The 144,179-nt window shown below is 40.3% G+C and overlaps 1 protein-coding gene across 2 annotated transcripts; it reads right to left on the reverse strand.

Moving 5' to 3' along the window:
• Positions 1-25,378: 25,378 nt before the first annotated feature.
• Positions 25,379-99,484, reverse strand: PRRX1 (paired related homeobox 1). 2 transcript variants are annotated; one of them, XM_027613334.2, is made up of 5 exons: positions 98,202-99,484; positions 43,045-43,220; positions 38,461-38,642; positions 34,640-34,711; positions 25,379-28,744 (listed from the first exon to the last, which is right to left on the reverse strand). In XM_027613334.2, the coding sequence occupies exons 1-4, from the start codon at positions 98,440-98,442 to the stop codon at positions 34,657-34,659; spliced, it is 654 nt and encodes a 217-aa protein (XP_027469135.1). In that variant the 5' UTR covers positions 98,443-99,484; the 3' UTR covers positions 25,379-28,744; positions 34,640-34,656. The 2 variants fall into 2 exon arrangements, with proteins under 2 accessions (XP_027469135.1, XP_027469134.1); XM_027613333.2 differs by lacking the exon at positions 34,640-34,711.
• Positions 99,485-144,179: the final 44,695 nt, after the last annotated feature.

Genomic DNA, 144,179 nt, shown 5'->3' on the forward strand with positions numbered 1-144,179 from the left:
TAAAACTCTTCACAGTGTAGGGATAGAGGGTACATACCATACCAATATCATAAAAGCCATCTATGAAAAACCCACAGCGAATATCATACTCAATGGGGAAAAACAGCTTTCCCCTAAGGTCAAGAATATGGCAGGGATGTCCACTATCACCACTACTATTCAACATAGTACTAGAAGTCTTAGCCTCAGCAATCAGACAACAAAAAGAAATAAAAGGCATCCAAATCAGCAAAGAAGAAGTGAAACTGTCACTTTTTGCAGATGATATGATACTTGATGTGGAAAACCCAAAAGACTCCACCCCAAAACTGCTAGAACTCATACAGGAATTCAGTAAAGTGGCAGGATGTAAAATCAGTGCACAGAAATCTGTTGTATTTCTATACACCAACAACAAGGCAGAAGAAAGAGACATTAAGGAGTTGATCCCATTTACAATTGCACCCAAAACCATAAGATACCTAGGAATAAATCTAACCAAAGAGACAAAGGATTTGTCCTCAGAAAACTATAGAATACTCATGAAAGAAATTGAGGAAGACACAAAGAAATGGAAAAATTTTCCATGCTCATGGATTGGAAGAACAAATATTGTGAAAATGTCTATGCTACCTAGAGCAATCTATACATTTAATGCAATCCCTATCAAAATACCATCAACTTTTTTCAAAGAAATGGAGCAAATAATCCTAAAATTTGTATGGAACCAGAAAAGACCCCGAATAGCCAGAGGAATGTTAAAAAAGAAAAGCAAAGCTGGTGGCATCACAATTCCAGACTTTCAGCTCTATTACAAAGCTGTCATCATCCAGACAGCATGGTACTGGCACACAAACAGACACAGAGATCAATGGAACAGAAGAGAGAGCCCAGAAATGGACCCTCAACTCTGTGGTCAACTAATCTTCGACAAAGCAGGAAAGAATGTCCAATGGAAAAAAGACAGTCTCTTCAAAAAATGGTGTTGGGAAAATTGGACAGCCACATGCAGAAGAATGAAACTGGACCATTTCCTTATACCACACACAAAAAGAGACTCCAAATGGTTGAAAGACCTCAATGTGAGACAGGAATCCATCAAAATCCTAAGGGAGGACACAGGCAGCAACCTCTGTGACCTCAGCCGCAGCAACTTCTTACTAAACACATCTCCAAAGGCAAGGGAAACACAGGCAAAAATGAACTATTGGGACTTCATCAAGATAAAAAGCTTTTGCACAGCAAAAGAAACAGTCCACAAAACCAAAAGACAACCAACAGAATGGGAGAAGATATTTGCAAATGACATATCAGATAAAGGGCTAGTATCCAAAATCTATAAAGAACTTATTGAACTCAACACCCAAAGAACAAATAATCCAATCAAGTAAATGGCAGAAGACATGAACAGACATTTCTGCAAAGAAGACATCCAAATGGCCAACAGACACATCAAAAAGTGCTCAGCATCACTCAGTATCAGGGAAATCCAAATCAAAACCTCAATGAGATACCACTTCACACCAGTCAGATTGGCTAAAATTAACAAGTCAGGAAATGACAGATGTTGGTGGGGATGCGGAGAAAGGGGAATCCTCCTACACTGTTGGTGGGAATGCAAGCTGGTGCAGCCACTCTGGAAAAGAGTATGGACATTCCTCAAAAAGTTGAAAATAGAGCTATCATACCATCCAGCAATTGTGCTACTGGGTATTTACCCCAAAGATACAAATGTAGTGATCTGAAGGGGCACGTGCACCCCAATGTTTATAGCAGCAATGTCCACAATAGCCAAACTATGGAAAGAGATGTCCATCAACAGATGAATGGATAAAGAAGAAGTGGTATATATATACAATGGAATATTATGCAGCCTTCAAAAACACAAAATCTTGCCATTTGCAAGGACGTGGATAGAACTAGAGGGTATTATGCTAAGCAAAATAAGTCAATCAGAGAAAGATAAGTATTATATGATCTCACTGATATGAAGAATTTGAGAAACAAGACAGAGGATCATAGGGGAAGGGAGGGAAAAATGCAACAAGACAAAACCAGAGAGGGAGACAAACCATGAGAGACTTAATCTTGAAACAAACTGAGGGTTGCTGGAATGGAGGACGGTGGGAGGGATGGGGTGGCTGGGTAATAGATATTGGGGAGGGTATGTGCTATGGTGAGTGCTGTGAATTGTGTAAGACTGTTGAATCACAGACATGTACCCCTGAAACAAATAACACATTATATGTTAATAAAAAAAATTAAAAAAAAGAAAAATACATGCAGATGTTCTGCAGACATATCTTATCTTCTATTCATTCAACAAATGTTGATTAAGTATCTGCTCTATACTAGGCAATGTTTACCCTTGAACTTAACTTCCTGGCAATGACTCTCTGAAGTGGTTATTTTGATCCCCACTTTTCTGATTGGGAAACTGAGTCTAATAAGTATATGATTTTCCTAAGGTCATCCCTCTAAACCTGGGACAAGGCAGGTGGCTCACAGGAGCTCTTTCCAGCACATTTGCTTGCGCTCCACCGCTACTGGGCCAGCAAGACAGGTAAAGTGGGCAATTACCAGACACACTGGGGCTGTGAGTTTCCTATCCACCTGGGGACTATCGGAGAAGGCTTCCTAAAATATAACAGTTTAAAATATTTCTTTGAAATATTTAAGAAGCTGTTTTGAATATTCAGCACATTTTGTATCTTTAACTGTACTTGTTTTTGTGAAATTCTCACTAAGCCTCGGAGAAAGGCGCTGCAGGAAGGAAACTGTTTTTAGACACTTTGTCCTCTTAAGCAGTTCTTTCTGGAGCCACCATGTGGTATTGTTGTGCAATTAAAATAGCTGTGCCTTTCAGCAACCTGGCCCTCCACTGACCGGTTCTAATCTAAAAAGTATCTTTCCTGAATCTTACCTGTCAATTCTGTTATAGGTGATTATATCCTTCCCCTGATGTAGGGCTTTATAAATGTCTGTCTTCTCAAATTTCTCTGGAAGCTGAGGAAAATGACTGGCCAAATATGCTTGTTCAGAAAAAGTCACTAGGGTGCATGTACCCATGTCACTGCTTCAAGGAAGAACAATTCTATATTTGCTGGCAGGCCACCTTTTATCACAGCACCATATGGGATACAGTGCTTGACCTACACTTCATTGGAGAGACCCCATGGCCAGTGCGTGGGATAGCACCACTCAGATGCACTGCCTTGAGCTGGTTCTTTGAAGCTCTGCAGCTCTTCCATCATGAAAGCCACATAAAAGCACATGAAAAATTAGGTCTCATGTTATAAACCCCCTAAGGGAAAGCTATTGCTGGGGGAGGGCAGTGCACACTGCTGGAATTTGTGGAAGGAGCACACTACACTGAGCTTTGGAATTTGCATCAGAAGTCCTGGAATCTCCTTGGAAACCTATGGAAAAGTTTGGGTCTCAAACTTCCCATCTGTGCTTGAAAGATTATTCTGTTTTTTACCCTCACAATCACCATCATTGCTGTTTATTAAGCTCTTATTGACTTTACATTTTGTTGTCACATCTGGACACCCTAAAGCACAATTGCTCAGACACCATGTAAGATTGTTTTGGAAGAGAAACACCACCTCAAATCAAATGGAAAGATGCACTTAAGGCAAATAACAGTACAACCCTACTACTTATGTATTCCAGAAGAGTTTTCAAAGTGTTTTTCTCATGCATTATCTCATTCATTCTCACAGCAACTTTGTAAGTCAGGTATTGAAATTTAATGATTTTCTTCAAATTACCAAATGATAGAGGCAAGGTGGAACTCGGGCTGCTGATTCTCAGTACCTTGTGTTTCCACTCTATCTCAGCTATCCATGCTAAGTGGCAGAATATAACAAACAAAAGCATGATCAGTAAATGGAGTTTGGGATAAAAGACAAGGAAAAGACATAACAAGGGGCAGGAAATTGGTGAAACAAAGGACTTCCATGCAGTGAGTGAGATTTCAATAACCAAAATGTAGTATATGCTTTGAACTCCTTTTTGGCAGAATTCTCATAAAATAGCTTAGTAGGCGGCAGGAAAGTTGATTCCATGGCTTAAAAAAAATCTCATCAGCTAATATTTGTCATGATGTCTTTCATTTGAAAATGTGCTTTGCACATGTGAGTGCCTAATAAATGCTACTTACTAATGACAATGAGGACTGATGGACTGGAATCACCTTTGGCACTGAACTTGTCAGCTTTCACAAGAGCAGCATGTGATGAGGAATGCTGCATCCCATTACCAGCCTGCTGAGCATTTGAGTCTATAATAGTAACTTAGAACATACTGTGGTGGGGGTACAAGAACTGATAACACAAGGCCATATATACACAATGCCAATCATTCCAATGAAAACTGAAAAATTCAGTCAATCATCTGAGGATTTATCCACATGGCACCAAACATTTGGATGACTGAGTGTTTCCAGTTTTCACCAGGTTGGTGCCATGTAGAGCTGACACTGATTCGTAGAGACTGGTAATGCTCCAAGATAAATAAACTCTTAGGTAACATGGCACATTTGGGGCCACAAGAGTATCTTTCATTCATTCATTCCCTCAGTAAATACAGAGGGAGAACTACATGTCATCAATCACTGTTTTGGTACAAGATACCAAACATATACAAAGCACTTACAGTCTAACAGGGGAAGACAGTAATTAAAATACAAGGTAATAAAATCTATCATAGAGACATAAACAAAATGCCAAAGGAATGCAAAGCAGAAAGGACCTATCTCTGCCTAAAAGAGCTTGCAAAGCTTCAAAAATGAGATGGCATTTGAACAAGGTCTTATACTTCAGCAGAATAGGCATAGGTGCTCCAGGTGAAAAAGAAAGGCAGAGAGTGGCATATATAAAGACAAAGAGATACTTAAAAACGCTTTTTAGGGAAAATGACAAATTAGGAGGAGGTTAGAACATAAGGTATATTGCCTGTACCTTTTTGAGGTCCTGTGCTTTAGAGGACCAAGCTTCAGTTTGCCTCCAACTACACACCTTCCATGAACCAAGAAATCCATGGGCAAGAGGACATGCTCACCCAGAGCCCATGCCCACCCACTCCCTATCATCCTACCATTATCCTTTGCAGATTACAGTCTGCTTTCCCAGAGTCCAAAATCCTCTGTCCAAATGGCCCCCAAACCTACTGGAGAGCTTGCAAATTCCTTTCCCCCAAATCTATCCTTCCAAAGGCAAAACACGCTATTAATGTGAGCTCCCCTACACTGAGATGAGGGGAAAGAGAGGCTATTGGTGAGCATGTGGACAAGCTTGGATGCATGCACTAGAGTCCACATGGTGCGTATGAAGTTCTTCACACTGTGGCTGGAGCTAGTAACAGATGTAGTAACAGAAGGGGAGCAGGCTGCAACCTGGGGCTGGGAGCCAGCTCTCCCCACCTCACCGCGCTTAAGAGTGGGACTCACAAGAGTCCAGGAAATGTAATTTAGAAGCTAGCCTGCCAGATTGTTATAAAGGTAGGATACTCAATGTAGGATAGTACAACATGTATTATTTAAAACAGTTACCTTGCTTTATAACTTTAAAATATCTAAATGCATGCTATGTGAGCCTCCACTGATACTCTTGACCTGGGTTTTATAAATTTTAGAGACTCGGCATAGACATTTCTAAAAATAGATTTGTGAGATGTCGAAGGTTCAAACCTTTCCCTTTCACATCTTCTCCAACTGCTCCTGCCCTCAGAGATGTCTTTCTTTTCCAAAATACTATTGTTACTATTATCCACAACATAGAGTTTAGTTCTTAATCTTAGATTGTAAAATTGATTAATGAATATCATCTTAACTCCCCTACCTGACTATAAGCCCTAATGCAAGATAATAAACATCTAACATTTCTTTTTTTATCTTCCATGGATGTCTTGCATAGTTTTAGGGCGGTGGTTTTTCTAGTAACTACTTAATGATTCATTGCAGAAAATGGTTGATGAAAAGCAAATTTTAAGGTCACAACTGAGCCATGTTCTGATGCCAACCCTTTCATATTCCTCTATTCCTTTGGGACTGGCTATATGATTTGCAACACCTGGCGCAAAACAAAAATGTGGGGCTTCTTGTTTAAAAACCAAGAATTCCAAGAAGGTGATAGGAGAGCATTAAGCCAAGGGTGGGGCCCTTCTGAGCATGGGGTCCTGCGTGCCAGCACAGATTGTTTCCCTTTACTCATTTAAGATAAGATGCTTTCCTCCAGGCTTTGTTAGTAAACTTGGTGAAAATAGTCTTATAACTCTTTCCCAAAGTGTGGTTCAGTGGTAGACAAGCTGATTTTAGATGGTGCACAGATGGACATTTGTTTAGTGTAATGGTTATGTACCAATGTGTTATGATATATGTAATAGTTATGCAAATATGCTTTAGGGAAATACAATTTGCACATCAATCAATAACTTCATGTTTATTATTGTTTGGGACAAGGCTAAGTTAAAAAATGGATCGAATTAAAGAAAAATATTAAGGAAATAAGAGTACGGATGGTATGCAGATGTTGTAGAAAGCATAAAATGGTGTTTACGTGACGGAATTTTGGAAGCAGTGGAAAAACTGGATGGTTAAGGTGTCCTAATGCCCTTAACTATTTGGGTAGAATTCTTGGGTCACATCTGACCTTTGATTTTCTGTTCTGGCTGATCCCTTTTTTGTGCTTTCTCATTCATCTGGTACAAGATTTTCCAGTACTGAAAAAGAAAGTCAGCTTAATCTGGAGCCTGGTTAGAGGCAGTCCCCAGAAATCACCAGGATCTCAGAGTCCATCAGCCATTCACCACATCCTTTCCTGACCCTACTTTATACTTGGAGAAGACTCTTTACTACGGGCAGAAAACCTGGAACTAGCCACAAAGCTTTTTCTACCAATTTCCAATCATCTTTCTACCCATTTTTGCTCTTCCCAGCTTTATACATGTGCATGTAAAATTTTAGCAAAGATCATTGGAGACAATTGCCTCAATTTACACCCTTTATTTATCTAAAGTTCTTTTAAAAGTACAAAGTGAAAGTCCTAATTTTACTTGATCTTATCTACATTCCAGTAAAGTATTAGTATATCTGTTTTTCCGAGGGGCTTGCCCTGGACGGCCTGGAGGGCGAGTCTCTGCAGGAAGGCTTATAGCCAGCTTTTCCAGTTCCCAAATTCATAACATTTTCACCATTCTTTGCTAGGGCATTGAACACCAGAACCCCAGGATTCCATTCTAGAATGAGATTTCTTCCTAAATTTATCCAAGGCTAGTGGTCTAAATTCCCAACAGGTATTAATCTTAGTGATCTGGGAACAAGAAATCAGAATTTCTGGGAATTCTGATAGTCATCAATTATTCTTAAAATACTTCCAACATTCTTTACACTCTTTACTCATCGTGGATATCTAAAAAGTGTTTAACAAATATATTTATTATTGATATTAATTTATCAATTTTTATTGTTAACAAATAAGAGATATTAAGTTTGGTAGTACCAGAAAGAACTATAGTCTATAACAAACAGTCAAAGAGTAGGAAACACCAGAAAACATTATTGGGTACTATTTAAATAGTATAACATTTAGCTCTTCTAACAATGACAATAGCAGTACATAGAATCATATGTCAGTATTATCAATTGAAGGACTTATTTCACCCCCAAGCTTGTTATTTCTAGAAACACTATTCATAGAATTTGTATAAAATATTCCACGTGATTAAACTTACTGATATTTGTTTTACTTACAGGAATGAGTCTCTACTAGCAGCACATGGGGCCATAAGCACACTGATAAGGTGGTAGCAGCCACAAGGAAGTCTGATCAGACTGTGATCTCTCCTGTGTGCTCCCATCCTGGTACTGAGGATGCTGCCCTTACACTTCCGCTCCACAGGACCCCATTTCCTGGGATTCCTTTGACTCAGCAACTTCTCTGCGTTGCTTATTAAGTTTAATTCTCTTGGGAGATAATACTTTTCTTTTCATTTTCCCGACTTCTCAGCCGATTTTCCTTGGGACGCATTTAGAAAAGATTATAAAGGTAAACAATACACTGGAAGAAATTTCCATGTGGAACACTACCTGTGACAGGCAGGGATCTAGGATCACAAGCATCTGGGTGGAGCACTTAGTCAAATTATTTGTGTTCCAAGAAAGAGAAGGGCAATAATTAAGTAAGGTTTTTAAAAGCACTTCCTGTTTTTAAATAATGAACCCTTTAAGCCTCATATTAGATAATGAGAGTTCTACATGGACTTAAAATCCACTGTCTTCCCAGGAAGAGCTATTATTTAGAAGTTAATTGCTAGTTGCTTGTTCAGTCTTTCTGTGGCCGTCAGATTATTGCTGAGTGGGGGCCTCATAAACAAGAAGCTTCCTAGCCTGTCCTCTCCAGACCAAATGGACATGTGTTTCCCATTTCAACATTTCATTGCCCCAACTGAAAACAAATCAGCTGTGTCTTTGGGATCTGAAGGGGAGAAGGTTGGGATTTATTCCTGGACAAGCCTGAGGAAAACATTACCCTAATGGATGAAATATGTTTGTACTAAAGACTTCTTAGAAGTGTTGAACTGATCTTTCCCAACTTGATCTCCTTTTCCTTGAAAAGAGAGAAAATGCAAGAAAGTCTATCAGTATTATCCTAGAGCTTTGTCCTTAAAGGAGGAGTAATGGATAAAACTTGCCTTGGTTTAGGTAAGAATGAGAAATAGTCACTGTCTTTAGAGATTATTCACACACCTTTGACAATGAGGTCTAGAAGTCCTATTCTCTCTTGGCTATGCACAGCAATAGAAACCCACTTCCTGTTTTCTAAAGCCAAATTCCTCCTTCGGTTCAGTCTTTCCCAAGAAGGCTCTCCCTGATTTCTCAATACTCAATGTGGTCAGCAAGAAAAGTGGTTCTGGAAAAAATATTTGACTTTCTGTGTAGAAAATAATGGTCTTCTTAAGACTGCAAGCCCACTGTGGAGGAATTTTGGCTTATTTTATGTTTTGTACCCTGATGGAGCACAGGAAATCGGAAAATAGATTATTTTCCTTGGAAAACCTGGAGCATGTTTGGTTTAGCAATGATAATTTTTAGAGTTCAAACTGACCAGCACAATGTGGAGCCACTCTCAAAATGGTGTGTCAGGGTCTGAAGCATAATTAGGGAAATTCATCAACACTAATGGCTTTATCCTGAAATCTGTGTGATAGGACTGCCCAGCCAGCAAAATATGTTGGTTTCTTTTTCTTTTCTGAGTTTCATTTTGCCATAAAAGACTTGGAAACTCAAAGAAACTTGAGAGCTGGCATGTCCTCCTGGTGTACCCAAAGAACAGCTAGCTACCAGAAGCCGGCACCTTGCTTATTTTGGGGCCATGCCACTCAAGCAGTGAAAATACAACAAAGTAGTGTAAAAACTATATTTAAAAATTATCCTCATGTAGCTATCTGACTCAAACTTAGAATGAAATGTAGAAATCACTTACAACAATAAACATCACTCAGATTGATGAGCCTCCATCTGGAGATAGTATAAGAGAACACTTCTCGTTTGGGGCTTGCTCCTAGAACCAACCTGTCTCTCTCTCTTTTTTTTTTTAAGATTTTATTTATTTGACAGAGAGAGACACAGCGAGAGAGGGAACACAAGTAGGGGGAGTAGGAGAGGGAGAAGCAGGCTTCCCTCTGAGCAGGGAGCCCTATGTGGGATTCGATCCCAGGAGCCCAGGACCATGACCTGAGCCGAAGGCAGATGCTTAATGACTGAGCCACGCAGGTGCCCAACCTGACTGTCTCTTAGTAGAGAAAATTTTAGCAGAATCAGTAGGGATCAGTCGGTGATTTTACCTAAAGTGTCTCCTGGCTTTCATATTCCATTGTATGACGTCTTTCATCTTTTTGAATTCTAATTTTTTTGAGTAAGATAGTAGATTTTCCTTATAATTATCATTTTGTGATACAAAATGAGACCTTATTTGAAAGGATGATTCATATTCATGTGAAATATAAGCTTCTTATCTCATACTGAAAATCATATTCAGCTTATATTTGGTACCAACATTACTGCCTTCCAATAACAGATTGTGCTTAAGTTTCAGGAAATTTCAATATGAACAAAAGATATATTATTCATCAAGAGAAGTGTAAATATAATAATAAATAATAAAGATTGTTATAATTGTTATCATTGCTTATTTGCAGTTACTAATTCTTTAGGTCTTGAGGGCAATTCTCAACATAAAATGTTCTCTGATATAATAGTGGGAAGTTTGTTTTGGGTATGGATGTTCAATCAATTAATCAACACACACCAAAAGTTTGTTCATTACTTTGTAGCTCAGGCCATTGTTCAACAACTGTTCCTAGGTCCCACTTCCTACAACTCAAACTCTTCATCATGGTTATTCAAGGAACTTCTGTTTCTGCTACTACATACTTTACTGGTGTCTCCAACTTTTTCTTAGAGTTTTACAATCATACTGTTTTTAAATCAACTTTTTTGAAGCATAGTTTACATACAAGAAAATATACAATATACAATATTCAACAAATGTGTGCAGTCATGTAGCTATCATCCCAGTTAAGATAGAGAGAACAGTTCCATCACCTATTGAATCAACAGTCTGTCCTTCTCCCTGCCGAGTAGTATTTGATTGTATGAATATACCACACATATATTTATTCATTCACCTGTTGTGGGCATTTAAGTTGTTTCCATTTGGGGCTATTATGAATCAAATGGCCATACACACTCGTATATAGGTTTTTACATACACAAATGTTTCCTTTTCTCTTGGATAAATATCTAAGAGTGGAATTTCTTGGTCACACAATCCTGTATTTTCGGCTTGATAAGAAACTAACACACTGTTCTACAAAATAATTATATCATTTTTCATGTCCACCAGCAAAGTATAAGATTTCCAGTTGCTCCACATCCTCACCAACAGTTGGTATTGACAATCTCTTTAATTTTAGCCATTCTGGGGGGTGTGTAGTGAAAACTAGACTGGTGAAAGATGTTCCTTTACATAGATTTTGTGCTATTGGAATTAGGAGCCCACTGACCTATTATCTAAAATATATATAAAATGGACCACATAGAAATTAATTCTGTGATTCAAGTACATTAGCTATTCCCTCAAGGTTTGGGTCATTTGAGTTTTTGAAAAGCATAAAATTTTTTACCTTTGTACAAGTAACTGACTAAAACATTAAGCTGGGGCACCTGGGAGGCTCAGTCTGTTAAGCATCTGCCTTCGGCTCAGGTCATGATCCCAGGGTCCTGGGATTGAGCCACATATCAGGCTCTCTGCTCAGTGAGGAGCCTACTTCTCCCTCTCTCTTTGCCTGCTGCTCCACCTGCTTGTGCTCTCTCTCTCTCTCTCTTTCTTTGTCAAATAAATAAATAAAATCTTAAAAAATATATTAAGCAAAGGTGGACCTACTACCAAGTTCTGAGATAAGCTAATAAAGAAAGATAATCTTTATATATGGTTATGCAGCCAGTCAAAAATCATATCCAACTGTACTATATCATTATCTATCTCAGATTTCTCTGTTTTGTTGTTGTTGTTGTTGAGAAATGAAAAACTTACTTAAAAATCCTTTTGGACATCTTCAACTTTGTAACTATCAGTCTGAGGATAAAGCAATCAATTAGAAGAGTACAGAAGCCCTGCCATAATAAGTTTCTCAATTTTTAAAAGGTCTTCAAAAAGGAAAGTGAGCAAGTACTTAGAATATCCGAATCTACCAGTTTACTAATACTACAAATTTAAAGGAGCATAATCAACACATCCTATCCTCTTGTGGCCATATTCACTTTATTCTTTTTCTCAAAAAGCATTGCTGGAGTGGTGGGGGGTGGGAGGGATGGGGAGGCTGGGTGATAGACACTGGGGAGGGTATGTGCTATGGTGAGCGCTGTGAATTGTGCAAGACTGTTGAATCACAGATCTGTACCTCTGAAACAAATAATACAATATATGTTAAAAGAAGAAGAAGAAGAAGGAGGAGGAGGAGGAGGAGGAGGAGGAGAAGGAGAAGAAGGAGAAGGAGAAGGAGAAGAAGGAGAAAGAGAAGAAGATAGCAGGAGGGGAAGAATGAAGGGGAGTAAATCGGAGGGGGAGACGAACCATGAGAGACGATGGACTCTGAAAAACAAACTGAGGGTTTAGAGGGGAGGGGCGTGGGGGGATGGGTTAGCCTGGTGATGGGTATTAAAGAGGGCACGTTCTGCATGGAGCACTGGGTGTTATGCACACACAATGAATCATGGAACACTACATCAAGAACTAATGATGGAATGTATGGTGATTAACATAACATAAAAAAAAAGCATCCATTCAGTAGTTTTCTGGGAAGCAAAGTAGAGCAAAACAATAAATTTTACCAGGGGTTTGGATTGGCTGAAAGACCAAACACAGACATTGCTTTAGTAAATCAAACTGGATTCACTTTTTGAAAAGGATCCTTCCGGAAGTTAGTGTTGTCAGGATATGTAGCACAGGACAGATGGAAAGGCAATTTTCCACATCTTAAGATCCTGTACAATTATGGATGAGAACATCTTAGTAAATGAGGGTCACATCAGCCTTCATGAAGCCCAGATGCTCTGCTCCCTTAATCTCTATAGGCCAGAGAAGGCTTGAGCATAGGTTAGTCTGAATATATGCCTGAGATCATCAAACTTATTATTATATTATATAATATGCTATATTACTACTAGTTACAGTTCCACATAGTACAGGCAGACATCTCCCTCAGCCTCCAGAGGTCAACATGAATTCAGCCCATGAAACTCATACAGTGAAGCAAAGACAAGGGTCATTTGCTCTGATGTCTCCAAGAGCCAGACCAACAAGATCTTAGAGTGCCTGTAGGGTGTTATCCCCTATACACATATAGGTATAATATCTGTTATCTCCCTTCCTTAAAACTCTGAAATATTTTCCTGAACCTACACTTCTGGAATACCTTCTGCTGTCTATGACTTTCATACATGGTCCATGATGTTTCCCCATCATATTTCTTTGGTTAATGATACTGTTTAATCAATTTGACCAATTTCTTATAAAAAGGTAGTCTATATAATGAGTTCTTTGATATTTAAAAATTACTTTATATTATCAATATTCATAAAGATCAAGCTTGTTAGCTGTCTTGTTCAACTCTACTATGAGCTTTCTGGTTTTTAATCTTTATCATTTACTGAGAGAAGTATGTTAAAATTTCCAATTGTGATTGTGGATTTTTAAATTTCTTTTTGTAGTTCTGTCATTTTATAGTCTATAAGTTTTAAAGCTATGTCATTAAATGTTTTTAAATGTTATTTAAAATTGCTATGGCTTCATGTTGAGTTGTTCTTTTTATCATTATGTAATGATCCTCCTTATCCCTAATGGTGCTTTTTGCCCTAACATCTATGTTATTTCTTCTTAATATGGAAAAACCAAGTTTCTTTGGTTTAATATTCATCGGATTTATATTCTTTTTAAAATTTCCTTGTGTTTTATGCATCTCCTGTCAACAGCATATATTTGTAGGATATTCAATCCAATCTGACCACCAGCAATTTATTTGGTGTTGTGGTGAGATGGGGAAAGAGGCACATTCTCTCCCTGTGACGGCAGGTCCTGAGTTAGGTACCCAGTGACAGAGACAGCAGGTCATATGGGAACCAGCCCAGACTTCAGTTTTTTGATGCTTGGAGAGGTACATTCCACAATCATTCTTAGGCCTCCATGGTGACTGCTTTTTCCCTCACTGACCCAAAGCAGTAAATTCCAAAAAGACTCTTTGAAACTCACTTGGAGCCAGGAAGGGAGAGGTTGGGAATCAGGAGAAATAGAGAGTGCCATTCAGGCCGAGGGAAGTTCTCTAGCAGACTGGCATCAAACACCTCATCCCTGATGAGAAGGGGCATTCCACAGTCAAAAAGCAGTAGGAAGAAGGAACTGAAGTAAAACACAAGGCTTTGTCTTTGCTCAAAAATTAGCTCTGTGCCCTACTGCTTTGTGTCTGGGTTCTTTTGTGTAACCAAAGAAAAAAGAGGAATTCATTGAAATCCCTCATCGTTCTCTGTCACCCATTGGAATGGGGGAAAGGGCTTCTAAACTTCTGAGTGCGATTTTTGTATTCAAGGCAAAAACAAAAACAAAAACAAAAACCACACACAAAAAGGCCCCTCAATTTTTAAAAAGTTTTTATTTAAATTTCAGTTAGTTAACATACAATGTAATATTAATTTCATGTGTACGATAAATGATTCAACACTTCCTTATATCCCCCTGTGCTCATCACAACAAATGCACCCCTTAATCCCTACCATCTATCTAAGCCATCCCCCACTCACCTCCCTGCTGGTAACCATCAGTGTGTTCGCTATAATTAAGAGTCTGTCTCTTGGTTTGCCTCTCTCTCTCCTTTTTTCCCCTTTGTGCATTTGTTTTGTTTCTTAAATTGCAATATTAGTGAAATCATATAGTATTTGTCTTTCTCTGACAGACTTATTTACTTAGCATAATACTCTCTAGCTCTATTCATGTCACTGTAAATGGCAAGATTTCACTCTTTTTATGGCTGAGTAATATTCCTATATATATATATATATATATATATATATATATATAGGTGTATGTATATTCCATTATATATAGAATGGAATATTATATATATGATTATAATATATAAAAATCTTATATATATTATATATTTAAAGGAACATAATCAACACATCCTATCCTCTATATACACCACATCTTCTATATCCATTCAATTGATGGGCACCGGGAGCTGTTTCCATAATTTGGTTGTTGTAGATAATGTTGCTGTAAACCTCAGGTACATGTATCCCTTTGAATTAGTATTTTTGTATTCCTTGAGTAAATACCTAGTGGTACAATTGCTGGATTGTAGGGTGGTTCTATTTTTTTTAAATTTTCTTATTGTTATGTTAATCACCATACATTACATCATCAGTTTTTGATGTAGTGTTCCATGATTCATTGTTTGTGCATAACACCAGTGCTCCATGCAGAACATGCCCTCTTTAATACCCATCACCAGGCTAACCCATCCCCCCACCCCCCTCCCCTCTAGAAACCTCAGTTTGTTTTTCAGAGTCCATCGTCTCTCATGGTTCGTCTCCCCCTCCGATTTACTCCCCTTCATTCTTCCCCTCCTGCTATCTTCTTCTTTATTTTTTTCTTAACGTATCTTGCATTATTTGTTTCAGAGGTACAGATCTGTGATTCAACAGTCTTGCACAATTCACAGCATTCACCATAGCACATACCCTCCCCAATGTCTATCACCCAGCCACTCCATCCCTCCCATCCCACCCCCACTCCAGCAACCCTCAGTTTGTTTCCTGAGATTAAGAATTCCTCATATCAGTGAGGTCATATGATACATGTCTTTCTCTGATTGACTTATTTCACTCAGCATAACACCCTCCAGTTCCATCCACGTCGTTGCAAATGCCAAGATCTAATTCCTTTTGATGGCTGCATAATATTCCATTGTGTGTATATATATATATATATATATATATATATACACACATATATATATGTATATATATATATACAATGTATACATATATATATACACATATATATATACATATATACATATATATACACATATGTATATATATATATATACATGTATACATATGTATACATATGTATACATATATATATATATATATATATACACCACATCTTCTTTATCCATTCATCTGTCAATGGACATCTTGGGTCTTTCCACAGTTTGGCTATTGTGGATATTGCTGCTATAAACATCGGGGTTCACATACCCCTTCGGATCCCTACATTTGTATCTTTGGGGTAAATACCCAGTAGTGCAATTGCTGGGTTGTAGAGTAGCTCTATTTTCAACTTTTTGAGGAACATCCATACTCTTTTCCAGAGGGGTTGCACCAGCTTGCATTCCCACCAACAGTGTAGGAGGGTTCCCCTTTCTCCGCATCCCCGCCAACATCTGTCATTTCCTGACGTGTTAATTTTAGCCATTCTGACTGGTATGAGGTGGTATCTCATTGAGGTTTTGATTTGTATTTCCCTGATGCCGAGCGATGTTGAGCACTTTTTCATGTGTCTCTTGGCCATTTGGATGTCCTCTTTGGAAAATGTCTGTTCATGTCTTCTGCCCATTTCTTGATTGGATCATTTGTTCTTTGGGTGTTGAGTTTGATAAGTTCTTTATAGATTTTGGATACTAGCCCTTTATCTGATATGTCATTTGCAAATATTTTCTCCCATTCTCTCGGTTGTCTTTTGGTTTTGTGGACTGTTTCTTTTGCTGTGCAAAAGCTTTTTATCTTGATGAAGTCCCAAGAGTTCATTTTTGCCCTTGCTTCCCTTGCCTTTGGCGATGTTTCTAGGAAGAAGTTGCTGCGGCTGAGGTCACAGAGGTTGCTGCCTGTGTTCTCCTTTAGGATTTTGATGGACTCCTGTCTCACATTGAGGTCTTTCAATCATTTTGAGTCTCTTTTTGTGTGTGGTGTAAGGAAATGGTCCAGTTTCATTCTTCTGCATGTGGCTGTCCAATTTTCCCAACACCATTTGTTGAAGAGACTGTCTTTTTTCCATTGGACATTCTTTCCTACTTTGTCAAAGATGAGTTGACCATAGAGTTGAGGGTCCATTTCTGGGCTCTCTATTCTGTTCCATTGACCTATGTGTCTGTTTTTGTGTCGGTACCATACTGTCTTGATGATGACAGCTTTGTAATAGAGCTGAAAGTCTGGAATTGTGATGCCGCCAGCTTTGCTTTTCTTTTTCAACATTCCTCTGGCTATTCGGGGTCTCTTCTGGTTCCAGTTTAGGATTCTTTGTTCCATTTCTTTGAAAAAAGTGGATGGTATTTTGATGGGGATTGCATTGAATGTGTAGATTGCTCCAGGTAGCATTGACATCTTCACAATGTTTGTTCTTCCAGTCCATGTGCATGGGACGTTTTTCCATTTCTTTGTGTCTTCCTCAATTTCTTTCATGAGTATTTTATAGTTTTCTGAGTACAGATCCTTTGCCTCTTTGGTTAGATTTATCCCTGGGTATCTTCTGGTTTTGGGTGCAGTTGTAAATGGGATCGACTCCTTAATTTTTCTCTTTTCTGTCTTGTTGTTGGTGTATAGGAATGCCACTGATTTCTGTGCATTGATTTTATATCCTGCCACTTGATTGAATTCCTGTATGAGTTCTAGCAGTTTTGGGGTGGAGTCTTTTGGGTTTCCACATAAAGTATCATATCATCTGCAAAGAGTGAGGGTTTGACTTCCTCTTTGCCAATTTGGATGCCTTTGATTTCTTTTTGTTGTCTGGTTGCTGTAGCTAGAACTTCTAATACTATGTTGAATAGCAGTGGTGATAGTGGACTTCCCTGCCACGTTCCTGACCTTAGGGGGAAAGCTCTCAGCTTTTCCCCATTGAGAATGATATTCGCTGTAGGTTTTTCATAGATGGCTTTTATGATATTGAGGTATGTACCCTCTATCCCTATACTCTGAAGAGTTTTGATCAAGAAAGGATGCTGTACTTTGTCAAATGCTTTTTCTGCATCTATTGAGAGGATCATATGATTCTTGTTCTTTCTTTTGTTAATGTATTGTATCACATTGACTGATTTGCGGATGTTGAACCAACCTTGCAGCCCAGGGAGAAATTCCACTTGGTTGTGGTGAATAATCCTTTTAATGTACTGTTGGATCCTATTGGCTAGTATTTTGGTGAGAATTTTTTTTTTAATATTTTATTTATTTGAGAGAGAGAGAATGAGAGATAGAGAGCACAAGAGGGAAGAGGGTCAGAGGGAGAAGCAGACTCCCTGCCGAGCAGGGAGCCCGATGTGGGACTCGATCCTGGGACTCCAGGATCATGACCTGAGCTGAAGGCAGTCGCTTAACCAACTGAGCCACCTAGGCGCCCTTGGTGAGAATTTTTGCATCCATGTTCATCAAGGATATTGGTCTGTAATTCTCCTTTTGGATGGGGTCTTTGTCTGGTTTGGGGATCAAGGTAATTGTGGCCTCATAAAATGAGTTTGGAAGTTTTTCTTCCATTTCTATTTTTTGGAACAGGTTCAGGAGAATAGGTATTAATTCTTCTTTAAATGTTTGGTAGAATTCCCCTGGGAAGCCATCTGGCCCTGGGCTTATTTTGTTGGGAGATTTTTGATGACTGCTTCAATTTCCTTAGTGGTTATAGGTCTGTTCAGGTTTTCTATTTCTTCCTGGTTCAATTTCGGTAGTTGATACATCTCTAGTAATGCATCCATTTCTTCCAGGTTATCTAATTTGATGGCATATAGTTGCTCATAATATGTTCTTATAATTGTTTGTATTTCTTTGGTGTTGGTTGTGATAGGGTGGTTCTATTTTTAACTTACATAATCTCCATAGTGTTTTCCAGAGTGGCTGTACCACTTTGCATTCCCATCAACAATGCAAGAGGGTTCCCCTTTCTCCATATCCCCACCAACACCTGTTGTTCTTTGTGTTGCTGATTTTAGCCCTTCTGACAGGTGTGAGATGATTAGTGATGTTGAATATCTTTTCACATGTCTGTTGGACATCTGTATGTCTTTGGAGAAATGTCTACTCATGTCATCCCTCCATTTTTTTAATTGGGTTATTTGTTTCTTGGGTGTTGAGTTGTGTAAGTTCTTTTTATATTGTGGATACTAACCCTTTATCAGATATGTCATTTGCAAACATCTTCTCCCATTTCCTAGGGTGACTTTTAGGTTTTTTTATTGATAGTTTCTTTTGTTGTGCAGAAGATTTTTATTTTGATATAGTCCCAATAGTTTATTTTTTATTTTCTTTCTCTTGCCTCAGGAGACATATCTAGAAAGAAGTTGCTACAGCCAATGTCTAAGAAGTTACTGCCTGTAAAGAACATCAATTTTTTTTAAAGATTTTATTTATTTGACAGAGAGAGAGCACACAAACGGGGGGAGCAGCAGGCAGAGCGAGAGGGAGAAGCAGTCTCCCTACTGAGGAGGGACCCCAATGTGGGGCCCAATCCCAGGATCCTGGGATCATGACCTGAGCCGAAGGTAGACACTTAACTGACTGAGCCACCCAGGCACCCCAAGACATCTCAATTTTAAGAATATCTAGGCAAAGGGGAAAACATCTTGTGTATACTTCTGGGAAGAGCAGGGCAGTCACAAACATTCTATACTACATGTTCCCTCTTTTCCTTTCTGCATTTTTCGTCCTCCGTCTCCTGCTGCCACACTTCCCTCATCTTTGAATTCCTTCTGCTTTGATGCCACACAGAGAACCTGGGCCTCCTGACATACATCCCAGGACTCTTCACTGTATCTGAATTGTCCCTTGATAGTATAGAATGACAAGGAAATCCACACCATGACTCAAGTAGGATGTTAATGCTTTATGTTTCTTGTCTTATTTAATCCCCCCACCAATCTATGAGATAGGTTATCATTTTACAAAAGAAGAAAAAATACACATAGGGCATAAGCAACTTCCCAAGATTACATTGTAAATAAGTAACTAAGCAGGGACTGGAAACAAGGTCCATGCTCATCTCATTACATCATGTTATCCCCTTAAATTCCCCTCTGTAAAGTTCTTGTCAGTTTGCTATACTGCAACAGAACTCTCATACCTCACACACATACTTCTCTTTTCCCCCCATTCCATGTCTCAAAACTATGTCCTATTCTTTCAAGATCATGCAGAAATGATTAAAAAAATAGCTAATAATAACTTCAAGGTATGGGTCACCTCATACAGCCCAGATCATAGGCGACTCCTGGAAACCAATACTCTAGAGATACAAAATTAGGTACAATAGTAAACTGAGGGAGATATTTTTGGTAGAAATCTTTCAGAGACATTGATGATTCTATGGCTAGAAGCTTGATTGGGTGGGTTAAGTTAGATGCAGGATTTTTTTTTAGTCTTCTAAAAAATGTATTATAACAGCTTTCCTCTCCACTTGGCTACAGCAAATTCTAGGATTACACATGCACACCCACCTCAATCTCCCATCTCCCCCTGTGGAGGTGATAAGATACACATACACATTCTTTTCTTCCCACATTTAACAAATTTTGAAACATAATATGTACAGAAAAGTAGAGAGATCAATATCATGAACATGCTGTACTTACCACACAGCTTTTGTCAAACTTTAATACTTGTCATACTTGTTTCTCATATTTTTTTTAAGAAATAGATATTTCAGATATGTTTGAAGCACCCAGGGTGCCCTTTCCAATTCTATTCCCTACTTCCTTACTCAGAAGTTGCTATTTCTGAAATTATTATTCTGAAATTGTTTTTCATTCCTATGCATTTTTTATATTTTTACCACATACATTCATGTTTACAAACAATATATATTTTAGAGTGCATTTTTAAGCTTCATATAAATAATGTCATGCAGGCTTCTGTAACTTATTTTTTCCCCTCAAAGTTATGTTTCTGAGAGATATCCAAATAAATATGTGTAGCCATGGTTTTTTCATTCATTTTTTATTTCTGAATAGTATTCCTTTATATGAATATATCACAGTTTATTTATTCTCCCATTGATGGACATTTTGTTTGTTTCCAATATTTTATTACAAATCATTCTGTAATGAAAATTTTTTTCATGTCTTCCTGTGCACATGTGTGAGTTTCTCTAGATGTCCAGTTTTGCTAGCCTTAATTTACCTCTTCTTAACTGAGTGACATTAAGCAAATAAATACATGACTCTAAGAAATGGTTTTCAGATGCCTTCAATTTGTAGATGACCTGGCTATCTCCCTTTCAGGAATGCTGCTTTTTTTTATAACTAGAATCATATTTTGAGAGACATTTTCCAGGAAGTCCAGAGTGTTAGGCATTAATTGACTGAAGTGTTATTTAGTGTTTTAATTTACTATTACATTTAATTACTTTAGTAGGGGTAATCCAAAAGGCACAAGATCCATTATATGGATAACCATATAATGTCCAATGTGGGAGAATTAGAATATGTGATCATTGAGAGTTATAAGTCTATGAGAAACAATAAGCATCTTGAAATGCAGGTAGTATAGAAGAAAGGAAGAAAAGGAAGAAGGAAGGAAGGAAGCAAGAAAGGCTGGAGGGAGCTGGGAGAGAGGGAGGGAACAAAGAGGGAAAGAGAGAAGAAAGAGGAAGGAGGGTATTAGGTTGGGCTAGGTTGCGGTAACAAATAGACCTAGTTGTATAATGGCTAAACATAATAGAACTTTATTTCTCTGTCATATAACACTCCAAGATGGTTCCTGGTCAGCAAGAGTTGTAGCTTTGATTTCTGTAGTCACTTTTCAAGGTCCAAGTTTGACTGCTGCTTTACCATTTTTAAAATATGGCCCCCAAAATTGAAATATGCTGGAGACTGAGTGCTGAAGTAGTGCCTAGAACTAGAGATGGGGACAAGAGGAATTTTGTTGGTGCCCAAGTGGTGCCTGATATAAGCCAGCATCCTGCTCTGGATGCTCAGTACCCCTCTACCCGCAGGACACAGTGTCTAGGTCATGGGTGTCCACAAAACAAATCAGGACAATAGAGTCTTCCCCCAGGATTTTTGTAACAAGAACTTGTTTCTCTGATCTTTTTTCCAAAGTGAAATGGATGGAGGACTGCCTCTGTCAGTAGGCATTTTCCCTGCTACATGGAGAAAACTTACCTGCAGAGATGAGAGGCAGACAGAGAGTTCCAGTGATGTCAAGTCTCAGTTCTGTGCCTGAGGTTTTCAGAGCTACCCTAATTCCTATAGCTCCTCCTTTCATTCTTTGACCTACCCCCCATCCACCTAAGAAATCCCCTAATTAAACCATCTCAGCCTAATTTGCATTGGGTTTCTGCCACTTGCAACTGAAATTAATCTGACAATATAGAAATTGATAGGTAAAAGTGGAGCATTGTTTATTATAGGCTTTGAAATCTAGAACCAGATGACTAAGGTGCTTGGTAGAACAGGGAGGATCTCTACCCAATGCCAGACCTCCAAGACTCCCAAGGGTCAGACAATAGCAAACTCTGCAAAATGTAAGATTTCCCTATTTTCAAGCAGAGTCAGAAGGTGTGAGACACAGTGGAAAGTATAGGGCCTTAAAAGGAGCTAGAGAAATGACTGGAAGTCTTTCTCAGCCCCTTCCCAAGCCTCTCTGTTGTCCCTTCTCCCCACAAGCCTGATGCAAAGTGTCAAGCTCCCATCCACTGTAAAGCACCATATACTGAGATACTGCTGAGGAGAGGGGGCAGGTTAACTCTTCAAAACTCTTCTGTCAGCCTGTCCCAAGCGAGAAGACTAAATGAAGCCTTTAAACTGAGGCTTAGGGGTGAGCAGAGCTCTGAGTCCTGTTTCTGAGAGAAAAAAAATTGGGGCCAGGATGGATTCACATTCAAGAATTACATCTCAAGAAGATTTCTGGTATTGGTTTCTGTTTAATGGAATCTCCAGAAAGTGAACCAAAAGGTAACCAAGCCAGATCTTAAAAGAGGCGTATGGCACTCATCCACTGGGCATTGTCTGGGGAAGAGTACAAATGAAAGTCCACATGTTTACATCCATACATTTTTGTTATCAAACTAACAAACTATTCAACAAATTATGTCCTGCACTCTTATTGTAATGAATATACTTTCATAATGGCCTGGAAATTCAGGTTGACCTGTAGAATTCTCAAACTCGTTGAAGTTCCTTTCCAGAATATGGCAGTGTAGGGATGGTCAGACCCTAGAACCCCAACCTGTGACCTGCCCACTTCCATTTTCACATCAGCCCATCCTACGCCAAAAGTAGACCTCCCCATACGAAGGTGGCAACTGCATTGGGTACATCCGAGATCCATCTATACACCGTGACCCCCACAAACAGTGGTCCCAGGAAGAGAGGCCCATGTGGGCCCTGAAAGTGGGCTCCAGATTATTGGGACAGGGAATTCTAAATCCCAAGTGCTTGACGGATGGTCTACAATGAGGAGTGCAGGTTCCAGGTGAGCACATCCAGTTGGCCCTGTAAACTTGTTGCCCAGAGGAGGGACACAGTCGGAAGAGTGCTGGTGGGCTCCAAGGCAGGGTGTATGGACCTTGTCTGGTCTAAGGGTACAGGCCTTATTCCAGCATCTGGGATCCTGGGAGTTGCTCTGGCTCCAGCAGTACTTCTTTGGGTTCAGTGGGCAACCTTAGTGGGTTTTAAATAACATCCCTCTGGTTTGAACCAGTTGGTAGGTCTCTGCCACTTGTAGCTAAAATAATCCTTATTAATAAACTTTCAATGCTGAAGTGTCTCAAGCAAGTGCTCTATAAGCCAATGCTTCCATTTCTTTTTTTTTTTTTAACACTCATTCTTACCATGACTTGTCAAAATGTGCCTTCTTCCTCGAGCACTGTAGTAAACTGTACTCGAGGAAATCATGCATCCAATGGCCTTTCCTACATCCCCAATTAAGTTGGTCTGCTCTACAGTATTTGAGTATACTAAACATTCCCTTCTTTTTGAAGACTCCTCTTTTCTTAACTCTGGGATAACAAACAAACTGATCCTCCTATTTCTCAAACAGTTCCTTGTAAATTGCCTTCTGTAGCTCTCACCTCTAAGTGTAGATGTTCTACAAAGTCCAATCTTCCTCCCTGGGCTGAAAACTACAGTTGACCCTCTGAACAACATGGGGTGTTGACTGCCCCCAGTGCAGTCAAAAATCCATGTAAAACTTTCAACTCTCCTGAAACTTAACTACTAATACCTACTCTTGACCAGAAGCCATAAGTCAACCTGCATGGTTAAAAAATTTGTTGTTCAAGGGTCCACTACACTTCCAATGGAAGCACAATGATGCTCTCTCCTCTCAAAGAACTCATTCATTCTTGTACCTCAAGGTACCACCTCCTTAAAGATGAACCCCTTAAAAATAAAGAAAAAGGTTCTTGTTTTTTTAAGATTTTGTTTATTTATTTGACAGAGAGAGAGAGACAGCAAGAGAGGGAACACAAGCATGGGGAGTGGGAGAGGGAGAAGCAGGCTTCCCGCTGAGCAGGGAGCCTGATGCAGGGCTCCATCCCAGGACCCTGGGATCATGACCTGAGTCGAAGGCAGATGCTTAACGACTGAGCCACCCAGGCGCCCCGAATCCCAAAGTTCTATCTCCATTTTTGACCTTGGTTTCAAGCCAAGCTTTCAGATCTTATATTTGTTTTCAAATTCAGTTAACACACCTAAAACTGCCTTTACTGCCTTTTGTCACTGGGTCTCCTCTGTTTCTGTTGATTTTTGTCAGTTTTGTCTGTGATTCATTTTCCTAGTTCTCAGGTTTCAAACCAGTATTATCTTAGACTCTATTCTCTTTTTCCTGCCACAAAGTCTTGTTAATTCTTTCCTTGCAAGATGTTTCTTATTCAACCTTTGCTTTTTGTCCCCTTTCGAACTGCTCTTCTGCTTCTAGTTCCAGTTCTCCTCTGGCTTATCTTCATTCTTTTACCATAATAATCCTGCTAAAGTAGTACTTTTTGCATGACCTCTTTTTTTTTTTCCTGCTTAATAACTTTCAATGGATTTCTATGGCCTGAGCAAAATTCCAAACTCTTTTGTCCTGACACACCATACTCTGCAAGATGAAGGCTCAATCTCCAGTGTTTTCTCCCACGAGGCTTCAAAATAAACCCTCCATTCCATCTGGGCCCATATTTCCATGGTCCCTGAACACAAATTCCTCCTTCCTGTGTCCCCATCTTCATCCCTTTTCCATTCTCTGATTTGAAGGCAGCACCCCCTCTCCTCCCAGTCCCAGTTCTTCTGTGAAACCCTCTCCCACTTCAGCTCAGTGTTTCTTTCTTCCTCTTCTGGACGCCTGTCCACTCAATTTGTTTGACACATTCATTTATTGTCTTGAATTGTTGCATACATTGGTTCATCAGAGAGTTCCCTTTTAAATCAGATCTTAATCTGTATGAAAACAGAACCCATGTCTCCCAGTTTGGTTTTCTATCCACTCCCCCACCCCGCCACTGTTACCACACACCCAGTGCTAAACACAATAGGTATTTAAGTTTTACTCTACTTCTTTATTCTAAAATAGAAGCCTGTGCTTTATATTTTGTATAGCTGATGTTGTGGATTCTAAAGAAGTGGGTAAAAAATAACTAAGTTCTTATAAAAGTTTCACTTTACCCATTTTACCAATAAATGCTCCCTCTCTGTCACACCATTGTCTTTGCTTTTGAGGAATAGATTATTTTCATTTTTAGGCAATACTATCACATTCCAATAAAAGTTCTATTCACAAATCCCTCTTACCTTCACTCTTTCCTGCATGTACCCTTAGGTCCTAGCAGATCTATTTTTGAAGTTCAAAGAGAAAAGAATCAGCAGACTCAAATGTATATAACAAAAGACTGCATAGTAATATCCTTCTTCTTTTTATTGAAAAGGAATCATTTCTATTCTAGCGCAAACAATGTATATTTTACATCATAAAGCAAGATATAATTTACATATTACATTTCTTATGAGATCTTTATACCCTAAGTGTCATTCCCTTTTTTATTCAATCACCTCTTCTGGTTTGACTTAACCTGCCAAGTATCCTACAAATCAGCATCTTGTTTGGGGAGGGATTGGGGACACAGACAGATAGTTTGCATGTATTCATCTGCATCTGGGTATAATGATGGTGAGGAACAGGGGGTATGCCTTGGAACTTTGTTGGCCTGAGGTCCTCTGTTGAGACCTGGCTTGGAAGCCAAAAGGCTACTCCTCTAAATCATATATCAAACTTCTACTTTAAAAAAAAAATCAACAATAAATGAACAATACTGAGTGCTTGTCTCATGTGTATACTTTTTGATCAGGTGCTCAGATAATAAATGTTTGTGGTGTTGATTCACTAACAATGAAAATTCCTATGGCTGACCAGCGCTGGCTACTCTCTTGCTTCCCAGGCATTGGTGGTAAAACTGCCCGGTTTCACATAGTGTTTGGGTTTTGGGTTCAGGCTTTTCTGTTCACCCCTGAAAACGGATGTCAGGATGAAAGCTTCAAATGACTGTTTCACATGACCTTCTATTCCTTTCTTCCCTCTTCAAAAATTCCCCTTTCCTAGCAGCATCTCGTCATGTATGATTTCTGTTCCTTGCACTATAACCCAAACTCACTTTTAACTATTCTCCCCAAAGTCTAAACTCCAAAAGTTCGCCAATTTCTTGGATCACACTCATTTCACAAAGAATGTTTTCCTCTGTTAGACTACACTGTTCCTTTGAATCTTGAGAGTCCACAGCAGCTAGTGGGACAAAAGAATTAGTCGAGGGACTCCTTAGGAAGCAAGTAATATGTGGTGTTCAGCCAGCCTACATGAAACATCAGTAAGAAATATTTTAATAGTATGCTAAAAGAAGAGGGAAAGAGTGGATGAAAGCAAAATGCATAAGATGGGCTTTCTTCTTGTTATTCAAAGAAATACAGATTCAACATTTAAAATACATTTTCAGATTGGTGGCTGTTTGGCTGAAAAAATACCACCGTTAGTTCAACTTGATAGGCCAACGGGGGAACAAACGTGTGCTGAAAGTGCATCTTAAACTCAATAGTCCATGCCTGTCACTCAGAGTTGGCATATTTGGCCAAAACCAATCTAAAGCTTTTTAATTACTGATAACTAAACTTATTAGAACCAACCTGGTCAGGCTAAAAATATGTCAAAAATATGTCTGTTCTGTGTATCTTAAATTATTCTTTGGTCAAGTGATGTGATTTTTGAGAGGTCTGTAAATATAAACTTATTTCTCATTTCCAAATACAAGGCTATAAGTATTTACAGCAAGGTAGCATTTCCTTGCTAGAAAACAAGGCTTCCAGGTACCATATCCTTCCATTAACATTGTCTACTTTTATAGTCCCTTTCCTCCCATGGCTACAAAGTGCTGCACAAACAGAGAATACAGGAAAGAATGAAGAAGCAAATGAATAGAGCCTCACAACACCCCTGTGAGGTAGGTAAGTATTGTTAAACCCATTTTACAAAAAGGTAAACTGAGGCACAGCATGGTGGTGTGGTTTGGTCTAGTCCACCTGACAAGTTATAAAAGCATAGCTGAAGATGAAAAGGAAGAAACAAAGACAGGTCAGTCCCGGCTCACAGCCCTAGGCACTAAGTTTTATTTCAAAATATTAGTAAAAGACTAGCCCACAGTTGCCTTTTAAATTTTTGGAATTTAGACAAGACTTTAAGGATTCCATTTAAACACGTCTTTCAGATTCCTGTTGAGTGGAGAAGGGCCAGATGATGACATAGCTTTCACTCCTCTAAATGTAATTCCCATGATATTAGGATATATTCCCATTCCACCAGAGCTCAGTCTCCAAACTCAAGAACATTTTTATAGCCTCAAATAGGTTCTAATTTATTTAAAGCCCAAATGTGAAAATGAGACCTGTTCTTAAACAGATGCTCTATCAATCGCTCTGTGGCCTTAATGAGAATTTTATGTCGAGAAAGAAAAGAAAAAGATCCTTAAAAACATCTCATCACTGTAGAGATTAAGGACAGTGGTGATGGTGTGAAATTGTTTTTTTGTAGTGTTTGAGAAACTGCAAACTCAAGCTTGCAAGAATATTTTATATATATATATATATAAAATATATAAATATATACAGTATATATATAAGTGTGCATCTGACTATTCTTAAGGCACTAAAGAGATATTGGCCATGCCTTTCACAACTCAGTCTTTGTTTTCCTAAAGAAATGTCTCTCCCTCTCTCAAGTGTCAAGCCCGTGACAGCAAATCATTCAAAAACAACAAATATCTTTAACTTAAGATGGCTGATTGCTTGGATGAGGGTGAGGGATGGTGGTGATGGTGATATTATCATCTACAGCTTAGAGCTTAAATCTATAGCTTATATGGAGAGCTTAGATCTACAGCTTAGAGCTTAGAATTAGCCAGACACGGCCAATCACATTGGATCAGACAAGCCAGTGACCAGATGTTGTACGTAATTGCTTTCTTAACAGTAGCTGATGGAAAAACCTTACCATGACTGACAGACATGGAGACAATGAGACAGGAAATCATATCTGGCACAGATTCTTCAGAAAGACTTCGGCTTTTCAGAAGTTCCTAGAGTTTTTATACAGAGAACTGGGAAGAAGGATAGGGCAAGGCACTGAGGTTCAAACAGGTCACTGAAGAGACGCTAGACAATGATTCTGACTATATATATGGTTTCTTTGGCTGCTGTAGGGTTATTTTTTTTTTTTTTTGTAAACCCATATGATCATGGGAGTGGGTGGGCTGAACCTAACTGAAGAAGCTTGGAGTATATTAAAGCAAAGCGCATGAGTAGAAGGAAAAACAAAATTAACACACGCAGAAACAAGTGGTGGTGGTATCTCAGAGGGAGGAGAAACATTGGTTAACTAATTTTCATTTTGCTCCTCTCCTGCTTTTCTCTGCCATGGTCCCAATATTTTAGTTCAGGTTTTTTGTTTGTTTGTTTGTTTGTTTGTTTTTATTTATTTTTTCCAGCAGATGAAGAAATGACAGAGCAGGATAGGTGTCTTATGGTTTTTGATTTCTTCTTAGGCCTGTTTAATTATTTTTTTTTTCCTCAGTTGACTGTTGGCACCTGGTTCCTCTGTAAACTATATTCCTTGGCCTTCAGTCTCAGGTTGGCAATGCTGTTGGCCATGTTGATGCCCTGTGCAGGGCTATTGTTGGCACATGTGGCAGAGTAAGTAGCCATGGCGCTGTAGGGACAAAGGAGAGAGTGGGGAGAATAACAGACATTAGTTTCACAAAGCTGCAAGTCTGTGCCCCAGATGGATGCACCTCTCAGCACGGGAAAGGCGGGGCCAGGTGGGTTGGATGGATGACCTCTGAGGTCCCTTTCAGCCCCAGGTTTCCACTGGTCTATGTCACTTGGAAAAGGATGGCAGTGTTCAGAAGGGCAGGGGAAAAGCAGGGGAGAGTGGAATAAGGCAGGGAGAGGTATTTGCCGTGTTGGACACGATGAGTGACAATTTATCTCTGGGGTGAGAGGAGAAAGCTGCTTATGTTGAATAGAAGGATATTTCATCGGCCGACCTACTGAAACAGTATTTAATCCCTCTTCCTGCCTCCATCACCAGCCTGTGGGAGCAGCGAGCAAGAGAAGCAGTCATTTGAAAAGGAAAGGGCATTTTGCCCTCTTCACTTTAAGTAGCTGAATTTAAGTCTAACACATTTTAGGTCATCAGTGGATACCATGCTAAATAGTGTACTTGAGAACTGGGTGAGCAACCCATTCTTGATTCAATGGTTGGTAGCACTAAGTATTGCCAAATCTGGAGCTTCCTATCCCGACTGGCCTTGATTTTATAGCTTCTTCTCAAAAGGACTTGAGTAGCTCAGGATGCCTTTTGGGTCAGTTATTTGGGAAATGTTTAAATCCCCTAGATAAGCAAAGACTCCAGCCAGTTTCAGGATTCCTGACCTCAGAGGTAACTGTTTCTCTTTGTCCTTATTCCTGAGAAAAACCTGAAGTTGATTCTTATTGTCAGAGAGCGTAATTAAGACCTAGAAATGCAGCTGGACAGAAATGTGCATTTGGTGGTTTTCTGTTAATCAAATCCATGAATATCTTTTAAGGGAAAAAGTAGTGGTCTCTTAGACTTGGAGGCAAGTTATTCATTACTGTCTACTAAACAGTTAAAAGGGAACTCATTTTAATTAAATGAAAATGTTTCTAGTTGTTTCTAAGATTAGCAAAATCCCTTTCAACTGAGGCCTGAAATGAGATAGACTTATAAATGGAATGACATATGCTCCGCTCTTGCCCTGCATTCCAGTGCAATTTTACCAGCCACACAGGAGTTTGTGGTTCTGGGGATCAAGTGACAGACTAGAAAGACAAAAAACTAAAGCTACTCTACAGATAGAGAGACTGGGTCATGAATCCTTATTTGGGAGACCATATAGTCGAGACTTACAGTCAAGACTCACAATGGCCTATTTCAGCTCACTTACTAGCAATTAACCCAGGAAAATTAGGTTAATGAAATATAATTAGTCCCAGATCACTAGGTCTCTCCAGAAATACACATCCTTAATTTAAAATCCTTATAGCACTGGTGTGTGTGTGTGTGTGTGTGTGTGTGTGTGTGTGTGTGTGTGTCTTAAGGCAGAGGGAGGAAGACTCAGTAGGGTTCCAAAAGAATCCTACATTCTTCCATTTCATTTTTGCCTGCTTCACTCTTACCCATTTCCGAGTAGATGCTCTTAACCATCTACGCAAAGTTAGGTTCTTCTGGAGCACCCTGTAATTTCCCTTTTTGCACTTATTTCAATTCTTCAACTATAAGCTCATAGATCAGATACCACATCTGACCTCATTCACCACTATATCCCCAGGTAGAGCTAACATCATATCTGGCACATATCTGACACTCAAGAAAGCTTTTAATGAATAGATAACTGAGAAATATCTAGTATGATTAAATGAATTCCTGCTCAGTGTCAATGATCTCTGTCATCCTGTTGTGAGTAATGATTTTTAAAAATATTTTACCAGGGGCACCTGGGTGGCTCATCAGTTAAGTGTCTGCCTTCGGCTCAGGTCATGACCTCAGAGTCCTGACTCAGGTCATGATCCCAGGATCTTGGGATCGAGCCCCATGTCGGGTTCCCTGCTCAGCAGGGAGTCTGCTTCTCCCTCTGCCCCTCCCCCCACTTGAGCTCTCTCTCTCTCATCACTCTTTCTCTCAAATAAGTAAATAAAATCTCTAAAAAATGTTTTACCAATATGTTTTTATCTTTAGGAATCAGTCCTTCCTATTAATTTTGCTCTCTTAATAGAATGAGCAAAATTGAAGGGACAGGACAAAAGCAGGGGCTGATGACTACATATTCTTGATCCATCAAAAATATCTTTTAATAGTAAAAAATGAACAAATATTAGTACAGGTTAGATTTATACAACAGACTATCACTTTTACCACTGTCTACCAAAAGGGCAGAAAGAGTCCCCAGTTAAGATAGGTTTCAATTAGGAGTGAGATAAATGATCAGAACAACCCAGGGACAAGTTTTTTTGTTTGTTTGTTTTGTTTTTAGTTATATATGAAAAATTTTCATTTATTTTCAAAACCCACATACATATCCTCATTTAATTTCTGTATGAATTACTTGCTTCCATTCAAGACACTACCAGAAATATATGCAAACCTGTAAATCCTACACTTAAGAAATTGCTAGGATATACTGAGACCTAAGGATTCAATGAAATCAAAGATGTAAGTAGTTAAGAAAAGAGACAATTGGGTTTGGGAAATATTCCTAAGTTATAGATCATGAAATGAATCAAATCAGCCTTTCTCAACCAGGTTTCCGTGAAAGAATTAAATCCTGAAGATGGTACATAGTACCATTTAAAGTGCATAAGAGAGAAGCTGAAATGGTGAGTTATCTGTATTATTTGTTAAACACTGAGAATAAAATTGGATGGCTTCTGGAAACAGAAGGCTAAAACTTTATGAGAGAGCATAAAGAAAAAATTCTCTGATGGTAAATTGTAGATTGTCATGGAGTATTGTTCTTTCAGGTACTTGATCTAATTTTCTAAGGGATCCATTTTCCAGCCTTTGAGGGTCTAGGCAAGCAAAGTCCTAGTTAATAGAGATTCTCTCCTTTTTTGATGATCAAAGGTGTAGTCCGTTTTCCATAGTAGACAAAGGGGACTTGAACCTTTTGGGATTATTTTTGTTTACTGAAGACGTTATCACTGTTTTCTAAAAATGTCTAGTATAGCTGTGACTTCAATATTATCTATTTTACAGCCACTCGTGCTATAGTTGCTTCATAGTTTACAAACTTCATCTGATATTCTAATCTTAAGACTTCATATGGTAGCACATCTCTTGGAAATACTGAGATATTCTCTCTAATGCAGGCCAGAAAATAATCTGTTTTCCATCTTCAAAACCAAATCATACAAATTAGAGTTATACATTGCACAGGAAATTGGGTTTTCACTAGGACACTTTCCCTTAAATGGAAGCCTCAGTTTCTAGAGTCAAGAAAGTACCCTTGTCCAATTGTACTGTGGTGTCGTTATAAGGACACCACTGCATTAGTGACACTGAGACAATGCCTCGTAGGTAGCCCTCAAGTTAGTGGGGCATGAAGATTAAAAAAGCAGCTGATATTAATGAATGAATTTTGCAATTCCCTAGGAGCTTAATTTGCCCTTGATAAATGTTTAGGAAAGTTATGAACTTTCAAAAATGGATCCAACTTACTCCAGCGCATTGTGTAGCTCTAAGAAGTAGGATAAAAGAACAGAGCCAGTCTTACTTCATAGCCTCTTAACCAATGTTTAGAATATATAACCCTGCAAGTAGAGACCATAGTGATATTTTGTGTACATACTAAAGAATTGCAAGTCTAGTTTCTCAACTTGCACTAAAAGAGCCATAGAGGAATGCAGTGGGCAGTCTGTTGACATACCAGGGACAAGCAAGACTTGTGACAGGTCAGAGAAGACAGAATTAATGAGTGGGTACTCTAGAGCAGCTTAGACATGCTTTAAAAACAGCATGAAAAGTAAGTTGGAGAGGACTCACTTCCCAAAGTGACAACAGATGCAAGAGAGCCTTGACTGGCTGCCAATGTGAAAGATTTTTTGTGACCACCTGTTTTCCATGCCACCAAAACTTATAAAGGTCTATGTTAGGAAAAGAGAGAGAACCTTGAAACGTTTTCTCACAAGACAAAACCAAGGAGGGTTAATTAGCTGTTTTCAACCAATTTTATAGGACCATTCAAAATGTAAAATGACCACTCATTCTTACACAGGATCAAGCTTCCCCAGATCAGAAAGTGAGACAGAAACTAAGTGATTTGTATTGATTAAGCGCATGATAACGCCAAAAGCCTACTTACCAACACTAAGAGATCCTGCCCATTGGTCCTGCCTTCTAAGAACCACCTGCTCCTCTAATAGGACACAGACACGAGCTGAGTACAGGGACCGGATTTATAGGATTTGGTGAAAGCATCATTTCTCTCGAGTTTTTAAGCATGTTAGTTCTTTGTGTCTGTGACTGAGAAACTGCATTGCCAAATAAAGTGCATTGAGGAACTGGAGATGAAAAAGAAATGCTTGTATTCCCATCTGTTGATTCAGCAGCTCTGCACTGGGACTTGTACAGAGCTGACAAATTTAAGTAAGCTTGAAATTTTTCCATCTCCTTATTTGGAGATTCCTAACAGATGGAGCTCAGCCACAGACAGCAGAATGCTAACCACGGCAGGGTTCGAGTTCCATTTGCACTGGGGACAAATCATTTTTGATCATTTCAACCTTCCCCGAAAGGTTGTCGGGAGGAGGAACGTGTTCAGATGACTGCCAAACACCAAGGAAGCATGAAAAATTCTATATACGGTATGATTCTAAAGCCAGGAAACTTATGGGCATCTGCCCCTCTGCTTTTGAATCTCCCGTGGTGTACGCCCCACAAATCACCAAACAATTGAGGAGCGCTGGGGGAAAAATAATGCCTGCCTCAGTTTTCAGCTCTAACTTTGTTTTCTCTTTGGCCCTCTTGGACAAATGATGACAAGCTGTTGAAAATTTCCCCCCAAAGACAAATCTGTCAGCCCGAGAAGTCTGTGTGTCAACCTGAGATCCTAAGGTTTCACCAGCTCGGGATTTTTCCAAAAGCTGTAGAGCGTGAGGCTTTTGTGACTCTGTCTGTGATGTGTGGAGGTTGGAAACCATCTTTCTGCTTGTGCGTTTGTCAGTGCGGGAAGAGAGGTATACCTGCTTCATCTAAGACAACTCCATACCAGCTTTCCTATGGAAATTTACTTCTAAAGAGAGACCCCATAAATCCTTTTGGAAGTGATCTTTTGTGATTTAAGTAAGCATTTCTAACTTGTTTCTGAAATTCAGAAGTTGATTTTTTAAACACGTATTTAGCTCTTAAAGCAGATCCAACTTGGACCATATTTCCCGCGTGAGCCTTCAGTTTGCACTGCTCTTTCAGTGATCCTCTGCCATATTCAAATTTTCTTTCTACAAATGTTTTTATACATGGAGCCTTGTATCTTTCTCTTGTCTCAAGGACTTTTGTGTCTCTTTTTTGAAATGCACACGGACTACCTGGAATCAAGTGCCCCTGTGAACTATGTAGTAGGGAAACATTGCTAGCTGACCTTAGATGCAAGGCTACATAAGAGCCTGATGATCCAACTGGCCTGGGGAGCCGCAGGTGTCAGGACAAGCACACAGTTCTCCCGACCCTTGCCCCATATCCTACGGTCACCGAATACTAAGTGTCAGTAGCATCAGCATCACAGGCAAGCAAGTTAGAGATGCAGACCCTGAGTCCTGCTCCAGACTTACAGAATGAGTCTGCATTGCAGCCTGATCCCAGGTGATTCACATGCTCAGTAGTCTTCGAGGAGCCCTGCTCTAGGCTATCCTACTAACCCTTAACTTTATGGACACATATGCCTGTAGCTCTGGTTTCCCACAGTATTCCCCACTTGAGGACTTCACTAGCGGCATTGCTAAAACTGCAAGACCCACTTTCTTGAACACACTTCATTCCCACTTAAACCCTACCCCCAGCAGCCACCCTCTTCCCCCTCTGACAAGTTACCTTTTCAGTGTCTTCCGTTAGAATCCGTTATGAAGCCCCTCGTGTAAACAACATCTTGGGAGGGACGAGGATCTATTTTTGAAAGTGTGAAAGGGAGAAATGAGCCAAATGCGTTCAGCGGATGTCAGGCAGCACCGTGACCACGATCAAATGGGGGAGGAGGAGAAGGATGGGGGGGTAGCCGTGGACAGGGACGGCTGGCCGCTCTCTTGCCTGTCACTAGTTTTCTTTGAAGCCCAGTCCTCCCTCTGGAATTGGCACTGCAGACCCAGGTCATTCTCTAGCTCCCATAGGAAAGGATGTCTCTGGGGAGAGGCTTCTTGACTACTTAAAATCTAGAATAACAGTTAAAAGTCTGGGATTTGTTTGATCACTGCTCCCCAAGAGGCAAAGCACCACAATATTTGTTAGTCTTAATACCTCTGGTGCTGTGCGCACCCTCCTTTGCCTACGGAAAACAGTTCTGAGCTAAGCAGTGGGCAAATGTGCCAAAACAAGCTTCCCTCCACTGGCTATGGGTAGATAAAGACGACACCTGCCAGGACAGTATTGTCTATGTTAGAGAACTCTTTGCGCCTCCTGGTGACTCAGTTGCCTGCCTGACATCATCATCTATAACATGCTCAAGGGAACGGACGGGGCCATGTCGTGCTATAAATAGGGTGAACCATATGTCTCCTGTGACGCCTGTTGTTCTGGTGTCATTATTAATAGCACTCCCCTTTCACTCTCAAAAGTGTCCCAGCTTGGACGATAAATTATACAGCCACCACTCCGGATATAAAAGACACCCAGAAAAAAATGTGTTGGCTATATTCCATCCCATAATTCTGACCACATGCAAACAGTTGCTTTGAGTCTTGGTTTCCTCCTCTCCTCTTTCAGGGGAGAATTGTGGAAGTCAACAAAGTATCCTCTCTGGCAAAACTGTCTGCTCACTGTCCCTGGGTTGCATGACCAAGCCACATCAGTCATCCCAAGGGGATGTTCACACACCCCAGAAGGTGGATCTCGGCCGCAGGCGTGCTTCACTGATCTGAGATAGACACTGAATCAAAAGGGCATGTTTACACAGTTTCCCGGTCTTACCCTTTTACTATGTTCAATGTAATGTAAGGCTTAATTTGAATGAAAATATGGTGATGTGGCCTAAGATGCTGAAAAGACACAGGGATCACAAGCACTCGGTCTTATTCTGCTTGCTGAAGGCTTAAACTTGAGCAAGTGTTCAGTTTCTTCTTTGGAACCAAAGCAAGGACAGAGCTAGCACACAGGAGAGTTCCAAGGATTAACCAAAAGAAATGCCTTTTAATGAATGTCACATGTGAGATAACTAACTTGACATAAATGAACCAACAGAAATAGCCAGTTAATTTTTTATAACACAAAAGGTCTATCGTTTCCTTTGCTTTTCATCACTTATTTCTCTTTTATGTTTCCTAAACAAGACATGTTTCCTACCAAGCTTCAAAATGTGAAACCATAATGTATTTTGGTTCTAAACATAGCAGAAAAATCTCTGAGTAACAGAATAGCTTTGCCACTTTTAGAAATTAACCAAAATATAAACACTGCAGTCAACATTGGGTCAAAAACATTGATACTGATTAAATTACTATTTTAAAACATCATTCTTCTACTTCTATCTGGAGATTAATTTATTCTTCATACAGAATATGAACAATCAGATACTATGCGATTTTTAATTTTTTTTTACAAACTCTGTATCTAAGAGAAAAAATTATATAAAAGTATACTGTGAAATGAGTAAAAAGCACTAGTTTATATGATTTTTAAATGAAAACAGCAGAATACAAAATATGTACACTAAGACTACACTATATAAAATACTGAACTCTAATTGCAAAAATAACCAAACTAGTTATGTTAAGATGATGGAATTATGAATGTTTTTTAAAAATGTATCTAGTATTTCTACATAATCTTTCCAAAATAAAAGGCACACATAAATTGCATGTTAATAATTTCAGTTAGATGCCCATATGCAAAATATGTATGATGCAGGCATTAGGGCTTGACCTCTCGTTGAGGTGCAAGCAATCTGATCCAATATTAATTTAGGGAGGATTTGAGCCCAACCCATGTAGGGTAGGTAGGTACTGCCCTCAGACTCTCACTGGTAAGGACTACATGGCAGCCATCTGGATGGTTTAGAGCTGGTGTGAAAAGTTCCTAACTGGGACCCAGGCAGGAAAAGGAATAATACTTCCTGGTCGTGACCAAATTCAAACCAGAGACCTTGAAACATCAAGCTTTGAACCACATCCATTTCCCAAGCCATTTAATGAGTCTGTGAGCTACCATTATTTATCAGAGAAACAAAGCAGTCTTTTACTTATTTAAAATATTAAAGAATATATGATTTCACAGTGGTCTTCAAAATGTGTTTTAGTAAGTCCTATGGGGAAAGAGTCTAAATTTTAAGTCAGACATACAGATAGGGCTAATCTTTTGAAATCAGCAAGGCTTACTATATCTGAGAGATGAAGAAATTCCCAATTTCCCAGGTATGGGGTCTCTAAGTGCTAAGACCAACATAATTCAGACTAATTTCACAATGGGGGATTAAAAAAAATTCCAAATACATTTATGGCATTTCTTTCAAGGAATTGATTTGGAACAGAAAGAACATTTAGGTGAGGCCTTATGCTTTGATTAAAACCATCAACTTTTGAAAAGTATTTGCATTTCACAAATGTGGCATTTCATATCAGGAGTTCAGCGTTAGCTGGGAAATAATCTCCTATAACTAGTTTAAGACCTCTCCTTAAAGCGTTAATTAACCTTAACAATAAAAAGGCAAATAAAAGCATAATAAGTGAATGTGTGAATACTTCCTCCACTGCAATTGGCCAGAGAGAGCACACAGTCTTGACCTGGTTTCTAAGAGTACTCAGGTTTAGGTTGGTTCAAAGAAAGGCACTTTGGAACAATGATGATGCTTTTTAGGCACTTGGGTCTCAACTTCCCTTGGGCATTAACCTGTATTATCTGAACAGATAATAAATGGAGATTTAAAAAGCTTCTCCAAGAAATTGAAATAGTACTCTGTTATTTGCTTCTTGAAAATTTTTCACCTTTTTACTATAAAAGTTTAGAGTAAATTATACATTGTTTTTATATTTTAAAAACCTCACCCAGACAAACGGACCCCCAAAGAACTTCAGATAAGTAGATAAGAATTTGCAATAGAACAGGAGGTATTTTGGGTCATAAGACATCCCTACTTGCTAACAAGGGACTGTGGCCATGAGCGTGATCAGAATGGTCGTGGATTTCCCTTCCTTCCCTCTCTGTCTCTTTCTCTCTCCTTCCTTCCTCTCTTCCTTTTCCTTTCCTTCCTTCTCTTCTTTTAATTCAAAATCAGTTTTACCATAAAGTTTGTCTTTGAGCCTACACCTGGAGCCTTACAAGTTAAATTTCTACTTGAGCGTAATGAAACACATCTTAAATTTGAAATTGGAGTCAAGTTTTGTTCCTGAATGTTTGCAAGAGGGACTCTGGGCATAGCTTAATGATCTTTTCTTTTAGATTCTTCCCCATCTTTGAAAACTTTGCAAGAGTTCCTGAGTCCAAGAGAAGATTGCTGATGGCCTGTCCCTCTCTCTTCTGCCCCAAACCCTGCTCCTGGGGCAACTAGTAATCTCCCGTGAAAATCTGGGGGTGTCAGCAAGTTGAATGTCTCTGAAGAGGTTAACCCAGTAAGAAATGTCAGCCAGCCACACCAGCAGCTCTGAAACGTGACCGACCGCTGAGAAACGTGTGGAAGTGGAGCAAGGGGGGGTGGGCCAGTCATTCACCTGTACGGAGAGGCTGTCCCCCAGGAGAGATAATCGGTGGGTCGTGGAGCAGGACGAGGTACGATGGGCTGCTCCACAGCAGTCACGTCCCCTGAGTAGGATTTGAGGAGGGAAGCGTTTTTATTGGCCAGCATGGCTCTCTCATTCCTGCGGAATTTGGCTCTTCGGTTCTGAAACCACACCTGGAAGAGCGGCGGGAGGAGAGCGGGGCACAGGGAGGGAGAGGGAAACAAAGAAGAGGTTACACAAATAACGAATAACGTCCTGGTCAATGTTACCACATAACGCCTCCCCGAGGAAGAAACAGGATGGGTACAGATTTCTTCCCAGAACAATACAAAGATGCCACAGTCCTTCCCTGTTGGGCCAGGTTAGCGAGCTACCCTGTTATCAGAGAAGACTATTACAACAGGACCCTGAGGGACTTCCATCAGGCCCCCCCAGAGATGAGATCCACGACCAGCCCACAAGGCAGCAAAATGTGGGTCACAATCCCTGTTGTTTTGTAATCAAGGAGAAGAGAAAAACCTCATTAGACATCTGCCATGGATACAGTGACATTTTTAAAAGTCTTTTTCAAAATTCTCCCAAATGTGAAAATATCATCTGCTTTCGAAATAGTTATTGGACATTTAAAGAACAGTCTCCATCTCATCACCAATGCCTGTGGCAAGAATTTACGAAGCAAGTGGTTTATTTGGAAGGTGCGAGGAGCACCAGGGGAAGAGGGAGGAAGTTACAGCAAGAAGCAGCTAGCGACAGCATCCGCTACAGCTCATAACATGTTTATCAAGTGCTGCTAGGGCTAGAAACTTCCATAACCACACTGCATACATTACTTCTACTTGTTGTGCCCATTCCGTACATTAGGTTTTACTTCTATTGCAGAGTTGAAGAAACAGATTCGATGAGATTAAGTCATCTGTTGAAATTCACTCAGATAATCAATGGCTAAGTTTCTGTGCTCGAGGACATCTGGCTCATGACCATACAAGTCCTCCAGAGTGCCACGGAATTGCATTCAATCGTTTACTTGTTCAAGAAATCTTTATGGGGTCCCTGCCAAGTTCCAGAGTCTGCGCTAATTGCTGGGAGTAGGGACATGAGACTAATTCTCTGCTCATAAGCAGCTCATAGTCTATTAAGAGAAGACAGGCATGTAAATTTGAAAAGCTCCAAAACAAGTCTTTTAGGTACAATTATGGAAAACACAGAGCAAAGCATAGGAGAAAGACATCGTGTGGTGTGGAGTGGGACAGTGGCATAGCTCCTGGGAGCAACATGGGTGTAAAATGCCACGTGGCTGGTGCTCTGTGCGTCGTGCTGGTGGAAGGGACAGGCAGACATCGGGGAAGGAGAATCCAGTCCTCACTTTCTGGCTTCGCACACGCCCAGCTCTTTTGTTTCTCACGTGTCCTTGGCATTACTATTACTTTGATCATTTTAAATGCAAATGGAATCTATCAGTGCCCTGCTTTATATTATCCACTGGTTCTCCATCGCTCACAGAATAAAATCAAAACTTCTTACCATAGAACAAAGGCTGTTCAGGAACTAGCTCTTGGTCCACCAACCCGGCCACATCCTGCATCACTTGGACCCCATGCACTGGCCCTCCATCATTCCAGTTCCTACCCTGGGCTCGAGACTCCCAGATGCATCCAGTTATTTCCCACACCAAAGGCTCCCTCTGTCTGTGATAGTCTCCCCCTCTTTGTCCAGGTGTCCAAAGACTTGCTTTTTCAAGATTTGATTTTAGTATCATCTCTTTTGTAAACAGTTGTAGTGGAAAGAACGTGACTTTAAAGTCTAATGGAGTGGATCAAAATACTGGTTCCACTACTTTAAAATTTTGTCATTGAATAGTTATTTAGTGCCTCTGATGCTTTGTCTCCGAACCACACAGAGACAATAGTACTCACAGGGCTGTCATGAGAGCTGGTGCAGAATGGGTGCTTAATATGTGTGTATTTCCCCCCCTTTTTCCCAGGCAGATTTGATCATTTCTTCCTCTGGTCTATCATGAATTCTCATATATTCCTTAAGTATAGGAATCATCTTATATGTCATAACAGTATGGCATGCACATCTATCTTCTCTGTCTCCAGTCTACAACACCCTTAAGGAGAGGGCCAGTGTCTTACTCATCCCCAGCAAACAGAAACGGTTCCAAGAGTATAATAGGTGCTTGATAGATGTTTGAGGGGGAGAAAAATAAGAGGAAAGAGACAGAGGGAAAAAAATGAATTTTGCAAAAATAAGATATGGCCTCCATCCAAGAGGATTCACAAACTAGTTGGGGAAGTTGGCCCACATACAACTCAATATAATAGGTGTCATGTTGTGATAAATGCCATAAAGAAAGCCAGGGTCAGAAGGGAGTGGTGCAGACTGGGGAAGGGTAAACTTCATGGAGGAAAAATAACGTGGTGGAGGGAGAATTCTGTCCACACACATATGAAATGTCCACAGCTCCGAGAGGGATTAGAACATAGTAGGGTGAGAAAGGAGGAAGAGAAAATAGTTTCAATGTGTAAGAAAGCATTTGTTTATTGTTGTAAGGGGGGAAAGACCAGCTCACAAACTGCTCTTTCACATTAAAAAAAAAAAAAGTCTAGCGTTGTCCCATCCAGGTGTCCTTATTTACAATTCAGATCACCATGCCAAAGTGGTGCTTCAAGGTACTGTGGGTTGTTGGTCTAAAATTACTCATCACACTGCAGCAGGCCAAGCCTGGGGCATAGAAGATATGGGGGGTTTGAAGGGAGAGGAAGGGATTTGAGAGTGGAAATACAGAGGCTGTTTGGAGAGCTGTGGTTAGCAGCATGGGGGAAGAGGATGTGGGAAGGCAAACCTCAGGGTTGCGCTTTGGAAGGCGGAATCGAGACAGCACAACTGAGCTTTGTCCCGGCAGATCCTGCAGGTCACTCTTACCTGAGCCGTGAGGGGCTGCCAAGCAGTGCCGAGGGCCTCGCCTAACCCACGTGGGGTAGCGGTCTAGGCAACTTTCCCTTTTGTTGCTGACCTCCTGTTCTCTCCTGGGGAGAGCCCTTCTAGGTGAGGTCACTGCTTCCCTATGGGGAGAACTCTGGAAAACTTTCCATCAGGCTGAAGGGACCCCCAGGACCCCCTCCATCAACTCAGCAAGTGTCCCTCACAGTATACTGCACCTCAAGGCATGGACACAGTTCTCACCTCAATGCCCTTTGGGTCTAGCTAAAGTCCCTGTCAGTCAAGAGATCTGTCACTTGCAGAAAGAAATCCCTCAAGTCCAGACTGAGCACAAATATACAAACAATAATTTCCTCAAGAAGACAAGACAGATTGGCCTAATCCACACCCACCCTTATCAAAACGGCAGCCCACCACCAGCTCTAGGGAAGACAATGAGATCTTTACTTCCAGCAGAGAGAGCAAGGAACCCCGTGAGGAAGCACTTAGCCAGGAGACTCTTATTCAAAGTCTACTCTAGGGCTTACAAGCATGAACTTTGCATATCTGCATTCAAATCCCAGCTGAGCCGCTTGCTGGCTCTGGGACGCTGGGCAAAATACTGGAAACTCTCTGTGCCTCAGTTTCCACATCTGCAAGGTGAAGAATGCTATCCACCTCACTGAACTGGTATGACGATGAAACAGATTAGTTCATGTAAAGGACTTAGAACAGCACTTGGCATATAAGGGTTCAAGTAGTGCTAGTTATTAGGTGATTATCATCATTATTACTAATCCCAGGTTGTATTATTTCAAGATGTCTGGATTGCAGTTGATGTGCCATGGCATTAATGTTAGAAAGAAGTGCTGTTCTTCTCTCTCTACACTGTCCTGCATGCCCTTGCCCTTCATTGCTTCACAGAACACAAAATCATTCACTTGAACATGCTCTTAACTCCATTCTTAAATGCAAGGTCTTTGATGTGCTCCTTTCCACTCCCACCAGTGTCCACAACCATGTGTCTTCATAATAAATCGCTTGCAGGTTTGGAGCTCCCAAAATCGGGGAAGGAAATCTGAGGTAGGGAGCAGAGAATTCATCTCCTTGGCCACCCTGAAGCTCAAATAGAAAGCTGGGGTGGGAGGTGTAGAGTCAAATGCTCAGAATTACAATGTCTGTAACGGGAATCTGCAAGGGCAGGCAGCAATGAGGAGTGAGCCTCCCAGCAGGGCATATTCTGCCCCCCTAAGGGCTTAAAGTTGATTTGTAAAAATACCATGCTGGGCCACCTGGGTGGCTCAGTCGGTTAAGCATCTGTGTTCTGCTCAGGTCATGATCCCAGGGTCCTGGGATGGAGCCCCACGTCGGGCTCCCTGCTCAGCAGGGAGCCTGCTTCTCCCTCTGGGTCCTTTTCCCTCTGCCTGCCGCTCCCCCTGCTTGTGCTCGCTCTCTCTCTCACAAATAAATACATAAAATCTTTAAAAATAAAAACACAAATACTATGCTGCCCAAAGAAACACACTTAAGATCTGATTCTGTCCTCATGCTGCCCCTTTGTAATCTTTCTTAGTAGCAGCTCCTGTGTGAAACCAACGACTGGCATTTTTGAGCAGTCTGCGATGCGTGCCCCTGAGGCAATACTTCGGTTACCTGCACTCTGGCCTCGGTGAGGTTCACCCGGCGGGCAAGGTCCTCTCGCACGAAGGCGTCTGGGTAGTGTGTCCGCTCAAAGACGCGCTCCAGAGCCTGCAGCTGGCTGCTGTTGAACGTCGTCCTGTTCCTCCGCTGCTTTCTCTTTTTCTTTTCCTCGGAGTTCAGCTGATCATCTGGAGCAGAAGAAATGGATGCTAAGGAGCTAAAGTCTCGTCCGGGTTCCCGTTTACACTCTGCTGAATATCTACAGTAAGAGATCGTTTCCTTTGCTCACATTCTTACATCTCTAGTGTTAGAGCCAAATGTCACATTCAATGTGCAGATGAGGACAGGCATCGGTGCTCTTGAGTCCACCGGCCAAGGACCCCCGGCAGTTCTGAGGTCTGGCTGCTACTTCTAAATCTGGGACCAGACCTGAACTGACAGGGAGACATTTCTTGCATGCTTCTTGAAGTCTGCCTTGTCAAAGATGGCTAAAGGAAAATCTTAACTTCTACCCATGTTCTCTGGACTAATGTAGGATGGGGGAAGAAGAGTAGATTGCCTTGGACCTCCTTTGTCTTATGTTATATTCTGTTCATTTGTACAGTTTCATAACCAGAGAAACCAACTATTCCCTGGTTCCTTCTCCTCTACATACCCATGCAAACACAAATGCAGAGTTAGTCAAACTGATGAGAGGGAGTCCTATTTTACCACGTGTTCTCCTGGAAACACCGAGTCATTCCTAACTGCATTTGCTCAAGGCTCTGTGCTCTTGCTAAGGCCAGCTTCCAAAGCCTCAGCCTAGATCAGGGATGGTGCTCCCACACCATCACCCAAGCCAGCATTGGCCTGGGACTCACCCAATGAGAACACAAGTACAGGGAACCAAACTGAAAGATCTCTGAAACAGTTTCACCCAGAACATTTGGGGAATCGTGACCCCCCCAAGGTTTCACCTGCCAAGATCTGCCCCCTTGTTCTCCTCTCAGTTCCCCCAAACACGTCTTGGCAAGCTGCTCATCCAGCCTGCCCAAGGAAATAAGAGAGGAGCACGTTCCAGTCCTGCCACCCACATCAGTGCAGGCAGGAATGATGGATGTGTGAAGCTGAGCAGAACACCAGCTGGGTCACCATCACCAGCAAGACGTCCCTGTGAGGCCTGGTCACTGCAGAGGCCATGTGGTGCCCAGAGATTTATAGCACAGAGGTGCGGAGGCCCCAGACACATGCTTGGCCTGGTGAACTGGACTTATACTTCCAATGGCCCTCCCCTCAGACTCTCGGCCCAAAGAAAAACAGGAGCAATGAGAGCGAGGATAGAGGGAAATCGGGGTTTGGTCCCTAGCTCCACACGCAATAAAGAGTAGCTCTCAGCCATTTTTTCCAAGATAGGAGGTCTCCTATTCCTCTCTGAGTATAAACACACAACACACTCAAGAAAGCAACCAGGGGCGCCTGGTGGCTCAGTCGGTGAAGCCCCTGACTCCTGATTTCGGCTCAGGTCTTGATCTCAGGGTCCTGAGATCAAGCCCCATGTTGGGCTCCAGGCAGGATATGGAGTCTACTTGGAAAAAAAAAAAAAAAGCAACTAGCTCGAATCATGATGTCCTAAAGAAAAGTGATACCTACCTGAGCTGTAATATTATTATTATCACAAACTGAGGGCATGTTCTAAATTTGGGTGTGGATTCAAAATGTAGCTTATATCCAGGAGCTCCTGGCCCAGATCTCTCAGTGCCTGACAATGGAGTCTTCCAAGTGATTTCGATCAGAGATCCCTTTGTCATGAGTGCTGCCTTCCCAGAACAGAAGCTTAGAACAGAGACTGCGCATTTCCTCCGGATATTTAAAGCACCCAGATATAGTAAGCACTTGTTGAATGTGGAACTTTTCTTGTCTTTAGAAAATTGTTCTTGTTGAAAAAAATCCATACAATCTCAATCCCATTCCTCCAGCTAAGAAGGTGCTGACACTTACTCTTTCAGTTTTAGGGTCATGTTCACAGTTGACCACCTCCCTGTTTTTTTTTTCCATTTGTGGTATCTCCACCAGGAGCCTTGTGTTGAAGAAGTTGCTGTCACACTTTCAGTAAGAATGTCAGGTCTGCAGCATCCTGAGAATGGAGCCAATTTAATTATCATGATTTCTGGGATTTATCAAGGCCTGGAATATCCCAGCCAACATCTTGATTATACCACTATTCACCTATCAGCAAAATTCTTTTACAATTACATCCACACCGGAATCCAAACACCTGGGGTCAAACAGCGCTCAGCAGTGGCCTCACATCTGTGTTCTCCTTTGTATTTAAATATTTGGAGGCTTTCCTGTTGTTTTCATTCTCTTTCCCAAATCTTTTTTTCTACAGTTTTATCTGTCTTGTACTTCAGGTCTCTCTAGGTCATCTAGGCCTTTCTGACAGCACCACAACATGTATTTCATGCTCCTATTAAGCAGAGTTCTGGAAAAAATCTGTAGCTTCCATACCTGCCCAAGACTGAGACCAATTAGACAGATCCTAGGCTATTATGTTTATTCACATAAAGGAAATCTCTTATTAAGCCAATCCTATCATTCATTTGCTTCCCTCAGAGAAAAGTCTTTCTCAGGTATAGCCACAAATTCTAAATCCTTTATGCTGTTTTATGAGTCTTTTTTTTTTTTTTGTACTGCCAAACTGTGATCAAGAACAAGAGTATTTTATGTTTTGTTCTTAGTCCTATAACCTGCTACATAATCTCTTGGTAGTTCTTTGAAATCTTCCACCTTTCACTCAAATTCCACTGACTGTCCATCGTAAACCACCAGCTCCCCTGACATGGGAGTAAGGGAAATGGAGAATTATAGTTTATGACACAGAATAAATAGCTATGATGAGCCGAAATGAGGCCAGCAAAAGTTTCCCAGTGAATGTTCTTGTTTTTAACAAAGGAAAACACCAGTCCAGATCATGTTGAAGGTGAGAAAAGACACACAAATAACAGGGGTCCAAGGAGTCTGGATCTGGCAAATGTCCTCCCATGTGCAAGTATAATGGAACGAGACAATGAGTGGGCAACAGAGACAGCTTGAGCGGCAGCCCCTGGGCTCGGCTGTCTTTGCTCACTAACCACAAACTGCGTGCTCCCTGTTTTCCTCCAAGAACACAGAAGATGGGACCCAACCTGTGTTGGGCCACGTGAGAAGAGATGTCAACATTGCAGAGATTTACAAATGTGGGGCATTGGAAGGACCCGTAATAAGCACTTTTTAGCAGATTCTGGATGCTGGTTGAAGAGAGGGGAGAGAAGGCAGTGTGTTTTTATCATTGGAGGAGGGTCATCTTTCCTGTAAAACCAGTTACAGAAAAGGTTGGTTTTAACACATGCTGCCCAAGGATACTGATGTCCAGTTGGACATCGGGGAGCATCTCATGCTTTGGAATTCTGAAGTGGGTAGAAGTCACCAAGCTGCAAAATAACCACAGAGGATGTGATGCATTTTTACCAAAATCGTAATATTTCTAATCCAAGGTGTTTATGGATTTTATGAATGATTATGTATTTTTATGTATGTTGTGGATGATTAAGTAAATTGCAAGTATACAGTTACGGCCACGATTTCTAATAAAAACCAGCAAAATGGCCTTGTGAGCTGGTGTATTTTCACTTGGAATCATGAGTCATACAACACTGGCACCAATTGAAGCCAGAGAAATTGTCTAATTCCACCCTCTTATTTTTTAGATGAGGTAAATGAAGCCTCGAAGAATGAAGTGACTGCCCCCAAATCACAATACCCCAGCTGTGCCTGAGCCAGAGCGAGAAGCCAACACTCTTAATTCCACTCCAGTCTCAAGTGCAAATGACAATAGTCATGTGTATGAAGCATCTGAGATACAAATAAAAAACCATGACCCTGGGGAAATCTTATGGGAAATGAAGGTCTTTCCATATGAATTATATAAAGAGGGTCTAAGATAGAGGGTCCATGTGTATCACATGTTGTCATTCCTACCAGAAGAGTCATTAAAAAATGTAAACATTCTCATCTGGAATAGCTACTTTGATCCAGATGTTCTTAAAGTTTCTTTTTCAAAGGCCTCCATAAGTCTCTGCTTCATCAATTAAATATGTGCAGGGTGATTTTTGCACAGTAGCAAACCCCATTTTCCATCTTCTCTCCACATCCATATTTAGTCCTTCACTTTCTTAAGACACAGTTCAAAATCTCTGTTTTCTATGACACATCCTAAATGTGACCTCCTGTAAGACTTTGCCGATAACTTCCATCCATACTGATCTCTCCATTCTCCTAATCCCTACATATATTTTAGTATGTAATCAAATACTTTAAAAACCTTATGGATCAGTTCTATCTATGTCAATGTTTTGTCACCTCGATGCACTCCTATATTCCTATAGAAACGATTTAGGTTCTCTTGATAAGTTACATGACAATAAAATCTTGAAACAATCATGGTAGTATTGTGGCATAGAAGCAGTCCCAGAAAATTAGAACTTTGGTGATTCATTTGAAGTTTTAAAGGGCTGAATAATTTCTGAATTCCAATTATTCTTTTTAACAGTCCATAGCAAATAATTAGGTTAACAGTATCGTTTGTTTCTGGATAACTTTACCTGAGGAGGAAAGAACTTTCACCATTTCTTTTTCAAATAGGTTAGTCATCAGGTGTAGAGATGGGAAAAGCTGTGTGGTTCTGATTCCTTTGTAAATGCAGAAATTCCTTCATTTTTATTCCTTAGTAGAAAAGCAGCTCCAAGATAAAGGAGGGGTTTAAACAAGCAGAAACACCCATGAGAAAGATGCTAAAGAGAATGGCATTTGTAATGGATCAGGATGAGAACACATATGAACATTGCTCCAGGTAAGAAAGCCCAAGTCCTAGGTGTGATGCCCCGTGTGCATTCAAATACAAGTTAAAGGGAACAATAGCTCTGTCCTTGGCTCCGGGCTGGAATTCACTGTGGACTCCACATCTGGCTGCCAAAGCTGCGCTGAAGGGTGGGTGGAGAAGACAATGTGAGGAGGGCCATTCTTAAACAGGAAGACCAGGTAGCACGCAGTGACCCAAGCTCACTATGGCCTCGCACTCGCCAGGCAGGCTTCAGTTAACTCCCAAAGACCCCGACCCTCTTCTGCTCTGCATCTGGTGGGAGAAGCCTTGGAGAGTCCAAATAGGTCAGCCAAATATAATTTAAAGGTACAGCAAAAACATATTTTAGGAATAAAATCTGAAGAAAAATGTGTTTCGTATGCCTGAGTCACATCAATTTGGAAAGAAATCTGATGCAAGAAGATAAAACGCCAGCTTCAGTAGCAGAGACCAACCACCACATCAAAGCTTGCCTTCTTCCTTTTGGTTGAAAACATGGCAGGCGAGCGGATCTAAAGAGCAGCCCGCTGATCATTTTATGGGCATTGAAGAATGTTTTCAAAGGAACTTACATTGCACAACAACTACTTACTTTAATGGGATTTGTGTGGTTCAGGCCCTACAACCTTTGGAAAATTGAAGGGAAGTATAATTGCAAAAGCCACTAAAAACTGTTTAGCTTTTATTGCAAGGTCTATGAAAAGCAGCAAGATACAGCTGTGGGCATTCATTTGAGTTTCTTTGGTTACACTAAGCTCCAATTGCAATTAAGACAGCATCCTTTTAATATGTGCCCTGATAAATGGCACATGGGTCATTTAACTGGGATAACTTGCAGTGTAGACTGAGCTTAGCGCATCACAATGACCAAAGCCAAGTTTAGCAGCACCTTCTCAACAGCATACCTGGGATCCTCCACCACTGAATCCCAGCAACTCTCAAGACTGACCAGGTCTCTGCCAACTCTGATGCCTAACTGTGGGGGTGCATTCTCACATTGCAGCTGCTAGACCTTGAACTTCACATGATGGCCCTTGACGTGCATATTTCTTTCTTTACTGTCAACTTGGCAAATAACACTATTTATGTTTAGTCGAGTATCAGTCTTAAGCCTTAGAAAATAGCGTGAGAATACCTCAGATGTAATTGGCAAAATACGTCCTTTGGAGAATAAAATGCTCTTAAAAGCATGAAATATTATTTGTAATAGTTTTGACCCCCAAGTTGAGTCAGTAGCTCCATGTAAATCTACAGTGGTTTGATGTGGAGATAGCTAAATGTTGAGCTCTCTCAGTATAGCTGACTCTCCTTGGAAAGACAGAACGCTGAAGAGTTCGAGGTATCCTCATGGGACCTGTACTGCTTTTGACTCTTTGTCTCACGTATTTCCTTGTACCTCTCCAGGACAGATACTATTCCAGAGAGTCAAAACTCCAAATCACCTTATCTACTTTAACTCTCTTAAGACGTTTATCTGAAAGCATTCCTGATTGGAACCCCCGAGGAGACCCAATATAAAGTGAGCCTCCCCATGCAGTCCCATGCTGGAACCCGTGGTCTCTATTTGCATAATTTCCCCCATGCTGGCATCTTCCATGTGACTCTGAGTCTATTTTCTACTGTAACCTTGGAGTACAAAGTGTATATTTGCATTCAATGTTCAATAAATACAAATTAGGGATCAGATGTAGAGTATTTATATATTGGAATTATTATTATAGGAGTTCAATTGCTGAACAAATACCTTCTCTTGGATGAAAAATAAAATAAAATTCTGGCTTCAGATATGTAACCTACCCCCAATTTCTCAATGGATGAATCCCTTGTTTACCTAGTTTCATTTTCAGGTATCAAAAAAAAAAAAAAAACCCAACCCGGAAAATGAGAATGTTCCCATCAGACCCAACCAAACTGCCATTGGGAAGTGGGCACTGTGGAAGGGGGAGTGGAAGGTGAACTGGCTTGGGAACCGAACGGGATGACCTGCACTCTCCCACAGGCCCTGCTACTTACTGGCTGTGTGACCTTGGCTAAGGCACCTTCCTTCTCTGAGCCTCAGTTTGCAAAACAGTAAAATGGAAGTAAGACGACCTACTTTCTATGGTCATTTGACAATGTGATGAACACACGGCGGGCATACAGCCTGGCACACAGTAGGCATTTGGCAAGTGGTGGGTTTCACAACCACCACTGCTGTTACGGTTTCTCCCCAGAGACAGACTGCTCAAAACCACTGCTGTTGTTTCATTTTTTCCTTCTGTTCACTGTTTGTTGGTATTTAATCAGTAAGATTTCTATCACAGCATAACTGCAGAGAAAGTGAGAAAACCACTCACATATGTGATATGGCTTCGTTGGTTTGATGGATTGCAGGACTGAGATCTAAGAAGCTTGACAAATGAACAAAAGCTTTAAAAGTCGAGATCTGAGATATGGTGGTTGATCCAAAATTGTACCATAGAAGTCATGCACAGACATTTGTCTGAAAAGCCCCATTTGGGACATTTTTTGCTGCTAGTCAACTCCTGGCTTTCTAACAAGACAATTTTCCTTTTTCAATTCAGATTTTGGGGTAACATTAAGAAAGCAGACAGATTCTACACTCAAAGACAGGTAAGCCATTGGCACCTTTAACAAGTAATCTCACTAGAAATGAATTAAAAGAAAAAAAACATGAAAAAGGAAGAAGGCCAAGGGCTAAAGCCAGGCTATGAAAATTCAGTGATTTCCCAGCCTGTGTGCCTTGGGTTGACTAATTTAGTTGCCACATGTCTGAAAACACAAATCTTGGGTCACATTACTCAATATTTATTCAGTGACTTTTTTTTTTTTTCTAAATGTCTGAGCACTTTGGTAAATGCCAAAGGGATAAAAAGAAAACCAAGAAAGGCAAAGTTCTGGGAAAAGAGTGAGTTCTGACTGAGATTTTAAAAGCTTTCTAAACTTGCCATATTCCAGGTGTGTGCTCCTATGAAAGTACTGGTATTCAAGTAGGATTACAAACAGAGCTCTAGATGAGCCGTAAGCTCCTGCCTTCTGCTGGTGGTGTTTCTCCTTTGTAGTGAGACTGTTGTCATTTTGTAAGAGACACAACATCAATCTTGACATTAGCCACAGAAATTGGTGTCTTCATGGGAGGTAACCACCCTAAGTCGTATTTTTTAATGATTCTTTTTTTTTTTTGGTAATAAACTTTAATGTTCTAAAGAAAAATCTTGGGAGAAAACAGGTTTAAAAAAGCAAAACTGAAAGCAGAGAGCAGTGAAAGAGATGTACATGGTTAATGAGGAAGCTCAGCTCTTGGAAGGACAGCAGTGATGGAACAAGACTCTTTGTTGGATAAAAGACAATTGAGAGGCTATTATGAGGCACTTAAATACCTGAGAAGAGAGGCATGACTTTCACTTGCTCAACTTTTTCATCTCAAGTTGTTTTTTCTCTTTTTTTTTTTTTTCCATCTCAAGTTTTAACTACAGGGCAAGAAGCCTACAGCACAGAAAGCCACAGGGAACAGAGAATTCAGTTTTCATTGCAATAAGAGATGGAGCCAAGGTAATTCTGTAATGAGACCATATAGAGTAAAAAGGGGCCTGAAGAGAAAAATAAAGCTCCTTGCAACTGTTGCAACTGATGTCTTTGACATCAGACCTATATGAAGACCGAAATATGCTAACATGGTCAACATAAGAAGTTTGGTTTTTAAATGATGTTTAAGTGAAAGGAAATTAAAATTCTCTCTCTCTCTTTTTCAAGATTTATTTATTTATTTCAGAGAGAGAGTGAGAGCATGCACCCGAATGGGGGCAGAGGGAGAGACAGAATCTCAAGCAGACTCCCCACTGAGCGTGGAGCCGGACACAGGGTTCAGTCCCAGGACACTGAGATCAAGACCTGAGCCGAAACCAGGAGTCGGACGCTTAACCGACTGAGCCACCCAGAAACCCCTAAAATTCTCTTTTAGGAATAAGAAAAGCCAAAATGTAAACAGTGATTTAAAGCTTAATATTTTTTGGAGGAATACGCCACACTGTAACACCTCTGCATTTCAATCTTGTCTGTAAAATGGGTTGTAAAATGTAAGATATAAACAATACATGTTTTTAAAGGCATACACATTTCCTTCTATTTTGTTTTAAATTCTATTACGGAAAAATTGTAGACAGGGCTTCGGATGGGCAATCAGGAAGCTCAGATTCTAACCCAGCAGGATTACTGGTCAAATCAGTGATGTTAGGTCTTAGTGTCCTTACTGGCAAAATCACAAGCTGGACTAGGTGACTAAGATCTCTTCCAAATCCAGCATTGTGGGTTTTTAGGATTGTTTTATATTTTCTGTATCTAGCCCAATGGAAAACTTTCAATAATTAATTGTTTAAGGCAATGTCTGAATCTTGTCCATTTGTTGTTGTTGTTGTGTTTTTGGTTTTGCGTTGTTTTGTTTTGTCTTTGTTGTAGAACACCTTTGGCTAGATGATATATTGGATGAGGACTATACTATCATTACCCATGCCTGGAGGAAGGCCAGGTGATTGACCTGTTCCTCCATAACCAGAGCACTCTACAGAGATCAGTCTCCAAGCTGGAATCGATGTGACTCTTTATTTTAAAAGAATTTGTTCACCTATAAGCATAGTCGAAAGAAAGAGGAAACCTAAAGGTTTCTATGAGACTTTAAATTTAGCAAACAGAAATGAGAATAACTGCTGTTTCTTTTCCTTGACTTCCTAACCACGGGTTAGCTGACAGTAGCCTTGCTGAAAACAGTGTCTGTATCAGGCAGCTTAGGTTAATCCCCAAACTGGCATGACTAACAACGGTAACACTCAATCCTAACCTATCACCTTATTCATTCATTTGAACAAATATTTATCAAGCATGTGCAGTATGCTGGGCAAGTAGGCACTCTGAGAAATACAAAGAAACATTGCATGTAGTCTGCCTTCAAGAACTTCATAACTGGTGTGGGGAAAGAAGTCACAAATACTTGAAAAGTAAAGTGACAGTAAAAAAAGATACTCCAGTAGGGGTGGCAGCAATCAGAGCCAATAATGGGCCAGGGAGGAGGGCGGGGACAGCAGCATTGGGGGGGAGGTCAGAAGACAGTCTGCAGAGGCTTTCTCTGTCCTATTGAAGTCCAGCATCCCTCTCTCAGCCACAATGTGGCACACCCTACTCTAGTTGTGCTACGGACAGTGCTGACATTTTCCTTGTCTTTCATTTCTATTCTTCTTTAGTCTTAGTTCTGCCTAACAACACATCCTAGGCCTTACCTGTATCCATTGACTCTTTATATCGATGGCTCCTTGTCCTCCTCCAAGCCTCAGTTTACCTGTCAGCGATTTCCAAGGACCTTCTCTGATCACCAACCAGAAGCAGCCTTCCCCTCATGATCCTCTGTCCAGCCTCTGAACCATCTGCCTTCTAACAACACTTCTGACCAAATGTGATTATTACTTCTGACCATCACACTAGAATACAAGCTCCATGAGGAACATTTTCTGACTTGTTAACTGTATGTCCCAGCATCCAGCATTAGTGCTTGGCACATTTGAGGCACTTTTCTTGGAACACAGAATGAATATGTTAATGGTGCTTGGTGAAAATGCCTATTTTGGGGGGGTGCCTGGGTGGCTCAGTCAACCTTCAGTTCCAGTCATGATCTCGGGCTCCCTGTTTGGTGGGGAGTCTGCTTCTCCCTCTTCCTCTGCCTCTCCCCCTGCTCATGCTCTCTCTCTCTCTCTCTCTCAAATAAATAAATAAAATCTAAGAAAAAAAAAGAAAGAAAAAATAAAATGCCTATTTGGCACACCCTGGTCAATCACATTCAGCCACCAAACCTGACAGCCCCTTCCGGGATGAGTTTCAGAAAAGAAATTTCCTGAAATGAAGGTTTACTGCATTGCTTATAAGACATGTAAGTTCCAGGAGCATGTGTTATCCAGGCTTTTCATGTACTTTCTCTGTGCAAGACTTTGCATCAGTAATTATCTCCCCAAATTAGAAGGCAAGCCTCGAAGGCAGGTGAGCAAAGCCTGTAGAATGGAGCCCCATACTTCTTAGCAGCACACAATAAATGTTTGCTTTGATAATGATGACACATATGGAATCATTGACCATTTTAGACATGTCCTGGTGCAGTCATCTCTATGTGCCAAAATTATGTTTAGCTTCAGGTTGTATTTTCTCCTAATTAGTCATTTCTAGTCACTATGTTTTCTGTTCCTTTTCACTGGCAAAGGAGCTTGGGCAAAAGCCGGCTACTTCCTTCTCCAGCATACAGCGACATGACTGCCTGCCAACCACACCTAAACCTTAATTATATAGTGATTTCCTCTCCAAGGATGTGTGACTGTTTTAACTACTAAGGAAGCTGATGCACTAAGGTCACATGACGGAGAAAAAAAGACGTTTTGGGCAAAACACTCAAAAATCCATGTGGAATAATCTTATTCCACTGAATCATGTCCCCTGTGTTGAACAGTCCTAAAGAACTCCTTGTCAATAAGTGATTCTGTCCACCTGGAGTGGAAACCTATGAGTAATCTATGTGTCACTGTGACTCATGTCATGGCCACCACTACCAACTCCCCATCATCTGAAAGTTGGCAGGAAGAATTCGTACTGCTCAACTCATAACAGGCAGAAGCCAGGATAGAGGAAAGACCTAATAACAAATTTTATTGACTGAAAGTAAAGATAATCAGGGGCGCTTGGGTGTTTCAGTCAGTTGAGCTTCTGACTTTTGAGCTCAAGCTCAGGTCTGATCTCAGGGTTCTGAGTTCAAGCCCCATGTTGGGTTCCACGCTACGCTTGGAGTCTACTTAAACAAAACAAAACAAAACAAAACAGAAAAGAAAAGAAAGAAAGAAAAAGAAAACCAGAGGAGGATAACCAAGGGTAAGAACAATGGCTTCTAAGTTTCCACCTAAATGGTTCTCTTCCTCGGCATCTGTTTCCAATGTGCCTTCAGGGCCAATGCAAGCATTTTTCCTTCCAGTTCCATGAGTCTTTTTATTTATTTATTTTTTTCAGATGTCTCCTAGTTTTAGATTTTTTTCAAATTTGCAAATTACTTCCCTTAAAGGACTTTGAGAGCAATATGTTGAAGCAAGAGGAAGGACAAACGGGGGTAGGCGGGTCTGTCATTCCACCATAGAGCCATTCCTCAATCACCGATAGAACTTTCTTTTGCCAACTTTCTTCTTCTTCTCTATTCTTTTGGGATTCCAATTCAAATGGCACAGAGTTTAATGACCTGCTTAACTTACTTTGAAGACAGCACCTTTAAAATAAAGTATCTTAGGGATAAACAGGAAGATTTTATGAACTCAGGGGACCCCTATAAAAACATATACTGATTAGGAGGGTAGGTGGGAGAAGAGATTTTGGAAAATCAGATTTTATAAACAAAATGTTTGCCATAAGTTGATTAAAAGAAAGAATATATATATGATAGTGGATTTAGGCAAAAGTGGGGACATCCTAAATTACATATTTACAATTTTTTATCTAGCCAAAGGAGTTATTTTTTTAATTAACATATAATGTATTATTTGTTTCAGGGATACAGGTCTGTGATTCATCAGTTTTACACGATTCACAGTGCTCACCATAGCATGTACCCTCCCCAATGTCCATCACCCATTCCTCCATCCCCTCACCCCCTTCCTCTCCAACAACCCTCAGTTTATTTCCTGAGATTAAGAGTCTCTTATGGTTTGTCCAAAGAGGGAGTTATTTACAAGGAAATCTGCTCCTTTTTTGCTATTCAGACATGTTTTGCAGACCTTTACTGGGCTCCTTTGCTTTATTCATTTGGTTATTTCTATACTAAGGTTTTCTAGGGATAGTGATCATACCTCCTTTGACAGCATCAGTAAAATTCTTCCTTTAGTACAAACCTGTTAATCCGGGGCTGCCTTATTATGATTATGATTTTCCTTCCCTGAGACTTCAGTTTCAGAACCAGTCCCAGCTCTTCCCAAGCCAAAGGGGCTTTAGCTTTTCTGGCCACTGTGGGTGCCTGGTTACCAAATAATATTAGATAATTTCTTGACTGGAGAGAACCCGTTTTTTTAATATCAAAGATTTTCTCTAATTTGTCATAGCCCCAGACCAGATTTATACAATAGTGATTTTATACCCTTTCCCACATTTTCCACAATTCAATATTTTAAAAAGTTTTTTCATAGAATTTTGTCATTAAGACAACTATATATAATGGTTGGGGGAGGGCTCCAGCAGATTAGAAGTCAGACAATGTGGGTTTTCATCTTTTCTGTCCCTAAAAAGTCACGTAATTTTTTTTTACCCCAGTCATGTAATCTTAAGAATGTAACTTTGGGGGCGCCTGGGTGGCTCAGTCGTTAAGCGTCTGCCTTCGGCTCAGGTCATGATCCCGGGGTCCTGGGATGGAGCCCCACATCGGGCTCCCTGCTCGGCGGGAAGCCTGCTTCTCCCTCTGCCACTCCCCCTGCTTGTGTTCCCTCTCTCGCTGTGTCTCTATCTGTTAAGTGAATAAATAAAATCTTTAAAAAAACTGTAACTTTGCCGGGGGCGCCTGAGTGGTGCATTCGGTTAAACATGCAACTCTTGGTTTCAGCTCAGGTCATGATCTCAGGATCTTGAGATCAAGCCCCACGTCAAGCCCCAAGTCAGCTCTGCACTCAGCATGCAGTCTGTTTGAGATTCTCTCTTCCTCTCCCTCTACCCATGCTGCTCATGCTCTCGCTATCTAAAATAAACAAATAAATCTTTAAAAAAAAAAACAGGTAACTTTGCCAAATGGGTTTCCATTTCTATTGTTGTCAAATGGGGCACTGCATTAGACTGTTTCAAATATCTCTTCCTGATTTTAACTTACAAATTCCTCTTCAAATACTTGACCAATGGATAAATCTATACTCCTGCAGAGTAAATAACAATATATTTATTTATTAATTATCTCCACTTTTATAATCTATTAATTTAACAATGGAATAACTACGGTTTATATAATTCCATGGTTACAGATTTCTATAGTCAAATGAGTAATGTTCATGATGTTTTAAATAACATTACTGATGATTTCTGTGGCTATCAGAGTTATTTCAATGGTATGGATGCTTATTTTCTTTTAAGTAATTTTTAAAGAAAATGATCAGATATGGCAGTTATGCAAACAATTGAGAAGGCAGCAAACATGAAAAACAGTTTTGCAAAGTTCTGGAATTTTAAAATAATTTGACCCTGAAAGATGGAGGACATATTTCTCATAAAATGTCAGTGTGCATGTGTGTGTATGTGGTATGTGTGGGTGTCTGTATGGGAGGATGTGTGACTCAGCTCAGAGAATCCTGGGTTGAACTGTAACAGGGCTATAAACATGAGAACTAGAAGCAGATCCAATTGCCCACAGGGAAAAGGACAGACCTGTGGCATTGTGAAAGATCTTACTTGTTTGGGCTTTCTGTAGAGCCCATTAAAACTGCTGAGGCCTATCATCTTTACCTAGTCTCATGCCAACTCTATCTGGTAACTCACTTTGACTATCAGTTTCTAGGTAGAAGCTCCCAGACAATGGCTCATGTGATCAGTGCCAGCTAGAGTCATCTGCAAGCAAAAAAAACAAAAAAAACAAAAAAAAAAAAACCACTCCACAGTATTTTAAATAGATATTTCAGATGTTTAAAATTTAAATAAAGCAAGGCAGAGTGTGTACCATTCCAAGTGAAGTCAATTGCCAAGTTGTGCTGGTTGGTACTACCAAGTACTGCATCAGTGGAGTCATAAATTTCTGCATAATGCAGACATGGAGGAGGAAAAGTGGCAAAAAAAAAAAAAAAAAAGAGTTGAGAGTACATTAAAGGTGAATCCCTAAGGATACTCTTCCATTAAACTCTGAGAATTTACAAAGTGACACCATCCCACTTGGACCCAAGTAACATGTGAGCCTTTGGAACCATTTGCAATATATGTTCCAAAGTCCAGACCAAAGCTACTAGGTAAGTTTTATTGGTCCCTCTAGAAAGCAGTTTTTTGACAGGCTGGAAAAATAATGTTACAAAGGATCCAGTAACAACAGAATCTAGGCCTGTTAGTTAGATTCCAAGTTGATGCCTCTTCCAAAGTAGAGCATCCAGAAAAACAATATATTCCCCAGGCTAAGTGAGAAAGTCCAACATTCAGGCTTAAGAAAAGTTTGGTGTATAGTCTGTTATACACAGGTGAAGATCTGTTGATGCAAATCTGTTTACTATTTTATTTGTTTCAACAAAGACTATCATAAAGGTGAGTTTCTCCAAGATCATCCCTTGTGGGAGCTTAAAACAAAAGACAGGAAGATGTATGTCACTGGCTTTCTGAAGTCTTTCCTGCCGCTCAAGTTTCCTTTAAGAATACAGTACAGCTGAGAAGGCGTGTTTGCATACATACAGTCCTGTACAAAGACCGCAGTGACCAATGACCAACGACCAATGAATCAATTACATCTCGTGCACCCTACATAACCTTTGGAGATGATGAATATTTGGAGTGTGTTTTTGTGGTCTCAAGCCAAAAGTTAACCATAGCCTAGAGATTGTTGAACTCAGGAAAATAACTAGAAATCTATGTTCTGCACTCTATTTTCAGTGCAGTTGGAGAGAACAGAGTTCCATTAGAGAGAGACAATCTAATTGTGTTCATAACTTTTGAGCTGAAAGGTTGCAATTATATGGTATCTTTCTTCCAAAGATCATAAAACACCTCACATATGCTATTTCACCTATATTTCAAATCTCTTTATGGTAAAAGAAAAGAGCACAATACAGTTTTAACAAAAAACGTATTAATGATTTAATAGTGGTTAGCAAAACTAAGCAAAGTAACATTTATTTAATTTCATATATAGGGGAAATTAACATCTGGTAACATTCAGAATAAAAAATAATCAGTAGGTGTGTACCTTATTTTTAACCTTTAATTAAAATTTTAATTTTGGGGTGCCTGGGTGGTGTAGTCGGTTGGGCGTCCGGCTTTTGGTTTTGGCTCAGGTTGTGATCTCAGGGTTGTAGGATTGAGCCCCATGTTGGGCTCTGCATTTAGTGCAGAGTCTGCTTGAGATTCTCTCTCCCTCTGCCCCTCACACTAGTGTTCTCTCTCTCTCACCCTCTTTCTTTCAAATAAATAAATAAATCCTTAAAGTTTTTTTTTTTTAAATTTTTCCTTTTTTCAGCTTCTCCAGATCATATTAATTATTTTCTTTTCTTCACCCTAATTGCACTCAGTGTTTGATTCATACAGTTTAGTACATTTCTGTGCACTGTCATATTGTCTTCTTTGTTTTCTATGTGTTTGAGTCTCAAGAGCTACTAAACAGAGACCCTGGTGTATACTGGAAATGGTACCAAGAAGGCAGAGCTCCAAGTGCCAGTCCTGTCTCTTTGCTCATTATCTTTCAGCAAACTCCCTCATCCTTCCTAAGCTCCAGTTTTTTTTTTTTTTTTACTTGAAGGTGAAAGGAAATAAAAGTCCAAAATGTCTGAAAGGGTTGTAAGTGAGGTTCAAATAAGATGACTTGTCTAACAATATGAGGCATATAAGTAAGGCATTATCATTGTAAAGTCTGTGAAGACAGAGACAATATTTTATACCTCTTTTACATACTTTCTAGGATCTAATGTTGGATGAATATGGTTTCCCAAGTAAGTACTTAATAAACATTCCTTGATAACAATTACTGAGTACTTGCTGTTTGCCAGGAACCATTGTTAAGTGCATTACGTGGAATATTTCATATTTGATTCCCCTAAGAGTTCATGTTATTATTATCCCCATGCTGCAGATGAAGAGGCTGAGGCCAAGAGAGGATGAGCAGCCTGACCGAGGGCACAGAGCCGAGGTTCCTTGACTCCTGGCAGTTTGGCTACGGAGCGCAATTCTGAAATGCTTCACTTCGCTTGCCTTTCATAGAACCAGAGGTCCTGAAAGGATCCAGAGGTTATGAAATCTGCTTCCTAAACTATTAAAAAGTGGAAGAGCTTTTAAGAAGTGGATAGGAATTTGAGAGAATGTGTTGGGTATCATTTTAACTCAGAAATTGAAATAGATAAAGAGACCAACTTCTTGATATGGTTGGGTTACAATCATATGATTTTTAGAAGAGGTGTTTACTTCAGAGAAATACTTCTAAGCATTTGATTTGGCAACACATTGAGAATTGAAGTTACAGCCTGCAAACTATTTCTATTCTTCTCCTGATCATCTAGTTACAGATCCCTCCCAGAATCGTGGGAGCATAAATCCGATTATGCACGAGGCCAATGGGAACAAGATAATTGCATAGATCTAGTACCCATCCATTACACACAACATCATAAATCACTGAACTGCCACAACCTCAGCTTTCTGGAATCCCCAAGTTGTTTGAAACACTCTACGATTGCCATTTATGGAAGAACTATATTATACTGTCTTTGCCTTAAGTGCTATCAAAATAAAATTTAAAATTTGAGTGTTTACCCTTCAGAGGGTGCTCCTGTGATAGAACACTGGAAACATGAGAAAACAAATCAAAATCTGGTATCTTCTGATGTGAACCTGGGCAAGCACCTCAATCTAAGGAACTGGTTAAGAAATTAGGAAATTAAGTTGAGTAATTCTCTTTTTAGTCCTTTTGTGATGAACATTACATTTGTTAGCAGAAATGTGGGTCTGCTTTTCCCTCAAACACACCTCACACACATGCTAACTTCATAGGAGGGGGGTGGGGGGGTTGGGGGGGTGGGGAGGGCTGTCTGACAAATGTGTAATTCTTGAACAAAGCAAGCAAAGCTTTGGCCTGAGTAGAGATGGAGCGATCAGATGGTCACAAACTAAAATGAGTTCATGCCCAAGGCTTATTTGAGCTTTTAAACCCTGGAACTGAAATGAAGTTGCAATGATGAATCAATTCAGATTTCCTACCTGGTGTTTTCTTTCTGTTCAACGTAACGTATGTTTACTGCACCCCTACTGGCTGGTGGGGATGAAAGGTCAGTGGTCTCCACCCCCACAAGGAACTCACAGTTTAGTGAGAAAAACAGATATATAAACAAGTAAGTTTTTTAAATGAACTAACTATAATGGAGGCATAGACTGGAAAGTTGCGGCACAAAGGAGGAATCCACTGTATCTTCATACGTGAGAAAAGAGTCACAGAAAAAGAGGAAGTAATTTTGAAGGAAAAATACACATTTTGATCAGGGGAGAGAGTCTGGAATGGATGGAGCAGAGTGATGAAAGCAGTATTACTCATTCCAAATAGTGGATTTTCACCTCATTCATTCCTTGTTACAGTGCCATGTAGGAGCATGTCATTGTCCTAATTTTAGAGGTTCACAGAAGTAGACGTCTCAAGAATGTAGGGCTGGTAAGTGATATGATCTTGACCCTCCCATGTTGCCACAGCTGAGCATTTAGGAGCTCTGAGGAGAGAAGAAAGATGAAGCTGTAGGGGAAGCAGGGCCAGGTGGTGGTGGGGCTCTTACAACATGCCTTTGGACTTCATTTTTTAGTGCAAGGGAGTCAGTAGTGGATTTTTCAGCAGGGTAGTGGGTGACAGGGATATTACCTTTCAGACAGCATCCTGCTAACTGTATGGAGCTCGGTTTTGGCTGGGCACGAGACAAACATCAGTGCTTTATAGATTTGGAAGGTCAGCACAAATAATGTGGCTCATCCTGCTACTTTTTGTGGTCAAGATGCCTGAGGCTTCTCTGATTCTTAAACTTCCACCATAATACCTCTGTCCATCATCTCCCACTCTCTTCCCAACCTGGGCCTGTTTTTAACTCTCCTGCCCATCTTTCTTTCAATCTGTGAAGTATCTACCTATCTAATTACTAAAGATGCAAAGTACAAATTCAAGACATGAAGAAGTATAAATTTTTAGCGCATGGGAGCGCTCTGAAGGACTTTCCAAATAGTCTAAATATCTATCTGAAAATCCTTGCACCCTCTTTGTTAGAAACCTGCAGAACACAAGGCACCAAAGACTCTGTCTCTGCTGGAAGCACATCCTGCCCTCCAACTTTCCACCCGAGACCTGCTGCACTTCCCAGGATCCTGAGGAGCCTCACTTGAAGCCACTTGATTCATAAAAAAGGAATATTTCCAAAAACACAGTATCAGATATGACAAAAATTGGCCTTAGGATATTTTTAAATTGCTAACTCCACTGGTACATTTAAAATATAATTACATATGTGTGAAAGCCCCAGAAACGCATCCATTTGTACTTGGAGGCACACTGGTATTTGTCATTGTGTTTTTGTGTCACTTTGCTTCATTTTTAAAGGCAGTAATCCCAATTCAAAACTAAGCAAGCCTGTCTCCTTTTGAGCCCACAAGAACCCTTATTTCTCTCTTCTCTGCCACTCTCCAGCCTGTTTTACTATAGTTTTCCCTCAGTCTTGCAATGGACAGACTCCCTGAGATTCTCTTCCCCAGTACCACTGCTCCTAATACAGTTGTCTGCAAACTGACAGAGTCTCCTCCTTGCCATTTCTCTGGAGGAGCTGTGTGCAAACCAGAGCTCCAGAATGGAACAGAGAAAGTGGGACACACTGAAAAACTTGAAGAATCCTTCTCATTTCAAGGGACCAAACATTTACCTCTCTGAAAGAGTTTTGTGAAAGAATAAAAATTAAAAGTGAAAAAAAAGACAAAACCTTATTAATGTTTGCCAGGGAAACAGAAAAGCTTTTCCACAAGAAAAGTCCTTTCTATACTGAAATTGGCAGCCAGACGGCCTGAACATTTATCTCCTGCACAGAAAGTGCTCTGTCAGGCAAGCTGTGTCTAACAATACGCTGGAAAACACGCCACAGACTTCCACTGTATTTTATTTGGCAGAGAGGAATTATTCCTCAGCACAAAGTATTTGCAACTGGCATTGGTTAAACAAGAAATTACAACCTTTAAAAGCCCTATTTATCATTAGCTGCAAAAGTGCAGACTTCACCGTCAATTACTCTGACAAAAGATTACAGACCATCAGCACTGCACACAGGGAAACAACAGTCTTGGGGGCCAGCGGGCCTCTCTGAAGGGAGGATTAGAAAATTAACGGCCAGGAGCCCCTTCTTCACGGACCCCCACCCCCCACTCTTCCTCGCCCACCCTGCTCCCCTGTGCAGGCTAATTCTCCCACCTCTGGCACTCTCTCTCCCTTCACCTTGGCAGAGGCTGGTAGACCAGCCAGCTTTCCCCAGAAAACTGTGATAGCTGTGGAAGTCAGTGGTTAAGAATCGTTGGCCAAGTCAAGTCAGCATCGACTCTGCTCCAATTCTGTTCTGAATGTGTTCTGTTGATAAAAATGGAAATTACAAGATTGAGTTTTGAAAACTAAAGAAATAATATGGTGTTATTCCTCTCAGCTGCTTCGTTTAGAGGCTCAATGGTCAGAAAAATAGTGGATTTTAATAAGCAAAAGGCCTCTACTGTGATGCTAAAACACCCTCCCAAACACTGAATGGTGCCTATGTATCCTTGGAAGAAGGCTTTTTGCATTTCACTAAGGCATCAACCCATCTTTAAATGATTTCATCCCCTAGGAACAGAAAAACAAAAAGATGCTTTGTTCTCCAGACTTTAAAATTAAAAGAAAAAATTATTCTCAAGTGCTTATATAAGTGGCAAGAGATCTTTCTCTTTTTTTTTTTTTAAATATTTTATTTATTTGTTTGAGAGAGAGAGTGTGGGAGTGGGGTAGGGGCAGAGGGAGAAAGAGAGAATCTCAGGCAGCCTCTGCACTGAGCTTTGAGCCCGAGAGGGGACTCAATCCCAGGACCCCGAGATCGTGACTTGAGCCAAAATTAAGAGTTGGCCACTTGACCGGTTGAGCCACGCAGGAGCCCCTAACTGGCAAGAAACACATGTACACATCCCTCTTTGGCTTTAACTTTCCAAAGTACGAGGGCATTACCAGTGTTACTGTCACCTTGCTTCCAGTTAAATTAGTTTAAATGGTCCTGGAGTTTCTCTCAGAGGCTTACAGATTAATATTATTATTCTCTTCGATATTTCGTCTTTATTGGCTACATTTGTCTCCATATACAAACATCAGTATTTCATGAGAATGAAATAATATATAATATATGTAATATATGTAAACTACTTATATACAGTTTGGTACAGTGTTCAATAAATGATGATGTTGGCGATGTTTATAGAGATGAGGAGGGGGGATATGCGATATGAAAAGTTATGTTTATAAAGGCTTTTTAAAGATATGAAAGACCTCCTGTGAATATGCATATATGTATACATGTGTCCATATATATGAATACAAGTTACACATATGTTATATTCTTAACCATATAAAACAATATTCGGCAAAAAAAAAAAGACTGGAAGGAAATAAATCAAAATGTTAAGAGTGTTCACCTCTGAGCAATGCAATAATGGATATTTTCCCCTTATTGTCTTTTCTATAATCTACTCTCATTATGCATGATGAGCTTGTCTTACATTTACCATAAGAGACAAATAGGAAAAAATAGATACAAAAATAGAAAAGTTACAGGCAAGGAAAAAATCAAAATTAAATATTATCCTTGTAAGGTAAATGTGAATGTATAAACTTGTTTATATCCAATATGATAACCCTTCATGGGAGACAACTGTTCCCATTTTACAATAAAGTAACCGAGGGTCTAAGAGATTAAGTGATTTGCCCAGTGGATTTGCCCAGTGTGTGTGTACACGCACGTGCCCGTGAGCACTCATGCACACTGGCGTGTTCACATTCTGTATCTTTTCCAGTTAATGTGTGTTTAAGAAGTGGGTCTATTCATATACGAAGCTCCTAATCTCTCCAGATTAGAGCATGTTCCTCCACATTTGGTCTGCTATGTGCATAAAAACTATCACAGGGGTATCATTTGTGGGTGAGCTCCTTTAAAAATCACTCTCACGCGTGTCCACATTCCCAGCATGAAAAAGTGACCTTTCCACTCAAGGACACTCACTCCCTCCACCAACTGCATATGGACAGACAGATGACACTGGCATCAAATACATTAAAGGTTTTGCTAAAAGAAGGGAGAGGATGGGGGCAAGTGATTGGATGCATAGGTGTGTAATACTGATATAGCATCTCATTCTGAGTGGTTACAAGCATAATGCAGCTATGGGAAGCCATCGGTGGAACATAGTGGGTGTTGAACAGGGGCTCACGTTCCAGTCCCAGTTCTGCAACTAGCTAGCTGATCTTGTGCAAATCACCTCAGTTTCTTCATTCTGCAAAGAACAGGTTTGGAAGGACACTCTCTCTGGCCTCTTCTCAGCTCTGCCAGTCCACCGGGTGCAGTTAATGCATTTAGCCAGTCTCATAGCTTTATTTAGCTCTATTAGGCTCAAAGAATGTGCCAGGCAGATTCTCAGCCCCAAAATAATCCCCTTTTATTGGTGCTCTAAATTAACTCGTGGAGGAGTGGGCTGAGCTAAATTAAAGCTTTCATACGGGGGAAGCCCAGGGATTTTTACTGAGTGGTAAACGTTTTCTCTCTCTGTGAGAACTTTACTGTTTCCTTCCTCTAAGAGAGGCTGTGCTTAGATGCAAAGAAAGTAGCTCAAAGTCCATCTTGGAGAATTCATTTTATTTGACAAAGACTCTTAGTTTAAGCCCCCTGGTGTGGGACATTTAAAATTTTATAGGTTTTCCTAGCTTTTAAAGTAATTTGCATGTAAATAAAGATAGTAATCTCTAGCACAAATGGCAAAATGTATTCTTTGCCCCTTTTAAACCGGAAAATTGGATTCATAAGAGTCATTGGGGGGGGATATTTCTACTTATAAAGAACTTCGAATGGCTTGGCAAATCTTAACCACCTCCCTTCCGGACTGCCAGCTGCACCTGGTATTATCTTTTCATAGCTAGCAATACTGAGGTTCATTCCTCTGTGAGAACGGCACACTAGGGGACAAGCAACCAAAGGCTTAAGATACGATATTGAGATTCAAGGTCGCCTCTTTTTCTCTAATACGGACATGTCACTGCAGCTCATGGCGAATGATGCATTTACCACCACGCCTGCACTGTGGGACTAACACCCCTGAGTCTCTAAATAGCCACAGACAGGCATGCCAGGCTTGTCTCACTGCCATATGGCCCTGGGACTTGTCATGTGTCACTCTCCCCTCTGCTTCTGCCTACCTTGGACTGTGAATGAGTGACCGGTCCAGGTGTGAGGTGTTGATCTTCTCTGTTTTTCTTTCGCACTGGATTTTTGGCCGTGTACACCATTGCCAAAGGAGCAAACTAAAGTGCCAACACCTTTTATGCTGAAGTCTAGAGGACAGCATGTCTACGTTTTATTTCTCCACACTGCACATCTAAAAGGTCCCAGAAAAATCATCCTAAATCAGTCTAAGCCTGTGCTGGATTCAACTAAGGTTTCAGCGACAGTTCCAGAGAATAGAGCAAAAAAAAAGAAAAAAAGAAAAAAGTATACCCAGAAAAAGAAGTGAAAAGAGAAGATAGATCAGGACAGTTGGGGGGAAAGATGCAAGTTCATACCTCTGATGGATTTCTTGTTTTATTTGTTTGTTTGTTTGTTTGTTTGTTTGTTTTATGGACTTCTTGTTGACCAGAGAAATGAGTTTAAGGTGATGTGAACTAACAGCAACTATCACTGGTTGGGAGCTGATATGTCCAAGTGAAAAGAACTCAGGCACAACTGGCAGCTGCTGGTCCTGACTCAGAAAAAGAAAACACTCTCCGCTAACCAACTGTGGCTGAGACTCTCACGCGTGTCCACATTCCCAGCATGAAAAAGTGACCTTTCCACCCAAGGACGCTTACTCCCTCCACCAACTGCATGGACAGACAGATGACACTGGCATCAAATACATTCCATAAAGGAAGGGAGAGGATGGGGGCAAGTGATTGGATGCATAGGTGTGTAATACTGATATAGCATCTCATTCTGAGTGGTTACAAGCATAATGCAGCTATGGGAAGCCATCGGTGGAACATAGTGGTTGTTGAACAGGGGCTCACGTTCCAGTCCCAGTTCTGCAACTAGCTAGCTGATCTTGTGCAAATCACCTCAGTTTCTTCATTCTGCAAAGAACAAGTTTGGAAGGACACTCTCTCTGGCCTCTTAGCTCTGCCAGTCCACCGGGTGCAGTTAATGCATTTAGCCAGTCTCATATCAGATATCTTGTAAAATCCAGGTCTCCAGAGACATCCCTGTGGGTGAACTAGACCCTTCTATTGCAGGTTTTTGCAACTGCATGCCAGGTCAGAGCGTCTCAGCCTCTCTGCTAATGCAATGGATTCTCAGGCTCTGCCAGTTTCCTAATTTATTGCATGAAGAGCCTGAAGGATAAAGTAGAAGAGCTGATGCCTTTATCTACCTATTCTTATACCCGTTGTTACTCCAACAACAACCACAAAAGTCCTTAGATGTTACCCTACTTTAATTTTTATCTATAGAAACACTTGAAGCACAACTGTTATTCATTAGACCTCAGTGGCTGAAGCATTTGGTTACTACAGAAAAAAGAAAAAAAGAAAATCAGTTAAGTTTTATTTATAATCTGCTTTCATTGTGAAATAGTAGAAGTCCCTGAATCAATAAAAAGATGTGCTTACTTCTAAAAGCATAAATATGCTTTCTTAAAACACTGGTAAATACTATGGGTACATTTCCCAGAATTTAAGTACTATTCCAATTCTCTTATTTTCCCCATAAGTATGTTCACACTTCTTAGCCCATGTGACTAGCTTTTGAAAGAGAAAATGCAGTTACATAAAAAATCTACCTCTTACAGGGCATATGTATTATACATGCACACAAGCATATACATACACAAAATTTTCATATAAACTTTATAAAAATAATTTGCACCCTACAAAGAGAAGAGCTGCTCTATGAAATGATGTACTCCTTATCTGTGAAGATCTTCAAGAAAGCTTGGATTCTGTCTGCCAGGAATACCAGAGAAGGAATTCCAGATCCCAGAGATTTGATTCGACAACTTATAAACTTTCAGCTTTGAATTCAAAGATTCTCAAGTCACTATTTTTTGCTAAGTTCATTTTAAAACTGATCCAACCTTTCTCCTGCGTTTCATGCATTGACCTGTTCTATAACAAACCCAAGTGAGAAATCGAACTTTGTGGTACTGAAATTTGGATTTTGGACCCATCTGCACATGGAAACCAAAGTTTATGGAATAAAGTCCTTCATGGTAGTACCCTTCCTTCAAGAAAACTGAAAAGTGCTTTAGAAAACTAAAACTGTATTTTGGGGACGCCTGGGTGACTCAGTTAGGAAAGGGTCTGCCTTTGGCTCAGGTCATGATCCCAGGGTCCTGGAATCAAGTCCCACATCAGGCTCCTTGCTTAGCCGGGAGCCTGCTTCTCCCTCTGTCCACTCTCCTCCTGCTTGCCCTCTCTCTCTCTCTGTCTCTGACAAATAAATAAATAAATTCTTTAAAAAAACCTGTATTTGCCTTATGGAACCTCAGTGTGGTAAACAATACTATTGCCACTCCTCACAAGCAGAAAACATGAAAATTAGGAATCAAATATTTGTAAATAAGATGGAATTATTGCTCCCAACTATTTTACTTTGTGGGCAAAAGCACACCTGGGTTTAATACTATGTAGAAGCATGGCTTCGCCACTACATCTAGCCTTCAGGAAGATCAGATTTCTGAGAGAATACATTTTCCTTGATCTGTTGTCTCATCTTGAAATTTAGTACAGTTCAAGAGCTGAGTTTCTCAACTTCTTAATTCAGTTTGTAAGAAATTTCAAGTAATAAATTGAGTCATCAACCCTATTACCCATCCTCCATCATAATATCCATCCTATCGAACTTCTTATTCCTAAATGTGTTCCTTTAAGAGTCTGGCTGAGCAAGTTTTACCCAGCAACACAAACTTTCAAATTATTTATGATGGTAATTGTTGAGTTTAGTGGTTGTGGGGGATGGAGGATGTAGGGGATCGCAGCCCAGCAAGAAAGTCAACTGTTATTCTTTCCTGGTCCCTTCATAAGTAAGGCAGAACTGCCGTATCAAATATCCTGTTTCCTGAAAGCCTGCCTCTGAGATTGGTATGTGCAGGAAATTACATCATTGCAGAATTCGGTCACACTGACCCTAAGTGCACCCATATTCCAGCATTTGCCCTCTGACCCCACCTCCTTAATCACATTTGCATGCTGTCTCCACTCTTCATAGTAATATTTAGAACCTTTCTACAGCATATTCTATTTTGCAAGTCATTTATCAATGCTAATTCATCTCTTCTCACCTTCATTCCTCTGAGGCAGAGCCCTGTGATTAGTAATAATAACAAAACCATGGTATTTGGGTTTTCTGTAGCTTCTGTCTCCTGAGAACTCCACATATATTAACAACACACACATCGGTCTCCTGGAATGGATCAGGTCACAGAAGAAGCGGGGAAGAATGCTGTGACTAGCCAAAGTGGAATAAATTGAAGGTTGGGTTGGAACTGAATCAAGATGCTGGTGTTAATATGCCCGACTATTTAGGAAAAGTTCCAGAATTACTTAATGATGAAAAGCAATAAGGCTGTCAAAATTTGCCTGGAATATATATAGGATTAGGCCAGCTCCTAAAATTTCCCAAGGTACCTCAGGGTCAAGGACTTTCTGCAGAAGGTAAGCCTTCTTGATGATATAAAAATTTCAAAATCCCCAGATGCAGAAAAATGTAAGAGAGGTAGGGGTGTGTGTGTGTGTGTGTGTGTGTGTGTGTGTGTGTGTGAGAGAGAGAGAGAGAGAGAGAGAGAGAGAGAGAGAGAGTGCCGAAGGAGGCAGGGAGGGAGGGAGTGGGAGTTAAGGGTTTCTTTCACTTATTTCCACAAAGATTCTCTGTTAGACCCATTTCAATCCTCATTACTTGTTGTGGACTATCATTTCTTATCTTGAAAAGAATGATTCTTCATCTAGGCCAATCTGACTATTAAATAATAAGAGAATATTAGTGGTCTGAAATAAAAAGTTTTAGTTTTTTTTTATCAAATACATGTAATCCAGCAACTTAACAATGATGTAAGGTTATAATGCTTATTATAATACAAGGTTATACTCAATAATAATGCAAGGTTATCCTTTAATTACATTCTAAAGAGTTAGCCACATTCTAATATACAGTTCAGTAGTGAATCAAGGAAGGATATTCCAGCACATTTACTAACCCTCACTTATTGAGATTGTTAAGGTTCTTTTCTTGAGTTAAACCTTTCAAAACAATAATTTAATCAAAAGTGTTAAAACTATGGGAAAATAAGAAATTAGTTCTTAACCCATAAGGATTAATGTCAGTTATTGGAAGGACTTCCTGATCATGGACAATTGTTAATATAAATACATACTCTTTCCTGGAAATGTATAGAAATGTATTTCCTGGAGCTGTGTTTCCTGAATAGATCTCACTCCAATTCTGAACTGCCAAGATAAAGATAACTACCATATCCTATAATCTGTTCCTCTCATATTCTCCCTTTCCACTTGATACTGTATATATTTGTTTATATCTAATATAGAGTCCAGATTCTAGACCCATCAACCAACTCTTAAGTTTCCTAAAGAACAAATAACTTTATACCCCTCAGAGTGCTTAACATAGTACCATGCACACAGAGTTGTACATTAAATATTTCTTGAATAAATGTTGTGATAAGGCAGGCTTAAGTGTTATAATAAGGCACTGTGCCCCCCACCCCAACGGAGGGTCCCATAGTCCCCTGAAACCTGCTGCTGGAACTCTGTGAACCACCCAGGGCACAAGGGTTTAAGTTTTCCCACTTTACATTAAACTCTTGGCACTATGCTCCTTTACTTTATTTATTTTCAATACTATACTTGTCACTCACACAAAAACAGGGGAGGGACAAGAGGGGGAGGGAGGGGGAGGGAGAAGTGGAGGGGTGAGGGAGGAATATAAGAAAGGAAAGGGAAGGGAAAAAGAAAGGAAGAGAAGGAGGAAAGAAGGAAGCTAAGGGAAATATAATTCAATGTACCTGAAATAAAAACAAAAACATGAAAAAGAAAAAAAGAAAAGAGAGAGGGAAGATGAGAGGGAGGAAGGAAGGAAGGAAGGAAGGAAGGAAATTTCTTCTCAGTGATATCAGAATCCATTTGAGGGGCAACTCGATAAAAACAAGTTGGTTTTCACTATTCATATGTTTTTTTTTATTATGTTATGTTAATCACCATACATTACATCATTAGTTTTTGATGTAGTGTTCCATGATTCATTGTTTGTGCATAACACCCAGTGCTCCACACAGAATGTGCCCTCTTTAATACCCATCACCAGGCTAACCCATCCCCCCACCCCCCTCCCCTCTAGAACCCTCAGTTTGTTTTTCAGAGTCCATCGTCTCTCATGGTTCGTCTCCCCCTCAAATTTCCCCCCTTCATTCTTCCCCTCCTGCTATTTTCTTTTTTTTTTAACATATAATGTATTATTTGTTTCAGAGGTACAGGTCTATGATTCAACAGTCTTATGCAATTCACAGCGCTCACCATAGCACATGCCCTCCCCATAGCACATGCCCTCCCCAGTGTGTGATAGACATTGGGGAGGGTATATACTATTCTTATGTTTGACCTGATTAAATCCATCAGCAGTCACTAAAAGATAGCACTTTATATTTCACTCCTAGGTTGGCTGATAAACATTTTGACCCAAACTTTGCTTGCTGGCTGGCGCCCAACCCATCTGCTTTATTTCACTATTCATTCAACAAACACTTTTTGAACAATTTTACAGGTGTGGATTGGCACTGAAGAAAGAGTGGTGACTAAAACTCATCTCTCACTTGAAAGCTCACCCTACTTTCTCCATAGGTACCCAAAACCCAGATTTGTGCTATTATCCATCCCCAAATTTTGTCAAGCAAACACCTTTTTATCACATTATCTTCACTAGACTAATTTTGTCTGCCTAGACAAAACCTTCTCCCAGCAATCAAGCCTTTTCTAGTGGACTGCCTCGGATCAGTTCATGCAGTCCTTTGTTCTGATGCCAACAGCATTACCCGCATCAAGCCAACTTGTTATTCTCTCTCTAGGCTCTTACATTTTATGAAATTTCCATCTGTTTTCTAAGTTTATTTTATCTGTACTCTTCCTGGAATCATACTTCTAAGACCTCTCTGGCACCTAATCTAGGTAGTCCATGTATATCCATCCTGACCCATAAAAACATTTGAATATTTAAAGCTCAGTTTATATTATAATTACTCTCATCACACAAATTCTCATATATGAGGGATGGTGGGGAAGTCAAGTTTTGCCAAACAGGTATTCTCTCCCATTTTCAAATTCAACAACTTGTCTACTAATAGTAACTACCGATTGTGCTTTTGAGTATGATTATTTTTTTAATGATTTTATTTATTTAAGAAAAAGAGAGAGAGATAGCATGCCAGAGAGAGACAGAGCACAAGCAGGGGCAGGGGCAGAGGGAGAGGGAGAAGCAGGCTCTCCCCTGAGCAGGGAGCCTGACTTAGGGCTTGATTTCAGGCTGCTGGGATCATGACCTTAGCCGAAGGCAGACACTTAACCGACTGAGCCACCCAGGCGCCCCCCCCACCAAGTATGATTATGAATAAATGCTAAGACCCAATCAACTTTTCTCATACACACACTCACTTGAACTGTTCATGGTGGCAAAACTGACTACTACAATAATCTCCCTCTCCTGATCTATTCTAAGTGATGGACATCTCTTCATCTTTCACTATCTAGCTCAAAGTTCATATCTTCCATGAAGTTTTTCCTTGGCCACTGGATGACAACTCCATCCTTTGCAACCCTTCTTTATCCTGCCCTGATCCTGACTCCATTCTAGAACGCAAAACATACTGCTGATTTAGGATTTACATGTTTACTTCTTTTAAACTATGAGCTTGTAGGGGTCTGGGACCGGACCTTATATGACAAAATATTTCTAGTGTTGTGCATGGAACATTGTATGTGCTCTGCCACTGAACAAATGGAAGGGAAGAGAGGAAGGAGCATCTTATATACAACGAAACACTAAGGGAAAAAAAATGGCTAGCAGGAGCTAGAGACGTTCTGGTAGCTCCTGAATTTTCCAAGTGGAATATTGTCTGGAATCTCATGAGAAAAGTGTTTCATACAGATGATGAATGTCAACCTCATCTTTCTCAGCCAAAAAGTAACCAAATCTTTAAAAAGTTTTCCCTTTTTTGATCTATTTGTCTCTCTTTCAAACACACACTGATCAATCTGCCCCCAGATCTCTATCCACATGCTTCCCCTTTCATGTGACATGATCCAATCTCAGTGCCCCAAGCTTCCCGCACTTCACCCCATATCGCCACCTGGTGTCCTAAAGCAAGAAAAATACCTAAGAAATGAAAATGGTTTTTTAAGCTGATAAATATCAGGACCCTGGAACTATATACTAAAAGTTAAAACAACAAAACAACAACAACAAACCCATATCCCTCTCGGCATAGACTTCTGGTCACAAACATAAAGAGTTAGTGCACAAACCTCCCTCAAAGTACAGTCTTATTTCCACTCATAGCTTACAAAAAAATATAAATGCTTTCAATCTTTTCAGCTCCATGGACTGTCTCCTCCCCATAGATTCCATGTTTTACAACTTCTTCTACCAAGTAAACTATATTTGGTATTTGCATTAAGTAAATTTAAAATTGTCCAAGGTACAATTTAGCCTGTGACAGCCAAGAATATCATCATTCATTCTCGCATTCATTTAGCTCTTTGATGAGTCCCTACTACGTTCTAAGAACTGTACAGATCCACAGAGTCATTATAAATTCAAATTGATACAATCAAAAAATCTTAAAGCTTTTTTTGTTGTTGTTATTTGTAGAGAGTATAAACATATTTTATTATTAGGTGCCTTGAAATACTGAAAATTAGTAAAGGTTTCCTTTACTGCCCCTAAGAAATTGGGGAATATGAGATTGGGTACCAGTGGATTAGGAAAAAATATATCCTGATGGATTCAGTACAACTTCAAAACAATAATTCATGTCTCACATGTCTAATTTTAGCTCAGATTATTTTTTATCTGGTTTTAACTGTGCAGTTGGTTGTTAATGTACATTGATGATAATTTGATTGTCATGGAACTAGGAACCAAAAGATGTATAGCTAAAGAACAATATATATTTTACTTGAACTTGGGTCACCACAAAATCTTCAAATGAGTTTCATCAGTGAAATCAGCAATTATTAGTGAAGTATAGGAAGCAAAAAATACCTCAGTCAGAGATTTCCAGTCAACAATTCTCAGAACAAAGACAAAATTTTCAAGACTCCAAAATAAAATGGCCCGGGTGGGGGTGGGGGGTAAGAACGACATAGTGGTTTCTTCTTAAGTTAAATGCACACATTTGTTTTATTTTGAGATTACAGTCATTTTGTTATGTTAGTGATATAATGCCCTTTCTTTTCTAAAATAATATACACAGAAAATGGTAGGAAGTTTATTTAATATCCTTACTTGGCTAAATAAATAAAGGTACCCAGATTTTTTTAAAATAAAACTTAACTGGGTAAATAAATTTATAAAGACTAGATAACCCTAAGCATAAATCTGAAATGAATTTTGAAGGGCTAAAAGTTGGAAACCTTGTAACACACTTGGTTATTATTAAGATCAAATTTAAAATCTAATTGCTTTTTCAAAGGGATTGGTTAAATAAAAGCAATTTTTCAGAAAAAGAGAAAAAAACCGGACACCTTAATTTTGCCAAAAGTATAGGCCATTTCCAGAGATGTTTATTAACACCAATGTAACATTACATTTTCCTGACCCACATTGTACCTTAGTGTTACTGCTTTCTCAAGTTGTCTGATACTGCTTTCTGCGTTCAAAGTTAGTAGGGGGTTCTAGGTTTTACTTCCCAAGATCTCTTGGTTAATAGGTAAAATAATAATAACAACACAAATTTTTAGAGAACTGTGTCAACAGACTTAGAAGTTACTCAACGAATACATGGAGGTATACCCTAGATGCTTTGACTTTGATATGATATAGTAAACACCATGTTGCTTCTCACTCGAAATATTCTTGATGCTTAGCTTTAAGCAAAATCTATTTCTCTCCCACCTCTTCTCTTTCCCCCTCTTTCTTTCCCCCTTTCTTTCACCACAAAACTTTCTGGGTTGAGTAAAAGTATTTGGTCACTTGCTCTTTGACCCCAGAGTCTCCTGAGACTATATATTCATTTTAAGAATGAGTCCCTTTAGTTACCTAAAGTGTCCTCAGACTAAATTGTTTCCAGATGTTTACGAATATTTCAAGGAAATATCCACACAGTTTTTATGGCTGAGTGATAAAGGACTCCACAGTGTCTGCTCAGTTGTAAAATAAGAACCAAATACTTATTATAAAATAACTTCCATTCGGTAAGTATTTGCTACATGCCAGGCACAGGGCTAGCCACGTTCAATATATTATGCTCATGACAACCTGTAGTGTGATCCTCTTTTCAGAGAAAAGAAAGTGAAGCTCCAGAGAAACTGCACAGAACAAGCAAGTGAGGGAAATGAGCTTCCCCACGGAGCCCATGTTCTTGGATGGGGGGGTCTCACTGCTCCCTCAGAAAAGGACAGAAAGAATTCACCAAAGTCATGGGGTGCTGCTGAGCATCCCAAGAAATTTCCCATAAGATGCTGCAGAGGGAAGTTTGTAGACCAACTCCAAAATATGTAGTGTCAATACGTCCAACGTATTTGTTCACCAAATACAACTTCAGTGGACGGGAAATGCTTGATGCCAAAAGTTTCTCATTATTTAAGAACCAGCTTCCACATATGGGGTTTGAAATTTTCCTGTTTGGTGTTGATACTGTTCTTCACTCAATATCCTGAGTTGTAAAAACAAAAACAGAAACACAACCCCCAATGGTCAAGATGGACTTTTTTTTTTTTAAAGTCCTTAATATCATAGGAATCATGCTTTCTGTTTAATTTTGCGCTACTCTTAAAACAGTCTGTCTTTAGCAGGAGAACTTAAATGACTTGGATTTGGGGTGGAGAGGGGGAAATGGCCAATCAGTTCTTGATTATTCTAACTAATGGAAAGAAGCAAGGCATAACCATTTACAAGATACTTGATGAATGCTAGTTGATTCCCCAAAACAAAAGGTGGTGCAAAAGCCTATGTTTATGCTTAGAAAATTATATGGTCTTGCTTTCATTTACCTAGGAGGTATACACTTCCAATAAGTCTCAGCTAGGTTGAGTTTCCAGATGACTGTGGATTCTCAAAGTGTAGTCTCTCTGAGAATGAAGTAACTCCAGAGTGTGCGCCTTAGAAATGTCAATGGCAGATTTTAAAAAGTATCCACCAAGTGGGAAATCCATATGCAGGCAATTAAGAGGTGACTCTGTTTGTTCTGGAAAGGCCTCCCATGGAATTGAGTGTGCAAGCTGCCACAGCCGCCTGTCTCCTACCGATGTTAAATGTCATCTATTCATGCTGCCTCTTCCTCGGCTCTCATCAAACAGCTACCCCCCTAAGGCTAGAATTTGAATGAGTGTCAAAAATTGCTGACCTTGGCAAATCACATTTTCCTTCGTCCTGCTCCCCAAGGCACCACCGAACTCTCAGACTTTTGACCTTGCTGAAAACCATGGGACTATTTGAATGAGAAATTCTTTTCTCCACTTCTCTTCCTTCCCCTTCTGCTTCCCTCCTCTCCAAAGCCAACATAGGTCCTCTTAAAAAGAAAAGCTGGGATATGAAATGCCGAGCTGCCTGCTTTCACCCTCTTAGGCTTTTTTGGTCCTCTGAGCCAGCATGTTTTCCAAGCTGCCATTCTCCCGTCAGCAGACGATGTTTTTAAAAAATCTCTGGGACACAAACAGCAACTTGTTTTTTGTACCCTTAACTAAAAATCTACCAGGTTTTTTTTTTAATGTAATGTTGTTTCAAATCATTTTTAAATGAGTTTAATGCTGGTGAAAGGTGCCAGATTGACAGCCTGGAGGCGGAGAGTCGATATTTTTAACTATAACGGAGTGAAGCAATGTCAGCTACTGGCAAGGAAACTTAGAGGCCTCGCCCTTCTGCTTGGAGCGGTTCTTGTGGGATTGAACAGGTACACATCCATTTCAAATGTGTTTGCTTAGTTTTTACATTGTTCTTAACACACAATGCTCTGACTTGTAAAAAAAAAAAAATTCTAGTACACTGAAGTCCTGTTCAAACGCCGCATCTTCCATGAAATCTTTCTGCATGTGTCCCTGGTAGGTGTGAAAAATCCACCTTCTGAATCCCTGACAATGTATTACTCACTTGTTATACTAGAGGTTTACAGTAGTATTGATCAGATCTGGAACTATGCATCCTTCCTTCCATGCTGTATCCCCAAGACTCCACAATAATCACAAATAAGCAGACATTATCGTTCCATTTCATAGACACGTCATGGAGGCCAAGAGCGGTGCACAAGGGCAGAAATAAAGGCAGACCTGAAATCTAGATTTTCTGATTCCAAATTCTTTATTCTTCATCTATTGAAACAAATATCTTTTAAACTTCCTAGACTGAGTGAAAGTACTGTAATTCCCAAATCATCTTCCCTCTGAATGCGTCTTGCAGATTACCTTGATAAAACCCTGGCTAGGAGTCAGGCTTCTGAGGGCTGCTGAGTTGTTCCCTACTCAGCAGCTCGTGCAGTCCTGTGTGCCCTCTGGTACAGGAGGGGTGCGAGGCTGGTGGTTTCAGCCACATCCGGTGTGTAAACTGGTCTATCCTGAGTCAATTTTCTCTGCTCTTTTTTTTTTTTCCCCAGAACATTATGAAGACATTAGTGGAAGCTCAGAAGAGATAAGCCTAATAAAACCTCAAATAAACCCTGTTGTAAAGCCAATATTTCAGCCTCAGGAAAAATATTGATTCAATTCCCTGTGGGAAGAAATTAAGAAACCGATTGCCTCTCAGTTCTAGTGTGGAAGTCGGGGGCCTATCGTCTTGTTCCAAGGTTCAGTTTATATGAAGACCAGTTTTTCCGTTCAAATACTGAACTTTTCTTCATGGTCTGCTTAATCAATTGCATAATTATTAGTTTATGCTGACTATAACTTGTCATTTGCCAAATTACTTGAAATCGCATGAGAAGCATTGGCAGACAGAATGCTCAGGAAGATGAGCCAGAAGGCATTTCTCAACTCTCAGGGTGAGACAAGCTGCAAAATGCTTAAACTATTTGGGGTTCAAAATCTTCTTTAACAGCAAGATGGATCTGCTCAAAATTTCTCCTGACAGTTTTCCAACTAGTGGTTTCTTACAGGTTTGAAATTCCTCCTTTGGGTCAGAGAAAGTTCCATCTGTAAGGAACAATGAGGAAAGATCTCATCGCCCCCGTGAAACAAAATGTCTGCCCTGAGAAACAGGAGCATAGACCAAGAGACAGGAAGGGGGTGGCGTTGCTGTTGAGACTTTGAGCTGATTCTGCACCCCCCCTCCCCCCGCCGCAAGGCTTGAGGTACCCTTGAATAATAGGGAAAAGAGGAGGAGCAGTTTGCAGGATTGATGATTTCAGGATTGGACATGTTAAAATAACACTGAGGTGAGCCATGTGCAAGTCAGTGTTAGATTCACCTCACCAATTAGATGATTGGCTCTTTTGGCAAGAGCACATGCCCTAGGCTTCTTTAGCATCCTCCAGAGTGCTTGGCACCATGCTGAATACAATAAATATTTGTTAGCTGAATGACTGGTGGTAGGTAACATGTTCTGATTGCAGCTCATCGGAACTGTGATTACTAGTCTGTTGTTTGGAGAAAAGACCTGACTGATTTCTGACCTTTGGTGGCATTAATGCAGATGCGCTAAAGGGGAGGAACTCTGACCCAGGAAATACAAATCACTTCTTGAGGCACTTCGGCTACACAAGCCTTCACATCTCTGAATTGTAGTTGTTAGCAATGCTGCCTTCTGATGTTTTGCTAAATTACAAAGAGGCTGCTTTTGCAGAACTTAAAACAGAACCCTTCCTTTCTGAGAAAATTATAGGCAGTACCTGAATTAGAAGCTCTAACTTTTCAAATAACAAACTCAAGAAAAAATTCCTCCCATTTCACACACCGCTGCACCCAACCACTCCCTCCCCTTTGTCAACTGCTTCCAGGGAGCCCACCATGGAAAGGCTTACAAGTTTGAGAGAAAACCTGGGTACAGAAATGTAGAAAAGACGAGGCTAAGAAAAGTAAGTGCCCTGGGTGAGTCCACTGGGCAAGGCCCGTTGCATGTACAAAGCTAACTGGCTCATCAGCCTCCTGGGCCCCTCTAGTGAGCCCAGATGGGCACCCACCACCACTGCTCAGCGCCTCACCCATAAAGCCATTCAAAACACCATACCCCTCACCTGGCCCATTGCAAGAACCTTTTAACCACATCTCCTTTCTCTTCCAATCTACATACATTCTCAATATAGTAGATTGTTCTTTTCACTACATAAGTCAGATCACAAAACTCCCTGGTTTAAATCCCTTCCAAGGCTTCCCACTGCCATCATTCTTAGGCTGTAAGCCCAACTCCTCACTATGATCTACAAGGTCCCTATCACCTGACCTCTCCATAGTTCTCTGACCTCGCCGACCAGCTCCCATCACTTTCTATCCTCCAGCCACACTGTCCTTCATTCTGTTCCCAGGTTTGTTCATGCCTACTGGCCTTTGCACGTGTCCACTTCTGCTGCGTGATTTTACCTGGTAGGTAAAATGCTCCAACAGTCTTTACTCTGATCTCCACATAGTTAGAGCCTTCGTTTCATTGCTATCCCTGCTCAGATAAGCCTGGTTTATTTCCTTTATAGGATTTATCATTATTAATAATTACATTATTTATCTAGTTGTTTGTTTATTTACTTGTTATTGCCTTTCTTTCTCAGGAGAAAGTAAGGTTGATGAGAAAAAGCAAGTGCTGTTTTTCACTGTCGAATCCCCAGCACTTGGATTAATGACTGGTGCACAGCAAGTACTCGAGGCGAATTTGCTGAATGTATGAGAAAGTGAGTGAGAGAAAGAAAGAGGGAGTGGGAGTTTGTTCTGCAATCATTACAGATTTAAACCTAAGTCTCCAACTTTATCAGCAAATCCCAGAAGATGGGGCCTTGGAGTGCCCAGGGCTTATCGCCTGTTTGCCCAGATGATGACAATTCAGCACCTTATTTCCCACTCATCTATTGCTCTATGTGTTTATCCTCCTTTTTTACTGGGAACCCTAGAGAAGAGGGGTGAGTAGTCTGATGGGCACCCAGACCTTAGTGGCATTCTTAAAGAAGCTGTACAGTGTAACATGAGAGCACACAAGATCAACACCAAATTCAGACACTGGTGGCCAGGGGTGGGTTGTTGCAGAAGGCTGCATGCAGAGATTAAATTCATTTAGTTCTCAGTTTTGCCCAGCACTGGTCCTACACCAATAAAGACGCCAAGACATCCCCTTCCTCCTTACCATTGAGCCACTAAGTCGCTTCCTTCCAGAAGCAACACTCTGGCTGCCTCCATCATCACTACAGTTCATCTGTCTCATACATTTACCAGCCTTTTGGAGGCTCTCAGGGAACCCAATAACCCCTTATGACATTGCATCTGGAAAATGAATTTCCAGCCCCAAACAACCAAATCAGACTGAATCTCTCAAATAAAATCCTATTCTTAACTTAAAAAACAAACATACACACACATACACACACACACACACACACACAAACACACACATGACTTCTTCCCATAGAGGGAGGGAATTTAAGCAGGAATTTTGGATCTTTTTTTTTTTTTTTCAATATTCTTATCCGGTATCAGAACTGATGCAATTGAGAAGATTTGTACCACTTGTGAGGTAAGGTAAGGAAATCCACATATACCTGATTTAATCTTCAACAGACTTGTCCAAAAAACATTGCTGTTCTTCCAGTCTCATAAGGTTATAGTTTAGAGGGTCTTGTTGGCATGTTCAAGGTCAGAACCATGATCAAAATCAATTCTTCACCATCAGAAAAGCTCTCTGGCTTACCTAGTTTCTTCTCTAACACTATCCTCCAATTCACTCTTTCATTCAAGTTCACTGAGCCCCATAACTAACCTCCATTTTGCCGCTCAACTGTCACTTAAGTATCCAGTGCCATCAGGGTGTTTTCTTTACAAAGATATCATTTCCTGGTGGATTATTTGCATTTTTTTGTTTGCAATCCCAATACACAGTCCAGGACTACATTCACTAGAGTTCTGTGTCCCACTGAATAAATGCAGCAGAAAAGCCATTCAGCTCAACCTTCTCCTTCCAATTTTCTAGCCAGTGGAAGGTAAATGAGAGGATCATGGAATACGCAGTACCCGAGGCATCAAGACAAGTGCTGGTTTCATCAAGACCAATTTTGAGGCTTCAGGCAAGTTGCTAAGCCTCCTCGGAGTCTCAAAGCCCTATTTGTGAATTGGAGGGTGACAATATTTACCACTCAACATTACTGTGAGAATTTAAACAACATAAGTAGTATAAATCACCCAGCACATGACCTGGTCATGTTGGGTGCTCAATAAGTCTTCATTTCTTTCCTTTAGGAAAGATTGAGGAAATTTTAATTTCCTTCCCTTCCTTCTCCCCCTGAAAGACCCAAAGGCACTAGATAAGTGGGGTCATTTCTGAGCAGCCAAGGGCCAAACACCAAGAAATACAGGGACTAATCCCCATTCCCTAGGCTAGCCCAGAAGGCTTCTTTGTTATTTGATTGATTCATTTTATATCCTTATGGGATAATAGAAATAAAACCGCATTTTACAGTTACATTATAGAAGTCAATATCACATTCGGGATTGTCTTTCTATGGAAGCATTGTGCTTGCTACTCAGAAAACTGCATTTAAACCCGGAAGCCCAGCTGTCTTTGGTAACTTTTCCTCCAAAAGGAAAACTCATTGAGAAGGTGAGTCAGATGGGATAACTTTCAGGACAATCACAACAAAGGCCAGCATCTGCAAGTCTGAAATACGGGATGTTATGACACTTGGTGAATTACTTCTGACGTACTTAATTATGCAACAACAAGATTTGCAGGAGCATAACCACACAGTTCCCCTGGGTATGCTGCCAGTGTGCTCCACAAATGATTAAATATAAAATAAACAACAGCTAACTGTGAATTATGAAGTTGTAATTCCACCAATGGGGTTCCAGTGATGTCATAAACCACTAGAGCAAAGTTCATGTCACCAAAGTATCCCAGATGGGCTTCGAGGCCTGTTACTCAGCAGTGGTCTCTGCTGCAGAGACTGCTCCAGAGAAGCCTTTCCCCTTGGTCTTTGGCCCTTCTCATCTCTGCAAGGGCCCTCCATTCTTGTTCTCTTCCTCTGAGCTTTCTAAAGTCCACTAACCCTGCTTTTCCAAATGATGTTTAATGAGTTAAATGGCCTGTCATTTAAAAGGCTATTTCTATCCTTCCTCCCTTCCCCCTGCACACACTCTTTGGACAACAATCTATGAATTACATATACTTCATTAGGAAAAAAAGCTTAATATTTAACAGAAAATCCATTTAGGACAAAAGCATTGGAGCATACCTTAAAAGGAGATATTTCAGATGTAACTTGAGTATGTGTCAAGCCTAGTACCCTACTAATGGGATAAATTTGTCTTCAAACATGGCAAAGTTAGAAAAGTAACGCTGAAATTTCAAATAAAACTTTCTCACAGCCAGTATCTGAAAAAGACGGTAAATGAAAACTTGGTGGCCCCACCCAAAGGCTCCTGAATTAAAATTCTAGGAGTGGAGTCCAGCAATCTGTGTTTTTGCAACCCTCCAGGTGATTCTGGAGGGTTTGAGAACCACTGGTCTATAACTAATGCAACCCAAGGTGGAGTCTGGCCTTGGCTTCCACTTGGTAATTCAGGACCTTATCCATCTGAAAATTCCACCCAAGAGTTTCTGCAGGCCCTCAGGGGGTGCCTCCTGCATGTTGATGAATAGTCTATTCAGTTACCATGTGACATCCAACATTTTTCCTCTGTAGTATGAGTTGATGAAGTTACGCAGAACCTCATAAACTCATGCTTCAGGGTTTTGTTTAGAAGACACCGAGATCCATCCTACTCATTGAATGGTTTTTAATAAAATTCTATATGCTGGCAAAAAAAAAATGGCCTTTTCAAACTGTGTATAAAATAAGTAAGCAAAATTGCATAAATAGAAAAACTGTACTTTATCAACCATAGACAGGAAGGAAGGACTTTGTAAAAAAGAAAAGAGATACAAAATACTGAACTATACCTTCCTAAATGTGGCATACTTTTCATCTAAAAACATACTTAAAACTGAAGTTAAATTGCAAATAATAGTATCTGTGTGATAGACTGCCCTCTGTTTGGCACATGTTTTTTCTTCCAGAATAAGAGCTAAGAAAACAATCACCTAAAATTAGTCATAGTTAGGATTTTTACAACCTTCAGTAATCACCTTAAATATCTTTTCCTTTTTTTTTTTTTTCATGTGAAGCACTTACAACAGTGCCAGGCACCTAGAATGCTTCATGCATTCTTTACTCAATAACTGCTTATTGAGTAATTTACAATATGAAAAGCACCATCAGTGCTCTGAAGTATAAAATATCTGCCTGTCTGCCCTTGTCTTCAAAACTTCATACACCTGGCTGAAGAGATAAAACCAACGCTTATAAGGGGAGAGTTTAATAACAATGGACCACACAGGACACAGGGGACGAAACACAAAGATATATCATTCAATGCCAATTACTATGAAAGAACTCAGTCTACATCTACATTTGCGAACTTGATGGTATATGAAAATCATCTGAGATAAAAATGCACGTGTTTGGGGGATTCCGTTTCCCTGGGTATGGATGGGGTCCTGGAATCTGCATTTCAAGACATTTCAGTTCATTCTGATGAAGACAAACCAGCATCACACTTTTAAGATCTACAGGATTCAAATATAAGCACAGTAGAGAAAGAATCAGATGATCTGTTATTTCTCTTTATCTCTTGCCTCTAAGTCGTTAGAAATGAACTGCACATAGGAGACACATAGAAGGAGGAAATGAAGTAAACAAGGACCAAAGACAAGTTTTCCTACACGAGGAAGGATTCCATGCTCTCTGAAGGAGAACATTAATCCAGCTCTCCACACCCCAGTTAGAGACTACATAATCCTGTAAAGCACACACAGCATTTTTAGCAAACACATACATACTTTTCCATATGTCAGAACTGGTACTGCTGACAGGTCTGTGTTCCTAATATCCAACTAATACCCACGGAGCATGCTTAGATGTTTTGCTTCTCTTTGCATAAAGCACGGGGTAAACTGCTTCTCTAGACCCGCACAGAAGTCATGCAACAAACTCGTCCAATCGCCTCACCCACAGTGACCCATTTTCTCCACATGTACCACAGGTGATGCTCATCTGTTACCAAAGAATGCCAAGGAGACTTAATCGTCAATCGCTTGGCAACAAAATAAAGAGTCTTGGATGCTTTATGATATAGAAATGCAGTCTGTATGTCTTCTAGGTTTATCAAATTTCAAAGCAATACATATGAAAGCAGGTCACATACCAAACTGGGGAACAGAATGTTTATCTTCTTCAACTGGTTAGGAAACCCAAGTTGGCACAAGAATGGCAACTTTATGTATGATCACAATTAGCAGGGCAAGTATTATTCATGTCTAAAAAATTAAATAAACCCCAAAGAAGTCTCAGAGGAGCGGTAAGCCGGTGCAATGTCAGAGACATACTACAGAAAAAATTCAACATGGTGGTCTCCAGGAAACTTAGTGGCTGGGTGAGGTCTGGGATAAGAAGTCTTGACATCTGATGTCCTAAGCTTATGTCATATACTCTCCATTAAATTCAGTGTCAAAATTGGAGAAGGGCATTTGTCTTCTTCAGTCACAGCACAGTTGGGTTGATGCATTGAAGCAAGTGGAAATATGAAAGGTTGGTGCCATCTCAGAGTTGAAGGAGATTCAGATTACTGGTTCATGCTAACGAGGAGAAGGGTGGCCTGAAGGAGGGGACCACAGTCAGGAACTTCTGAGCCAAACTCCCAGCTCTGCCAGGCACTCCTGGTGTGACTTATGCACGTCACTAGAAATCATAAGGCAGCAGTTCCTGACTGCAGATCAAAAACATCTGTCTACTTAGTCACTTGGTAAGTGACATGCTGTAAGAGCATGACTTTTGGAGTATGGGAATATTCCTAGTTTTAGTGACATTAAAATGGCCTCCAACATCGACTGGGAAACCACATTGAATATATGTCTGAGCCTGGAGTAAGTGACATTTGTTAGAGATGTTATGGAAGTGGGAGAGGAAAAGAGCAAACATTTACTTGCATGCCTTCAATGGGCCGGGAAGTAGAGTGTTGGAGTCTTTGTTCATGTTATCTCATTATTCCAAGCAACAAACCCGTGTAATAGCTATTAACTTGTCAGGTTTTTAAGTGAGGAAATCGAGACCCAGAGATTTATCTAAAGTCAACCAGTAAGCAAATTGTAGAATCATAACTTAGAACAGAATTCTCTAAATACAAAGTAAAATGCTTTGAAACCCCTGATGCCCTTAAATCTAAATTAAAGATTCTTGCTTTTTGACAGCTGGGGATAAATTTATGGAAACACATTCTTAGCTTTAAATTTTTGCTTGATAACATAATTTAGAAAAGTCTCCACTTGATTCCTATGGTATAATAATAAATTTGGCCCTTTATTCCTCACGTATGTTTGCAAATACAATACGTTTTTGGTCTGCTGCGTTCCCACGAGGAAGACAGGTACAGCAGTTACATGCCCACTTTATAACAAAGACTGTGAGCCAAAGGAAATAAAAGAGATTTGTGCAGCATGGTAATGTCCTGTGAAGTGGCATGCTGGTCTCCCTATTTCTAACTCAGCATTGTTTCACTAGACTATAATGCATCCACAAGAATTTGGTTGACATCAAAGATGATGGGATAGAATGAAAAAATAAATAAACAAAAAGGGATCAGGGAGGAAATATTCAAGTCACTTAACAGTAACTCCCTAAAACTCTCCAAACCAGTTTTCTTCTCTGTAAAATGAAAATGATTATGCTACCCCCACCTACTTCTTAGAACTGTTTTTATAAAACATAATAGCATTGGTATATGTTCTTGGAGTTTGTGAAGCAGTTTCATATTTTATGTCACTTTATTACTCATATTATTAATGTTATTAATTCTTTAAGACAAAGTAAGACATTAATTTATACAAGTAATCAGGGAAAAGAATTAAATCCTCCAGCAGTCTGAGTATATATAGTAATTCAGTTAAAATGATTGACTTTAAGGCTTATCCAGATACAGCTGGAATTTCCTGGCTGTTCAAGGTAGCCCTGATTCTCCAAACCAAAAAAATCCAAAACAGAGCCGAAAAAAAGATATTCTTACCACCCTGAGGAAGGAGAATGTTGGGGTAAAGGGGGATAAGAAAAGCATAAATTTAAATAGTGCTCCATATATTCTGAGTAAAAATGATCACGCCCAGAAAAATCTCTTCTTCCCTGAGGGAAACTAAGAACAGACTCGTAACAGTCAAGTGTGCAGTGATATTTTGTTCTGTTTCTCTTGTCAGAAGGGATTCAGCCTTTGAAATATGTGTAGCAAAACTGCAGATTTCAGTTTCATGATTAATGAACTAAATTACATTTTATTTCTTAAATGTGTTGAGGATTCATCCTGTGGTCTTCCCTCAAACTTGAGTAGAGCTGCTGAACAGCACATCTGGTTATAGGCAAGGAGCTCTCTGGGTGGTTCTCCTTCTTTCTTCCCTCAGAATCCTCAGAAATAGGCAATGCGGGGAACTGCAGAAACTTTTATTGGGCAAGTGTGGTTTTTTAATCCTTGAAAATCATGATTACTCTCTCTGTTCCCCCTTTCCCATGAGAGGGAGATCAATTACTACGATATATCGAATTCATAATTTAAAAATTTTGTTCCACACGATTTTACATCACTTGATAATACTTTCCCTAAAGAAAATATTTGCATTCATCAGGCAAATATTTTAACACCAACTTGCCTGGGAACGATTTTTAAATACACTTCATAAGAACAATTTATATTTTCTCTGCAATTATCACTTTAAATAAGGGCTGTGGCACTGTACCCTTTCATATATGGATAAATGCATTATTTTTTTTATTTTTGTAAGTGCTTCTCCTATCAAAATACACTACTGTGTGCTGTCACTAGTCTACCTGATCATCATTCTACAAGGTACAGAGAAATAAATGTTTTCCTCCTCCTTTTTTACAAAAGCATTTGTATGAGTTTTAAAACAGTGAAAATAAAAAAACCTTAAAAAGTCAAGATCCAGAGATCTACAATAACAGAAAATGTACAGTCCCTTAAGACATTTTCTCCCCAACAGTTTTATGGAGCTCTTCCTTACTAAAACTAATTTTTGGAGCAGTAGCTCTCCAACTGTGGTCCCGGACTGTCCTTTAAGTATTATGCAGGCTTTTCCAATTTCAAAAGGAGACATGTGCTCACGTCTAGGGAAGGTTCCCAGCTAGGACAAGCAGGAAAGAAAAAGAAACTGTTTACTCTGAAGGTCTTTACTGCTGGGAGTGGACCCACCGGAACCCGAGAACTCTGGGAAACGGCGGTGACGTCACAGCTCCCACAATCCTTGGGGAGGTGTTGTTTGTTGTTTGTGTGTTTGTTTAATTTTTCTGATAAGAGCAAGTGGGCTACATGTTTGTGTATTTTCTTAATTTGGGCTGAAACTCAATCTTTGAAAATGGGATGAAAAATTCCTCCGTTGATTTAAGAAAAATTGGTAATGGAGAATGTTAATATAAAAATTGTGTAAAAAATAAAAAGGAAATATTTTAACACCAAACTACAAACTGCGTCTGTTTCAGGGTAGTGAAATATGGGTGACTTTACTTTCCCATTTAAACTTTTTAATGTAAAATAATACATTTTCTAAAATGAGCATGTATTGCACTTTGGCATTATGCTTATATTAAAAAAAAAAATTACTCGCAGCTAGAAATTGCAAAAACAGCAGAACCACACTATACAAAAAAAGAAAAAGAAAAGAAAAAGAAGAAGATCTATTTAATTTGCTTACTGCAGCTTTACTATATACACTGTGGAATATGCCTCTCCCCTACTCCCTCCCCCCAAAATCTCTAATCTTAAGAAAATCCTCAAGGTTATATTAACAACCATAATATATTTAGAAAATAATTAAGCAATACTTGTAAAAGTGCTGATTATTTCTATAGTAAAAGCATCGAGGGAAGGGGTTTGCTTGGTCTAAAATGAAGCTGAACAAGCAGCAGAACCTTGAAAGGTAGCATGGGTGGGTTTGCAAAAAAGAGGTACAGAGCACGACATTTCCTATGAGAAGTCAGAGAAGCAGAAAGGGGACCAGAGGACATGGGGAAATGTCCTAGCCTAACTAGCATACTAGGGAAAAGTAGGGGAACAGTTCTCTTCTCTCTGTGAATGGCAGGTTGCTGGGACATGAATGGAAATATAGACTATAAAAGGTGATTAAGGAAAAAAAAAAAACCAGAACAAATAATTTGGTCCTGAGAGGGAGGCAAATCATGACAGACTTTTAACTCTAGGGAACAAACGGAGGGCTGCTGGAGGGGAGGCTGCATAAGGGGATAGGGTAACTGGGTAATGGGCGTTAATAAGGGCTTTTGATGAAATGAGCATCGGGTGCTGTGCAACTGATGAATCATTAAATTCTACCTCCGAAACTAATAATATAGTATATGTTAATTAAGTTGAATTTTTAAAAAGAATAAAAAGCAATTGTGAGTCCTAAAGAAGAGAGCCATGATTTTTAAAAAATGTGTTTGTAAAAGAATGCACTAGCATGTCACTAGTATTCATTCAGCAAATTTTCCTTGACTATCTATTACATCTGCGCTGTGCACCACCTACAGATAGGAGGACAAACATGGATTCTGGGAGACCCAGTTAGTTAGGAGGCTGGTACAGCAGTGCAGGTAAAATATCACAGATTTTTAAGAGGAGATGGGTTCAGGCGATTTTAGAAGGTAAACTTGTTGAGATTTGGACATGGACTGGACAGAGGTAGAAAGGAAGGAGTCAGGATGAGTCCGAAATTTCTGAGTTTTGCATCCCCCCGTGTTGTGATACAGAAAAACACGAAAAGCTGTAAGCGGATCAGATTGGGGAAAGGGAGCTCATTGGTGCCATGTTTTGTTGTTTCTGAGTCTGAAGCACTTCTGTCATGTTCACATGGAAATGTTGAATCGGTAGCTGCGCATATGGACCTGAAGTTCCAAGGGGGGCTGAGAAGCCATAACCTGGGAATCTTCAGTATGCAGATGGTTGCTGAGACGGTGAGCCCGGAGGAGATCTCCTAGGCAAATGGTGTAAAGTGGGAAGGGAAGCGGAGGGGACCCAGTGCTTTGGCAGATTCAAAAGGGGATCCACTAAAGATGGGGAGGTGATTCTATCACTTAAGCATTCACTGAGCCGAGGCAACAGTTTAACAGCTATCCCAGTGGTATAGGACTACTGTGATCCACACCGGTATTTAGGGAAGTAGACCTGGCAGAAAATGGAAAGAAAGTCACAATGTACATAATTCCTGAGTGTCACCTCCCACTTCTGGATTAATGACAGTAAGTTAATGCCCAGGTATAAAGGATTAGATTCAATACCTATTTCCATCGGAACTTTCAACTTATATGTATTCATGAGTTACCTGAAAAAGAAACAGAACAGTAACCAGCTCCCCAAACCTCTACTCCCAAGAAGTTTCTAAGTGGGCTATTATAAAACGAATTATCAGAGAGGAAAAATACATGAAAATGCTTCGTTGTGTTATATATATCATTGAGCTCAACGGCTCTCTCCTTTTCTGAGGATTCTAGAAAACAGCATTTAGGAGGCTTCCACGGCCTCTGGGCACCAGTTTTCTCGGCAGCACACATCTCTGGGACAGCCAGTCGGGGCACAGGGCATGCAAAGAAGACAAGGATGGTTGACAAAGGCAGGAGGCTGAACACTGATTCCTCCACCACCCACCAGGCCCAGGCCAAATCCTCCAAGCCCTTTGCACACTAGCATGAATTTGTGTGGGTAAATACAATGGAAACTTGAGCAAATGGGGTTGTCTATATATATCCAAAGTGCTGGCTAGGCCTTTCACTTTGCCCCATAGTCAAGCTGATTAAACTTAGCATATCCTGGCTCAAATTCTGATTGAGTCAGGCCCCTTGGCCTTTAAGTTGTATATCTGAATCTTCTTTGAAAAGATTTGGCCTCCTCATATATATTTAGAGTACTGGGAGAGCGCCCATCTGTTTTTATGCTTATTTATAACTACACCACCTTCCAGCACTGTGAGGTCCTTTAAAATATAATGACATGACTGATGATGAGAAATTAAGTGAATGGGGTGAATGTTCTTGCTCTCAGACAAACGTTTGTGGGAATGCAATTTCCCTTGCAGCTCTGGCCTGGCACTTCTGTTTCTAGTGAACACCCAAGCTCAGATGATCTTGGAAGGTATGTATTAACCACCAGCTCTACTAAGAAGACAAAGTATTCATTCTGCGAGTTTGTTGCTCCCACTGTTGCCTTGCCTTGTTGACCTCCAAATTCAGGGTGTGGTAGGGAGAGAAGTAGAAAATCCCAAGATTTACAGAAGAGGGTTAAGAATTTTCCTCATATGTCCTGTAAATCACTTGAAACTCTTGCCCAAAAAGGGAGGATGAGTGGAAGCCACTGTATTAGCTACTCCCCACACAAGACTTGGGGTAGCTATTGTCCTTCCTTTGAAGGAAAGAGGGTATCCCTAAGCCCAGGGCCTAACTCTAGGATGGCCAGGGTCTGCCCTATGTGAAGACTGGGGTCCTATGAGGGTGGATGTCTGCAGCCGCTCCTAACATGCCACGCTCTAGCTCTCCAATCTACCCCTCTTTCTTCAAGCACCCGGAGTTTATATGCAGAAATGTCTCGCCCACCTCCACAGAGACAAACGTTCTCCTTCCCAGGCACCATCCCTAGCACCCACTGACCCAGGGTCATCTAGTCCCACTGGGGAGTACAAGCAGAGCGCCCCTCCCCGTTCCTGCTCACCCTGGAATTCTGAGCACCCTCATTTCAAAGGCAAGCCTGCGAGCTATCTCCATGTTTCTGTTAAAATGCGTGTCTAGCATATATTTATGCAGTCCCTGGGGTGTCTTCATGACATTGATATTTCCTATCTTTTGCTACTTGCATAGAAGGGTCTTCCAGCGTGTCGCTCTCCTGCCAGAGTCCCAAGTTTTCTGAAGGCAGGGTAGGTCCCGCCCAGGCCTAGGAGGAATGCGCCCCCTTTCGGCAGGAGAAGGCAAGCAGAGGCGCGTCTGGCAAAGCTTGCGGGTACATTCCACCCTGCCGAGAATTGCGCCTCAGTGTCCTTGATCTGGGAGGACGAGGGCTGAGGTGGGGAAGGGGTGTTTGCATCTTTGTTCCAGTCGGGATGGAGGACATTAAAATCTAAGATACTGTCGAGTTCTGCTTTGAAAGTTAAATTTTTCTTCTTCACTGAATTTCTGTATTAACTCTTCCCTACTCCCTCCCTCCTCCTACCCCGCAAAATGGTGAGATTCCATGAGAGCCTGCTATTCAGACCGAGTGCGATCTCTATTTCTGCACAGAAGTTTCGGTATAGTCTCTCCTTGCCCGCCCCTGAAGACCATTTCCAATCACTTGCAAATAGCTCCAGGCAGACAAAATAGGAACCAGAGGACCTGTCCATGTTCTTTCTAATAACTCGAATCTTGGGTATTCAAATTAATACACATTTTTCAAATTCATTCCTCATTTGAAGCTGAGTCTGGGGAAATCACCAGCGGCAAAAATAAGCTTCAAAGTTCTTGGGAATTAGGGCTCTCTCATTCCGTGGTGCAGCAAAGGGGCTGGGACATCCATTACCGGAGGACTGAATTCTGGTCATGACTTTATTCCTATATCTGAGAACTTGCAGGAGCAGGAGAATCCTTAAGATTCTGATTGTCCTTGGACTCTCCTGAGAGGTTGTGTGTGCGATTGATTTGTTCTGACAAGTTTTCTTTATTTTCTCTCATAAAATTTCCTCAACCAACCACTGTTTGTGTTTTGTTCCCCACCTTGCTCTTAAAGTGACTACTGCCCTTGTACTCGTCTTCCCAGATATTTTTTTTTTCAAGAAAAGTGGCTCCAGGACAAATGAAATGTAGTGATTTTTTAAAAGTCTAAATCTAAAATCGATAATTCACAATTTTCTGTACAACTACTTCTGTAAGGCTGCCTCACTAAATTAGACAAATGACCACGACAAGAATCTTCTAATATTCGGACCAGGGTGGAGACATCTTACTCAAAAAGTTCTACAGGTGGAAAACAAACCCGCTAACCCCCAAACACCAAAGACTGTCTCTCCTCAGATATCTTGGCAATGTATCTCCGCATTTATTGACTTAATAAGAAACAGCATTTAGAGAAAGGAGGTTGTGGCAGTTTGTCGATACTGTTTTTCTATTTGAGATCGTTTTTAATTGAGTGTTGTTAGCCTGCTCATCAAGCTATTTGAATTTACAAGAATCCAAAGTCTTGTGAATAAATATTAATGCTGTCGACATAGACATCCTCTTTGTATTGTTGAAAGGGAAGTTAAAGGACACCAAACCTGTGGGGGTGGTACTGGGCCCTGCATCAAATTAAAACAGAATTTGAAGCAGAGCACCTAATCAGATTACAATGGCATGGACTCACAGGTAGTTCTGTAGATGTTTGGACACCAAGTGGACACGGGAAGTTAGTCCCTTATCCAAATATTTCCTGTAAATATCTAATCTCTAGCTCAGAGGAACACTCCAAGAATCCTCTTGATCCACCTTACGAATTGGCTTGAATAAAGGATGCTGAGCACCCAAGTTTTACTTTTTCGTCGGGGTGGAGTTCTTCCCCAAGAAACTCTTCTACCCCTTGCAAAAAAAAAGAAAAAGAAAAGAAAGAAAGAAAGAAAGAAAAACGCAAGTCTTATCTCCTTCTCTATAAATACTACTCCCCCGATTAAAAAAAAAAGTACTTCCTATGGCTTCTTCTAACTCCATCTCTCAAAGAACAAAAAATAAATAGATTTTCTCAGAACCATTGAAAGCTGACCCCACCAGGAACAGGAGACACGCAGGGATCGCCGTGCACACGCGGCGAGCACAGGCTTGCAACACCCCTGTCCCCGAGCCCCCGGCGCCCCTGTGAAGGAGCAGAGTTCTCCTGGAGCTAGTGGCCTGCTTCTTTGGCGTGCCCTGCTGAAGGAGGGAGCAGGTAAACAGGGTATGATAGGAGAGGAATTGTAAAAGAAACATCTTTTAAAATAAAAATCAAATAGACCTCTAGTTGAAAATCTACAGATAATCATTTAAAAGTGAAAAAGGGCCTCGAAGGTGGCTGCTGGCCGGGAGGGCCGTTCAAAACATCAGAGTGGATCGGAGCCAGTGGAGTAGGAAGGTATCCTTGGTTCTGAAGCTGCTGGAGTTTTATCGCAGGGGAGGGGTGTGTGTGACATCTTGTTGGTTTGGAGATGATTTATTCACTCCTGCTGTAAAATCTAAAATGAGGCCCCTGGGAAGAGGAAGGAACTGCCGGGCTCCGTGTGATCCACGGCTGCCCGCCTGACGCTCCTATGTTCTGACCTAAGCATGTGGGGGACCGTTAAAGCCGCTATGCCAAAATGCACGGCTGCGTGACACCTAAGGTGTGGCAGGGCACTCCGGAGTCTTGGAAAGGGCTCCATCAGGGAAATGAAGGGGAGGCAGGGGCTCACATCCTCTAGAGTTGGGTGATCTGGAGCCCCAGAGAGTATTGGCTGCCTGGGGCCTCCTACTAATGCAGACCCAGATCCCTGACCTTCACACTCCAAGCTGCCCTTCTACACCAGGAGGGTGGGAGTCACCAGACTGTCCATTTTTTCCAAAATATGAAGAGGAGGCCATCCAGTGCCCTGCTCCTGCCTGTAAGATAAACAAGATTTACCACCTCTTCTCTGAACTTGACATGCAACCGTGGGGACTCAGTGACCTACCTTGATCCTGGATTTCACTGCCTCCTATAAAGAGAAAAAACTTCCAGGCTACCCTTAAAATGATATATTTCGTTGGCTCCCCTTGAATCAAGATAATTGAGGCCCAAATTCAGAGTCCCAGCACCGGCTCCGGGGCCCCAGGGTTGTGCTGCAGAAATTCCTGGCGCCCTAGGTGTTACAAAAGATGAAACTCCGGGGAAATTGATATTCTGAGGTGTATTCCAACTAGGGAGCACCCTAGAGAATGTTCCCGCTCCCCCGGGCTTACCTCTGGGGTGGTGGTGGGGGGGGAGTTGGCGGAGCTGGGCCAGAGGAGTGTGGAGGGAGGATTGGGCGGGCAATTCCATCGCGCCGCGTTTACACCTCTCCCTTTGTGACAAATCGATTTCCCGCGCCACTGTTCTGCATTTGCAACCCGCCGAGGCCCGGGGCCCAGCTGCACCCCGGTGCACACTTAGTACCGGCTTGGGAGTGTGTGCGTGTGTGCACGCGTGTCTAATTGACTTTCCGTCTACCTTTTTATGACTACATGTGTTTCCAACAAAAGGTCTTATTAGGACAATCTGGTTTCACTAATTTAGAGGTTGGGAACGTGGAAGGCAGGCGCCTTTTTTTTTTTTTTTTTAAGAGTTTGCTGAAGTTCAGATTAAGAAATGACAGCGGGATGCACCGTCCTCCTAGGAGTAGGTCTGCCTATTTTTATGACCTGTTCCTCTTTCCTCTCCTTGGCTTACCCTGTTCTACCCCCCTTCACACTCCACACTCCCCCATTAGCCACCGGATTCCTAACTGTTAAAGAACCATTTCTTTTAAACACTCAAGGCATCTGAATCCAGAAGTCTGAGACATTTACTGGGCTGGGAAAATGAGTAAAAGGGAAAAGGGATCATTCTACAGAGAGCAAAGTGGAACGAACATCAGCCAAGGGGGAAACAGAATTGTGGTGAGGGAGATCAGCAAGAAGCTCTCGCTTTTGACCATGCTAAGGTCAGCCCAGGTGGTAATTGGAAAATTTGCAGGATTAGTGTAGATGGAACCTGTTTTATTAATTTCAGCTGAAAAGAAAATTTAGGAAGGACACGTTTCCATATAGCTGGAAGAGTAAACTATGTCTTTTATGTGTTTCCCGTCTCTTCCAAAGGAGATTATGGTTTCCCCCCCTGGGATAGACTCCCAGCAGGCTGCAAGGGGCACCTGATTCTTGGTGTGGTTCTCTGCCCCTTTCAGGCTCGGAGCCCCGCATTAGCCCCGCATTAGTCCTGATGCCTGAAAACTCCTCTCCTGTCTGATTCACAGTCAGAGCCTCACGGTCCACTGCAGACTGGAAGCCTAGCAGGGCCCACCGGTCCTCACTCAAGTAGCTCAAAACAGCTCCCTCCGCAACCCCTGATGGGGGACCCGAGGACTAAGGACAAGGATCCTCCTGGACACTATCACCCCACTTACCAGACCTTCCTATTCTCATCTCAGAGATGATTGAGGAGGTTGAGGAAACATTGCTTCTAAAAGCAACAACTATCTGTTAGAATAGGCCCCAGCCATCTCAAGAAAGCAAGGCCTATCGTGTTTCTCTGCCACTTTCAGAAACCCAAGTGTCGGTCACTCTGTCCCCATCAACTCGGTCTGCATTTTCTGCTACCTCCTTCCGAACTGTCTGTCGACCATCCTTCCTTAAGCACCCTCTTCTGGGCTGGTATCCTAACTTCAATTTCCTTTCTGGGCCCACTCCCCACTAGGCCTCCTTACTCCTTGCAACTCAGAGATGTGTGTGCTCCAGAATGCAGCGGGCAGGTACCTGGAGGTTTCACCCCCTTCCCTTGGGACATACGGTCCCCAACTTCACCCACTGCCCTTTTTGTGTCCTCGAGCACCAGGGCATACACCACGTGCACTGTGCAACCTCAGCCACACCAGGCCTGAGTCTCACAGGAGTCAACCCTGGATCGCCTCCCCGCCACCGCGGGCCACCTCTGCCTCAGCTTCAGGGGTGCTTCTCAGCCGGCCTCCATAGCCCAGTGTCCTTCCATTCACACTAGAAGGCCACCATGAACTCCGAGCTCCCTTCTGGTGGCGTCCCCTTGGAGCCAGAGGGCAGGAATGGTCGGCGTCCCTCCAGCCCTGTAGTATCTCACGCCCACGGGGCGGCGCCGGCTGCGGGCTAGCTGTGGCCACCGGCCTTGGGCCTACTTTTCACATCCCTCTGCTTGTTTTAGGGGTAAAGAAACACTGGCTGTTCTCTCCCGCCCCACCCTGGTCCTTTACGCAGCAGTTTCTTCATGACCCTGTTTTCTGTTGTGGGTGCAGACTCCAGTTTTCTGAACAGTGATAAATGTTGCAATTAATAATTAACCATGGCGAAACAAGACCAGCAGAAGGTGCAGAAATCAGTGAAGCTGGGTGTTAGGCACTTGGAGATTCCGAACACTATTCTCCCTATGCTTTGCATATTTAAATTTTCCCTAGTAAAATGTTTACAAGCAATCACATTATTTCGCTGTGCACTTTCCTGGAGTTCAAAGTGTCTACGCAAACAATTAACCCATGCTGCAGTATGAACAACGCCCCCCACCCCGCGCCCGGAGCACCAATATCTTCAACAAGGAAGCCTCTGCGTCTGTGCCCAGCCATTACCTGGGGCTTGGGGACAACAGGTCTTCATTCCTCCGAACTGGCCGCCTTTCTTTAGTGACAGACCAGGCCAGATTACTCTCAGTCTAAATTCCCCATCGCCTTCTGCCTCTGGGAAGGCAGAAGTCCACTAGGGTGGACTGACCCCAGTTCGATTTTGGTTAAAAACAAAAACAAAAACAAAAACACCCTGAGGGGATTCTAGGTCTGTACCAAGGAAACTGGGCAAGGGGCAGGCGGACTGCCAGAGAGAGGGGCTCTCCTTGCCGCCTGTTTCATTGAGGCATGCTGGGTTACCACTGCTTTGCCAGGGCCTTGCATCCAGCTGTTTCTGGGTCCTGTTTGCTTTGTCTATCTATTTCCTGAGAGTCTGATATTGGCAATTTTTTTTCAAATGATGGCGTGCCGGCGGGGTCTCGTTTCCAGAGGTTCCAAATTTGAACAAAATAACAATCTACAAATAATGAAATGGAAAAGAATTTGCCTCGTTTAAAAGACTTCCAGCCAAGTTCAGACTCTTGAAATCTCAAGGAGAAAATACCAAGCCCCATGTCACCTGGGATGATTCAGGTGACAGGTCTGTTAGAGACTCCAGAACGTATGGATACACTTGGAGTCACCTTTTAAGGCACGGTTAATAACGCCAGGCGAGATTTCCATGGGGGCGCGATATCAGCCGGGAAGGATGGGAAAGGGAGAATGCATGGACTTTTCCGGAGGTCTTAGGGCCAATAGGGAGAGCTCGTCGAATGTGACACCAGGGTCCGCACTGGAGCCCGCACTTCCCCCGCGCATCTCTCTTGTGCGGGACGGAGCGGGGCGGGAGCTCGGGTTTCACCCCAAAGGACACTCCCTTTGCTTCGCCCGAGTCTTCCCGAGGCACAGGCCTTTGATTCTGCCGGGGGTCTCAAACCCATCTGCAGGTGGAGGGCGGAAACAGCAGAGGACAGAGAGCAGCTTGGCTGCTGGGGCTGGGCGCTCCAGCGCGGCCCCTCCCGCACACCCCGGCCTTCGGAGCCCTCGCTCGGTGTGCCGCGGGAGTCGCGCGGGTCTCGCTACTGTGCGCGGTGCCCTCCGCCTCTCCTCCTGCCTGCGCCCGAACCCACACTCGCGACGCGGGAGAAGCCCTCCCGACCCAACTAGGCATTTTTAATCCGCTGCATTCCCAAACAGGACAGGCTCCCCGACTTTACACCCCTCTGCGACATTTTCCCTGCCAGCCCGGTTGTCCCGCATGCAGGAAGACCTGGCAGCCGTGCTCGCCGGGGACTGAGGGGCAGCCCAGTCGGCTTCGGCGAGAGTCCGCGGAGGACAGAGTCCCCAACCCCGATTTCAGGGCCTCCGGGCCTCCCTACAGCGCCCGCCCGGGCTGCACTCGCCCGGGCAAATCCCTCCTTTCATCATCCTTTCCTCCCTGTCTGTGACTGACTGGCCCTTCCTCCGGCCACTGCCACCACCTCTCCTGGCCCCCGACTTTCTCCCCCTGGTCCGGGCGGGCTCCAGGCGCCCAGCGGGTACCCTGGCACCCGGTCCCGGACAGACACTCCCGCGGGCATTCGTCCCTCACTCACTGTCCTGCTGTGGGGTGTCGCTGCCGCTGGTGAGTCCCGGCGACTCCAGTAGGCTTCGGCCGGCCTCGCCCACGCTCTCGTCCGCCTGCGCCGCCACCATGTCCCCGGCTTCCTCCAGGTCTAGCAGGTGACTGACGGAGAAGTTCTTTTTCGCCTGCAGGGTGTCGAGGTTGCCCGGGCTGTCCAAGCGGCCGCCCAGCGCCGGTTGCCGCTCCAGAACGTGCCCGTAGCTGGAGGTCATGGTCTCCCCCTCCGATCCCACCCACCCCCCTCTTCCCGCTCGAATCAACACCAAACGCTGTGGGCGCGAGGGGGGAGAGGAGCCGAGTGGGGAAAAGAGAGGGGGGAGTGGAGAGAGAGAGAGAGAGAGAGAGGGAGACAGAGAGAGAGAGAGAGAAGGAGGGGAAGGACAAAAAAAAATTGGAAAGAGGGCGGGGGACCCCCTTCTGCAGAGCAGAGCGTTCTGCACCAACAGCCTTCGAAAGCCTCAGTTGCTTTCCTGAGGCCAAGTCCGGCGCGGTCCAAGGAGATAATCCACACCAAAAAATAAAATTAAAAAGTCACCCTATGTTCAAGTCAGGAGCAAAAAAAAAAAAAAAAAAAAAAAAAAATTCCTTCCAGCTCTCCAAAAGCGTCCACACGCACACACTAAAAATAATAATAAGGGGGAGAAAGGAAAGGGGAGGCCAGCAGGGCGGGGGAGTTAGGCAAACAGAAGAAGAGAGAAGAAGGGGTGGGAGAGAAGAATCAAAGTGTTTTTTTTTTTCAAGGTTAAAAAAGTTATTCCCAGGCAAGAGTTCAAGCACCAACAGAAGAAGGCTTGTTCCAGCTTTAAAACATCTTCAAGAAAACGTGTTCCCCCTCTCTGCACTCCTGTGGATTCTCAGGAGTGACTAAAGTTTCAGGAGGAGAGGGTGATGTCTTGCAGATGTATTGGAGAGCAGGATTCTCACTTTACTTTTCGTAAGAAGGAAAAAAAAAGGGCTTCAAGAGTCCGAAGGAGGGTGGTGGTGGGTTTCCCCCCTTTCCCTTCTCGCTCTCCCCCTCTTCTTGCTGAGCTCCTTTTTCCTTCTCAGTTGGATCAAGAAGCTCTCTGGCACTTCAAAAGGCACAAACTGGCATGCAGAGGAGGCTTTGTAGGGAATACAAGAAAATTGGAGACCCCTGGGAGGGCAGATCTCGACTTAATAGGAGCCTGTAATTACGTGGCAAAGCCTTTGTGCGGTGCCTGACGTTTTACAGACCCCCTTTCTCCATCACAATCTCCTTCTTCCTCCTTTCCCTCGGACCAAAAAACAGTCTGATTAAGAAAACCCCCTTTGCCAACATCTGAGCCAGAGAGAAAGAGAGAGGGAGGGAGCAAGAGAGGGAGGAGGGAGCGAAAAGGGAGGGAAGAGAAAGCGAGAGAGCCCCTTTGGATTTTTAAAGTAAAGGTCTAATTATCATTCCCCTGCAATAGTATCACGGGGAGAAAAGACAAACTGAAACCCACAGTCACTTCAAACGGGCTGATTATTTTGCTTGGGCATTAACTCCTCCAGATTTGTTTAAGATCCTGTTGGAAAATCTCATTTGCATGTTTTGATAACAGCTGCGGGGAAACTTGTTGGAAAAAATCCACAACTATCTCAATCAAATTTTCTTCTCTCTGCTCTTTTTTTTTTTTTTTTTTTTTTTTTTTAGCGTTTCCTGCAGTTCTAACTGTTTTGGGGTGGGGGTGGGGGAGTGTCTGAGAGAGAACGAAGGAGAGAGTAAGCAAATTAAGGCTATGTTTGGCTCCGTAGAGACAGCCTATTAAATAATGTAATAAAATAACAGGAACGATAATAATGGGAGGCTCTCCCACGCTCTTCCGCGAACCAAAGGCAGGTTAAGGGAGATCTAGAAGGCGCCGAATCGATTTGAGTCTCTCGCGCCGCTCGGAATCCCGGGGCCAAGGCAGTAGGAAATTTACATATTTATTTAGCTGGAGGAAAAGACTCAAGGACCGTAGCATAATTGCTCCCTCCTCCCCCCACTCTGGCCAATTTCGTAACCTCTTCCTTGCGGCCAAGGTCGCTTCCCTAGGCGACAACGCTAAGCCGGGAGGGTCGCGTTGCCCAGATGAGAAGGAGGCAGGGGCATTCCTGGAGCGAGGGCCCGGGCTAGGGTCCTGCGCAGTTCAGGGTCCTACCCGGGTGCCTGGGCAGGCGGGGGAGGGGGCGTAGGAGGAAGGACAGGGAGGGATAGAAGAACCCCCAAGTCTATGGATAATGCTCTGCCGTCTGTCTGCTGAGCCCTAACTTGACAAGGAACAGAGAGGTGCTGAGGGATTTTTTCATGACCTGTTGGAATTTGGTAACAGCTTTAATAGTCTCATTAGAAATGAGTTACTATATGACGAGTAAGTAAAATATTAAGTGCTTATTTGTGGCATTTTATGTCCTTCAAATATATATACACACACATACATACTTTCCCATTGGCTTGATTACTAGACTTTTACCCCTTTTTTTCCCTTCTATAGCCAAGAGGCTCGACTGGAGAGAAAGAAGGGTCCGAGTGTGTGTAAATGGTTTCTGGGCTCCAAACGGCCATAGTTAGCCCAGAACTCCCAGCCCTGATCTGGGAAAAGAACATTTGATGCCATCAAAGGACTGCAGATTGAAACCAGATGTGCTCGCCTCGGTTCTTTCCATGCATTTAATTAAGGAGCCGGGATGGAGGAGACTTTTTCATCATTAGTCCACCCACTCCCCCCCCCCCCCATTTCCATCCCCTCGCCCTCCCCTCCTGCCCGCTCGCACCCCCGACCGGGAGCCCAAAGCCCCGCCAGCGCCAAGCGGTGCGCCGCGCCCGTCGCTCCGTCTCCCCAGCGGTCGGGGCTCTAAGCAGTAAACATCTGTCCGCGTCTGGGCCGGTGCGAGCCGCACGGCAAGGCTAGCGGGATGCTGGTGGGAGGCGGACGCGCACCCGGGTGGGCCCGCACCGAGTGCTAGCGCTGAGGCAGATGCCTTCCGCCGGGATTTCCAACACCGCAGCCTCCGCGAGCCTCAGCTGAGCGCCACACGTGGCAGTGCCACCCGCTCGCTCCAATGGACGCTACTTAATCGCACAGAGAGGTCTTCCCCAGGCGTCCTGCTGGATGAGCTGGGGTGAGAGGGCCAAGGGGACCTCCCTTCCCTGCACACCCAGCGAGGCACCGCTGGGTTTGTCCCCGCAGCCCGGTCAGCCTCCTCCAATCTCCCGGAGCCTGCTCAGACCTGGACCAGGCCCTAGCCTCTCCCTGCTTCTCTACCCTCATTTACAGTTGAATTTTACGTTTCTTTTTGTCCCGACACTGACCGAACTGCCCTTTGTGACAAAGGTCTGGGTAAGAGGTCAGGGGCTTCAGACATCCCCTGGACATGCTGCTTCCCCTGGACACCCAGCGATCTCAGTCAGTCGAAGAAGATCGTCCTTGGGAGAAAGCTGCCTTGTCCCTGGCGTGCCGTCAGTCAGTCTGGTTAGGGACCAGGAGGTAGCGACAGGGAAGAGAGATCAGAGATGGGCCCTCCTTGGAAACACAGTCGGACGTCTCCACTTGTATTCCGCCGTGTTCTCCGGAGGGATCAGGCACTCCCTTAACATTATCCACTCGTCATTCCTGTAATAATATCAACCAGTCCTACCAATATTAACTAGGATGCTAACGGCTTCAACAAAAACATCAGACACATTTGCTTAACATTTGTCGACCAAATATGTATATGTGTGTATATAGATTATATTATATAAAATTTTCTATGCACACTTCCCCAAAATGTCTCCGGGACTTTAAGTACAAATACCTCCGACTGTGTGGGGCTAGTTCAGCCCCAGCAGCGCACCTCCTGCCGTCGCTCTAGAGGCCCGAGGCTGGGAGTCCCGCTCCAGCGGTTGGGGTGGCCTTTGAGGACCTTGAGGAGGGAGGGGCCCGCAGAATGTCTTCCAAGCCCAGAAACTGGAACTCAGGGTCGGACTAAGAGGGTGTCTGGGAAAAGGGAGACGCCAGTGTTGGGACAGGGTCTGGAGGCACGCGGCAGGGCCCCCTTTCCACGATCCGGAGCGCTTTTTCTGGAATCCTGCGGAGGCCGCGGGACAGCGGAAGGCAGGCTCGCAGGGCTCTTCAGGACTCCGGCAGGCAGGCACCCCATAGACCTCCGCTGCAGCGGCCAAGTCCCAGAGTCCCCCAGCCTCAGCCAGAATCACCGCGGGGAGTCGCGGCGGCAGGGTGGGCTGGAGGACGCGCTGGGAGGGTCCCCAAGAAAGCAAATCCCCAAGGCATAGGCCCTGCAGAATTGATTTTTTTTTTTGCTTTTTTAGACTTTTTAAGGTTATTTTTTTTCTTTTCCTTTTCATTTCTATTAAGAATTACTAGTGGGTTGGATCCACACCCTGATTGTGTTTACACAACATTTGTAATTTGCTGAGATTCTGGATTTGCTGGATTGTAATTAAAAGCCATCGGGATAACCCCACAGGGAGATTCAAGACCGAATGGAGAGCCCCGTTCACCCAGTAAACGGTGAAAAGAATGGGTTTGTGCTGGCTAGCTGGCCAGGCGGGAGAAGGCTCTCTGGGACCCTCAGAATCAGTGCCCGTGCTCTACTTCAGGCACACAGAGGCGGGCAGAAAAGGCCTTCTCAGAGTGCCCAAGGTCGTGGCCTGGCTTCTCCTTGCTGTCCAGGCGCCAGGCCTTGCTCCCTAGCGGGGCTGGGGGCGGGGGGAGGGGGGGGATTGGTGGATCAAAGTTCTCTCGGCTCAGGTTGCAGGAACCAGGAGGGCCAAGCACCTCTAGAATTCAAGAACGACCATCTGGCAGAAAGATGTCAGGAGAAGTGAAGCTTGTGGCTGGGAGCATATGCTCATCTCAGCAAGCAGGCAGCAGGTCTGGCCTGGGAACTTAGAAGGCCCCAGAGAACGCTGTGGCCTGTTTAGTTCCTTAATCACTACTTTGCTTCACCCATGTGATTTCCTTTTGGGAAAGGGTTGGAAAGAGAGCATTTCTAACTCAAAAATCTCTGAACATGTGTAGATCTTTCCTTGGCTTTCACTTTGACTTCCATCCATCAATCAGTATTTATTAAAAATCTGAAGCTCTGGGTGATGTAACTAACCAGAACCCTCTTCCTCATGATCCTTCCAGCGTCTGAGAGTGCCTTTCCAACACTTCTTTCTGCCCTACCCTTTTTAAAAATAACTCCTGTTTTTGGATTCCTCCACAAGTAAGTGGGAGCAAAGCTGCGACCAGCAAGGAAACTTGCCAAGAGATCAGACCAAGGTAGGAAGGAGGTTTGGTTTCCAGCCATGTGCCCTTGGGTGGTCCTATTCATAGTTAGGTTTGGTATTGATTACTGTCCAGGGTTTCCCTGGCACTGGAAGCTGGCAGAACTCTGCCTCATCTGGCTAGCAGAATGTCCCCCACCCTAAGGAGCTTCCCCTCTGAGGTGGAAACCAGGAGTTGCACTCCCTGACATGTTAATAAGCTGACATGATAATCACATGTGACAGGTCACAGGTTCCATGACACATAAACAAGACAACACCACCCTCATGCAAATAATATGCTTTGGGGGTAGAAATGCTTTCCTGCCCATGGTTGACAATCTAATATATATTCATTAATGATGAAACAGGGGAAAAGAGGGAAATACAAGATAGATTCTGCAGGGTTGTCATATTGTAGTGTTTCTGAGAAGGAAACTCAATGCCAGACTTGAAAGGAACTCTCCTTTTGCTCTTCCAATTCTGGTTCTTGTAATCATAAGTGGCATTTTAGGAACATTCCTCCCATGCATGGGTGAATGCTCCCCACTGACCCTCACTGCCACCCAATAGCCCTATTGAATTATATTGAAATTTTGCAAGAATGAAATAAAGTCGGACTAAAAACACATTTCCAAGTAGTACGCTGGTAATGTGTCCATCCTATTACAGGCTGGGAGGCCCAACATATTCAGTTGAGACCCAGTGCAGTTTCATAGGGGCCATCTGCTCCTCAAACCATTAGACACTAACTTTGCATAAACCACAGGGCCAGTTTAAGCTAAAGACATCTGTAATCTGCACATTGGCAAATGCAATGAATACTCGTAGACCTTGTTTTGCTAAATGCTTCAGCTGTTATTGAGAGTACTGAACATTCTCTTTTTGAAATTTCTTCTCCTGGTCCTCTATTGCTCTGAGCACTTCCTCTTGGTCTTCATAGAATATTCCTTTTCTTCGGCTCACTTCTTATATATTGCTATTCTCCAGGGTTATGTCTTTCATCCTCCCCATCCTTTCCATTAAACTGGTTGTTACTATAAGATCTCATAACTTTTCATGAGTTAACTATTACTTGTTTGTCAATAAGTTTAGTGTCTAAAGCTTAAATTTTGTCACCTACTGACTATCACATTGGGCAAAGCGAGCAAGGTAGTTACCTCTCTAAGCCTCAGTTTACTCATCTTTCCAATAGGGCTAATCATGGCCCCTACCGACATATATTTGTGAAAATTAAATGAGAATGTATGCAGGCCCTTTAACACAGGGCTTAGCATATAGTAAGCCCTGAAAGAAAAAAAAAATAGCTCTCTTCTTGCTGACATTCATTTATTCATCAAAGAACCTTGAACTCAACATGTCCAAAACCAAACTCACCTATCTCTCCATGCTCCTCCTCTTTCCCCAGTAGGAAACCTAGGAGTTACCCCTAATTCCTCTCTCTCTGATGCCCACTTCAGCTTATCCAGGTTATCACTAAGGTCTGCCTACGTTACATAGCTGGCATCAAATCTGTCACTAAATAATCAATAAGTGATGGTTGAATTGGGACTGAAGATTAAATAATACTGGAGCAAATGAATAGACAACATGACATGTGAATGCATAGTTATGATATTACGGTGTGTTCACATTATATAAAACATAGCAATTAGTCAAGATGTCTTGCCAAATGCCCTCAGAGGAAATATGAATGTGCAGGTACTACACCTTCTTTCTCCTGAGGAACTCCAGCCTTTCTCAACTAGGAAAATTCAGATGTACTACAAATGGCTGTTGGGAGGATTAAGAAGACAAAAGAAAGATGCTTTACCATAGTCTTTACAAATGTTAATTTCTTTCCTCTGCTCTTTTCCTTAGGATCCAATAGCCCAGGCTCAGGTTCCTCCCAGCACCATAGAGAAACAGAAGGCTAAATTCTTGCTATCTTCCTATTTTAGAAAAGTCCTTTAAGGGTAGGCAAATGCCTGTGGCGAAGAAGCTTAAAACTGGGGATGGTTCTGGGCGAGCAGCAGCACGCAGAGCTGCCAGGGAACCCATTGCTGACCCTTCACTCCTGTGCCAGAACAGCTAAAGCCTGGTGTTTTTTTGTATCACACTCTGAAAATTAGAGAACCTGCACACTCACTAGATTCTTGGCCCTGAACAAGATATCTGAGCTGAGGTCCCAGGCTGGCTTTCTGCCTCTGCAGGCTCCCCAGCTTTTGGGCTCTGGAGCTCTGTTTCTAAGCCAAGCAAAAGTGGGTGGAATCTTACAGGATAGGTACAAAATACTTTGAGCCTGGGTAAGTCTGGCTGATTTGAAACCCATAAGGACCTTCAACCGACTTTAGTGCTTATTTATAGCCTACCCAGTGGGTGTGCCACTTTGGATAACCTTCTTTGGCTTGTTGCTTTCATAAATCTGGAGCCAAGCGCTGCCCGGTCTCCACCTGCTTTCTTCTCCCGAGTCCTTGCATAAATCTCTAATTCCAAACAGGGCTCGCTCTTCTTTTCTTCCAGTTCTCCCCCTTTTCCTCTAAGACCAGCTCATAGGTAAGCAAACAGGCTGGCTGCATCTTCTATGGGCCAGTTATACTTGCTAGGTATACATAGGTATTATTCTCCTTTTTTCCTATTTTTGATCATTTTAAACCCACCCAGATTTGCCTTATTTTAAGTTCTGCTCCACAGCAAACAATGGTAAGGAATTTCAGGGCCATTTTTTTTTCTTGCTCACCTCAAAGGGATGCTATGAGATAACATGTATGTGAGGAACTTAGTATAAAAGGCATGACTGCAAATAAAACCAGTTCTTTTCTCACTTTTTTATCACTACAGAAGAAGAAGGAAGAATTGATATAGAGGGATTTATGCATTTTTGAATTTTAAAGTCTGAAATAATGTATTATTTTAATACTTTGCAGCTCATGAACTATTAACTTCAACACTTTAAGTCAACATTCACCTCTTTTATACAATATATACCTTTGTTTTTCATGAACTTGACATCCAGCTTCACATTTAAAATACCAGAACCATCTCTCCCAACATGCATTTTTTTTTTTAAACTTCCTTTTGCCACTCACCTTTTAATCCTTTCCTCTTTCTGGAATTTTTCTTTTGAGTATCTTCTGCTCCTTTAAACCAGAAGTCTGAATTATTTCCTTCAAAATTTGAAAGGTGTGATTTATTGATTTCTCTAATTTGTCAGGTGTCTTAGCTTCTCCATTAAAAATTATTTTACAGGATTCAGATATCTGATTTAATGTTATTTTGGACCAAATAACGATTAATCTTTAACCATTACCAGACAGGCTATTATGTCCCACTTTGAGCCTAAGCATGACAGAGAGAGTAGAGCTTTAAAGGCTATAGAGATGGATTCCTTGGTTCTACCTCTTAAAAATTTCGAGTTACTTAGTCCCTCTGAGCTTCAGCATTTCAAAGTACTACTGAAAAAATGTAAGATAACATAGGTAAGGATATATCAGAATGCCTGGCAAATAGTAAATACTCAATGAGAGTTCAGAATTTCCACTTTTGGGCTATGATGCTGTAGCTTGTAGCAGACCAACAATGTTCCCACCGAGAGCAACTGGAAAAATCTGAAATATTTATATCCTCCTCACCCCAAATATCAGAGGGCTTCTAAGGCAACTGGGACTCAAATAATCATGTTCCAGAGAAGAATGCTTTTTGAGGCAAACCAAACTTTGTCCATTTCCCCTTTATCCTTGGGTTACCTCCACATTCCTGTTGTTCCTCCCCCTTCATTTTTCTCTTTTTCTCCATTTGGGAGATAGACATTAAAGATTAGGGGGGCCTGGGTGGCTCAGTCAGTTAAGTGTCTGACTCTTGATTTGGGCTCAGGTCATGATCTCAGGGTCCTGGGATTGAGCCCCACATCAGGCTCTATGCTGGCATGAAGCCTGCTTAAGATTCTCTCTCTCCCTTTCCCCTGTCTTCCTCCCTACCACCTCCCATTCCCCACTCATGCTCTCTCTCTCTCAACAACAACAATAAAATAAATAAAGATTAGGACATTCACAAGCAATTGTGTATGTGGGGAAAATTAGAAAGTGACTGTGCATACCCAAGGAAAGGTGCAGGCTCAGGAAAGACCTGAGAAGATCTTAAGTTTGCACCTCAGGCTGATCTTTGGAACAGAGACAGTCTGCAACAATAAAAAATAAACAAAAACAATAATTGAAACCTTAGGAAAGGGGAAAAATCTGATTTCCAGGTTACTACATTATTAGATTCAAGTTTGGCTTTCAACAAAAATCACAAGCCATACAAAGAAATAAGAAAGTAAGGCCTATTCAAAGTAAAAAATAAATAAACATAAAATGTTTCTGAAAAAGATCTGATAGAAGATCTACTAGAAAAGGCATTAAAACCATCATTGTCATAAAGACATTCAAAGAACAACATGAAGATGTGGAGAAAGTAAAAAAATGATGTATGAACACAATGGACATTATCAACAAAGAGATAGAAAACATAAAAAGGAATCAAAAAGAAATTATGGAGCTGAAAAGTACAGTAACTAAAATGATAAATTCACTAGAAGAATTCAAAGGCATATTTGAGCAGGCAGAGGAAAGAATCCGCAAACTTGAAGATGGATGGTGGAAATTATCAAATGTGAAGAACATCAAGAAAAAAGATTGAAGAAAAGTGAACACAGCCTAAGTGACCCGTGGACCACTATCAAGCAGACCATTTACATGTTGTGAGAGTTCTAGGAGAGGAGAAAGAGAGGGGCAGAGAGAATATCTGAAGCAAGAATGACTGAAAACTTCCCAAATTTGAGGAAAGTCATGAACATAAATACCAAGAATAAGATGAACTCAAAGAGACTCATACTAGGACACATTATAATTAAACTTTCAAAAGCCAAAGATTAAGCGATAATCTTGAAGCAACACAAGAGAAGCAGCTAATCACATAACAAGGGATCCTCAATACAAGGATCATCAGATTTTTCATCAGAGATTTTGGAGGTCAGAAGGCAATGGTTCAATATATTCAAAGTGCTCAAAGGTGGGGGGGAACACCATCAACCACAGATCCTATATCCAGCAAAACTATCCTTCTAAAGTGAGGGAGAAATTAAGACATTTCCAAATAAGTAAAAGCTGAGGGAGTTCATTACACTAGAACTGCCTTACAAGAAATACTCACAGGAATCCTGCAAGGTGAAATGAAAGGAAACTAGAGAGTAAATTGAAGCCACTGGCAGAAATAAAGATCTTTATAAAGTTAAATACAAAGGCAGTTATAAAAGCTACTATTATTGTAATGGTGGTTTGTAATTTCACTTTTCCTGTTCCACATTATTTAAGAGACTAATGTATTTTTTTTAAAGTTATTATCTAAAAGCTAGTATCACTGTAACTTTGGTTTGTAACTCTACATGTGGTTTTACATATAATTTATAAGACTAATGCATTCAAAAGAATTATTAGTTTAGCTTTTGGGGCACACAATGTGAATGGTGTAATTTTGTGACATCCACTACTAGAAGAGGAGTTTACTTCAGTAAAATACAGAAGTTAAGCTGGTATAAATTCAAATTACAGTGTTATAACTTAAGGATATCAAATGTGATCCCCATGGTCACCACAAAGAAAATAGTTACAGAATATATACAAAAGGAAATGAGAAGTAAGTTTAAATGTTTCACTACAAAAAAAATTAAACACAAAAGAAGATAGTAATGCAAGAAATGAAGGACAAAAAAGCTGTAGGGCCTATAGAAAAAAAAAATGCAAAATGACAGAAGTCCCTCCTTATCAGTGAATGGATTAAACTCTCCAATCAAAAGACAGAGATTGGCAAAAAGGATATGACACATGATCAAACAATATGCTGTCTGCAAGAGACTCAGTTTAAATCCAAAGACACAGACTAAAAGAGAAAGGATGGAAGAAGATATTTCATTAAATAGTAATGAGAGCAAAAGTGACGATAGGAATATTAGACAAAATAGGCTTTATATCAACATAGGTTAAAAGAGATGAAGAAGAACGCTGTATATTAATAAGAGTTTCAACACAGCAAGAATATATAACAATTATAAACATTTATGTACCTAATGACAGACCAGCAAAATACAGGAAGCAATAACTGACAGAATTAAGGGGAGAAGTAAACAGCTTTACAACAGCAGGAGACTTCAATACTTAACTCTCAAGAGCAGATAGAACAAGTGGATAGAAGATAAGGAAACAGAGGTCTTAAACAACATCATAGAGCAACTAGATCTAACAGACATCACAGAACACTCTACTTGACGACAATAGCGCTCACATTCTTCTCAAGTGCACACAGGGCGTTTTCCAGGTTAGACCATATGTTAGCCACAAATTAAGTCTCAGTAGATTGAAAAGACAGATATCATACAAATCATTTTCTCCGACCACAACAGGATGAAATTAGCAATCAACAACAGAAGTAAAACTGGAAAATTCACAAATTAAACAACAGACTTTTAAATAAGCAATACTATTTGTAACAGACTTGAACAGCAAATAACCTAAATATTCAACAATATTGTGAATACATAGCATTACGTTGATATAATTGAATTGAATATTACCTGCTGATATGTGCAATAATATGATCAAAACTCAAAGAGATAATGTTGACAGAAAAATGCCAGACACAAAGAACACATTTTGTTTGTTTCTTTTATTTTTAAAAAAGCCATTTCCCTTCATATTCCACTTCCCAAGCTGAAGACATCCCACATTATATTTTTTACAGAAACTATAACTCAAGCAAAAAATTGGAGGCTTAGTTCTTGCCATTTATCTACCATTTGTCTTCCACAGAGAATTTCTGTAAGGATGAGTAGAAGCATGTAAAACAAAACAAAACAAAACAAAAAAACAAACTTAGAATATACTTGGCCTAACAAGCATAGAATATCCTTACAAATTGCCTTCTGATATGTAGCAAGATCTTAACTACACTTTTGTGTGTTCAATTAAATGATATACTAAGTATATAGCACTGAAAACAGATGTCGAAAATATACAGGCCATGAAATTTTCTCCTAGGTATACAGCCGTTCACGTTAACCTCAATGTCTAACTTTGGAACTGCAGTAATAGCAATAATTGCTATCATTTGATGAGTATTTACTATGTACTAAATACCGTGTTAAGTGTTTTATATCTATTACCTCATTTAATCTTCACAATAATCCCAAAAAGTAGGTTTTACTATCCCCTTTTGCCAATAAGGAAACCAAGGTTAAGTAATTTTCCCAAGATAGGAGAGGGCACTCAGCCATGATTAGAATCTGGTTCTCTCTGACCACAACTAGGCATGTGCTGCCAACGACCTTGACAGGTGGTATATGATGCTGGTGTGCATCAGTGATTTACAGAAATGCCAATGCAATAGTCTGAAACTGTAAATGTAAGTTTTAGTACAAATCTAGCCCAAGAGTCCCTGTTTACCTTCCCTTGGTCTCTACTTTACTCACTTGACCCTCTTGAGTATACTATAGCAGCAATTAAAAAACTAGAAATATCATGGGGAAGAAGAAAACGTCACTCCCTTTGCTTACCTCACCAAAGGGTCCGTATCCCAAAATAGGGTTACCATTGAATATTTTGGAGCCTGTCTTTGCTTTCTTCCCCTGGGAATGGAGTAAAGAGAAAAGTTGTACAGTATTCAGACTTACCATTTTTCTTGGTGGAACAATGGAAAAGAATTATAAAATGTAGGTTTAAATATCCTATAAATCAAAGCATACTTGTACTTAGATTATTTTTTTATCTTTTTACCCAGCTCTTGTTTGAAAGGTTCCATTTTTTTTTTGTTTGTAATGAAGATTCCTTTGCCATATCACACTGGCATAAGTATTATCATAAGCATGTTCCTCAGTTGCTAGGAGTCAGATTCTTGTTCTTAGACTATAGGAAAGACTTGTTATCACGACCTTGGACTGTGTTGGTGAAATATGTTCTTTCTGAAGATAACAGTCTCATTGAAAAATGAATATATACTTCCACAGGTTGAAGAAGAATTTCAGCTACTGCACCCTGCTGTAGCAAGAGCACTAATAAAAACCCTGAACCCATTACTCATGTATGAGAACAAAAGGAGCTTTATTGAAGATCAAATAAAAAGTATAAATAGTGAGTCAGGCAGCACATTAAATGAAGATTCCAACATTCTTTTTTGCTCATATTGCTTTTAAAGGTACTTGAGATGAAAGGTTTAATAGAATTCAACACAGTGACCTTGCAAAGCTTGATTTTCTATACTTGTGGATTCTAACTATTCACCTCAAAACTTCACTTCTCAACAAGATGTCTTTCTTCATTGTATTTTTCATGCCTGTCTATCTCAGTCTTAACCAGCAAAATATGTACTTTTATCTCTCAGGCCTTTCTGCATTGGATATTCATTCATTTACTTACTCACTCAATATGTGTTGAGTGCCTACTGATCCTGAGGATTAAAACAAGCAAGCAAGCAAGCAAACAAACAAAAACCTAGGTCTGCTCACAGTGTGCTCATTGTCTCAGAGGGGAGATAAACAAACAGAAATTTAGAAAATGATTTGGCAGAGTCAATGATTGAACATTATATTTTTCAAATAAAAAAGTAATTTCTTTAATTTCTAAAATTGATCTAGTCCCCAGCTCTTCATCCAGCAGGGCCAAGAAAAACTCAGATCCAATATTTAATTGTATCTCAGACTCCTGGGGACCAAATAGTCTCTCCAAGATAATTCAGTCTCTTTGGGGATTCTGGTGCTCCTCTTTCCACTTGCTTTCCATCCCTCTGGCTTTCCTCTAAGAGCATCTAAGCACCTCAGGGAGGGGTTTCAAGTCTCAGAGAGACTGGGAAGAGAGATTCTAAGATCCACAATCCATAAATAAGTCCTGTTTTGATTTCTAGGTTTTCTGGTTGGGCCAATTTCTGGCCTTCCTTTTGCAGGTATTATTGATGAAGGTATGCTTTCTTTCTCTTGATGGTTAGGTCAGTGTTCACCCTGGTTCCCTAAGCCCCACTTTGACTCTATCCAGTATACCTCTCTCCATTTCAGCCCCCTGGGTTCAGCACCCCAGCACTAGGATCCTGTTTATAAGTCTCCTCATCTCTTGCCACAGCAATACCATACAAGTTCAATGGTTCAACTCAATTACTTTCCTCACTTCCTACCCCTCACACTGTGGGGCTTGTGAATTTCTGCATCTCTTCTATATACTAAAGGAGAGGAGGGAGTCTTCAGAGGGCTAACTCAGGCCTCACAAGCAAACTAAGCCTTTCCATCTTTTGTTTTTTTTTAATTTATTTTTTTAGATTTATTTATTTATTTGAGAGGAAGAGAGAGAGGAGAGTGGGGGGAGAGGCAGAGGGAGAGGGAGAGAGAATCTCAAACAGATTCCCTGCTGATTGTGATGCCCATCGTGGGGCTCAATCCCATGACCCTAAGATCATGACCTGAACCTAAATCAAGAGTCAGACACCAAATGACTGAGACACCCAGGCACCCCTGTTTTTTTCTTGATATAGCATAAAACTCTGTGAGGTTATCTCTTTCTGGAGTTCTAAATAGGAAATACAGGGAAAAGTTCTTGGAGCTGGGGGATATGGGGTGGAGTGCACTCTATGGGAAAATGCCTGAGAAACTGATTCTGACCATTTAACTCTTCTAATCTCTTTTTTTTTTTCATTTTCTTTCCACAATCTCTTACTCCAGAAGGTGGGATTTTTCACTTTCCTATATGGAAAGGACATATGTCTTCTGAATTCTCTCTACCCATGGGAATTTGACGCTCAGGTCAGCCTGTCCTGGCTCTTGATATTTTTAAAAGAGTAGAAAAAGTTAGAGATAGATTTATTTTGCTCTCTCCACAATGCTTGGCTTCTAAGAATAATGTCATAAAAATTACTCAAAAATCCCATTTTTGGTAGCCAGTGGTTGAATATCATCTACTTTCTTTTCTGTTCCTATTTGCCATCTCTGGCAGATGGATATTTCTAAATAACTAGAAAGTTACATTCATGTAAATATAAAAGAAGGTTTACATTTTAATATTTATTATGTATTATATATATTTATTATATATTCTGACATTTGAAATAGATTATATATTTGTAGTTTTATATTATATGCTATTATATAACATTTTAAAATATATTATCTCCATTTTAAATGCATAAGCTACAATGGAAATACTAAGAAGGAACACATAACTGTACAGATGATTAGGGTAAAAGAAGCAAAAAAAATTAATTAAATTGCTAGAATTGGCTTTCTTTTGGGAAGCTAGAACAAGAGATACAATTAAGTTTCTTGCTATTATTATCTCTCGGGATTTTCACTGATAGAACACAAGTTTTCCATGGACAATGTTTAAAGTGTAGAGTCAAAAAAAAAAGTGTAGAGTCTATTCTAATAAGCCATTCAAACTGAAGGAAAACCAGATGGGGAAGTAAATGCAATTTAATTTAATTAATGAAGACCCTTTAGTGGCTATAGGACAACAAAAATCCATAAAGTCAACAAAAATCAAATAATATTATTAACATTGGATATTTTGGAATATATTTGGAAGCATGTCTGTGTGTGCAAGCACACGCACTCATAAAAGGCCTAGGGAAGAAGGATTACATACTGGTATTCCAGGTAAGGTCTAGTGATCCATTCAGTCATTGATACCCTGTACATCTCATTCTATGCCCAGCTGACACTGTTCTCCCTTTACCGGTGTGAGCAGCAATTCAACCATGCTGCCCTCTAAGAAGTTTGACTAGTGAAGTTAGATGGTTAAACATTGTTGCATGAATAGAGTCAGGTTAAAATTCCCAATTCTCTTTGACGTTAATGATAAAACCTTGAGTATCCAAAACATAGACAACATTTCTGAAACTTACAGACACTCTTTAAGCAGACACAATGTTGCATGATTTCATATATTTTTTTGTTTAGTTGCCTCTGTATTTCAGGCAGGAGTAAACTAGTTAATAAATCTGTAGCATTCTAATAACAGAAGACAGACAAGTCTTAGATGGTCAAAGAATATTCCATTGACTTCTGTCATTGGTTGAATAAACAAGAGTTGGACTAGTTTTGGTTATCACAATCAGGCATCATTTATTACTATAGTTTATGCCGAAAAGAAAGTCACAGAAAAGCAGAAAAAAAAAAAACCCAGATCTTTTCTGACAATAAGGCAACATGTTTAAAATTTACCTTTCTTAAAAGGTATGAAAATAAACTACAACTAATGGAAAATTAACATTTTAAATTTATAAGAATACATGAACCTAAGCATAATTAAAACTAGAATTACAAAATGTTTAGAAAGTTATATTGACTTCTAGCAAACATGACAGGCTGAGCAGGCAAACCCCAAACCAAGGAAAAGGAATGCCTGAGCCAGAAAGGTGGTCCTGAAGAAGTCCCATGAAAAATAATTTGCACTGAGTTTTCCTCTGGAGATTTGATCCTCTCTTTGCTGTAAATTTTCTTAATTTTACTACGATTTGAAAAAATGTGGGCATGTTTTATGCACCCACTTAGGATTTGATATGTTCCTTTTCATGTCTTTTTTCAGTTCTGGAAAATTTTTAGTTACTATCTCTACCACTGTCTTTCTCCCATTCTCTATGTTCCCTCTGTCTGGAATTTTTTTAAAAACATATATTGGAATTGGTGATTACATCCTTCATGTTCCTAACTTCTCTATCCTATATTGTATCTATCCCTCTGTATTGTGTTTTAATCCCTCAGCTGTTTTCCACTTTATGAGTTCTTTCTTCAGCAGGATCTGGTCTGTTGTTCAACCTATCTACTGAGTTACTTTACTTTGACAACTACCTATGTTAACTAGTTCTTTCTCACTCTCTCCTGTTTTTGCCTAATGATTTCTATCACCTCTTCTATTTTTTTTAAATACTCTGAACATATTTATTTAATCTCCCTTAGATTGCTTTATTATCTTTCTTTATGGTAAAAAATTTTCCCATTTATGCACCCAGTGCCTTCTGTAAAGTTGGTTTGCTCATTTTTAATGTTTGTGATATTATTATGAGTAAATACAAAAATAATCACTAAATCATTGTAATTAAAAATCAAGCTTGGCCAAAAATCTAGACAAAAATTACCTGGGAAAATCAGAGTGTGTAGTTAAATCATTCGAAGGCTTTTGCACTGTTTGGTAGGAAGATATAGATAATGATTAATTTTAAACTGCTAAATTAAGTTAAATTGAGTTTATATGTTACAAATCTGAGGTTAACCACTAAAAGAATATAAATACATGTATAATTCTGAAACCACAAAAGGAAAATGAAGAATTAAGAAAATTCAATAAAATCAATAGAATGCAAAAAAATCCCCAAGAAAATATAGAGAAGCATGGTAAATAAAAAACACAAAACCAAGTATATAGTACTCAAAATATTACAAACAGATTTAAATTAATTATTAAAAGTCAGAATTGGTCAGACAATATTTAAAGGAAAACTCCAGAAATATGATACCAACAAATGATACACTTAAAGTAAATTATACCAAGAAGATAAATGAGTCCTGAGGATGTAATGTAGCATGGTGACTATAGTTAACAATATTATATTTTATACTTGAAAGTTCCTGAAAGAGTAAATTTTAAAAGTTCTCATCAGGAGAAAAAAATTGTAACTAAGTGTGATGATGGATGTTAATTAAATTTAGTTTAATCATTTCACAGAATATACCTGTATCAAATCATGTTTTATTTCTAAAACTAATACATAATTTTTTTAAATTATATCTCAGTTTAACAAAGAGTAAATTATAACTGAAGACTAAAAAATAAAAGGATAGAAATATTAATAAAGGAAGGAATTAAATAAAATCTGGTTTAGTCACATGACAAAATACCATACAGCGGCTAAAAACAAATGATCTCTCCATATCAAGATGTATAAATATGTCAATCTTTCTATAGGTCCATTAGCATAGTTTTTAAAAATTGAGTATAAAAGGCAAAAGATGCAGAAGTACACATCAGTAAGGGAGTATTATAACGACTTCAATAAGTGCTTTAAAAACATAAAATAATACTGTATATTGTTCATGAGTTTGTAGATTTGTAGATTTAAAAGTGTAGAGTTGACAGAGTTCACATCAAGTTCATGGTAATGGTTGCCTCTATGAAAGGAAGGAGAAAAAGTATCATGGAACAAGAAACAGAGATAACTTCAACTTCGTGTTTCATTTTTTTTGCCAAAAAATAAGAAAAAGTAAAAAAAAAATAAATACACTATTTAATAAAGTAGTAATAATAGATATATTATTATTAAAAAACACATTTTATGGGCCAGAAGTATATAATATCAATTATATAATTTATTTAAGAAAAAAGAGAATAGAAGGAACTTATAATAATTGATAAAAAACGTAAAAAATTATAAGAGAATTTATCCTATAATTCTATGTAAATAACTACAAAGTAAATAAGCAATGTTTTAGGAAAATAAAAATAAATCAACCCTAGAAGATGTAGAAATATTTACTAGGTCAAAATTCATGGAATAAATAAAGAAATTTATTGAATAGTTGTCCTTTCAAAAGATACTGGAGCCAAGTAATTTTATGGGTGCATGCATCCAAACATGCAGGGAACAAATAATTCTGGGCTATTTAAATTATTCTAGAACATAGAGAAAGAGGGAATGTTTCCAATTTCTTTGTTTATATTGAGAGATAATAAAACTCTGATACCAAAATTTTACAGAGAGAGCACAAAAACCAAAGGACTCATCAATTTCCTAAATAAAATATTAACTAAACAACCTAAAATATTTCTTCAAAGACTAAGCTATAATGACTAAGCAGGATTTGTCCTAAGAATGGAGAGGGTTTTTTTTTTTTACTATTATTATGTTATGTTAATCACCATACATTACATCATTAGCCTTCGATGCAGTGTTCCACGATTCATTTGCGCACAACACCCAGTACTCCACGCAGCACATGCCCTGAATGGAGTCGTTTGATATTAGATATGTATTACCATTCTTCTTCAAAAGAAAAGCATCAGAAGAGATACTGAAGAGGCATTTAATACAATTCAGCGTCTATTCTCAATAAAGCTTTAAAAATAAGATTAGAGAGTAACTTTTTTAAAACAGATTTTATTTATTTATTTGACAGAAAAAGAAATAGCGAGAGCAGGAACACAAGCAGGGGGAGTGGGAGAGGGAGAAGCAGGCTTCCCGTGAAGCAGGGAACCGGATCCCAGGACTCCCGGATCCTGACCTGAGCCGAAGGCAGACACTTAACGACTGAGCCACCCAGGCACCCCTAGAGAGTACATTTTTAACATGGTAAGATGCACAGCTTAAAATAATTGAACAATATCATGCCTCCTGATGTAACTCTACAGAAATTCCCATCAAAGTCAGGAATAATGAAAAGTGCCTATGGTCATGAAGATTGTGTAAGACTGTCCAGGAAATGCCAGCTAACACAATTAAATAAGAAAACTATGTAATGGTTTAATAATATTGGAAAGAGGAAGCAAATTTATCAAATGTTATAAAATGATATGATTGTCCACTTGAATACCCTGAGAAAATCAACAGAAAAAAACCCTTAAAATCAATGCATTCAATAACGTAGCCAGTTAGAAATTAAATATTAGAATTTCCATAGTTTTCCTACATTCCAAATATAGTCAGGGGCACCTGCATGGTGCAGTCTGTTGACCATCCAGCTTTTGATTTCTGTTCAGGTCATGATCTCAAGGGTTGTGAGATTGAGCCGCACGTTCGGATTTGTGCTCAGTGGGGAGTCTGCTTGAGATTTTCTCTCCCTCTCCCTCTGCCCCCCCCCACTCATGCTCTCTCTTTCTTTCTAAAACAAACAAACAAACAAACAAATAAATAAATATTAAAACAAACAAGTATAGTCAGATATAATATACAACGTTAAATAAAATACCCTAATCATAATGGTAATAAAATGTCAAATCCCTAAGGATAAAATGAAAAAGAAATGTATGGGGCTTACAAAAGGCAAACTCTAAACCACTCTTGAAGGACATCAAAGGAGACTTGCTTTGAAGAGAGCCATAACACATCCCCAGATGAGGCCAACTCAATGTGGTAAAAATGTCGACTAGTCCTAAATTAATTAGTAAATTTTATGTAGTCAACAAAAATTACTTTTTTTTTCAATTTGCCAAAATTGCTTTAGAGTTAAGCCAAAACAAAGGTACAAGAAAGCCCAATTTTCTATAGGGTATTCTGGCAAATTGTATTAAAAAATTGTCTGCTTTGACATAATAATTCAGCTTTTAGAAATAAATCCCTAAAACATAAGCAGGAGCATAACAATCTATACACAAGAATATCCATAATAGCACTTTTTATAATGCAAAAATGTGGAAAGAACCAAATAATCAGATAATGACTAAATATATTATAAATTTAATTAACTACTATGCAACTATTAAAATAATGAAGTCATTGGAGTATACTGGTTTAGGATGATGTTCACAATGTAGGAGTTTTTTGTTGTTATTTTTAAATTTTAATTCCAGTATAGTTAACATACAGTGTAATATTAGTTTCAGGTGTAAAATATAGTGGTTCAGTAATTCCATACATCACTCCGTGCTCATCACAAATGCACTCCGTGATCCCTATCACCTATTTTACTCATTCCCCCACCCACCTCCCCTCTGGTAACCATCAGTTTGTTCTCTATAGTTAAGAGTCTGTTTCTTGGTTTGCTTCTCTTTTTTCCCCCTTTGCTCATTTGTTTTGTTTCTTAAATTCCACATATAAGTGAATTCATATGGTATTTGTCTTGTTCTGACGGAAATTTCACTTAGCATAATACTCTAGCTCTATCCATGTCCTTGCAAACACACACACACACACACACACACACACACACATCTTCTTTATCTGTTCGTCTATCAATGGACACTTGGACAGCTCCCATACTTTGGCTATTACAAATAATGCTGCTATAAACATAGGGATGCATGAATACCTTCAAATTAGTGTTTTTGTACTTTTTGAGTAAAGACCCAATAGTGCAATTACTGGATTGTAGGGTAGTTCTTTTTTTAACTTTTTGAAGAACTTCCATATTGTTTTCCATAGTAGCTGCACCATTTCATATTCTCACCAACAGTGCAAGTGGGTTCCTTTTTCTTCACATGCTTGCCAACTCTTGTTCCTTGAGTCCACTCTGACACATGTGAGGTGATATCTCATTGTAATTTTGATTTACATTTTCCTGATGATGATTGATATTGAGCATCTCACGTGTCTGTTGGCCATTTGGGTATCTTCTTTGGAGAAATGTTCATGTCTTCTGAACATTTTTAAATTAGATTTATTGGGGGGGGTGTTGAGTTGTATAAGTTCTTCATATATTTTGGATACTAGTCCTTTATTGGATATGTCATTTGCAATTAATCTTCTCCCATTCTGTAGGTTACCTTTTAGTTTTGTTGACTGTTTCCTTTGCTGTGCAGAAGCTTTTTATTTTGATGTAATCCTTATAGTTTATTTTTGTTTTTATTTCCCTTGCCTTGGGAGACTTTTCTAGAAAAAATATTGCTATGGGCAATGTCAGAAATTACTGTCTGTTCTCTTCTAGGATTTTTATGGTTTCAGGTCTCACATTTAGGTCTTTAATCTATTCTGAATTTATTTTTGTGTATGCTGTGAGAAAGTGGTCTAGTATCCTTCTTTTGCATGTAGCTGTCCAGTTTTCCCAATGCCATTTTGTTGAAGAGACTGTCTTTTTTCTATTACATATTCTTTCCTCTTTTGTTGAAGATTAATTGACCATATAACTGTGGGTTTCTTTCTGGGTTTTCTATTCTTTTCCATTGATCTATGTGTCTATTGTGCCAGTACCATACTGTTTTGATGACTATAGCCTTGTCATATAACTTGGAGTCTGGAATTGTGGTACCTCCAGCTTTGCTTTTCTTCTTCAAAATTGCTTTGCTTACATGGGGTCTTTTGTGGTTCCATATAGATTTCAGGATTTTTTGTTCTAGTTCTGTGAAAAATGCTGTTGTATATTGATAGGGATTGCATTAAATGTGTAGATTGCTTTGGGTACTGTAGACATTTTAATAATACTTGTTCTTCTAATCCAGGAGTATGGAACGTCTCCATTTCTTTGCGTCATCTTCAATTTCTTTCATCAATGTTTTATTATTTCACAGTGCAAGTCTTTCACTTCTTTGGCTAGGTTTATTCCTAGGTATCTTATTATTTTTGGTGCAATTGCAAATGGGATTATTTTCTTAATTCCTTTCTGCTGCTTCATTATTAGTGTACAGAAATGCAACAGATTTCTGCACATTGATTTTGTATCTTGTGACTTTACTGAATTCATTTATCAATTCTAGGAGTTTTTTTGATGGAGTCCTTAGGGTTTTCTGTATATAGTATCATGTCTTCTGCAAATAGTGAAAGTTTTGCTTCTTCCTTACCAATTTGGATGCATTTTATTTCTTTTTGTTGTCTGATTGCTGTGGTAGCACTTCTAGTACTATGTTGAGCAAAAGTGGACATCCTTGTCTTATTTCTGACCTTAGGGGAGATCTCTCAGTTTTTCCCCATTGAGTATGATGTTGAGTGTTGTTTTTTCATATGAGGCCTTTATTATTTTGAGCTATGTTCCCTCTAAACCTACTTTGAGGGCTTTTATCATGAATGATGTTGTATTTTGTCAAATGCTTTTCCTGCTGATGTTAAGATGATCGTGTAGTTTTTATCTTTCCTCTAATTGATGTGCTGTATTGTGTTGATTGATATGCAAATATTGAATAACCTTGTATCCTGGTGAATGATTTTTTTAACATATTGTTGGATTCTATTTGCTAGTATTTTGTTGAGGATTTTCACATTTATGTTCATCAGAGATATTGATTGGTAGTTCTCTTTTTTTGTGTGTGGTACTTTTATCTGGTTTTGGTGTCAGGGTGATACTTGAGTCATAAAATAAATATGTTAAGTTTCCTTCTTCTATTTTTTGGAATAGTTTGAGTAGAATAGGTATTAACTCTTCTTTACATGTTTGGTAGAATTCACCTGTGAAACCATCTGGTCTTGGATTTTTGGGGTTTTTTGGGGAGCTTTTTGATTACTGATTCAATTTCATTGCTGGTAATCGGTCTGCTCAAATTTTCTATTTCTTCCTGCTTCAGTTTTGGTAGATTATAGGTTTCTAGGAATTTATATCCATTTCTTCTAGGTTGTCCAATTTGTTGGTGTATAATTTTTCATAATATTCTCTTACAATACTTTGTATTTCTGTGGTGTTGGTTGCTATTTCTCCTCTTTCACTGGTGATTTTATTTATTTGCATTCTCTCTCTCTCTCTCTGTATGAGTCTCACTAGAGGTTTATCAATTTTGTGATCTTTTCAAAGAACCTGCTCCTGGTTTCATTAATCTGCTCTATTGTTTTTTGTTTTTTTAGTTTCTATATTATTTATTTCTCCTCTAATCTTTATTTCCTTCCTTCTGCTGATTTGGGGTTTTGTTTGTTGTTCTTTTTTTATCTCTTGTATGTGTAAGGTTAGGTTGTTTATTTGAGATTTTTCTTGCTTCCTGAGTTAAGCCTGTATTACTATAAACTTCCCTCTTAGAACTGCTTTTGCTGTTCTGAAAAGTTTTGGACCATTGTGTTTTCATTTTTGTTTGTTTCCATGTACTTTTTTATTTCTTCTTTGATTTCCTGGTTCACCCATTCATTGTTTAGTAGCATGTTATTTAACCTCCATATATTTGTGGCCTTTCCAGATTTTTTTCTTTTGGGTGATTTCTAATTTCATAGTGTTGTAGTCAGAAAGGATGTATGGTAACTTTGATCTTTTTGAATTTGTTAAGACTTGTTTTGTGGCCTAGTATGTGATCTATTCTAGAGAATGTTCCATGTGCACCTGAAAATAATGTGTATTCTTCTGTTTTAGGATGGGATATTCTGACTATATCTGTTAAATCCATATGGCCCAGCATGTCATTCAAAGCCACTGTATCCTTGTTAATTTTCTCTGTGGATGATCTGCCCATTGATGTAAGTGGAGTGTTAATGTCCTCTACTATTATTGAATTATTATCGATTAGTTCCTTTATGTTTGTTAGTAACTGTTTTATGTATTTGGGTGTTCCCATGTTGGGTGCATATATATTTACAATTATTATATCTTCTTATTGTCCCCTTTATTATTATTTAGTGTCCTTCTTTGTCTTTTTTTTAATGGCCTTTGTTTTAAAGTCTGTTTTGTTCAATGTTAAGTATTGCTACTCCAGCTTTCTTTTAACATTTGCATAATAAATGTTTCTTCATCCCCTTATTTTCAATCTGCAGGTGTCTTTAGGTCTGAAATGAATCTTGTAGGCATCAAATAGATGAGTCTTGTTTTTTAATCCACTGTCACTCTATGTCTTCTGATTGGAGTATTTAGTCCATTTACATCAAAAGTAATTATTGATAGATATTTATTATTGCCATTTTGTTACTTGTTTTGTGCTTGTTTTGGATCAGTTTTTCTCTGATCCTTTCATGGTTTGCTGGTTTTATTTAGTGATATACTTGGATTCCTCACTCTTTATTTTGTGCATATATATTACTGTTTTTTGATCTTTGGCTACCATTCAGTTTATATATAACATTATAATGCATATGATGCATATAACTGCATGTAGCAGTCTATAGTAAGCTGATGGCTGCTTAATTTTGAACTCATTCTTTACTCCTCTATGCTCCACATTTCAAATATTTGGTATCATATTTTAATCCTTTCATTTCGTGCTTCTCTTGACTTATTTTACAGACATATTTATTTTGTTGTTATTTTTCCAAAGTTTTTATTTTTCATTTATTTGAGAGATTGAGAGAGTGAGAGAGAGAGAGAGAGCACAAGTGGGAGGAGGACCAGAGGGAGAGGGAAAAGCAGACCCCCGCTGAGCAGGGAGCCTGATGTGGGGCTCTATCCCAGGACCCTGGGATCATGACCTGAGCCAAAGGCAGACGTTTAACCAACTGAGTCACTCAGGTGCCCCTGTTTTTACTTTTGTGCTTCCTATTTTTCTTACTCTTACTTATGCTTTTTGTTTTCCACTCATAGAATCCTCCTTAACATTTCTTGTAGGGTTGGTATAGTGGTCAGGAATTTTTTTTAATTTAATTAATTAAATTTAATTATGTTATGTTAGTCACCATACAGTACATCATTAGTTTTTGATGTAGTGTTCCATGATGCATTGTTTTCATATAACACCCAGTGCTCCATGCAGTACATGCCCTCCTTAATACCCATCACTGGGCTAACCCATCCCTCCCTCCACCCCAAAACCCTCAGTTTGTTTCTCAGAGTCCATAGTCTCTCTGGTTCATCTCCCCCTCTGGTTTCACCCCCTTTCATTTTTCCCTTCCTTCTCCTAATGTCCTCCATGCTATTCTTTATGTTCCACAAATAAATGAAACCATATGATAATTGACTTTCTCTGCTTGACTTATTTCACTTAGCATAATCTCCTCCAGTCCCATCCATGTTGATGCAAAAGTTGGGTATTCATCCTTTCTGATGGCTGAGTAATATTCCACTGTATATATGGACCACATATTCTTTATCCATTCATCTGCTGAAGGGCATCTCAGCTCTTTCCACAGTTTGGCTATTGTGGACATTGCTGCTATGAACATTGGGCTACATATGGCCCTTCTTTTCACTACATTTGTGTCTTTGGGGTAAATATCCAGTCGTGTAATTGTTGGGTCATAGGGTAGCTCAATTTTTAATTTTTTGAGGAACCTCCACACTGTTTTCCAAAGTGGCTACAACAACTTGCATTCCCACCAACAGTGTAAGAGGGTTCCCCTTTCTCCACAACCTCTCCAACATTTGTTATTTCTTGCCTTGTCAATTTTTGCCATTCTAACCGGTGTAAGGTGGTATCTCAATGTGGTTTTGATTTGAATTTCCCTAATGGCTAAAGATGATGAACATTTTTTCATGTGTCTGTTAGCCATTTGTATGTCTTCTTTTGAGAAGTGTCTGTTCATGTCTTCTGCCCATTTTTTGACCTGATTATTTGTTTTTTGGTGTTGAGTTTGAGAAGTTCTTTATAGATCTTGGATATCAGCCCTCTGTCTGTAATGTCATTTGCAAATATCTTCTTCCATTCTGTGGGTTGCCTCTTTATTTTGTTGACTGTTTCCTTTGCTGTGCAGAAGGTTTTTATCTTGATGAAGTCCCAAAAGTTCATTTTTGCTTTTGTTTCCCTTGTCTTTGGAGATGTATCTTGAAAGAAGTTGCTGTGGACGATGTCAAAAAGGTTACTGCCTATGTTCTCCTCTAGGATTTTGATGGATTCCTGTCTCACATTGAGGTCTTTCATCCATTTTGAGTTTAACTTTGTGTATGGTATTAGAGAATGGTCGAGTTTCATTCTACTGTATATAGCTGTCCAATTTTCCCAGCACCATTTATTGAAGAGACTGTCTTTTTTCATTGCATATTTTTTCCTGCTATGCTCTGGGTAGCATAGACATTTTAACAATGTTTATTCTTCTGATCCATGAGCATGGAATGTTTTTCCATCTTTTTGTATCTTCTTCAATTTCTTTCATGAGTGTTCTGTAGTTCCTAGAGTATAGATCCTTTACCTCTTTGGTTAGGTTTATTCCAAGATATCTTATGGTTTTTGGTGCTATTGTAAACAGAATTGTTTCTCTAATTTCTCTTTCTACATTTGCATTGTTAGTGTATAAGAAAACAACTGATTTCAGTGCATTGATTTTTTTATCCTGTCACATTACTGAATTGCTGTATGAGTTCTAGTAATTTGGGGGTGGAGTCTTTTGGATTTTCCACATAAAATATCATGTCGTCTGCGAAAAGAGAGAGTTTGACTTCTTCTTTGCCAATTTGAATACCTTTTATTTCTTTTTGTTGTCTGATTGCTGTTGCTAAGACTTCTAGTACTATTTGAACAGTAGTTGTGAGAGTGGGCATCCTTGACGTGTTCCTGATCTTAAGGGAAAGACTCTCAGCTTTTCCCCACTGCGGATGATATTCACCGTGGGTTTTTCATAGATGGATTTTATGAACTTGGGAAATGTTCCCTCTATCCCTATACTCTGAAGAGTTCTAATCAGGAAAGGATGCTGTATTTTGTCAAACGCTTTTTCTGCATCAATTGAGAACACGATATCATTCTTCTCTCCCCTCTTATTAATGTGTTCTATCACATTGATTGATTTGCAAATGTTGAACCACACTTACATCACGGGGATAAATCCCACTTAGTCATGGTGGATGATCCTTTTAAATATATAGTTGGATCCTATTAGCTAGGATTTTGTTGAGAATTTTGGAATCCGTATTCATCAGGGATATGGGTCTGAAATTCTCCTTTTTCATGGGGTCTTTGCCTGGTTTGAGGATTAAGGTAATGCTGGCCTCCTAGAATGAGTCTGGAAGCTTTCCTTCTGCTTCTATTTTTTGAAACAGCTTCTGGAGAATAGGTATTATTTCTTTTTTGAATGTTTGGTAGAATTCCCCAGGGAATTCATCAGGCCCTGGACTCTTGTTTTTTTTGGGAGGTTTTAGATCACTGCTTCAATCTCGTTACTGGTTATTGGCCTATTCAGGTTGTCAATTTCTTCCTGTTTGAGTTTTTGGAGTTTATAGGTTTCCAGGAAGGCATCCATTTCTTCCAGATTGCTCAATTTATTGGCATTTGGTTGTTGATAATAATTTCTTTTTTAAAATATTTTATTTATTTATTTGACAGAGAGAGACACAGAGAGAGAGGGAACACAAGCAGGGGGAGGGAGAGAGGGAGAAGCAGGCTTCCCTCTGAGCAGGGAGCCTGATATGGGGCTCAATCCCAGAACCCTGGGATCATGATCTGAGCCGAAGGCAGCCGTTTAACTGACTGAGCCACCCCGGCGCCCCTTGATAATAATTTCTAATAATTGTTTCTATTTCCTTAGTGTTAGTTGTGATTTCTCCCCTTTCATTCATAATTTTATTCATTTGGATCCTTTCTCTTTTCTTTTGGATAAGTTTGGTCAGTGGTTTATCGATCTTATTAATTCTTTCAAAGAACCAGCTTCTAGTTTCTTTGATCTGCTCTATTGTGTTTCTGGTCTCTAATTCATTGATCTCTGCTCTAATCTTAATTATTTCTCTCCTAATGTGTGGCTTAGGCATTGTTTGTTGCTTTTTCTCTAGTTTTTAAGGTGTAAAGTTAGTTGGTGAATTCAGGATTTCTCTATTTTTTCAAGTGAGGCTTGGATGGCTATGTATTTTCCCCTTAGGACTAGTCACCTTTGCAGTATGCCATAGGTTTTAGATTGATGTGTTTTCGTTCTCATTGGTTTCCATGAATTGTTTACGTTCTTCTGTGATTTCCTGGTTGACCCAAACATTTTTGAGCAGAGTGGTCTTTACCTTCCAAGTGTTTGAATTTCTTCCAAATTTTTTCTTGTAATTGAGTTCCAGTTTTAAAGCATTATGGTCTGAGAATATGCAGGGAATAATCTCAATCATTTGGTATTGATTAAGACCTGATTTGTGACTCAGTATGTGGTCTATTCTGGAGAAAGCTCTGTGTGTGCTCAAGAAGAATGAGTGTTTTGTTGTTTAAGTGTGGATTGTTCTGTATATATCTATGAAGTCCATCTGGTCCAGTGTGTCATTCAAAGCTCTTGTTTCTTTGTTGATTTTCTGCTTAGATGATCTGTCTATTGCTGAGAGTGGAGTATTGAGGTCTCCTACGATTAACGTATTATTATCAATATGATTCTTTATTTTGGTTAACAGTTGGCTTATGTAGTTGGCTGCTCCCATGTTGGGGGCATAGATATTTACAATTGTTACAATTCTTGTTGGATAGATCCTTTAAGAATGATATAGTGTCCTTCTGTGTCTCTAACTACAGTCTTTAGCTTAAAATCTAACTTGTCTAAGAATTGTTACCCCAGCTTTCTTTTGAGGTCCGTTGGCATGGAAGATGGATCTCCATCCCTTCACTTTCAGTCTGGATGTATCTTTAGGTTCAAAATGAGTCTCTTGTAGACAGCATATGGATGGGTCCTGTCTTTTTATCCAATCTGCAACCCTGGGCCATTTTACGGGAGCATTTAGGCCATTCACGTTGAGAATGGTTATTGAAAGATATGAATTTATTGTCATCATGTTGCCTGTGAAGTCCTTGTTTCGATAGATTGTCTCTGTAAATTTGTTCTATATCATTCTTGGGTCTTTCTCCTTTTATAGAACCCCCCCTTAATATTTCTTGCAGGGCCGGCTTAGTGGTCACATATTCTTTCAGTTTCTGATGTTCTTGGAAGCTCTGTATCTCTCCATCTATTCTAAATGACAGCCTTGCTGGATAAAGTATTCTTGGCTGCATGTTCTTCTCATTTAGTACCCTGAATATGTCTTCCCAGCCCTTACTGGCCTGCCAGATCTCTGTGGATAGGTCTGACATTATTCTGATGTTCCTCCCTCTGTACATAAGGGATCTCTTCCCCCAACTGCCCTTAAGATGGTTTCCTTGGTTCTAAGATTTGCGAGTTTTACTATTACATGCTGGGGCGTTGGCCTGTTTTCCTTGATCTTGGGAGGGGTCCTCTCTGCCTCTAGAACATTCCCCAGATGGAGGACATTCCTCATTCCCCAGATTAGGGAAGTTCTCAGCTACAATTTGCTCAAATATATCTTTTAGTCCCCTCTGGGATCCCAATAATTCTGACATTGGACCATTTCACGGTGTCACTTATTTCTCTGTTTTCATGGATTTGGAGTTGTTTCTCCCTGGCCTCCTCTTTAACCTTCTTCTCTATCAGTTGTTCTTCTAGATCACTAACTCATTCTTCTGCTTTGCTTACCCTAACTGTTAGATTATCTGGATTAGATTGGATCTCAGTGATAGCATTTTTAAATTCTGCCAGTTCAGCTTTCATTTCTGCCCTTAGAGTCTCTATGTTGCCATTAATCGATTTCTCCATTCTAGCTATTGTCTTCATAACTGTTACCCTGAAGTCCATTTCCGACATCTTGTTTATATCTGTATCCATTTGTAAATCTGTGGCAGAAGTCACAGTCTCTGAGTTTTTCTTATTTTGGGGGTTCTTCCTCCTAGTCATTCTGTTGAGGGGTGGTTGAATGAATGTACAGAGTCTAAATTATTGACCACAGTCCAAGCAAGATGCACCTGTTTTATAGGGACCTTAGGATTGTCGGCCTCTTGTTCTCCCAGCCTGTCTTCTGGGGGAGGGGCCTGCAGCACTGTTACTTGGGCAACCCTGTTTGGGCAGAGTTGCCCTGCCCCCTGTGGCAGGGGATGGGCTTAGTGAAAACCGGTTTTTGGGGGGCTTTTGTCCTCTGGTGGCTTTCCCTGGTGACTTTCCACGTCTATTCTGAGAGTTAGAGCAGAAAAGACCATTTCCAACCCTCTGCCTCAGAGCAGAGAGATCACAGTCTGTTCTTCAGTGAGCTCTCCAGGCCACACTATCTCCATTTCTGTCTGTGCTGCTAAAAACTGCAGTGTCCTGGGTTTTACGCCCCTCAGTAGGGCTCCCAGTCCTCACCTCCAGGTCGGGGCATGGGGCACATCTCTGCCCTTTGTGCTTCTAAAACCGCCAGCCACCCCCAGTTTGCATGTGCAGCCCCGCCACTCCAGGTTTCAGTCTGGGGGGCTGCCCTAAAGTCCTTTCCCCACTGCTGCCGGTCTGTGAGTCTGCCCTGTCCCCAGCGCAGGAGGCTTTCACTCACCAGCAGGGCAGGATCCCCATGGCTCCCTCCCCCTTCCGTTTATCTCCTGATATCTGCCTGCGGAATCATGGCTCCTGGCTTCATGTTGCCTGTGAAGTCCTTGTTTCTATAAATTGTCTCTGTAAATTTGTTCCATATGAGGTATGGCTTCATACCTCAAAACCAACCGCCTGTGATATTCTGTTTGTAGAGATCCAGATCTATATTCTTACATCTCCAGCTGATTTCGTGGGTTTTCAGAGTGGTCTAGTAGATATCCAGCTCAATTGAGGGGACTGGTTGGAATAGGGTCCCCTACTCCTCTGCCATCTTTTCCTCCTCCAGTCATGAATTCTTTTAAGTTTTGTTTTTCTGGGAAAGTTTATCTTTCCTTCTATTCTGAATGATAGCCTTGCTGGATAAAGTAAACTTGGTTGCTGATATTTTCCTTTCTGCACTTTGAATACATCATGCCACTCTCTTCTGGCCTGAAAACTTTCTTCTGAAAAATCAGCTGATAGCTTTATGGGGTTTCCCTTTTATGTAACCATCTTCTTTTCTCTTGCAACCTTTAAAATTCTTTATCACTAATTTTTGACCATTTTCATTACTATGTGTCTTGGTGTGGACCTCCTTGGGTTGTATCTCTGTGCCTCCTGAATCTGGATCTCTGTTTGTCTCCCCAGATCTTGGAAGTTTTCAGCTATTATTCCTTCAAATACATTTTCTTCCCCCCTTTCTCTCTCCTCTCCTTTTGGGAACCATACAATTCAAATGTTATTACCCTTCATGGAGACACTGAGTTCTCTATGTCTATTCTCATTATGCAATATTCATTCATCTCTCATCTGTTCAGCTTGTTTGCTTTCCATTACTCCATCATCCAGGTCACTGATATGTTCCCCTGCTTCTTGTAGCTCACAATTTATTTCATATATTGTATCTTTAATTTCATTTATTGAGTTTTTCATCTCTTATACGATATTTTTTTATCACTTTGTCAGGGATCTCACTGATGTTATCCCCCTTTTCTAAAGTCCAGTGAGTATCTTTATGATCATTACTTTAAATTCCAAATAAGGCATATTTTGTCTACCTCTCTGCGTTTGTTTCTCTGCATTAGGAAAGTCAGCTACATCTGCTCTTGAAAGTAGTGGCTTTATAAAGAAGGGGTCCTGTAGTGCCCTGCAGTCTAGGTTCACCAGAACCTGGCACTTCAGGGGAGTCTCATATGTGTGTTACTTGTGTCCACTATTGTGTTTGAGTCACTTTTCCTTTCAGTCCAGACATCTGTCTGCTGTGGACTGTGCTTGCTTTCTTTGTTGTCAGTGAGACCCAGACAGGCCATCTCTGAGGGGGTGTGACAGCAGAAGGGCCCAGGGGCAGGATGGAAGTGTAGCAAAATTTGCACTGAACTGCTAGTCCTAGGTCAGATCCCCCACAGCCTGGTGGCTGCCACGGGTGCAGTGTGCAGTGGCAATGTTGGCAGTCAGGGCCACTGGTGGTGGGGATGTGTACAGTGTCTGTACACCCAGTGGCTGAGCCAGGTGCATGCAACACACTATCAAAATTAGTGCTAAGCCATTAGTCCTATGCCATATTCCCTAAAGCAAGGTGGCCACTAGGGGTGTGACATGGAGGCAGCAGCTTGACGGGGCATATACAGTGTTAGCAAATTTGTGTTGAGTCCAAAGCCAAGGCCAGCAGGCTTGGAGTGGGCAAGTCCTCAGGAGAACTCATGGGTGGGGTGCACTGCTTGCAGGTTACTAGCTAGTGTCTGTGCAGTGCTACCTCCCACAGATGGCTCTGTGTTTATGCTGAGGGGTAGGGGAGGAAAATGGCACCTGCCAGCTCCTTTTTTCCTGGAGAAGTTCCCCAACTCACTCCAAAATCGGTATAAACAGAAGTCTCTCATGTTGTACAAACTGTGGCTTCCATGTTGCTTCTCCTTAGGCTGTTGTCTCTTTATGGGCAAGACCTGGTTATCACCTTCCTGTCTCGTCCAGGGCCTATGTCATCTGACTTATGAAACTCCAGGCTCCAAGTCCTGCTGGATATACAAACTCACAAAATTTAGCCCCTTTGGTTTTTCAAGGCCAGATGTTATGGGGATTCATTTTCTGCATGTGGGCTCCCTGGTGCTTTCCCGTCTCCACACCTGCAGGTCTTTCCCTCCTGTGGGCAGCCCTCAACCACTATTTCTGCCCTTCCTAAACTCTCTGATGCAGCTTCTTCTCTACATTTAGTTGTGGCAATTGTTCTGCCAGTCTTCAGATCATTCTCTGGTTTATTTACTCAGATGTGAATGGTATCTAATTGGCACCATGGGAGGAAATGAGCTTAGGGTCCTCCTACTCTTCCATTTTCTCAAGCTTCTCTCCACAATGTAGGAATTTTTTGAAAAATTGGGCAAAAATATTTATAAACGATATATTTGTTTGCATAAAAATGAGATAAGAAGAAAGCACACAAAATATTGATTAGTCATATTTAAGTGTTGGGATCTTTTAGTGATTTTAATTGTCTTATTTTTTGTTTGGTTGTTGTTTATTTATGCAAAATTACATACATTTCTTGTATTATAAACTATAAATAAAAGTCAAATAAAGCAAATAAAAAGAAACTATTCTATAGCTATAGGAAACTAAGCAATATCATAATGTCAGTTTTCCTCTCTTTCCTTGATATCACTTGCCTCCATTCTTTCTCCACTTCCTGGACTACGGCAGCAATTTTCTAACTGTTTATTTTGTGGCCAATACCTCTCTAATCTGCCAAGAAAGTGGATTTCCTAAATTGCAAATATAATCATATCTGCCTCTTTTAACATTATCCAGTGGTTCTTCATTGCCTACATTACCTTTATGCCTTTATTACCTTCTGCTTCACATATCAGAACCTATGCCATTTACTTGTCTATAATGGTCGTACCACCTACTTTGCTTAAGATTAGCTTTTACTCATTCTTCAAGTGTCAGTTTCAAAGTCATTTCTCACAAGAGTTCTTCCTGGACTTAAAGAAAATTTCTATTCCTCATGTCCTTTTCTCTATTCTCCATCTTAGCCCTCACATTTTTTCTTTATAAGCACTTATAATTAGTAATTGTTTTATACATTTATTTACATAGTATTTTGAAAATCTGTCTCCATCACTATAAAGTAGTCTTTGGGCAGGCATAAACTGAACGTATCCTGTTCACTATTCTGAGTTTGTTTAATAAATGAATATATGAATGAACCTTATTGCAAATGGTGCTAGCTTCAGCTTTCCAAAGGTATCAAGCTATTTCAGCCTCTACCTTCAAATGTTCGGTTTCCTCTCTCTGAAGCATTCATATCCTTCTCTGGAAACTCTGGTGAGTTTCCATATTTCATGACTCAGTTCAAGCTTTATTTCTTTTAAGAAAGCCTGGTAGAGTTGACTACACATATCTTTGTGCCCTGCTGAATCATAGTTCACCCTCTTAGAATCTGTCATTCTGATTGCTTTTAGTAGCTTACATGTCAATTGCCCCTACTAGAATGTACATTTCTATTGGGCAGGGATTGGCTCTTACTCATTTCTATTTTCCCAGTGTTTAGCTCAACATATAGTTGGCACTTAGAGATTGACTGGAGCTGATTAGATGAATGCATAAATGAGGTTCCCTGAAATGCTTCATAAAACTTGTAATTCACCCTTTCATTTTATGTCAAATGATTCTTATTAAAATCTACTGCAAGATTATTTAGTTTATAGTAGGGCAAAAAAAGCAAGAGCTTTCCAAATGAATCTTTGAAGGACATTTCATCTCTCCATAATCAATGGGATTTGTTAAAATAACATCCATGGTCTTTAACCAATACCACCAAAACAACAACAAGAAATGACAGTTGAAATAAAGCTTAATTCACTGACATCACCAACCTCAGCCAAGTACCATACTATGTTGCAGCTGTATGGCCCTTTGAAAGGATTTAAATTGGGCATAGTTTGGAATTCCCAAATCTTTGGCTTATATTTAATTTTTTTAAAAGCTGCATTGATTTAATCTTTGCTTACCTCTGAACTGTAGACACTGTTGGGACACTTTCTTCTTTTGGTTTTGGGATCATTGTGCTATTTCCACGCCCACAGTAGTGATGTTACTTCCTTAGCTTCAAACCCACACAGTTATGCACAGAGAGCTTCTGCTGCACAAATGAACATGAAAAAGCCATCACTGCAGGTGCAGAGATGCTTTTATAATAAATTACTGCCTCCTTACTGAGAACTAGGAGAGACCTGCTGTGTTTGTCACTTTTTAGTTATTAGGCAATGTCTGCAGACACTCAATATTTCTATTCCATACTTACCCTTTTCTGGAGCAGAAAGCAAGTGCTATAACAGCTGCGTGTGTATTTGTTTTCTTTGGGGCAGACAGAGGCCAAAGAAACCACAAAACAGTCTAAATCACAGCTCTTCCTTCACTTACATAAGGATTATAGAAGCAGGTGCATACTATTTGTTTCTTCTGGGTGTTTAATAAGGCTTCTGAGTTTTCATATTAATAATTCATAAGAAGCCTATCATTACTGTCATATGTATGGGTTGAGTGCTGTCTTAGTTACACTGTAAAATTACTTTAAAACACACACCTGATGGGTGTCTGGGCCCTATACATTTGATTCCTATCAGCAACATCATCCTTCCTCTCATATTTGAAGATCCACAACGTGAAGGGTCGCAGCTACATTGTATGGGTGAGGTCTATATTGAATTGAAAGTTTCATCCTAAATGTTCTAAATTCCAAGGAGCTAAAAGGGTCAAACAGAAAATATTTGATGTTTTAGGGATATTTCTCACTCCACTCCATTCTGCTCTTGATTATTCACTAAGGGGAAGAACAGACTGTTTCAGAAAGATCCATATTGACACACCTAAAACTAAGACTGGCTTTTTTCCCTGATCTTCAAACACTCCAAACTTGTATTTACCTTAAGGGTCATGTGGAATTCCTTGCTTATAGACTCATTACATTTTTAATTTTTATAGATATTGCCCAATTGTGAAACACTGAATTTCAGAAGTTTCTCACATGGGATTTTATATAGACAATGTGGGTGACAGGTGAACAATATCTTTAACAACAGTTGTTAATAGATACAATAGTGCATTATGTGTTTTGAAAGAGACTACTACTAGTAAGTAGGCGTAAAGCAAAATGCTTTTGAAGCCCAAGATGTGGCTATTCAGTTTACCCTCCTGATAAGTGGGAGTGTAAGGAATGTTGCTTTGCTGCTGTGTCTCATGGGGTGGGGAGACATCCTGCATTTGTTTTCCATGCCTAGGGCCTCCCCAAAAAATGTTGTCAGAAGCAGCATCCTAAGGTGATGTCTGATAAGGACCAGTGTATTAGTTTGCTAGTGCTGCCACAATAAAATGCTACAAACTAGGTGACTTCAACAGCAGAAATTTGTCATCTCACGGTTCTGGAAGCTAAAGTCTGAAATGAAGGTGTCAGCAGAACTGATTCCTTCTGAGGGCTGTGAAGGAGGGATCTGTTCCAGGCTTTTCCTTGGCTTTTAGGTGGTCATCTTCTCCCTGTGTCTCTTAGCATCTTCCTGCTGTATGCTTCTGTCTCTGTGTCCCAATTTCCCCTTTTTATAGGAAAACTAGTCATATTCAACACCAGTCATTTTGACTTGATTACCTCTCTAAAGACTCTCTCTCCACCTAAGGTCATAGTCTGAAATACTGGGAAATAGGACTCCAGCATATCTTTGGGAGGGGGCAACAGAGAGACACAATTCAACCCATAATAGTCAGGATGGTTTGAGTCTGGGTCACCAACAGATGAGAAATCCAAGATCCAAAGGCAAGGGGAGATTTGAGATTTAAGATAACCAATTTGTGGGGTGTTCTAGGGGTTCAGAATGATCAAAAATTTGGAATAATTCCTAAGCTGAAATTGTCAAAGATTACGACAACTTTTTATGTGATACTCATAGTAGCTGTAATGTTTAGGTCAACAGCATTTGAAGGGGCAGAGAGAGAGACACTGGGCGGGAGGAGGAAATGCAATAGTAATGATATAAACAAGGCCAAGTTGTGGTGCTATTCATAATAGCATAATACGGCTGTTCAGTATTAGCATGTTCGATCCTTCTAAGTTCCTTATTTGTTATAATTTGGTTGTTTTGTTCTTTTGTTCCTTTCAAGTTCCTATAGTTTCATACTGAGTTCATTTAGATTGGGTTTAATCCAAAGGAGATTTTGCAATAATAAGGTCTATTTGACTGAAGGTTTCTGTGTTCCATATTTATTACTTCTCTGAAAATGGTGAATCCTATTAAAAGAAAGTTAGAGAAACAACTTTCTGAAATCATTTGCTACATGCTAGATGTGTACATTTTTTTAAAGATTTTATTTATTTATTTGTCAGAGAGAGATAGAGCACAAGCAGGGGGAACAGCAGGCAGAGGGAGAAGCAGGCTCCCCACTAAGCAAGAAGCCCAATGTGAGACTCAATCCCAGGACCATGGGATCATGACCTGAGCTGAAGGCAGATGCTTAATTGACTGGGCCACCCAGGCATTCCTGTACCTTTTATTTTAAAGAAGAGCATAAGGACCTAATAAAAGTATGAATATGTCTACAAATTCAGGTCAGAAAGAAATGTTACAACTTTCTTCTCCCCCATCATAAATCAGTTTAAGTCATGTTTTAAACTTCTAATCCATGAGGCAGAAAACACAAGCATAAGTCCTTCCTGGACTTCTCCATCCTGGGTTATATTAGTTCTTAAATTTTAGAGAATGAAGATTTTGGGTGGAGGGGCATCTGGTCTTCAGTCTTTCTGCCTCACTGATAGCCATTGAAAATGTCTGCATGATCTTTTCAGAAAGTATCAATAGATTCCCAATGCTTCCATACATATTTGGGGCATACCTTTTCTTGGTGAGACTGGTTGTGCTTTCATTTTCCATGGCCTGTTCTTCCACTCAGCCATTTCCTCTTGGAGATATCAGCACATTCCCTGTGCTGCTACTGAGAAGCAGGATGTAGGTCCCTTCTTCTCTGTGGGCTCACAAATCTCTATCTTCTCTTTCCATCCTCTAGCTTGCAGGGGGTGGAGTGGGTGGGAGAGAATGATTTTCAATTTGGTGGAACTCATATTCTATTGTTCCATGATGTTCCATGCCATTGAATTTCCTTCTTTCTACCTCCTTAGCAAACTCCACAACCAATCAATTCCCCTAAAGTTTAGAGTTTTAGAAAACAACAGGCAAAATGTTTTTGGGTCTATTTTTCGTTCCTTCTCTGCCCTGTGTCATCTCCCCTGAAGTAATGAGAATGGGGCTAGCAACACTGAATGTGGAGAAGGAATTGTGGAAAATGGAAAGAGAAAAAAAATTAGTTAATGGCACAAAATATTATTCCAGGTACACAATTAAGGCACAGGTTTTTTGATCCAGTTACATTGTCATACACATTGAGTGACACCCAAGACTAATACAAAAGCTAACATCATGCAAGGAGACCACACGCAGAGTTAGCCAACAAGTTCTTTATTGTCTTGCTGGGGTAAGAACCAATGAAATCTGACCTAATTAAAACCTACCAATAGCTATTTTCATCTTCTATGAATAGCATGACCTAAGCCCCTTCAGTTTAGAATCTGGTGCCTCCAAAATTCCCCAATGCTTCACTCAGACCCTGCTTTCTAGAATCCATGTGTAACTTGTCTATCACTGACATCCTGGTCATAGCATCAGCAAAGGATGGACCAATGGAATACTTTCCATTCTATCAAACCATCAGGTTTTCCAGTAAAAAGAGAAGTAAACTGGAAATTACAGTTGTTTTACAGAGACTTGCATGTCTCAGTCTGCTTTGTAGTCACCCTGTAGTCACCCTGTGCCTATTCAAAAAAAAATTTTTAAGCATAGAATGCCAGCCTTATAAGGACCACTCATTTCTTCCATACTTTTTCCCATAAAAGCCACACATTCCTTAGCTGCTTCATTATCTACCAGAAAAAGTCATCCCATGGCATTTGACTCACCAGAATGAAAACCATTTTCAGATTATTAAGAAACTACTGACTTTATAATCTCTGTTATGACATCAGAGGGAATATAAGCACTGATGCTAAAAGACAATGCTCGGGGAGCCTGGGTGGCTGGGTTTGCTTTTCCCTCTCCTGCTCCCCCTGCTTGTGCTCTCTCTCTCTCTCTCTGTGAAATAAATAAATAAATAAAATCTTTAAAAAAATAAAAATAAAAGACAACGCTCATCTGACATGGTAGAATTGAAATGAAGCACGAAATTACAGATAACATTGGACTATTATTTATTCACCTCTCAGAAATAATGTCATCTAGCCACAGATGGACAAATAAGTACTCACTTTTATCTTAGGGGACAAATAATTAGCCAACTGTAGCAAGCTTTTATTTATAGTTTTATGTATCACAAATAAGACTTCCAGTTTCTGGTCCAACATGTGAGGAGCTTAGAAATCATGATTCCCATCCTCATAACAAGAAGAAAGCTGAACAAACAAACAAACAAAAAAAACACAACAACTCTTTTTAGTTCCATCAGAAATCTGACATCACAGGGCAAACCACTGTCCATCAAATTGGAAACAGGTATATACAGAGAACCACAGCTTACCAGAGCAGAAGCCCAGGAGCATAAAACCTCTGTGAGAACAAGTAGCAGAGTAATAAAATTTAAGTTGTAATTGATAAATTGCTGAAGGCTCAATGTTTGAGGACAAGTTTGAGCATTAAAAACTCCAGGGGGTCTGATCTTAGGGAATCACCCATACTTCTGTGACTTTTACCTCCAGGAGCCCCATAAGGGTCTCACAGTGAAGATTCAGTAAAAATTTCCTTGTGTTTTCAGGAGGGGGAGAGGAAAATTGACCATTCTGAAATTCACTCAGAGTATTCTGTACTTCTTAACAAGGCTTGCCCTCAAAATAAACCATTTTACCAGAACCTAACTGACTAGGGTTTTATCAGAGCCTAAATGATCTGGGAGAAGGGAAATACCTAATCCCAGTCCACTCATATTTACTGACTCACCTAAGTGGAAGGAGGGTTTGACTGAGAAACATGTATGAAGGTTACAGCCCAAGGGCACTGGCTCACTAAAAGACTGAGACCTAATCACAGGACTACAAGACCCTTCTCTTTTCCCCACAACTTACTACCACACCAGTAGGTTCATGTATAATAACTGGAGAATACAAGTGAAAGAAAGCATTCCTCAGACCTTATTTAAGAGAAATCTTTAAGGAAAACCCAAAGTCAGCAGGGGAGACGAACACAAGGACACCAGAGGAAATTTTAGCTTCTGACAACTACAGATACAGCAAACATTAAACACAACCTAACTCCTAATGAGGTAAATGTAAAACCTCACACAAAAGTCCTATTTACCTCAGTTCCTTTTACCCAGTACATCATGTCTAGCTTTCAATAAAAAAAAAAAAAACTGAGGCATACTGAAAGACAAAAAACACAGAAGAAACAGAGCATCACAGTCAGAGTCAGATATGGCAAGGATGTTGGAATTATTAGACTGAAAATTCAAAACAAGTATGGTTACTATGTAAAGAGCTCTAATGGAAAAGGTGGACAGTATGCAAGAAGAGGCAGGTGATATAGGCAGGGAAATGGAAATTCTAAGAAAGAATCAAAAGAAAATACTAGAAGGAAAAAACACTGTACCAGGAATGAAGAATGTCTCTGATGGGCTCTTCAATAGACTGGACACAACCAAGGAAAGAATCATTGAGATTGAAGAAATGTCAATAGAAACTTCTAAAACTGAAATGCAAAGAGAAAGAATGAAAAATACAACAGAACCATGGGGCAACTGCAAAAGGTACAATACCATAAACCATGGGGCAACTGCAAAAGGTACAATATATGATAATGGGAATACCAGAAGGAAAATAAAGACAGGAAGGAACAGAGAAACATTTGAAGTGAATATGATTGAGAATTTCCTAAAATTAAAGATAGACAACAGACTTAGATACTGAAAGCTCAGAGGACACCAAGCAAGATAAAAACCAAAAATTTATACAAGGACACATAACACAAACTTAGAAAATCATAGACAAAGAGAAAATCTTGAAAGAAACCAGAAGGGGAAAAAATCCCACCTTACAGAGAAGCAAGGGTAGGAATTACATCAAACTTCAGAAGTCATACAAGCAAGAAGAAAGCGGAGTGAAAGTGGATATTTAATGCATTGAAAGAAATGATCTATGAATCTAGAATTATTTACGCAGTGAGATTATCCTTCAAAAGTGAAAGAGAAATAAAGATTTTCTGAGATAAACAAAAATTGAGGGAATTTGTTGCCAGGAGACCTGCTGTTCGAGAAGTATTAAAATAAATTCGTCAGAAAAAAAGGAAAATGATGTAGGTCAGAAACTTGGATCTACATAAGGAAAGGAAGAGTGTTAGAGAAGGAATATATGGAGGTAAAATACATCACAAACTATGGGATTCCTCAAAGGATGTACATATATACTTACTTAACTTACTAAATGTGCAGAACTGGAGTTTGTTCAGCAAATAGTCATGAATAATAATAGCAGGTTTTTTCCTTTGTTCAAAATATTATTCCATATTAGTACTATAGGTCATTCCTGGCAATTTATTTATTTGTTCAACAAATAATTATTGAACATATACTAAATGCCAGACCCTGGTACTAGGGAAAAGGAAAAAAGATCAAAAGAACTGTTTCTGCCTGAAAGAAGTATACAATTTAATCAAGATAGAGAAATACTACTTAAAATTTACTAATATAGTAAGATAATAACTATAAGTGTCATATGCACAAAGTTAAGTGGTACTTTCTGGGAAGCACTTGACTTTATCTAGAGTTGTCCAGCAAGGTTCATGAGAGGACACAGCATTAAAGCTGAGACTTTAATGATAAGAGGAGTTTGCAAAGGGATGACAACAGTGTGTGCAGTTATAAAGATTGCATTAAGGTATAGAGAAAGCAAAGTGATTTGGTATTACCAGAATTCAGAATGAGGAGAAGAATGGGAAATGAGGCTAGACCAGTGGGCAGTGTCAGGAAAAGTTTTGCATGCCTGCCAAAGGGGTTGTTTTATGCTGTTTTGTTTTTGTTTTTCTACAGGCAATGCAAGTTCATTGAAGAATACTGAGTTATAATAACAAAAATACTAGGTAACATTTATTAACCGTTACCATATCCCAGGCTCAGTTCTAAATGGTTTACACCTATTAATTCATTTAAGCCTCACAACATCCCACCATAAGGCACAACATGGTTAAAGTACTTGCCCACGGTCATGTAGCTCAATGGCAGAGTTGGGTAGGAGTGTGACAAAGTAGCACTTATGTTTAGAATTACCCCTCTGATAGCCATGCAGAAGATGAAGGGGGTAGCAGTGGTCATGGAGATGGAAAGGGCAGATATTCAGAAAATGGAATTGATGGAATTGATCATCAATTGGGTTTGATAGGACAAGGGGAAGAGGATGATTTAGAATACTCTGAGGTTCTTGGCTTGGGAAAATTGAAGGAGATGAAAACTCCATTCTGAAAACAGGGAAAATTGGGAAGGAAACTGTTTTGAGAATACTTCATTCAGTCAATGAATGAAGTTGTTCAGTCAATATTAACAATCTACCCTGGATCAGGCATTCTGTCAAGTGTCAGATATACAATGCTGAGCAAATTAGACAAAGTTCTCATACACCTTACAGTCTAAAAGCAAATTCAATTTTTGGAAATGTTAAGGTACCTATAGATCATCAATACAAACATGTCCAGGAAGCTTTGTACATAATTTTTTTCCTGCTGATTCTCTAAAATTTATTGGAGAATTACCCTCTTTCTAGATCCCCAGTCAAGTCCAGAATTAAGTCCTTAAATAAGCCTCAGACTCCATTCACCTTCCCTATGGTCTAGGCAAGTCCACACACAGAGCCAGATGTTGGCTAGACCCTGGGCTCTAGTCTCTGACGAGTAACAATGCAGGAAGCCACCCTTGGGGAAAGGGAGATTCTATCCCTCAGAGAATAGACCCAGAATTGAATTATGTATCTGACTTAAAGAGAAATCTGAATTGGATGTGTAGAAAAGTGAAGACCATCAGCATATAAGAGGTAGATTAAGCCACTCATGTGAATGGCATTGAGAAAAACAGAAGGCTGATAATAGTCCTTGGAGTAGGCATTGGAGGCTTGGAATAGGAAGGAGTGTCCCATAGAAGACTTAGAAGAAAAAGCCAGATAAGTAGCAGGAAAACCTGAATATTGGTTCCCTTATACTGACCCTTTATCCATTTATATAATAAGAAACTTTACTGGGAATTTTTGGTGTCAATAAACAGTGAGTTTCTATCATTATAATGAGATCTTATGCCTAAATTATACAAGCTTTAGTGTGCTTTTGGCCTGGAGAGCATTGTCACATTGGCCAACTTGATGAGGTGTTTTTCCAGGATGATTTGTTTAAATCAGAAATCTTAGAAGCAGACCTAGCTCTTCTGGAGTCTTCTGTTTTTTAATTTTTCTTTTATACTTCCTGCAGTAGGATAATAGACAAAAAGTATTGAAAGCAATATTTCTTCTTTGGACTGTTGATCTATTTTGGTGGAGTTTTTATTTGTGGTAAATCCACATGATCATCAACTTGGTTAGAAATCTTAATTTAAGATGCTGTTTATCTAGTCTGCCCACTTTAAATACCAGAACATTGACCTCAAGAATTAATTTGGCACTCCTCTTATCTAGGTATCTTTTGACATTGAAGCAGAGCACAGTGGATATGGCTTGTCTCTGCTCCATGGCACATGTGGCTTCAGCCGAAGACACTCAAAATAACTGGGAATTACTTAAATGCCAGGGGACAGAATCACGGAGAGGTTTCTCACATGTCTGGCTGGCAACTTATCTGGGATAACACAAAGGCTGGACTCAGTTGGGGCTGTAAACTGAAACTCCTCCATGTTACCATATGGCCTGTAGGCCTGGGTTTCCTCACAGCATGGGTAGGAGAAGACTTCTTGATGATTCAGGATTCCATGAGCAAGTGTTCCAGCAAGCAAGGTGGGAATTTCATGCTCTTTTATCACATAGCCTGAGAAGTCATGTGCATCACCAGTTCACCCCAATCAAGGGAAGGGGACATAGACTTTACAGCCATGTATTTAAAACTGCCACACTTATTAAAGGTGTAGTGAGAATAAAATAATAACAAAAATGATTAACTAACATCACCTAGCTATATATTATGGTGTAAGGATGATATAGAGTTTTATTTAGAAAGACTGGTACTAGAATTAGCTTCCCCAAATTCAGAAGTACTGCAGAGAACATCTGGACTTATTTATTCATTCCACAAATATTGAGAATATGGTTGTGAAAAGTCCTTGATCTCATGTTTATATGGTGGTAGAAGGATAGAGAGTAATGGAACATAAAAAAGAAGCAAAAGAATACATGGACAAGATGATTTAGGATAGTGATATATCTCTGAAGAAAACAAATCAGGCTGATAAACATTTAGCATTTGCTAAGAAGTTCAGTGCTAGACCAAAGGATTTGGCTTACCATATTCATGAGGACATAGTACACAAGATACAGAGGATTTCCTCATCTCTAAAGAGGAAAAAAGCTGAGATGACAAAATTTAAGTGGTGGACAACATTTTTAGGGGGCATAGAATATCAAAACATCCAAGTTCAAATGTCAAACAAAAGATCAGATTTAGGCCCACAGAAAGTAAATGGAGCCAAGAGTCAAAAGCAAGTTGTAACTGGAATTGAACAAGAATGGAGTAGACAGAAAAGCAAAGTGAAAGTGCTACATTTCTTTTTGGTGGATGGGGATGTCTTTTTTTTTTTTTTTATGTTACATTAATCACTATACATTACATCACTAGTTTTTGATGTAGTGTTCCATGACTCATTGTTTGTGTATAACACCCAGTGCTCCATACAGTACATGCCCTCTTTCATACTCATCACCGGGCTAACCCATTCCCCCACACCCCTCCACTGTAGAACCCTCAGTTTGTTTCTCAGAGTCCATAGTCTCTCATGATTCATCTCCCCCTCCGATTCCCCCCCCTTCATTTTTCCCTTCCTACTATCTTCTTTTTTTTTTAACATATAATGTATTATTTGTTTCAGAGGTACAAGTCTGTGATTCAATAGTCTTAGACAATTCACAGCACTCACCATAGCACATACCCTCCCCAAGGTCTATCACCCAGCCACCCCATCCCTCCCATCCCCCACCACTCCAGCAACCCTCAGTTTGTTTCCTGAGATTAAGAATTACTCATATCAGTGAGAACATATGATACATATCTTTCTCTGATTGACTTATTTCACCCAGCATAAAACCCTCCAGTTCCATCCACGTCATTGCAAATGGAAAGATTTCATTCCTTTTGATGGCTGCATAATATTTCACTGTATATATATATATATATATACACCACATCGTCTTTATCCATTCATCTGTCGATGGACACCTTGGCTCTTTCCATAGTTTGGCTATTGTGGACATTGCTACTATAAACATCAGGGTGCACATACGTATCCCTTTGGATCCCTACCTTTGTATCTTTGGGGTAAATACCCAGTAGTGCAATTGCTGTGTTGTACGGTAGCTCTATTTTCAACTTTGTGAGGAACCTCCATACTGTTTTCCAGATGGCTGGCTGCACCAGCTTGCATTCCCACCAACAGTGTAGGAGGGTTCCCCTTTGTCTACATCCTCGCCAACATCTGCCATTTCCTGACTTGTTAATTTTAGCCATTCTGACTTGTGTGAGGTGATATCTCATTGAGGTTTTGATTTGGATTTCCCTGATGACAAGCAATGTTGAACACTTTTTCATGTGTCTGTTGGCCATTTGGATGTCTTCTTTGGAAAAATGCCTGTTCATGTCTTCTGCCCATTTCTTGATTGGATTATTT

The sequence above is a fragment of the Zalophus californianus genome, chromosome 10, assembly GCF_009762305.2.
Source record: "Zalophus californianus isolate mZalCal1 chromosome 10, mZalCal1.pri.v2, whole genome shotgun sequence".
Taxonomy (NCBI): Eukaryota; Metazoa; Chordata; class Mammalia; order Carnivora; family Otariidae; genus Zalophus; species Zalophus californianus.

What these genes read in the sequence shown, in the direction of transcription:
- PRRX1 (XM_027613333.2), bottom strand. Translation starts at nt 98,442, where the DNA reads ATGACCTCCAGCTACGGGCACGTTCTGGAGCGGCAACCGGCGCTGGGC. An exon ending in CGACACCCCACAGCAGGACA is followed by an intron (nt 43,221 to 98,201) that starts GTGAGTGAGGGA and finishes CTTCTGCTCCAG; the next exon opens with ATGATCAGCTGAACTCCGAG. An exon ending in TCACCGAGGCCAGAGTGCAG is followed by an intron (nt 38,643 to 43,044) that starts GTAACCGAAGTA and finishes CCGCTCTTCCAG; the next exon opens with GTGTGGTTTCAGAACCGAAG.